At 44.1% G+C, this 144,179-nt stretch overlaps 1 protein-coding gene and 1 long non-coding RNA gene across 2 annotated transcripts; both read right to left on the reverse strand.

Annotated features, from left to right (window-relative positions):
• Positions 1-7,959: 7,959 nt before the first annotated feature.
• LOC140208189 (transmembrane protein 121) lies at positions 7,960-10,874 on the reverse strand. The gene has a single exon (XM_072276718.1). The coding sequence runs from the start codon at positions 10,262-10,264 to the stop codon at positions 9,326-9,328; it is 939 nt and encodes a 312-aa protein (XP_072132819.1). The 5' UTR covers positions 10,265-10,874; the 3' UTR covers positions 7,960-9,325.
• A 3-nt stretch (positions 10,875-10,877) lies between these two features.
• Positions 10,878-98,466, reverse strand: LOC140208250 (uncharacterized). Its single transcript, XR_011888710.1, has 4 exons — positions 98,420-98,466; positions 58,672-58,706; positions 36,331-36,467; positions 10,878-10,935 (listed from the first exon to the last, which is right to left on the reverse strand). It is a non-coding gene; the product is annotated as an uncharacterized lncRNA (long non-coding RNA).
• Positions 98,467-144,179: the final 45,713 nt, after the last annotated feature.

A 144,179-nucleotide genomic window follows, 5' to 3' on the forward strand; every position in this document is an offset into this window, starting at 1 on the left:
TCCCCACTTTTCCTTCGCTACATCGACGACTGCATTGGTGCTGCTTCCTGCACGCATGCAGAACTCGTTGACTTTATTAACTTTGCCTCCAACTTTCACCCTGCCCTCAAGTTTACCTGGTCCATTTCCGACACATCCCTCCCCTTTCTAGATCTTTCTGTCTCTGTCTCTGGCGACAGCTTATCCACTGATGTCTACTATAAGCCTACTGACTCTCACAGCTATCTGGACTATTCCTCTTCTCACCCTGTCTCTTGCAAAAACGCCATCCCCTTCTCACAATTCCTCCGTCTCTGCCGCATCTGCTCTCAGGATGAGGCTTTTCATTCCAGGGCGAGGGAGATGTCTTCCTTTTTTAAAGAAAGTGGCTTCCCTTCCTCCACTATCAACTCTGCTCTTAAACGCATCTCCCCCATTTCACAAACATCTGCTCTCACTCCATCCTCCCGCCACCTCACTAGGAATAGGGTTCCCCTGGTCCTCACCTACCACCCCACCAGCCTCCGGGTCCAACATATTATTCTCCGTAACTTCCGCCACCTCCAACGGGATTCACCACTAAGCACATCTTTCCCTCCCCCCGCCCCCCCCCTCTGCATTCCGCAGGGATCGCTCCCTACGCAACTCCCTTGTCCATTCGTCCCCCCCATCCCTCCCCACTGATGTCCCTCCTGGCACTTATCCGTGTAAGCAGAACAAGTGCTACACATGCCCTTACACTTCCTCCCTTACCACCATTCAGGGCCCCAAACAGTCCTTCCAGGTGAGGCAACACTTCACCTGTGAGTCGGCTGGGGTGATATACTGCGTCCGGTGCTCCCGATGTGGCCTTTTATATATTGGCGAGACCCGACGCAGACTTGGAGACCGCTTTGCTGAACACCTATGCTCTGTCCGCCAGAGAAAGCAGGATCTCCCAGTGGCTACACATTTTAATTCCACATCCCATTCCTGTTCTGATATGTCTATCCATGGACTGTAAAGATGAAGCCACACTCAGGTTGGAGGAACAACACCTTATATTCCGTCTGGGTAGCTTCCAACCTGATGGCATGAACAACGACTTCTCTAACTTCCGCTAATGCCCCATCTCCCCCTCGTACCCCATCTGTTACTTATTTTTATACACACATTCTTTCTCTCACTCTCCTTTTTCTCCCTCTGTCCCTCTGAATATACCTCTTGCCCATCCTCTGGGACCCCCCTCCCGCCCTGTCTTTCTTCCCGGACCTCCTGTCCCATGATCCTCTCGTATCTCTTTTGCCTATCACCTGTCCAGCTCTTGGCTCCATCCCTCCCCCTCCTGTCTTCTCCTATCATTTTGGATCTCCCCCTCCCCCTCCAACTTTCAAATCCCTTACTCACTCTTCCTTCAGTTAGTCCTGACGAAGGGTCTCGACCTGAAACGTTGACTGCACCTCTTCCTACAGATAAAATATAAGTAGCTGAATTGAAAGATTAAATTTTATCCGATAGAAGGTTGGATTAACAGTAGACTTGCATGACCAAATGCTATTTAGGTACGACCCTTCCCATATCACCTACTTAACACCTATTGATCCAAGATAACTTGGATTTATATAATTCCTTTCAACTTTGATATCTGAAACACATTCAACCAGTGATATATTTATAAAAACTTAGCTGCAGCTGCAACATCAAGAAATGCAGTGAAAAATTTATAGAGAAATAGGTGTGTACACCAAAAGAAAATCGGGGGGGGGGGCAAAAAGGGACATAAACTGAATTTGTCAGAGAAGATTAAGCATATTTAGGAAAAACGGTATCTGGAGCGAGAATAGGGCCCCTAAGTCACCGAACGGACACCTTGGTGTAGAGCAGCTGGAGATGGGAGAAAAGCATGAAGACTTGGGAATGAAGGAAATTTAATGGGGATATCCTAAGGGTAGTCTGCTTAACTATAGAATAAGTACTAGATGTCTTAAAATGTATGAAGGTAAACAAATCTACAGGGCCTGACCAGAAACAAATTGTCCAAAAGCTTGTGCCAAGGTGTGGGAAGACTCGAACGTATCCACGACATAGTAAAGCGGGAGGGTGAGCAACCAGATGTCCTGGTACATAGGGAGGAAAAGGGAGGAGGTCCTAAAGAGAGAATTTAGATAGCCAGGTTGGAAAGCTAAAAGGCAGGACCTCCAGGGTAGTAATCTCTGGATTGCTGCTTACTCCAATGCCAGTGAGGGCAAGAATAGGATGATTTGACAGGTGGTTGCGTGGCTGAGGAACTGGTGCAGGGGGCAGATTTATGGATCATTTAGATCTCTTCTGGGGTAAGTACACCCTGTACAAAAGTGATAGGTTACATCTGAACCCAGGGGGGACCAATATCCTTGTAGGCTGCTTGGGGAGGGTTTAACTAATTTGGCAGGGAGGTGGGGACCAGTGTGATAGTGCTGAGGATAAGGACGTGGGTTTACTAGCAGAGGTAGTGTATAGTGAGGCTGTCAGGAGGGATGGGCAGATGATAGGGAAAAATTACAGTGGAAGGAATAGGATGCAGTGGAAAAGGTGGACCAAATTGTAAAGGGTGACAAGTACAGGATGGAAGGTGTTATAGTTTAATGCATGCAGTATGCAGAATAAGGTAGATGATCTTGTAGCACAACTAAGAATGGCAAGAATGACATTGTGGGCATCACAGAGTCATGGCTGAAAGATGATTCTAGTTGGGAGCTTAATATCCAAAGATACACAATCTATTGAAAGGACAGGCAGGTAGGAAGGGGGTAGAGTGCCTTTGCTGGTAAAAAGACATACCATAGGATTGGAATATGGGTAGAATTAAGAAACTGCAAGGGTAGGAAGACCTTGATGGGCCTCTGAACAGCAGGAAATATGTGGTCTGCAAATTACAATGGAAAATAGAAAAAAAAGCATGTTGAAAAGGCAATGTTATATTTGTCATGGGGAATTTCAATATGCAGATAGAATGGGAAAATCAAGTTGATGCTGGATCCCAAGACAAAAAAAATGTGGGATAGCTTTTTGGAGCAGCTTGTAGTTGACCAATTCTCAGCTTGTGGTTCTACAATTCTGGATTGGATGTATGTAATGAACTGGATATGTTATGGGAGCTTAAGGTAATGGACCCTTAGGAATCAATGATCATAATATGATGGAGGTCACCCTGCAATTTGAGAGGGAGGAGCTAAGGTAAAATGTATCAGTACTAAAAACCAACTAAAGGAAACTAAAAGTGGAGAAAAGATGAAATATACCAATAATATCAAAATGATACCAAAACCTTTTTCAGATGTATAAAGAGAAAATGAGAGCCAAAAGTAGATATTGGACTGCTGGAAAATAATGCTGCAGAGATAGTAAAGAGGACAAAGAAATGGGGAAAGACATCGTGGGAGACACTGGTAATATGCCAGAAGTTCAAGAGTGTCAGGGGGAGGAAATGAGTATAGTTGTTATTTCTAAGGAGATTGTGCTTGGGAAATGGAAGGTCTGAAGGTAGATAAGTCAACTGCACCAGACGGCCTACTCCCCAGGTTTCTAAAAGAGGTTGCTGAAGAGATTGTGGAGGCATTAGTAATGACCCTTAAAGAAATAATGGATTCCAGCATGGCTCTGGAGTACTGGAAAATTGCAAATGTCACTCCACTCTTCAAGAAGGGAAGGAGGCAGAAGAAAGGAAATTATAGGCCAGATAGCCTGATCTCAGTGGTTGGGAAGATGTTGGAGTCATTTGTTAATGATGAAGTTTTGGAGTACTTGGAGGCACATGAGAATATAGCTCAAAGTCAGCATGGTTTCCTCAAGGGAAAATCTTGCCTGACAAATCTGTTGGAATTTTTTCTGCTAAACAAGATAAGAGCCCAGGTCATTACAGGAAAGGTACTAGCATAGACAGAGCAATGGCTGATTGACAGGAGGCAAAGAGTGGGAATAAAGGGATCTTTTTGGATTGGTTGCCAGTGACTAGTGGTGTTCCATAAGGTTCTGTGTTGGGACCGCTTTTCTCTACATTATATGTCAACAATTTCGATGATGAAATTGATGGCTTTGTGGCAAAGTTTGCGGACATTACAAAGATAGGTGGAGGGGCAGGTAGTGTTGAGGAAGCAGAGAGGGTGCAGAAGAATTTAGACAAATTAGGAGAATGGGCAAAGAGGTTGCAGACAGAATACAGTGCCAGGAGGTGTATAGTCATGCACTTTGGCAGAAGGAATAGGAGCATAGACTACTTTCTAAATGAGGAGAAAATTCAAAAGTCCAAGGTGCAAAGGAATTTCAAAGTCCTCGTACAAGATTCCCTAAAGGTTAATTTCCAGGTTAATTTGGTGGTGAGGAGGGCAAAAGCGACTTTAATATTCATTTCAAGAAGACTAGATAATAAAATCAAGGATGGGATGCTGTGTCTGTATGAGACACTCGTGAGACCTCACTTGGAGTATTATGTGCAGTTTTGGTTCCCTTATTTAACAAAGGATGTGCTGACATTGGAATGGGTTCAGAGCAGGTTCATGGGAATCCAAGAATGAAAGAGTTATGATACGAACAGTGATTGAAGGCTCTGTCCCTGTAATCACAGGAATTTAGAAGAATGAGAGGGGGATCTCATTAACACCTATCGAATGTTGAAATGGCTAAGTAAAGTGGATGTGGAGACAATGTTTCCTTTGGTGGGGGAGTCTAGGACTAGACAGCACAACCTCAAATAGAGGGACATACATTTAGAACAGAGATGAGAAGGAATTTCTTTAGCCAGAGGGTGGTGAATCTGTGGAATTCACTGCCACAGGTGGCTGTGGGGGCTAGGTCACTGGATGCATTTAGGGCAGAGGTTTATAGGTTCTTCGTAAACCAGAGCATGAAATGATATGGAGAGAAGACAGGAGAATGGGGCTGAGAGGGAAATGGATCAGCCTTGATTGGCCAGATGGTTTAATTATGCTCCTATGCCTTATGGTATTATGGTTTTAACACCGTGGGAGGCTAGATAACAAATTGCAGGAACCCTGGCTAAGATACTTGCATCAATGTTAGCCATAGGTCAGGTGACAGAAGATTGGAGGATAGTAAATGCCGTTCCTTAATTTAAGAATGGCTGCAAAAGACCAAAGACCAGAAAGCTTAAAATCTATGGCCTGTAAGTTACTGAAGAGGAATCTGAGGGATATGCTATACAGATATAGCTTATGAGGATTAATGGCACCTAACGGCAACTCCTTTGCTTGCATCTTTGGAAACGGCTCTATTTCCATCGTTAATACCTCTATTTTTCCCTTTCAGGGTTCTTTTGAAGACCCTGACCTGGAGTTACACGCTGACTACAGTTCTTTGCGGAATGGAACCTGCTCTCGGGGTTTCATGAATGGCCATTGTTCAGCACACTAAGGGCTCAGCCTAAGTGCTTTGCTCACCTTTAGAGGACTGAGATTTTGTGGCTCTGGAGACGGAGGGATCGGAGGTCATTTCCTCTGCAGCAGATCGGTGTCAATGGAGATGGAAGATCTCTGGCTGTGTGCCCAGAGATTGAGATCTTTGGGCACAGAGCTCGGAAAAAATCAACACAACAGACTTTTAACTTCATAAACCAGTGAATTGTTTATTATGTCTTCCCCCTTGCTGTGAAATGGAGACATCTCTTTCTCCCTTATTAGGGAGAGAGAGACTGTGGCATGTCAAATACCGGGTGAATAGGTAGTCTTTGAGGTACTGCAAATCTGTGTCCTTGTTGTTGCTTTGCTCATGGTTGAGTGCTCGATAATGGGTGCAGATGGTTTTTTTTGCCAGTGGGGGGAGGGGGATCTTTGCTAGCTGCCGCTTAGGCATGGGAAGTAGGGGAGCTGGGGAGGACTTTGGGGTTCTAACATTTAAATGTCATTCATTCTTTGGGGGCACTCTTCGGTTTTCGTGGATGGTTGCGAAGAAAAAGCATTTCAGGATGTATATTGTATACATTTCTTTGGCATTAAATGTAGCTTTGAAACTTGGAAAGACAGGGCTAGACTGGGGTAGTCAAAATGGCTTTACGCTTTAGAACTTGGTTGAATTTTTTTTTGATGAAGTGACTAGAAAGGTGATGATGGTATGGCAGTAGACAGTTTATATGGATTTCAGTAGGGTCTTTGATAAAGTTCCATGTGGTAGGCTGCTCTGGAAAGTTAGATAGCATGAAATCCAGGAGTGGTGGTTAATTGGAAATACAGAGGGTGATGGTGGAACGTTGAGGTGATTAGTTTTGCGCTTCAGGTGTCGGTGCTGAGCCAAATGTTGTTTGTCATCAATATCAATGATTGGATGAGAACCTAAACGGCATGGTTATTAAGTTTGCGGAAAGGTGCTAGATATTGGTATCGTTAGCAGTGGAGATCATTATTAGGATTTACATCCCATGTTAATAAGCTGAATTAGTAGGCCAGAGAAAGGCAAATAATATTTAATTCAGATGAGTGTGAGATTTTGCATTTTGTAAGTCAAATCAAGGTAGGACTTTCACAGTAAACAGTAGAGCTTTGAAAAGTGATATAGAACAGAGGGACTTTGATGGTCAGGTATATGGTTCCTTGAAAGTGGAGTCACAGGGTGGTGAAGAAGGTCTTTAGCACACTGCCCTGCAAAACTCAGGGCACTGAGTAAAGAAACTGGGAGGTTAGCTAGCAGTTGTACAAGACGCTGGTGAAGCAGTACTTGGATTATTGTGTTCCGTTTTTGCCACTCTGCATAAGGAAATGTGTCATTAAACTGAAGAGTGCAGGAAAAGATTTAGAAAGATGCAGCCATTGCTGGATGGACAGTTACAGGAAGAAGTTGAACAGACCAGAGCATTTTTCCTTGGAGCACAGAAGATTGAGAATTGATCTTATAGAAGTGCATAAAGTCATGTGGAGCATTGATAAGGTGAACACACTCAGTCTTTTTGCCAAAGTTGCAGAATCAAGAACTAGAGGGCACAGACTTAAGGTGAGTGGAAAGATTTATTAAAATAGAATAGTACGCACAGTACAGGAACAACATTGTGGGCCGAAGGGCCTGTACTGTGCTGTACTATTTTATGTTCTAACCTGAGGGGAAACTTTTTTTATACAGAGGGTGGTACGTATATAAAATGAGCTGCCAGGAATGTATGAGGCAGGTACAATTACAACTTTGGACAGACACACGGATAAAAAAGGTTGAGAAGGTTATGATTAAACATGGGTAAATGGGACAAGCTTGGATGGATGTTTTGGTCAGCACAGATGAGTTGGGCTGAACAGTCCCTTTGTGTGCTGCATGACTCTGTAACTGTTTTTATTATCGGGAATAGTGACATGGTCATGTGATATTGGTTGAAGTCTTGACCAGGAACCCTTTTCCTGTAGTGTTATGACATATTCTAATTTCACCTGAAAGGGCAAATAGGGTCTTGGAGAACCTCAATAGCATTTCATTGAAAAGGTGGAACATACAGTACTCTCTTAGCACAGTACAGGCTACAGTAGGCTGGGTTATGAACTCAAGCCTCTGGATTAGAGCTTGAGCCAATAATCTTCTTACTTTGAGGAACAAGGTTATATAGGATATATGACATTGGAACATACCACTCAGCCCAGCCATGTTTGTATTTATGTTCCACTTGAGCCTCCTCCTGTCCTTCCTCATCTGAAACTATGTTTGAACCTCAATTTCGTTATCCCTATATACTGATCTAGCCTCTCCTTAAATATAGCTATAGTTTGGGTTTTGTAATGATAAGCAAAACCTGAAAAATGAATAACTAATGTGACAAAATTAATCAAAAGTGTGATCTTTAAGATATAACAGTTTTCTGTTTAAAACAGCATTGTTTGTTTATTTTTCTATTGGGAAGAGTTGATTTCTTGAGCTCAGGTTTCTTATTAAACCCTCAAATTTCCCCTCATTATTCCAATATGATAAGTCCACATTGTTTGTCAAACAAATATCTTTTATTTCATCTTAAGCAATTCAACTCAGTTTCTACCTTTCTCTGTGAGAACACAAACATGAAAAATGATTTAATGTAACCTTGCATTTGAGTGACTGATGGGGGAGTGAGTGCCTCTTTGCAGACACCAGCGGCTGTTAGCTCGGTAATGACAGGGATGGACTGACAATGTACACCAAGCACAAGAAAGAGACTCAGAAAAGCACACCCACTGTGCTTGAAATTGAGTAATTCCTTTTGTCACTTTTCTTCTTCCACCAGTAACTTTAGATTAACAATATGCTTCATAAACCCCACTGGCTCACAGCTGTTTATTAACAAATCATGGTTGCTTTCTTTGTCAACTTAATCTGGTTATCCAAAAGTGTTTCCTCAACCCCATTAAATAAACAGTGCTGGAATTCACACAAGCAACTAGATGAGATGTGGTTTAATCTATTAACGTATAAAAAGTCCAATGGAAGAACATAATCTTGTGATTAAAATGGATGAAGTACACATTTAAACCTTTCCATTATGTTATTTTGAAGCAATACATAATTTATGGACAGCGTGTCTGTTTCTGTTCTGCATGACTGTGGACTTCATGGCAACAACTGCTTGTGATTTAATCTATGGTCAAATTTTAACATGTCTTTTCATCGTTGCACTGGCCATCAGCTTCCATCAGTGGCTTAGATCAAAAGACTGAGTGGATTTCTCAGGAGTTGCAGATTTTGGGATTAAATTAACAATCATGAGTTGGAAGTGCAAAAGAGATGAAGGCAACGAGATAATGCACATCTACCGGCACAGAAAGAGGTAACAATTCAAGGCCAATCAGTCAGAGACACAGCAAGGTTAATTCACATCCTTTACTTTCCCAGATGTCTTCTGTTAAAATTTGGCAGAAATGTAATTTCTGAAATAACTTAAATACTCTGCGTCTGAAAATACAGTTAGATCTCAAAATATGTTTGTAAAATGGTTGCTATCATAATAAACACATTCATTTCAGATGTTAGAAATTTGGACATTAAAGTCTTGGTCTTGAGAATGACAAATCCAATAGATCATTGACTATGGAATAAAAACACCTAGTTGTGACTTCTCTTGGTGGCTTCAAGTTCCAGGGCAAGAGTATTCTTTTGAAGAGTTGTTTTGTAACCATCCCAGAGCTGTCGTCAAACTCTCCTTGTCATACCTGAGTTATAGCAAGAGGCCAGCAATAGGAAAGCAATAGGAAGAAGAGAAAATTGAGAGTGGGGTGAGCACAGATTGCTGTTAGCCCATCCATGGATTCTTATTGGATATGGAGCAGTCATTGCCACCCAGAGTCTGGAAGTATTTCTTTCCCATTGTTACTCTTCCTGGACTACTTTTGGAAATGATCTGTTTCCCAGTTCATAGCTGACTTGCTTGCTGTCATGTGTCCACTATTTCTCCGGTTGGGGTTTGGTCATGTGGGACAGCTTGTGTATTGTGGATGCTCTGACTGTGAGGGATGGAATTCTGCTGGAGCTCGAGGGCTATTGCATTCTCTGGGAAATTCTTGACCTGTTTCTGATACTCTACAAAAGAGCAAGTCTTGGTGGCTATCGCGATGATGTTCTTACCAATAAATATAGTCGAAACCCGACTGTCTCGGAACAGTAACATGTTAATTGATCGGATGAATATTGTCACTATGTTGATGGTTACCAAGCTTAACACAGGATATAGCATCATCTTTTGAGGGGCTATGTGCTCACCTTGCATGCTGATCTCACTGAGAGACACACATGGCAGAATGAGCAAGAGAATGTAGCAGTAGAAAAACATGAGGCCCTCTGCCCACATGGGAAGGCCAGACTTATGTGGTTCCCAGAGATTGGCTTGGATGTCCAAAATATCCAACAAATCCAGGGCTACCCAGAACAGACGTCCTCTTAGATCCTCTTTCTTCCTGAAAGTCCTGACATAGTCCATGCTGTCTAAGGCGATCAAGATGAGGTATAGCCCGGGCACACAGATAGAAAGCAGTAAGGTCAGTGCCTTTCGTGCGACTATGTCTGTGTTCTTTTTCTCAGCCTTGTAGTTCTGAAAAATAAAGTAGAGCTTAATCTCCAGGACGAATATGTACAGAAACCAGAGTATCATGGCATATCCACGCTTGGCAGTCTTTACCTCAGCTCCGACCCAGACTGCCACATACCGCAACACGATCAGGAAGCAGATATCTCCAACCAGCACAATGATACAGACCCCAATCTTCCGAGGGCCCTGGTTTTGCTCCACCAGGTAGGCGTCCATGAAGGCCATGCTGCTCATGATGACAATGGTGGAGAGGCACACATGGCGCCTGTCGGGTGGAGGAAGGACCATGTTAGTGGTCAAGGAGCACCTTTCAGCCAGTACTGCAGGGCTGTCCTGTCGGGACTAAAGGAATATCTCCATGTAGCTGAAGAATACAAAAGATCAAATGCACTACTAAAATGAAGATAAGGTAGCCAAAGATGATTGCTCCTATTATTTTGATCTGCTGATCGAAAATATAGTTAGCTATTGCCTCCAGTATTCCAGTAATAAATCTAAAGGCTTCCTCAATTCCTGCTGGTAATCTCCTCCCATCCGTGCTCTTATAATTGGTATATTGATGTTTGAAATGTCTTGTGCTTTTTTAATGGCAATGACGTAACTCTTCATCAGATAGAGAACAGCCAACATATCTCTGGAAATCATGGATTCCTGAGAAAGCATGACATGCCTGAGCGATGGACTCTTGACTAATGGATAAAGAGTTCAAAGGTTGAAGGGATGCCAGTGCCAACAGCAGTGTAACAAGTGGGGTCAGCCTGAGATGTGAATGCATTGTCAATCAATTATGAATCTTCTTCTGGATGGACCAGATTGCAGCGGTATATTCATCAGCTGCTTTCCATGGACTAAAACTGACTTGGTCATTATCCATTATATTCTTTCAGAGCACCGACCTTCTCCTGGTAATCCTGATGTTGGTTTTCTCTTTGGATCCATGAAACCAAGGAGATATATGGCTGGGGGTGGGGTAGAGAGACAGAAAAAAAGGAAAGAGGCACATTAGAGATGAAAGGTCACAATCACACAACTTTGTGCTGCCGGCTGCATATTGATCAACTACAAACTGATGTATATTGGAAAAAAGGTCAGAATAATCTTTTGAAAATAAAATATTTATGAGCTTATGGCTTTCAAATGAATCTTGCAAGGATACACAAGGTGGCTTCAGATCTTGATGTTGTTCTTCGGAGACTGACCAAAAATGAAACCGTGAAACACAATGTGCAACCAGAAGGCCAAGTATATCATTACCTCCCTAAGTAGGACAAGCCAAATCTGCCATCAGAAAAAGCAAGACTAATCATATCTCATGGAGAACAAGTGAGAATTAGAAAGTAAATCTCATGCTAGTTAACTGATTCGTCTACATGAGGAATTTCTTGGGCCCTGGGCTATATTGGCCTGGGCTGGAACCCTTGGGTGGGAACTATCAATTTGGCTTCCAATTTATGGCCACTAGTCCTTGCCATAGGCTGCCATGCTGCATTAGCTCGACGGTGGAGTATTAGACATTTTCTCTGGCTATAAAAGCTTGCAGCTGGAGCCCGAACAGCTGGAATAACAGCCTGAAAAATGGCAGATGGGACTTAATGCAAATAAGTATGAGGTGTTGCATTTTGTGGAGGGGGGACATAGGAGAGTGGAGCTTTCAAGGTGAGCAGTAGGGCACTGCAGAGTGTGGTGGAACAGAGGGATCTCGGAATATAGATCCATAGTTCTTTGAAAGTGATGTCACAGGTAGGTAGGATCATCATAAATTAAAGCACTGACTGCTGGAATTAGGATGTTGTATTGAAGTTGTAAAAGATCTGGTGAGGTCTAATTTGGAGTATTGTGTGTAGTTTTGGTCACCTACCTACGGGAAAGATATCAATAAGATTGAGAGTGTAGAGAACATTTAGAAACATATTGCCAGGACTAGAGGACCTGAGATAGACAATAGACAATAGACAATAAGTGCAGGAGTAGGCCATTCGGCCCTTCGAGCCAGCACCGCCATTCACTGTGATCATGGCTGATCATCCACAATCAGTATCCAGTTCCTGCCTTATCCCCATAACCTTTGATTCCGCTATCTTTAAGAGCTCTATCCATCTCTTTCTTGAAAGCATCCAGAGACTTGGCCTCCACAGCCTTCTGGGGCAGAGCATTCCATATATCCACTACTCTCTGGGTGAAAAAGATTTTCCTCAACTCCATTCTAAATGGCCCACCCCTTTTTCTTAAACTGTGGCCTCTGGTTCTGGACTCACCCATCAGCGGGAACATGCTTCCTGCCTCCAGCGTGTCCAATCCCTTAATAATCTTAAATGTTTCAATAACGTCCCCTCTCAGCCTTCTAAATTCCAGAGTATACAAGCCCAGTCACTCTAATTTTTCGACATATGACAGTCCCGCCATCCCGGGAATTAACCTTGTGAACCTAGGCTGCACTCCCTCAATAGCAAAAATGTCCTTCCTCAAATTTGGAGACCAAAACTGCACACAGTACTCTCACCAGGGCCCTGTACAGCTGCAGAAGGACCTCTTTGCTCTTATACTCAATTCCCCTTGTTATGAAGGCCAGCATGCCATTAGCTTTCTTCACTGCCTGCTGTACTTGCATGCTTGCTTTCAGTGACTGATGTACAAGAACACCTAGATCTCGTTGTACTTCCCCTTTTCCTAAATTGACTCCATTTAGATAATAATCTGCCTTCCTGTTCTTACCACCAAAGTGGATAATCTTACATTTATCCACATTAAGCTGCATCTGTCATGCATCTGCCCACTCACCCAGCCTGTCCAAGTCACCCTGCATTCTCATAACAACCTCCACACATTTCACACTGCCACTCAGCTTTGTGTCATCGGCAAGTTTGCTAATGTTACTTTTAATTTCCTCATCTAAATCATTAATATCTATTGTAAACAGCTGCGGTCCCAGCACTGAACCCTGCGGTACCCCATTGGTCACTGCCTGCCATTCTGAAAGGGACCCGTTAATCGCTACTCTTTGTTTCCTGTCAGCCAGCCAATTTTCAATCCGTGTCAGTACTCTGCCCCCAATACCATGTGCACTAATTTTGCCCACTAATCTCCTATGTGGGACTTTATCAAAGGCTTTCTGAAAGTCCAGGTACACTACATCAACTGGCTCTCCCTTGTCCATTTTCATAGTTACATCCTCAAAAAATTCCAGAAGATTAGTCAAGCATGATTTCCCCTTCGTAAATCCATATTGACTCGGACCGATCCTGTTGCCGCTATCCAGATGCTATTCATCTTTTATAATTGACTCCAGCATCTTTCCCACCACGGATGTCAGGCTAACCAGTCTATAATTCCCAGTTTTCTCTCTTCCTCCCTTCTTGAAGAGAGGGACAACATTAGCCACCCTCCAGTCCACAGGAACTGATCCTGAATCTACAGAACATTGGAAAATGATTACCAATGCATCCACGATTTCTAAAGCCACCTCCTTAAGTACCCTGGGATGCAGACCATCAGGTCCCGGGGACTTATCAGCCTTCAGACCCAACAGCCTATCCAATACCATTTCCTGCCTAATATAAATTTCCTTCAGTTCATCCATTACCCTAGGTCCTTTGGCCACTATTATATCTGGGAGATTGTTTGTGTCTTCCCTAGTGAAGACAGATCCAAAGTACCTGTTCAACTCATCTGCCATTTCCTTGTTCCCCATAATAAATTCACCCGCTTCTGTCTTCAAGAGATATAGGAAAAGGTTGAAAAGCTTAGGACTTTATTCCAAGACCATAAGAGAATGAGGGTACATTTGATAGTGTCATAAGGAGGTGGCTAGGAATGGACCCAAGTGCAAGACACAGACACTGAAGTACTAGGGACAGGACTAGGATACAGGGTGAGGGCAAACACATGGACAGGAAAACCTGGAACCTGGAACAGAGCTAAGAGCCCGGGCTTGGACTCCGAGCCAGAGACTGGACAAGGACCCAGTACCTGGGTCTTGCCTCTGGCTCGGACCCCAGAACTAGGCAAGGATGAGGCTTGGCTGGCAGGCAGGACAAGGCTGGAGTCTTCAGGCTTGAGGCTAGAGGCGAGGCTTGGCAGGAGGCAGGAGGCTGGAGTCTTCAGGCTAGAAGCTAGAGACTTGAGGTGAAACTTGGCAGGAGGCAGGAGCTGGAGTCTTCAGGATTGAGGCTTGAGGCTAGAGACTGGAGGAGAGGCTTGGCAGGAGGCAGGAGGCTGGAGTCTTCAGGCTTGAGGCTAGAGGCTAGAGACTTGAGGTGAGGCTTGGCAGGAGGCGGGAGGCTGGAGTCTTCTGGCTTGAGGCTAGAGACTGGAGGCAAGGCTTGGCAGAAGGCGGGAGGCTGGAGTCTTCCGGCTTGAGGCTAGAGGCTAGAGACTAGCGGCGAGGCTTGGCAGGAGGAAGGAGGCTGGAGTCTTCAGGCTTGAGGCTAGAGGCGAAGCTTGGCAGGAGGCAGGAGGCTGGAGTCTTCAGGCTAGAGGCTAGAGACTAGCGGCGAGGCTTGGCAGGAGGAAGGAGGCTGGAGTCTTCAGGCTTGAGGCTAGAGGCGAAGCTTGGCAGGAGGCAGGAGGCTGGAGTCTTCAGGCTTGAGGCTAGAGACTTGAGGCGAGGCTTGGCAGGAGGAAGGAGGCTGGAGTCTTCAGGCTTGAGGCTAGAGGTGAAGCTTGGCAGGAGGCAGGAGGCTGGAGTCTTCAGGCTTGAGGCTAGAGACGTGGCGAGGCTTGGCAGGAGGCTTAAGGCGAGAGACTTGAGGTGAGGCGAGGCTTGGCTGGAGGCTTGAGGCGAGAGACTTGAGGCGAGGCGAGGCTTGGCTGGAGGCTGGAAGCTCCTCCTGGGCAGGGCGCGGATCACCACCCAACAGAGGCAAGGGACAGGAAGGGACAGAACCAACAGCAGGTAAGGGCAAGACGGCCTGGCTTACCCGACGGAGGCAAGGGACAGGAAGGGACAGCACCAACCGCAGGTAACGGCAAGACGGCCTGGCTTAGCCGATGGAGGCAAGGGACAGGAAGGGACAGAACCAACCGTAGGGAACGGCAAGACGGCCTGGCTTACCCGACGGAGGCAAGGGACAGGAATGCAGCTAGGTACGGGGTGGCTCCAGGACAAGACTGAAGGCGAGACGAGGCAAGAGTTACCAGCAAGACAAGGCAAGGCTTCAGGCGAGGAAACAGAAGGCAGAGGAAGGGATACAAGGAGTAAGGACAAGATCAATCCAGCAGCCAAGCCCTGGTCTCTGAAGGTACTTATGCAGCCAGCCCCAACAAGCATCAGCTGCCTTAATTAGTGCTTAACAGGAATAGAAACAGGGTAGACAGGAAATCCTGGAGCAAGGGTCGATGGACCGGACCATGAAGCGGAATACGGACATCAAGGACCGGACCATGACCATATCCGCTCCCCCTCCACCGCCCCTACGGGAGTCTCCTGGCGACCAAACAGGGTATCCAGACTATGGAGACCCAGGTGGGTGGGAGGGTATTTAACAAAAAGAAACCCCAGCTGGCAAGAGGAAAATGACAGTGTCTGTGTCGCTGGGTCCATGGGTGGCTGGATCGTTCTGTCATAAGGAGGTAGCTAGGAATGGACCCAAGTGCAAGACACAGACACTGAAGTACTAGGGACAGAACTAGGATACAGGGCGAGGGCAAGCACATGGACAGGAAAACCGGGAACCTGGAACAGGACTGGACAAGAGAGCTAGGAGCCCGGGCTTGGACTCCGAGCCAGAGACTGGACAAGGACCCAGTAGCTGGGTCTTGCCTCTGGCTCAGACCCCAGAACTAGGCAAGGACGAGGCTTGGATGGCAGGCAGGACAAGGCTGGAGTCTTCAGGCTTGAGGCTAGAGATTAGAAGCGAGGCTTGGCAGGAGGCAGGAGGTTGGAGTCTTCAGGCTTGAGGCTAGAGACTTGAGGTGAGGCTTCGCAGTAGGCAGGAGGCTGGAGTCTTCAGGCTTGAGGCTAGAGGCTAGGGACTTGAGGCGAGCCTTGGCTGTAGGCTAGAGACTTGAGGCGAGCCTTGGCAGGAGGCTAGAGACTTGAGGCGAGGCTTGTCAGGAGGCAGGAGGCTAGAGACTTGAGGCGAGGCGAGGCTTCGATGGAGGCTGGAGGCTGGAAGATCCTCCTGGGCAGGGTGCGGATCACCACCCGACGGAGACAAGGGACAGGAAGGGACAGGAGGCTGGGTTCTTCAGGCTTGAGGCTTGAGATTAGAAGTGAGGATTGGCAGGAGGTAGGAGCTGGGGTCTTCAGGCTTGAGGCTAGAGGCTAGAGACTGGAGGCGAGGCTTGGCAGGAGGCAGGAGGCTGGATTCTTCAGGCGAGGCTAGAGGCTAGAGACTGGAGGCGAGGCGAGGCAGGAGGCTGGAGTCTTCAGGCTTGAGGCTAGAGGCTAGAGGTGAGGCTTGGTAGGAGGCAGGAGGCTGGAGTCTTCAGGCTTGAGGCTAGAGACTTGAGGCGAGGCTTGGCAGGAGGCAGGAGGCTGGAGTCTTCAGGCTTGAGGCTAGAGGCTAGAGACTTGAGGTGAGGCTTGGCAGGAGGCAGGAGGCTAGAGACTTGAGGCAAGGCTTGGCAGGAGGCAGGGGGCTAGAGACTTGAGGAGAGGAGAGGCTTGGCTGGAGGCTGGAGGTTGGAAGCTCCTCCTGGGCAGGGCGCGGTACTCCTGGGCATGGCGTGGTACTCCTGGTCAGGGCGCGGTTCACCACCGGACGGAGGCAAGGGACAGGAAGGGTCAGAACCAACCGCAGGTAATGGCAAGACGGCCTGGCTTACCCAACGGAGGCAAGGGACAGGAAGGGACAGAACCAACAGCAGGTAACAGCAAAACGTCCTGGCTTACCCGATGGAGGCAAGGGACAGGAAGGGACAGAACCAACCGCAGGTAACGGCAAGACGGCCTGGCTTACCCAACGGAGGCAAGGGACAGAACCAACCGTAGGTAACGGCAATATGGCCTGGCTTAGCCGACGGAGGCAGGGGACAGGAAGGGACAGAACCAACCGTAGGTAACGGCAATACGCCCTGACTTACCCGGCGGAGGCAAGGGACAGGAATGCAGCTAGGTACGGGGTGGCTCCAGGACAGGACTGAAGGTGAGACGAGGCGAGAGTTACCAGCAAGACAAGGCAAGGCTTCAGGCAATGCAAGGCGAAACAAGAACTTCAGGCGAGGCGAGAGTTACCGGCAAGGCTTCAGGCAAGGAAACAGAAGGCAGAGGAAGGAATACAAGGAGTAAGGACAAGAACAATCCAGCAGCCACACCCTGCTCTCTGAAGGTATTTATGCAGCCAGCCCCAACAAGCATCAGCTGCCTTAATTAGTGCTTAACAGGAACAGAAACAGGGTAGACAGGAAAACCTGGAGCAAGAGTCGATGGACTGGTCCGTGAACCGGAATATGGACTTCACGGACCGGATCATGACAGATAGAGGCATACAAAATTATGAAGGGTAAATGCAAGCAGGATTTTTCCACTGAGGTTGAGTGAGACTAGAATTAGAGATTATGGGTTAAGGGCGAAAAGTGAAATGTTTAAGGGGAACATGAGGGGGAACTTCTTCACTCAGAGGGTGGTGAGACTGAAGAACGAGGTGTTAGTGGGAGTGGTGGACGCAGATATGATCTCAATATTTAAAAGGCACCTGAGATATTGAATGCTGCCATCACCAAAGGAGAAACAGCCCACCCAAACACATTTCAAATCATAGTCGTTGACTTCATTTTGGCTTGTTTGAAGAAATCTTTGCCCAGTTATCATCAGCATATAACATGCAGCACCGGGGTTCACAGCACACTCGACCACTGCTATACTATATTAAGTAATGCCTACCATTCTATCCCTAGACTGCATTTAGGAAATCTGATCACTTGGCTGCCCTACCTACATACAAGCAGAAACTAAACAACAAGGCTCCGGAGATAAGGACAACAAAGTGGTGGTCATGGGAGGCAGAGGACCGGCTATGGGACTGCTTTGTGTCAGTGGACTGGACTGTTTTCAAGGACTCATCAGAGGACCTGAATAAGTACACCAAGTTTGTCATGGACTTTATAAAAACAATCATAGATGAGTGTGTCCCCATAACATCATTCAGTCTTCCCTAACCATAAGCCCCAGATGAACCATGAGATCTGCAATCTACTGAGGGCCAGATACTAACATTCAGATTTGCTACCCAGTCAGATACAAGAGGTCCAGGTATGATCTCTGGAAAGCCATTTCATGTGTGAAGTGACAGTTCCAGACCAAACTTGAATCACTGAAGGATGCTCGACAGCTGTGGAAGGGCTTGACTGCTATTACCTCTTACAAAGTGAAACCAGGTGACATAGATGACAACAAGGCTTTGCTCTCCCATGAACTTAATGCTTTCCATGCTCGCTTTGACCATCAAAAGAAGGAGGAAACTTCACAAACTCCCACAGCTGCCGATGACCCTGTAACTTCAGTCTCTGAAGCAGACGTGAGAGCATCCTTCAGGAGAGTGATCCCATGGAAAGCATCTGGCCCGGATGGGGTACCTGACTGAGTACTAAAGATCTGCGCTGATCAACTGGCTGGAGTGCTCCCCCATATCTGTAATCTCTCACTTCAGTAGCCTGAGGTATCCAAATGCTTCAAGTAGGCTTCAATTATACTCGTGCCTAAGAAGAATGTGGTAACCTGCCTCAATAGCTATCACCCAGTAGCACTTACGTCCATTTTGACAAAGTGCTTTGAGAGTTTGATGATGAAACATATCAACTCCTGAGAAGCAACTTGGATCCACTCCACTTTGCCTACCGGCACAACAGGTGCACTGCAGATGACATTTCATTGGCTCTTCACTCAACCGTGGAATATCTGGACAGCAAAGATGCTTACATCAGGATGCTTTCTATCAACTACAGCTCGACATGCAATACCATCATCCCCTCAGAACTAATCAATAAGCTTCAAGGCCTTGCCCTCAATACCTCCCTGTGCAAATGAATCCTCAATTTCCTCATTTGCAGAATACAGTCACTTTGGACTGCCAACAACATCTCCTCCACAATCTCCATCAGTACAGGTACACCACAAGGCTGTGTGCTTTGCCCCCTGTTCTACTTGCTTTGTACTTATGACTGTGATGCAAAGCACAGCTCCAATGCCATATTTAAGTTTGCCAATGACATCACTGTTGTTGGCTGAATAAAAGGTGGTGATGAATCAGCACATATAAAGGAAATTGAAAATCTGGCTGAGTGGTGTCACAACAACAACGTCTCACTTAATGTGAGCAAGACCAAGGATCTGACTATTGACTTCAGGAAGAGGAAACCAGAGGTCCTTGAGTCAGTTCTCACCAGGGGATCAGAGGTTGAGAGGGTCAGCAATGTTAAAATCCTCAGTGTTATTATTTCAGAGAGCCTGTCCTGGACCGAACACATAAGTGTAATTACAAAGAAGGCACAGCAGCGCCTCTACTTCCTTAGAAGTTTGCAAAGATTCATCATGACATCTGAAATTTTGACAAACACCTATAGACGTGTGGTGGATTGACTGATGGCAAACACCAATGCCTTTGAATGGAATATCCTACAAAAAGTAGTGGATAAGGCCCAGTCCATCACGGGTAAAACCCTCCCCACCATTGAGCACATCCACATGGAGAGCCTTTGTAGGAAAGCAGCGTCGATCATCAAGGACCCCCACGCCTCAAGCAATACTCTCTTCTCATTGCTGCCATCAGGAAGAAGGCACAGGAGCATCAGGGCCCACACCACCAGGTTCAGGAACAGTTACTATCCTCAACCATCAGGCTCTTGAACCAATGGGTATAATTTCACTCAACTTCACTTGCCTCATCAATGAACTGTTGCCACAACCAGTGGACTCACTTCCAAGGATTCTTCATCTCGTGATCTCAATATTTATTATTTAGTTATTTTTTATTATTTCTTTTTTGACTTTTAAATTTGTACAGTTTGTTGTCGTTTGCAAATTGGTTGTTTGTCCATTCTGTTGGATTCAGTCTTTCATTGATACTATTATATTTCTTAGATTTACTGTGTATGTCTGCAAGAAAACAAATCTCAGAGTTGCATTTATTTTGAACTTTGAACTATAATTTCCTGGCTTATTCTTATAGCCTTTCTTAAACGATGGAACAGCATGAGCTTTCCTCCAATTGTCCAGCACCACACCGGTGGCTAAGGATGTTCTAAGTATCTCTGCTAAGGCCCATGCAATTTCTGCACTAACCTCAAGACAGCAAACACCTCCTCCTCTGTAATCTGTATACAGTCCATGACTTCACTGCTGTTTTGCCTTACTTCTATAGACTCTCTGCCATGAGTAAATACAGAGGCAAAAAAATCAAATTAAGATCTCCCTCATCTCTTTCAGATCCATGCACAGATGACCACTCTGATCTTCAAAATGACCAATTTTGTCCCTCACTATCCTTTTGCTCCTAATATACCTGTAGGAGCCTTTGGAATGCTAGAGCAACTCATGCCTCCTTTTAGCCCTCTTGATTTCCTCCATATAAGGAAATATAAGTTATAACATATAAGTTATCTTGCATTTCTTAATCTCCTTAAGTACCTCATTTGCTTCTTCCTGCCTATACCCGGTATGTATCTCCTTCTTTCTCTTCACCACGGCCTCAGTATCTTTTTAAAAACCAAGGTTCCCTAAACCTGTTTTCCTTGCCTTTTACAGGAGGATACAAACTTTGCTCTCAAAATTTCACTATTGAAGGCCTCCCACTTACCAAATACAGCTTTGCCAGAAAACAACCTGTCCCTGTCCCGATCCACACCTGGCAGTTCCTTTCTGATACCTTCAAAATAGGCTTTTGACCAATTTAGAATCTCAACCTGAGGGCTAGACCTATCCTTTTCCATAATTATCTTGAAACTACTGTCATTATGATCACTAGATGCAAACAATTCCCCTATACAACCTTTGTCACTTGCCCTGTCTCATTCCCTAATTGCAGATCTAGTATCATACTCTCTCTAGTTGGGACCTTTATGTACTAATTAAGGAAACTTCCATGAACACATTTGATAAACTCTATCCCATCCAGCCCTTTCACATTATTGGAGTCCCAGTCAATGTGTGCAAAGTTAAAATCACCTACAATCACAACATTATGTTTCTTGCAACAGTCTGAGATCTGTCTACAAATTTGCTCCTCTAAATCCTGGGACGGATGGGTGGTCTGTAATATAATCCCAATAATGTGGACATACTTTCTTATTCTTCAGCTCCATTCATACAGCCTCAGTGAACAAGCTCTCCAGTCCGTTCTGTCTGAGCACTGCCACGACATTTTCCCTGACTAGTAATGCCATTCCTCCCACTCTATCACATCTAAAACAACGGAACAGTGAAACATCCAACTGCCTCTCCTACACCCCAGTAACCGAGCCCCACTAATGGTGACAATCTCATAATTCCACGTGCTGATCCATGCCCTAAACTCATCTGCCTTTCCTACAATACCCATTGCATTGAAATATACACAACTCAGAACATTATCCCTCCATGCTCAACCTTTTGAATCCTGGCTTTGTATAAGACCATACCACATAGGAACAGACTTGGGTCATTGGGCACATTGAGTCTGCTCTACCATTCCATCAAGGCCAATTTATCATCTTCTCAACCCCATTCTCCTCCCTTCTCCACATAACCTTTGATACCTTTATTAATCAAGCACCATGTTTAAACCGTATCATCTTCCTATTTCTATCCTCAGTAGTATGCGACACTGGTAGCAATCCTGAGATCACAACCCTGGAGGTCCTGTCCTTTAACTTAGTACCTAACTCCCTGAACTCACTTTACAAGACCTTGTTCCCCTTCCTACCCATGTCATTGGTACTGACGTGGATCGTGACTTCTGGCTGTTAACCACCCACTTAAGAATGCTGAGGACTAGCATTCTTAGTCCTAGCATTCATTCGAGATGTCCCTGGTATCTGGGAGGCAGCATACTATCTGGGAAACTCGTTCTTGTCCGTAGAACCTCCTGTCTGTTCCCATAACCAACAAATCCTCTTCCACTACAGCTTGCCTCTTCTCTCCCCTTCCCTTCTGAGCCACAGAGCCAGACTCAATGCCAGAGACCTGACTGCTGTGGCTTTCCTCTGCTAGGTCAGCCTCCCCAACAGTATCAAAAGTGTTGATGAGTGTTGATGAGTGGAACAGCCACAGGGGTACCCTGCACTGCCTGCCTATCCCCTTTCCCCCTCCTGACAGTCACTCAGTTACCTGTGTCCTGCACCTTTGGTGTATCTACCCTTCTGTATGCCCTGTCGATCAATCCCTCAGCCTTCCTAACGATCCAGAGTTCATCCAGTTCCAGCTCTAATTCCTCAACATGCCCTGAAAGAAGCTGCAGCTGGATGCACTTCTAGCAGGAGTATAACCAGGGATATTGCAGATCTCCCTGCCTTCCCACATGCCACAAGAGAGCATTCCACTATCCTGCCAGGTATCCCCACTACTCTGACTATGCAATAAGAAAGAAAGAAAAATTAAATGAGAAAAATACCTCCTGCCACTTCCTCTATGAGCCAAAGCCTGAACTCCCCACTCTCACAATGACTGCTCCACTTAAACCTAATTTATTTTTATCGACCCTTGCCAGCACCTAATTATCCACAACCCTCGGGAACTGTGGCATGCAGAACGTCCTGACTGCCCCTCCCGTTTCTTTTCAACTCTTCCTCCTGCTACGCAATCCAACTGCTCGGGAACTATGGCGTGCACAGTTTAATCATCTTACTCTGTATTCACCTGGTCTTCAGCCAGTTTATAAACCATCTTAGTAAGCAACCTTCAACCTTAGCTAACAGTATCATTTGTGGGACTTTATGTCATGCCCTTTGGAGGTCCATACAAAATCATACTTAGGCAATCTTCTGGCACTGTGTCACAGATTATAGCGCTGCTGTCTCCAAGCTCCAGTGACCCGATTTCAATCATGACCGTGAGTACTATCTGTGTGGAGTTTGCATGTTTTTCATGTGTCAGCATGATATTACCCTCTGGGTTCTTTGGTTTCTACCTGAATCCCAAAGATGTGCTGGTTGATAAGTTGGCTACCAATTGAAAATTGCCCTGAGTGTGAAGATGAGTGGGAGCAATGAATAAGAACATGAGGTGAATGAAATGTGATTGAGTAGCATTCCCGTAAATGGGTGTCTAATGTTTAGTATGCTGAATGACTGAGCTGAATGGAGAGAGGAAAGGGTAGCTCATTGTCAGTGCAAAGAAACATAGTGTTCTCCAGATTTCTTACTGGCAGCTCTAAGTATTTTTTCAGACCAAGTGTTAATAAGTTCCTGTTTTATGGAACAATTCTGGTTCAATAGTTAAAGTGAATTAAACTGCTGTTGAAAAAGGTACCATGGGGATACAATTATTAGGCAGTCATCAGTCACTGATTAAAAACTGCTTCTCTGCTGAGTGACTCTCTGACTCTGTGACCTCATCAAAATAGTCAATCAATTTTGACAAGTATGACCTGCCCTTTATGGATCTATGCTAACTCCAGTTGACAGTTTTCAAGGGGTTCAGCCTCTCGATTCCTTTTAAGAGCTCTACTAATTTCGTGACAATAGATGGCTGGCAAGCTGGTCTGTAATTACAAACACAAGCGTATCTGCAGATGCTGCAAATCCAGAGTGACACACACAAAATGCTGGAGGAGCTCAGCAGGCCAGGCAGCATCTATGGAGAAGAATAGACAGTCGTCTATACACAGGGTCCATAATTCCCTGGTTTCCCTTTCTCAGTTTTGTAAGTAGCAGAATGACATGCACAGTTATCTAATCCAAAGGGACAAACCAAAAGCCATGGATGAGCCAGGAGATTCGTAGCCTGCTGAGGGCTAGATCTGTGGCATTCAAGGTTGGTGATCCAGAACTACTGTATACAAGTACTCTAGGTACAACCTAAGGATAGTTATTTTAAGAGCGAAAAAACAATTCTGATTGAGGTTAGAGATGGAACAATGCACGTCAGCTCTGGTAAGTTTTGCAGGCCATTACTTCCTACAAAGCAAAACCAAACATCATGAATGGCTGTGATGCTTCACTCCCAGGTGTGCTCAATGCCTTTTATGCACACTTTGAAAAGGAGAATAAAACTACACCTGTGCGAATCCTTGCAGCATTGGGTCACCCTACGATCTCTGTCTCGGAGGCTGACATGAGAACATCTTTCACGAGGGTGAACCTTTGCAAGGCCCCAGGCCTTGATGGGGCGCTAAAAACCTGTGCCAACCAGTTAACAGGAGTGTTCAAGGACATCTTCAATCTCTCAGTGCTGCAGTCAGAGGTTCCCACCTGCTTCCAAAGGCTGACAATCACGTGAGCTGACCCAGTGGCCCTCACATCTACTGTGAAGAAGTGCTATGAGAGGTTGGTCAACTCCTGTCTAAGCAAAGATCTGGACGTGCTGCTATTTGCCTATCATCACAATAGGTCTACAGTAGATGCAATCTCTCTAGCTCTCCACTTGGCCTTGGAAAACTGGGACAATAGGCTGCTGCTAATTGATTACAGCTCAGCATTCAACACAATCATACCCTCAGTTCCAATTAGAAGGCTTCAAACCTGGGCCTCTGTAACTCCCTCTGCAACTGGATCCTTGACTTCCTCACCTGGAGACCACATTCTATTCTATTCTCTTCGCTGACAATCAATAGTGGCTTAAGGATGTGTGCTTAGCCCAATGCTCTACTCTCACTACAACCACGACTGTGTGGCTCGGCACAGCTCAAATGCTATATATAAATTTGCTGATGACACAACCGTAATTGGCAGAATTTCAGATGGTGTCAAGGAGGCGTACGGGAGCAAGATAGCAGCTGGTTAAGTGGTGAGGCAACAACAACCTTGCACTCTATATCAGCAAGACCAAGGAATTGATTGTGGACATCAGGAAGGGGAAGTCAAGGGAACACACCCCAGTCCTCATCAAGGGATCAGCATTGGAACGGGTAACAGTTTCAGGTTCCTAGGTGTCAACATCTCTGAAGATCTATCCTGGGCACAACATATTGATGCAATTACAGAGAAGGCATGACAGTGGCTATATTTCATTAGGAGTTTCAGGAGATTTGATATGTCACCAGAGACCCGCAAATTTCTACAGATGTACCACAGAGAGCAATTTAATTGGTTGTATCACCATCTGGTATAGAGAGGAGACTGCACAGGACAGGAAAAACCAGCAGACAGTTGTAAACTCAGCCAGCTCCATTATGGGCCCAGCCTCCCCAGCATGGAGGACACCTTCAAAAGGCGATGTCTCAAAAAGGTGGCATCCATCATTAAGAACCCCATCACCCAGGACATGCCCTCTTCTCATTACAACCATCAAGGAGGAGGTACAAGAGTATGATGACACACACTCAACATTTTAGGAACAGCGTCTTCTCCACTGTCAGATTTCTAAATGGCCAATGAATCCATGAACATTATGTTAGTATTTCCCCTCTCCTTTTGCATTAATAATTTAACTTATTTTTTATTTATACATCTTACTGTCATTTATATTTTTTTTATTATGTATTGCAATGTACTGCTGCCACAAAACAACAAATTTCATTACATGCCAGTGATATTAAACCTGATCCTGATTCAGTTCCTGACTCAAGAGAACTTTGGGAAGTTTGGAATTCAGGGATTGTTAGGAAAAACTAATTACTGAAGTTTGCCCGCTGCAGATTTAAAGTTATTTTTGCAAGATGAAGGATTACAGAGGGAGGAGGAAGACAGTAAACACAGATAACACAAGGGTCACTTACTCTTGATGCAAAGAAGTATAACATTTCCCCAGATCTCCTACTGGTGCCTCTAAGCAGCTTTCAGACCAGGTGTTAATGAGTTCCTCTTCTATTATGGACAACTCTGGCTCAATAGTTAAAACAAATTAAACTGCTGTTGAAAAAGGACCATGGGGATACAGTCATCAGGCACCTATTAGTCACCAATTATAAGTTAGTTGTAACTCTTGTACCCGTAGCAGATCTACAGGATTCTGTTATTAATTCGGCCATTGTGAGGGCATTAACACTGGCTTCAGGTGTTCATATTGTTACTGTGCCAGCAACAAAAGAAGAACGTGCAAGCTGAGATTTCCCTCCCGGTTAAAAGTAATTTAGTATTTGGTTTCAAAATTTGGAGGCATTTTGACAAAGCATTAAGGGAGGAGGATTGGTGATAGATGAAATGACCTACAGGGTTCATGAGAACTAATTTTAATCAGGCAGATTGTTGTGATTCGAAGTGCACTGCCTGAAAGCATGGTGGTGATAGGTTCAAAAGAAAATTATCTAAATAATTGAAGTTGACAATTGGTGTTTGATAAGCACGTAAGGTTGAAAAACGTGCAGGGTTTTGAGGAAGAGTTGGGGGAGTGGAACTAATCGATCTCCCCTTTGACAGAGATTACTGTGCCAGTGGTTACCCTCTCCTCAATACCAGTGGATAAACATGACTTATGCTTTGGTATGATACTATGCTTCCTGTGTATTCCTGAGTTACTCCAAGAACCATTCTCTACCTGCGATAGACCACCTAATATTCAGCCAGATGAAATTCCACAGTCTCGCCCAATGCAGACTAGGGCAAACTAGAAATTGAAAGCATGAGATCAACTGTAGTGATTATATCATTGTCCAAGACTGGAGAACATCACTAACTACACAGGCCAGGTCACAAATCTTGTACCTTTTATTCCCAAATTACATTCATTCTGCCTTGAGCTGCATTAAGCAAAGTACTGGGGCAAGTCTTAGTGGATTGGCAATCACTCTTACTTGCTTCTCTCAGTTGAGAAGAGAATGTGCCAAAGCTAATGGCAGTTCTATACTTTCCATGGACTTCCACCCCAGAACTGTGCAGAAGGGGCAACATCCTTCAGTTGAGCAATTAATTCAAGGCCTCCTTTGCCCTGTCGGGTGAATGTCACTGTTTTGAAAAAGTATAACCATGCCATCTTTTCATATGATGTAGCCAATGCTTGTTCTCAGAACAATCCCACTTCCCTCATTTCAAAGTTGCTGGTGAACGCAGCAGGCCAGGCAGCATCTCTAGGAAGAGGTACAGTCGATGTTTCAGGCCGAGACCCTTGGTCGGGACTAACTGAAAGAAGAGCTAGTAAGAGATTTTAAAGTGGGAGGGAGAGAGGGAGATCCAAAGTGATAGGAGAAGACAGGAGGGGGAGGGATGGAGCTAAGAGCTGGACAGGTGATTGGCAAAAGGGATATGAGAGGATTATGGGACAGGAGGCCCAGTGAGAAGGAAAAGGGGGAGGGGGGGAAAACCCAGAGGATGGGCAAGGGGTCCTGTCCCATGATCCTCTCATATCCCTTTTGCCAATCACCTGTCCAGCTCTTGCCTCCATGCCTCCCCCTCCTGTCTTCTCCTATCATTTTGGATCTCCCCCTCCCCCTCCCACTTTCAAATCTCTTACTAGCTCTTCTTTCAGTTAGTCCTGACGAAGGGTCTCGGCCCGAAACGTCGACTGTACCTCTTCCTAGAGATGCTGCCTGGCCTGCTGCGTTCACCAGCAACTTTGATGTGTGTTGCTTGAATTTCCAGCATCTGCAGATTTCCTCGTGTTTCCACTTCCCTCATTGTTTCCTTGTAACTAATTTTCTGTCATGTGTCCGTAGTATCCATCCAATTCTCCTGACACCCATCCCCATCGGGGTGATTTACAGAGGCCAAATAACCCATCAACTCCACTCTTTGGGAGAAATCCACCTGGTCACACAGGGAACATGCAAACTCCACACAGACAGCACCAGAGGTGGGACTGAAGTTGGGTAACTGGAGCCGCGAGGCAGCAACTCCATTAGTTGTGTTACTCTGTCATCTATTACTCGTAACAACATTGCACTTCTTATGATCTCAAATGTCCCAAATCACATTAAATCTAATAATGAATATTTTAAATAATTAATCGTCGCTATAATGGGGGAAATTAAAGAGGGCATTGCGCGCATGGTTAGTTCCCAAGAAAAACAATATGATTCCAGCCCATTTATTATTGATGCTGATTGTGAGGTGAATGTGAAGATCTCTGCTCTACTTTGAAACAACACACAGCCAGAGAGAGCAGGCATGACCTCCTTTAAGCTGTCATCTGTAAAGCAACATCTCCTCAGTTTTGCATTGGAGCATTGATTCAGGCTGAAATCTCTGGAATACCAATTGAACCCACAAGTCTCTGATTCAGGGGAAAAATATGTTGGCAGCTCAGCCTGGTTGGCTGTGCAAAGCAGCAGTATTCTCTGCTCAGTTTTCATGCCTCAAGAAATTTCACTGAAATAACTTTGATCTGTTCATTTATCTCACCGCTTTTCATGAAACCTTGATTATACATAAACAGTTGCTGAATTTCTTACATTAAGAGTGAATGCATTTCCTGAGTAATTAGTTGGCTGTCAAAGCACTTTTGGGCATCTTAAAATAATGAAAGGTATTATATAAATGCTAATTCTTTCTGTTATTAATTCAATATTGCACAGATCATCTTGCCTCCAGGAATTTGATTGAAAGTTCATTTAAGGAAATGGAATAAAAAACAGACCTTATGCTGCTCTGCCTTATAGATCAAGCCCGTGTCCAAGCCTTTACCGAGTACATTTCCCATTCCCGTATCCTCTGATGTCCAGTTTAAGTGTTCAATACACAATGTCTGAGTAACCAGAGCCCCTGGAAATACAGTATTCTAAAAGCTCACAATCCAGTAGTGGAGAACTTCTGGTAAGATGACAGTGCGTGCAAATATAGCAGCCTCTTGCGGACCAGCCAAAGGTGCTGTATTCTTTGTAAAATGTGTTTTTTTTTACAATCCGGACAATTTTACTCCAAGAATTTTGGATGCTGCACTGTTACTCCATTGGTGAGCTGCTCGTTGATCAGAATAGCTGGGCTGGTGTCGAAGGGACCGGCCGAGGTGGTGGGATAGGGGAGGAGCCTGTTTGGGTACGGAGCAGCCTGCCGGCATGTCAGAAGAGCTGGCTTGGGTTCGGAGGGGCTGACCTGGCTGTAGACTATGTTGCTGTCCACTACTCGGAAGCATCAAAGCTGGTGCAGTATAACCGTGGGAGATTGTCTCGGACATTTCACTTGCGATCACAAGACTCTGTTGGACAGTGATAATGTAAATTGCCACAGGCCTGTTACCCTTGTCTGGTGGTGGGACAATAGACAATAATCAATAGGTGCAGGAGTAGGTCATTCAGCCCTGCAGGTGACATAGGAGCTGTGTAGCCTCAATTATAGCCTCAAGCCTCGGGTTTGCCTGGTGCTGCAGACCAGGTGAGAGACACAGAGCGTTTACCGCGTGGCGTTCGAGCTCGGCTGGGACCTGGCCTCTCCCATCGGTGCTGCCCTCCTGTGTTCGAGCGGTGGAATGACAGGCTGGATTGCATGCATCTATACACTGCCAGGAGACTGTACCATGAATTGCTGGACATAGTTGCTCAGGGTCCTGGACCTTTTATATATGTTTTTTTTTTTGAGTGAATATGCTTCTTTGCTCACTATTTTGAATTACGTTACTCACTATTTTTGAATGTTTGCTTGTTTTTAACATTTTGCACCTTGGCCCCAGAGGAACACTGTCTCATGCAACTGTATCGATTAAACCTGATTTGATTTGTTTTTTTTTCCATAGAAGTGCAACCTTCCAGACAAATATGTGATATCTCATCTTAAATCCTAAATAGCTGACCCCTTACCTCAAGTAATGCCTCCTCGTTCTAAACTCCCCAACTAGAGAAAGCAACTCTTACCATGGATGGTGCCCAAACTTCAAAGAAGCTTTTATGCTTTTGTGAGACTACCCCTCTCCTCTACAATCCAGAGATTCTGGGACAAATTAACTTTTTTATTAGTTTCAATGGAATTAGTTACTGGGAAGAAAGGTTGGCACCCTGCCAGAAAAAAATTAAGTATAAGGGACTAAATGGAGACTTTCTGACCAGGAATGACAAGTTTTTAATGGGTGTAAATATCAAAATCCTGCAACAAAAGGCGTTGAGAGGATTTGATCACCAACAATTGGAAAGATTGGACGAATTTGGATTATTTTGTCTGGAGCATCAGTGGCTGAGGGGGATGTTGGGTGTGACCTGATAGAAGTATATAAAGGTGTGAAAATCACTATTCGTTTTCCCGGAACAGAAATGGCAAATACTAAAAGGGAAAAATTTTAATGATATTTTAATGGCAAGTTTTTGCATAGAAAGTGGCAGGTGCCTGGAACACACAATGCTAAGGGAGGTGATACGACAGCAATGTTTAAGGGGCATTTAAACAACCATATGAACAGACAGGGACTTAAAGGATGTTTAAATTGGTGTATGGCTGACATAGACGCACTCGGCTAAATGGCCTGTTCGAAGCTGCAGTCTTTGTCACTTAATTGAATGAAAAATGAGGCTTAAAGATCTCAATGGTCTTTCACGGCAAAGGGTAATTCATATCAGTACTTCATCTGGAATAAGGCTCTTCATTATTTGAATCATCTCCTTAAGCAGTCAAGGTTGACAATATGGGCTGACGTGGAAGTTGTTGACTCTTCCACAGATGGGGAAGGAGGTGCCTGACAGGATGGGCCAGTGGCTAACTCATGAAGTGGTGCACTCCTGTTGTTTATTCAGTGATCCTGTGCACTCCTGATGCATTATGTTAATGTCGTCCACAACTTCCTCCTCCCAGTAGCCAAAGAATAACTTCCAAAATCACAGTGCAGATTTCATCTATCTAGAGGCAAAATGGACATGATCTTCTTCACATGACAACTCCAAGAGAAATGCAGATATTACATCTTCCATTTATCATGAAGTATTCTCCCGTCATTCTACGCTCTCCGTGGTCAGCACCAAGAACTATACATGTTATGGATATCATGATGGCCACTCTTTCTTCCACTTGGGTATTTGACAACTAATCTTCATAGTCAGTGTGTATTTGTTCATTCATATGACATGGGCGATCATGGTCTTTCCATGTCAACGTTGAGCTACAAGTACAATGAAAAACTTGTTTGCAATAACATCAAAGGCATGTACTTTAGGTTCAGACAACACACAATATAAATTAGAAACTACTGCAAAAAAACACAATCACAGACTACGTAGTGCAAGAGGAGGTCCGTAGTGTTCTATTGCTGAGTGGGGTTGGGATTGTTCAGATCGGTTTGAGAACTTGATAGCTGTAGGAAAGTAGCTGATCCTGAACCTTGTAATATGACCTGTCTGTTCTGTCAGTTAATAGTCACCCTGAACAACTTCAAAGGCGTGAAGGGAGTTCCCTCTTTTGTGTTGACTTCTTAACTGACACCTCTTCACATGATCTGGTCAATATCTAATGTGAAGGCTTGCTATGTGCAATTTCGCTGATACTTTCCCAATCTGTAGCAGTATCTACATTAAAGAAGGTACTTTGGCTGTTTGGGACCTGAGATAATTGAAAATGCTATATAAATTCAGGTTCTTTTTTCCCTTTCTCTAGGAGAGAGGCAGAAGTCACAGCTGGCAGCTAGGATTGCCCCCTGTGTCCCCTACCACGCATTCCAGCAGCAGCGAACCAGGGCCGTGGTAGACGGGATCTCCACTGTTGGTTCCTCCACAGGGAACAACGGGGGCTGGTAGCCATGGAGCACTTCAAAGGGTGACATACCCGTGGCAGAGGAGGACAAACCTCTTCTATGTGGAAGGGTTAGAAGCAGCAAAGCATCGCCAATTGGCTTCTTCTGACTGACTGTCGGTCTGCAGATGATAGCCAGGGAACAAACTGAATGAGTTGTGGAGGAGAGAGTGGAAAGCTCGTCAGAAGTGGGAGACAAACTGTAGGTCCTGCTCTGACACAATGTCCTGGTGGAAGCCATGGAGACCACTACATGTTGGAGAACTGGGTCCACCATCTCAGCAGCTGATGGAAGCTTGTGGACAGCAATGAAGTGGGTTGCCTTGGAGAACTACTATCACTGTCATGATCACCGTGGTCAGAAGGTGGCAAACCCGTGATGAAATCCATGGTGCTGTTGATGAACTGGTAGGAGCCTAGAAGAACATTGGTTGGAGAAATTGGACTGGGCATGTTGAGTGATAAACTGACATACATCTGCAATCATGGTGGGCCACCAACATAGGCGTTGCAGTAAATCCAGAGTTTGTCATGCTCCTGGATGGCTGGAGAGGGGTAAAGAGTGGCTCACTGGAGTGCCTCAGAGCGCATGGCCGGCAGCATGAACAGTACATGCAGCTGTCAGCTGGGTCGGCCGGAGCAGGCTCGTGCCGTAGGGCCTGGCGGATCAGGTTCTTAAAGTCCCAGATGATTGGGGCTATGATCTAGGAGGATGGAATGGGCTGAGGGTTGATCTCCGTTTCAGCTGGGTCAAACTGTCGTGACTGGGCGATCGCCTTACTGTTGTTGGAGCGGGGTTGGTAGGAGGAGTTGAGTTGTTCGAAGAAGAGGGCCAAGCAAGCCTGACGTGGGTTGAGATGGCAGGTGTGTTGAATGGATTTGAAGTTCTGGTGTTCAGTACAGATCAGGAAGGGCTTGGTGTTTCCCCATCAGCCAACGTCTCCATTCCTCCAAGGCAATTAGCTCCCTGTCTCCTGCTCCATAACAAAGCTGTGTAGAGTTGAATTTGTGCGAGAAGAAGGCACAAGGATGTTTCTTCCCACCTGGTCCTCACCGGAAGAGGATGGCCCTGACACCCACATCAGATGTGCCCAGCTCTACCACAAAAGGTCTGGAGAGGTTCAGGTGGCAGAAAATGGGAGTGGTGTGAGGCACCGCTTGAGCTATGTGAAAGCGTGGTCTACAGCAGCAGACCAGGTTATCCATAAGATAGGTGATTTGGTGAGAGAGGTGAGAGGAGCAGCAATTTAGCTGTAGTTTCTGATGACCAGTGGTATAAGTTGGAGAAGTGCAGCTGGGGCCATTCAACAGCAGCACACACTTTCTCTGGGTCCATGCTTTTACCTTTGGTGAAAGGGCATCGCCCAGGAAGGAAATAACTGGGATGTGGAACTAGCATTTTCCTAACTTGTAGCACAGTTGGTTTTTGAGGAGTTGCTGAAGGACTGAAAGGATGTGACAGACGTGGTCTTTGGGGGTCCCTGGAGAAGATGAGGATGTCATCAAGGTAGACGAACACATACCTGTGTAGCTTGTCTTGAAGCACCTCGTTGATGAAGGCTTAGAAAACAGCTGGACTGTTGTAAGGACCGAAAGGCATCACCAAGTATTCGTAGTGCCCAGTGGGCATTATGAACGTGTCTTCCGTTCATCCTCCAGCAGATGCGGGTCAGATTGTACACACACCGTAGACCCAGTTTGGTGAAGGATTGGGCCGCACGGAGTGCTTGGAATGTGCTATCCATCAAGGGAGAGGGTAGCGGTTTGTAATGGCGATTTTGTTGAGTCAATGCAGGAATGAAGAGACCCATCTTTCTTTTTGACAAAGAAGGGTCCTGCACTCGCTGGGGACTGGGATGGTCAAATGAAGCTGTGTTGTTGCTCTTCAGCAATGTAGTCATTTATGGTTTGCATCTCGGGAGGAGAGAGGGAGAACAGATGGCCTCAGGAAGGGACGGTGCCCGAAGGGAGGTCAATTGCAGTCCTGTGGTCTGTGAGGCGGCAGGGTGCCGGCTTCTCCTTCCCTGAAGGCGATATCTAAGTTGTGGTATTCTTGTGGGAGTTCAGTGCTTCTTCGTCTCCATGGATTTACAAGGTAAAGTCAACTGAGGTTGTAGGCAGGTGGGTCCCAAACTCAGCAATGAACCAGATGACCAGGCAAAGTGAGGGTTGTGAGTGGAGAGCTAGGGGTAACCCAAGATGAGAGGAGTGTTGTGTGAGTTGATAAGAAGGAATTGGATGGATTCATGGTGCTATCCAATGCTGACATGCATAGGCCGTGTATGTGCTCTGACCATCCCAGACCGCAAGAGATATCCATTATTGGCCATGATGTAGAAGGGGTGTGAGATAGGCTTGGTAGGGAGACCAGAATCCAGTCAGGAAAGTTGCCTGCTGTGATTTGGAGGGTCATTCCATAAAACGCTTGTCAATACAGAGGGCCAGAGTGATGAGGCTTTAGAGGCATCACTCAAGTAGACAGCTCGTTTTTTCAAGTGCACTGAGAGGCCGTGATGGTAATGGGTCAGCAGCACTTCTGCCTTCCAGCCACAGCCCGCTGCGAGGATCCTGACTTACACCGTGTAATCCATCACTGAGCCTGAGCCTTGATGCAGGTGAAATATCCGATCCACTGCTGCCCTTCCACTTCCTAGATAGTCGAAATCCCAGCGCATTTCCATAGTGAATTCCTCATGTTGGTTGAAAATGGGGGTTTTATTGTTCCAGCTAGTGGCGGCCCACGGCAGAGCTCACCCAGTCAAGAGAGAAATGACGAAGGTGACCTTGGCTCAGTCCATAATGTGCAGAGCTGGCCGGAGCTTGAAGTGTGAGATACACCGGAACAGGAAGTTGAACTTCAGGTTGGTGATCCATGGACGCGTTTGGGCACTGGCATCCGGAGTTCCAAGGGAGAAGGTTGACTGGCACAGGGTTGCTGAATCCAAACGGAGAGTGGGTTGGGAGCAGATGGTGAATGATTCGCTGCTGCTTCTGGATTGTACGAACATGTCGACAGACAACTTCCTTCAGGCAAGCAAACTCTGCTGGGTCAATCACTGGTCATTTATCCTGTCAGGAAATGTAGAGGAGGCTTGACCCAATCACAGAGTAGTGAAGAAGATTTAGTGGTGAGCGATCAGTTTAATAATAAACTGCAAAATAACAAGCCAAGAGAGAACAGATACGTAATTTGATAAGGCAACAAGGTAATTGAAGGCTAGGAGCAATTGGTTGAGGCTGGTTGGTTGGATGAGTGAACAGCAATGGTGGATGAGAGCTAGGTTTAAATAGGCTGCAGGTGATGACTTGAAAACGAGTGGCAGGTGACTTCTGCTAGCTGAGTGGAGACTGGGAAAAGCCTGCACATGCAGGCCTGACACTGTGCTGATTCTTCTCCCTGAGCTTTTCTATCCACAGATAATTCCTCATGTGTACAAGCAATCACCATGATTTATTTTAATACCAATCCAGTAAATGGTCTCTGGACCTTCTCCAAGAGCAGAGAATTGTCCTTGTTCGTAAATGCATATTTATCCTCATTCAACACCTCCAATAGCCATTCAATCAAGTATGTTCTTGCAGATTCCCTGTAGACCCTTGCTGTGTTAAAACTAATGGTTCCTGCTAACTGAAAGTCATACGCTATTGTATTTTGTAGTATAGAAACAGAAAATGTTGGCCAATCTCAGTAAGTCAGGCAGCATCTCATAAAGAGATGGAGCATTGAAAGAAGCCCTTGGATCAACCACCCAGGTACACTAATTCTAATTTAATCCTATTTTTATTCTCCCCACATTCCCACTAATTTACACATGGAAAGATAAACAGAGCTAATGTTTCGGTTTAGAGATTCTGTGGGATATTCTGAGTATGCTAGAGGGGTTTTGCAGAATTCATCTTTGCATCTTTACTGCCATCGACTCTTTCCTCCAGAATTTATTATTTATTCGGTTCATTTATTAAGGAAGTTTAAACAATATAAAAAGGGCAGTCCTGCTGAGTTAAGCTTTATAAACAGTTGTAAACAAATGGTGCTTGCAGTGAGATGACTCATTGAGTAGCATGACTCGAATCTAAATTCACCACATGCCTATGACTCGGGGGTGAAGCTTTGATCTTGTTCTTTAATTAGGTTACTTGCTCCCGTCATGCATCCTGCTAAATTTGAGAGTGACCAATGTGTTGCTAAACACCATCCTCATTCTGTTGGACAGATAAAAATGATGGTGTGAATGAATTCAAGGCTATAAAGTGACGGCGATCCATTCAGGTGCCTGTGGTACAGAATTCTCTCTCGATTATTCTTTGCTTCACCACTGCTTTTTCCCATGAGGCCCCCATAATCTGACCTGTCCCACTCACAGTTGCTTTGTCTCAGGAGAAATTACTGATCGATTACTTTCTCTGAATTGTCCAAGATGAATACACATAGACAGTACATATCATGGAGTGGGTGGCAGGATGAAACTACGTCTCTACCAAAGGAGGTGTAAGGCATTCCTTCCCTCCACTATCCTGCCGGTCACCCTTGGGCTAAGATGTAGCACCTGCTTAGCCACACACCCCACCACCGCCCTCCCCCCCGGGTGATCAGGGTCACAGGAAGCCATGGGAGCAGGTGGTGAATGGTCAAATGAGCAGCTGGTGCATATCAGAAGTCCTGATTATGGCACCAGGGTGACAGTACTGATAATGGCTTGGCTCACCTGTCTTGTAGAGACACTGCCAGGAAGAGGGCAATGGCAAACCACTTCTGTAGAAAAATTTGCCAAGAACGATCGTGGTTATGGAAAGACCATGATCTCCCGCATCATATGACACGGCACGTTGCAAACGAATGATACTGTGGAGAAGTGGGGAATATAAAGGGTATACTGTTAGGTACAGTACTGTGCAAAAGTCTTAGGTACATATATATGGCTGGGGTAACCAACAGCTCTGTACAATACTGTAGCAATTTTACGTATTGCACTGTACTGCTGCCACAAAAAAAAGCAAATTTCATGATGTATGTGATTCTAATATGGGTCTCTACTCCGGACTGAGAGTGGGATGGGGTCAGGGAGAGGAGAATCATGGTTGATAAAATGGGAAGGGGACAGGGAGGGAGTGGGAAGCTCCAGAGAGACATTCTGTAATGATCAATAGACCAATTGTTTGGATTCAAATGACCTTGCCCATTGTGTCAGGGCTGGGTGGATCTGCACCCACACCAGAATGACCCCCTCCCACCCCTGGCACTCCTTCTCTGTCACATGTCCCACACCCTCCCATGGCACTCCACCCTCGCCATTCCCAACATCCTCTGCTCCGGTCAGATTTACAAACATAGTCCAGTCCTAATAGAGGGATTAGAAGTGGGAAGGGTGAACAATTTCAAGTTTCCGGTCAGAGATGAGGATCTATCCTGGGCCCAACATATTGATGCAATTACAAAGAAGGCACAACAGCAGCTGTATTTAATTGGGAGTTTGAGGAGATTTGGTATGTCACCTAAGACACTCAAAAATTTCTACAGATGTACCGTGAGAGCTGTCTGACAGGCTGCATCACTGTCCGGTATGGGGGACTACTGCAGAGAGTTGTAAAATTAGTCAGCTCCATCATGGGCACTGGCCTCCATAGTATCCAAGGCATCTTCAATGAGCAGTGCCTCAGAAAGGCGGGGTCCATCATTAATGATCTCTACCACCAGGACATGTCCTCTTCTCATTGTTACTGTCAGGAAGGATGTACAGAAGATTGAAGACACACACTCAGCTATTCAGGAAAGCTTAGTTCCCTTTGCCATCGATTTCTAAATGGACATTGAAACCATGAACACTACCTCATTACATTTTTTAAATTTCTGTTTTTGCACTATTTATTTAATTTAACCTTTTAATAAACGTATATATACTTACTGCAATTCACAGTTTTTTTTATACTTATCATGCATTGCATTGTACTGCTGCTGCTAAGTTAACAAACTTCACGACATACAGTATCTGGTGATATTAAGCATGATTCTGATTCTGATACCTAACCCTTTCTGCCCGCACGGGGACCACATCCTCCCATTCCCTGCAAAGTCATGTGCCTATCTTAGAGCCTCTTAAACATCTCAATCAGAATCGCCTCCACCACCAACCCTGGCAGTGCATTCCAGGCACCCACTTCTCTCTCTCTATAAAAAAAAACTTGCCCTAGACATCTCCTTTAAACTTACACATCAACAAATACACTCAAAAACTTCTATAGTTGTACGGTGGAGAGCATTCTGACAGGCTGCATCACTGTCTGGTATTGGGGGGGTGGGGGGCTACTGTACAGGACTGAAAGAAGCTGCAGAAGGTTGTAAATCTAGTCAGTTCCATCTTGGGCAGTAGCCTGCAAAGTACCCAGGACATCTTCAGGGAGCGGTGTCTCAGAAAGGCAGTGTCCATTATTAAGGACCTCCAGCACCCAGGGCATGCCCTTTTCTCACTGTTACCATCAGGTAGGAGGTACAGAAGCCTGAAGACACACACTCAGTGATTCAGGAACAGCTTCTTCCCCTCTGCCATACGATTCCTAAATGGACATTGAAGCTTTGGACACTACCTCACTTTTTAAAAAATATACAGTATTTCTGTTTTTTTAATCTATTCAATATATGTAACTGACTTACTTGTTTATTTATTATTATTATGTTTTTTTATTTATCATTTTTTTCTCTCTGCTAGATTATGTATTGCATTGAACTGCTGCTGCTGAGTTAACAAATTTCATGTCACATGATGGTGATAAGAAACCTGATTCTGATTCAGATTCTCCGACAGGAATTGAATGCCCTCTGGTATTAGATTATCTCAGTGCTGGGAAAAAGATACCGAATGCCTTTCATAATTTTGGAAACGCCTTTAAGGTCTCTCCTCAGCTTCCAGAGAATCCTAATTTGTCCAATCCCTCCTTATTTTTACAAATGTACAAAACTTTATTCAAATACAAAGCACATACAAAGGATAAGGGTTACAGTGCAGTTATTAATTTTAAATTTAAGTATAGTTAGCATCTATAATGCACTCAGTTCCCTGGTGGGCCCACCATTCCCGGAAACCCCTCACTGAACCCATGATGATCCTGTGCTCCCTCTCTAAGGACATCCTGGCACAGATGTAGCCCTGGAAGAGGGGCAGGCAGTCGGCCTGGGCAGAGCCCTCGGCAGTCCACCGCCTGGACCCGTGAATGGCCAGTTTGGCCAGACCCAAGAGCAAGCCTATCAGGACATTCTCCGAGTGACCCTCCCTCTTCCATACTGGGTACCTGTAGATGAGGAGCGGGGGGCTGAAGTGCAACCAGAATCTGAGCAGCAGCCCCTTCAGATGCTCAAACAGGGGCTGCAACCTCTCACACTCCATATAAACATAATACACTGACTCCTCCCAGCCACGGAACAGACAAATGGAGGGGTGTCAGTGAACCAACACCTTCCACTCCAGGTCCCCAATGTACATGTTAGGGTCTGTTTTACCATCTGGAGAGGGAGGAGGTCCCCAGTGGAAATCTCGTTATGCAGGGGTCCTTCCCATGTAATCTAGTCTTGCCTAATGCAATGCACTCATCAACTGTCTTTGTTATCTTCTCAAAAAATTCAATCAAACAGTCACAGCTTCTTTTCAATATATCCACATTGTCTTGATTAATCTGTGACTTTGTAAGGTTTATACCATCCCTCAGAAATTATACCAATATTAGCCACCACTAGAGCTACAGAAATTATTCTGCACTTACTTGGTTTATCCTTTCCTCCTTTTAGACAAAAGGAGCAGTTCTCCATACCCCATGCACCATGCTGTAGGCAGGGATGATTGAACACTGGTAGTCAAAGCCTCCACAACCTCCTCCTTGTCTTTTTGCCTCCCTGGGACATATTTCATCGCAGCATGGCAGCTTAACAACTTTTCAAGACGCTAAACTCTTTGATACCTCCTCTTTTATTAAGGCAACTGCATCTGATATGTCACACTTACACTCGTTTAGCTGCAACATCAATTACAACCAGCAATGGTTAGCAGTTATTCAAAGCTAAATTAACTATACAAGTTTCATTTTGTGTCGTTTCCACTCTAATAAAAGGGTCCAAGGCATTTTGGAGGAGTCAGAGCCCATATGGTCCAAGCTGACTGTGTTGTCCAGCAGGCCAGTCCCATTTACCTGTATCTGGCCCAAACCCCTCTAAACCTCTCCTAACCATGCACTTATCTAGATGGTTTTTGAATGTCGCTAAGTGAGCCCAGCTCAACCATTATTTCTGACAGCCCATTGCAAACACACACCACCCTTTGTGATAAGAAGATGTCTTTGATATCTACTGTAAATCTCTTGCCTCTGATCTTAAACCTACAACCACTTGTTCAGAATCATAATTAGAATCAGGTTTAATATCAACTTCATACATTGTGAAATTTGTTGTTCTGCAGCAGCAGTACATTGCCATACATAATAATAAAAAGTGTAAATTACAGTAGATATATTGGTCGATTGGAAAATCAGGTTGGTAATGGATCTCAAGAGAGTGAGTTTGTTGAATGCCTAACAGATAGCTTTTTAGAGCAGTTTGTCAATGAGCTTACTAGGGGATCAGCTATGCTGAATGGAGTGTTATGTAATGAACCAGAGACGATTAGGGAGCTAAAGGTATAAAGAACCCTTAGGAACCAGTGATCACAATATGAATATGTTCAACTTGAAACTTGATAGGGAGAAAGTAAAGTCTGATGTAGCAGTATTTCAGTGGGAATTACAGTGGTATGAGAGAGGAGTTAGCCAAAATAAATTGGAAGGAGCTGCTGGCAGGGATGACAGTGGAACAGCAATGGCATGAGTTCCTGGGAAAAATGAGGAAGGTGCAGGACATGTTATTCCAAAAATGAAGAAATACTTAAATGGTAAAATAGTACAACCGTGGCTGACAAGGGAAGTCAAAGCTATTGTAAAAGCAAAAGAAAGGGCATACAACAAAGCAAAGATTAGTGGGAAGATAGAAGATGGAAAGTTTTTAAAAACCTACAGAGAGCAACTAAAAAAATCATTAGAAGGGAAAAGATGAAATATGAACATAGAACAGAGAATAGTACAGCACAGTACAGGCCCTTCGGCCCATATTGTTGTGCAGACCCTCAAACCCTGCCTCCCATATAACACCCCACCTTAAATTCCTCCATATACCTGTCTAGTAGTCTCTTAAATTTTATTAGTGTATCGGCCTCCACCACTGACTCAGGCAGGGTATTCCAGGCACCAACCACTCTCTGAGTAAAAAACCTTCCTCTAATATCCCCCTTGAACTTCCCACCCCTTACCTTAAAGCCATGTCCACTTGTATTGAGCAGTGGTGCCCTGGGGAAGAGGTGCTGGCTATCCACTCTATCTATTCCTCTTAAAATTTTGTATACCTCTATCATGTTTCCTCTCATCCTCCTTCTCTCCAAAGAGTAAAGCCCTAGCACCCTTAATCTCTGATCATAATCCATACTCTCTAAACCAGACAGCATCCTGGTAAATCTCCTCTGTACCCTATCCAATGCTTCCACATCCTTCCTATAGTGAGGCGACCAGAACTGGACACAGTACTCCAAGTGTGGCCGAACCAGAGTTTTATAGAGCTGCATCATTACCACGCGACTCTTAAACTCTGTCCCTCGACTTATGAAAGCTAACACCCCATAAGCTTTCTTAACTACCCTATCTACCTGTGAGGCAACTTTCAGGGATCTGTGGACATGTATCCCCAGATCCCTCTGCTCCTCCACACTACCAAGTATCCTGCCATTTACTTTGTACTCTGCCTTGGAGTTCGTCCTTCCAAAGTGTACCACCTCACACTTCTCCAGGTTGAACTCCATCTGCCACTTTTCAGGCCACTTCTACAACCTATCAATGTCTCTCTGCAATCTTCGAGAATTCTCTACACTATCTGCAACACCACCAACCTTTGTGTCGTCTGCAAACTTGCCAACCCACCCTTCTAACCCCACATCCAGGTCGTTAATAAAAATCATGAAAAGTAGAGGTCCCAGAACTGATCCTTGGTGGACACCACTAGTCACAACCCTCCAATCCACCATGACCCTCCGCCTTCTGCAGGCAAGCCAATTCTGAATCCACCTGGATAAACTTCCCTGGATCCCATGCCTTCTGACTTTCTGAATAAGCCTACCGTGTGGAACCTTGTCAAATGCCTTACTAAAATCCATATAGATCACATCCACTGCACTACCCTCATCTATATGCCTGGTCACCTCCTCAAAGAACTCTATCAGGTTTGTTAGACACAATCTGCCCTTCACAAAGCCATGCTGACTTGTCCCTGATCTGACCATGATTCTCTAAATGCCCAGAGATCCTATCTCTAAGAATCTTTTCCAACAGCTTTCCCACCACAGACGTAGGGCTCACTGGTCTATAATTACCCGGACTATCCCTACTACCTTTTTTGAACAAGGGGACAACACTTGCCTCCCTCCAATCCTCTGGTACCATGCCCGTGGACAACGAGGACATAAAGATCCTAGCCAGAGGCTCAGCAATCTCTTCTGTTGCCTCGTGGAGCAGCCTGGGGAATATTCTGTCAGGCCCCGGGGACTTATCCGTCCTAATGTATTTTAACAACTCCAGCACCTCCTCTCCCTTAATATCAACATACTCCAGAACAACAACCTCATTCATATTGTCCTCACCATCATAAAGTTCCTTCTCATTGGGGAATACCGAAGAGAAGTATTCATTGAGGACCTCGCTCACTTCCGCAGCCTCCAGGCACATCTTCCCACCTTTATCTCTGATCGGAAAGCAAGCTAGCAAAGAATACCAAAATGGATAGTAAAAGTATTTTTCAAAATGTTAAAAATAAAAGAGAAATGAGAGTGCATATAGGACCACCAGAAAATGAGGCAGGAGGATTAATAATGGGATACAAGGAAATAGCTGATGTGTATTTTGCGTCAGTCTTCACTCTGTATGCCTGATGTTGTAGTGTATGAAGGAAGAGAAGTGGGTGCAGTTTCTGTTACAACAGAGAAGGTGCTCAAAAAGCTGAAAGACCTAAAGGTACATAAGTCACCTGGACCAGATGAACTGCACTCTAGGGACTGAAAGAGGTAGAGTTAGGGATTGTGGCGGCATTAGAAATGATCTTTCAAAAATCATTGAACTCTTGCATGGTGCCAGAGGACTAGAAAATTGCAGATGTTACTCCACTCTTTAAGAAAGTAGGAAGGCACAGAAAGGAAATCATAGACCAGTTAGCCTGACCTCTGTGGCTGGGAAGATGTTAGAGTCAATTGTTAAGGATGAGGTGCTGGAGTACTTGGTGACACAGGACAAGATAGTACAAAGTCAGCATGGTTTTCTTCAGGGAAAATCCTGCCTGAAGGACCTGTTGGAATACTTTGAGGAGATTACAAGTAGAACAAGGGGGATGCAGTGGATGTTCTATATTTGGACTTTCAGAAGGCCTTTGACAAGGTGCCACACATGAGGCTTCTTACCAAGTTAAGATCCCATGGTATCACACAAAAGTTACTAACATGGTTAGTGCATTGGCTGATTGGTAGGAGGCAGTGAGTGGGAATAAAAGGATCCTTTTCTGGTTGGCTGCCAGTGACTAGTGGTGTTCCACAGGGGATGGTGTTGGGACCACTTCTTTTTATGATTTAGATGATGGAATAGATGGCTTTGTTGTCAAGTTTGCAGATGATACGAAGATTGGTGGAGGGGCAGGTAGTGTGGAGGAAACAGGTACAATGCAGAACAAGTAGGAGAATGGGCAAGAAAATGGCAAATGAAATACAATGTTGGAAAATGCACGGTCATGCACTTTGGTAGTAGAAATAAATGTGCAGACTATCTTCTAAACGGGGAGAAAATCCAGGAATCTGAGATGCAGAGGTACTTGGGAGTTCTTGTGCAGAACACCCTGAAGGTTAACTTGCAGGTTTAGTCGGTGATGAGGAAAGCAAATGTCATGTTAGCATTCATTTCAAGAGGTCTAGAATACAAAAGCAAGGATGTGATGCTGAGGCTTTATAAGGCACTGATGAGGTCTCACCTTGAGTACTGTGAACAGTTTTAGGCCCCTCATCTTAGAAATGATAAGCTGGCATTGGAGAGGGTCCAGAGAAGGTTCACAAGAATGATTCCTGGAATGAAAGGGTTATCATACAAGGAACGTTTATTGGTTCTGTGTCTGTACTCTCCGGAATTCAGAAGGATGAGGGGGGATTTCATTGAAACCTTCCAAATGTTGAAAGGCTAGACAGAGTAGATGTGGAAAGGATATTTCCCATGGTGGGAGAGTCTAGGACAAGGGGGCACAGCCTCAGGATAGGGGCGCGTCCTTTCAAAAGAGAGATGTGGAGAAATTTCTTCAACCAGAGGATGGTGAATTTGTGGAATTTGTTGCCACATGCAGCTGTGGAGGCCAGGTCGTTGGGTGTATATAAGACAGAGATTGATAGGTTGTTGATTGGACATGGCAACAAAGGTTATGGGGAGAAGGCTGGGAACTGGGGTTGAGAGGAGATAGAAAAAAAGGATCAGACATGATGGAACGGCAGAGCAGACTCCATGGGCCAGATGACCTAATTCTGCTCCTATGCCTTATGGTCTTATGGTCTATATACATAAAAAGTTAAATTAATTAAGTAGTGCAAAAGAGAAAAGGAAGGAGTGAGGTAGAGTTCATGGGTTCACTGTCCATTCCAAAATCTGATGGCAGAGGGGAAGAAGCTGTTTCTGAATCATTGAGTGTGTCCTTCAGGCTCTGGTCCCTCCTCCCTGATGGTAGTAATTAGAAAAGGGTATGTCCTGGGTGATGGGGTCCTTAGTGATGGAATGCTGCCTTTTTGAGGCATCGCTCCTTGAAGATGTCCTGAATACTACGGAGGCTGCTACTCAAGATGGAGCTGACTGTGTTCACAACTTTCTGCAGTTTATTTTGATCCTGTTCGGTAGTCCCATCACGCCCACCTCCCGTACCAGACAGCAATGCAGCCAGTTGGAATGCTCTCCACAGTACATCAGTAGAAATTTGCAGGTGTCTTTGGTGACATATCAAACTTCCTGAGCTTTCTAATGAAATATAGCTGCTGTCATGTTTTCTATGTAACTCTATCAATATGCTGGGTCCAGGGCAGATCCTCAGAGATATTGACACCATGGAACCTGAAGTTGCTCACTTTTCCATTGCTGATCCCTTGATGAGGTCTGATGCGGGTTCCCTCATCTCACCCTTTTGGAAGTCCATAACCAATTCTTTGGTCTTACTGATGTTGAGTACAAAGTTGTTACTGCGACACCACTTGTTTTTATCCACCCTCCCTGCTTTCACCCTTTCTATACCTCTATATAAATGTTAACAGTATTAACAGACAGAATCTGACAGAGAGCCAACTGTTTCAGCAGCTTAGCCAAAGAAGCAGGCTTTAATAAATAACTTAAAAAAGGAGAGATTGACAAGTGGAGAGATTTCAAGAAGGATGTTCACAGCTCAGGCTAATTCAGCCAAGAACATGATTGCCATTTTGAAGTGATAGAAAACTGGGATCTGGAAGTGTCAAGAAGTAAAGGACTACAGACACCCTGGATAGCTGTGATCCAAAGGAGGTGACACAAATAATGACAGGTCCAAGAAGGGATTTAATGTGAAGTTCAAAACAGTAACAACAATGTGTGAGTAATCTGGCTGCTTCAAATAAACTCTCCAGCCAAGAGTAAAGATCACAGATTTTGCTGGTTAAGAAATTCAAAACACTCATCCATTTAAGTTATTGGATGTGACCGCAAGGCTGACTGTCCAGTCAGCTTATAGTCAACGTTCACTGCAAACACTACCTACCCCAGACAAAGTCATCTGGGAATTATTATCACAGTTCACTTTAAATTAGCTTCAGTGGTGATGAGAAAGGCACAAAATTCTACACATCAATTTTGCTTACTGAAAGAACATCTTAACTTTAGAAGGGTAACCTTTTATCATGCTCCTTTGACTCGAGATATTCAATAAAATCCTGGTAGAATTTTAAGAAGTGGCAGGGCAGCAGCATCACATGCCTTGATCAACACTTGTAACCCTTGGCCAATCATAGAGAGACACAGCACCAAAATACTGGATACTGTTGGCGGGGACGACAGACCAGGTGTGAGCCACGGTGGCAGGGCCTCCGGCACTGAGTCTGACCCTGTGGTGCAGAAGGGTAGGACGGAGAAGAGGAGAGCTGTCATCATTGGAGACTCTATAGTCAATGGAGCAGACAGGAGATTTTGTGGATGTGAGGACACCCGCATGGTTTGTTGCCTCCCGGGTGCCAGGGTCCGGGATGTCTCCGACTGGGTGCACGACATCCTGGTATGAGAGGGAAAGCAACCAGAAGTCGTGATACATGTTGGGACCAATGACATAGGCAGGAAGAGGGATGAGGTCCTGAAGTGTGAGTTTCGGGAACTAGGCAGAAGGCTGAAGAACAGGACCTCAAGGGTGGCATTCTCAGGATTGCTGCCAGTGCTACGTGACAGTGATGGTAAGAATTGGAGGAGATGGCAGTTGAATGCGTGGCTGAGGAGTTGGTGCAGGGAGCAGGGTTTTAGGTTTTTAGATCATTGGGATCTCTTCTGGGGAAGGTGGGACCTGTACGGATTGGATGGGTTGCACTTGAACTCGAGGGGGAGCAATATCCTTCCAGGTAGGTTTGCTAGCATGGTTCAGGAGGGTTTAAACTAATTTGCGAGGGGGATGGGACCCAGAGCGATAGAGCAGTGAAAGAAGTGCATGGAGTAAAGCCAGATCTAACATACAGAGAGGCTTTGAGGAAAGAGAAGCAGAATAAACGATGTAAAGACAGTAAGGTAGAAGGGCTGAAGTGTGTGTACCTCAATGCAAGAAGCATCAGGAACAAAGGTGATGAACTGAGAGCTTGGATACATACATGGAATTATGATGTAGTGGCCATTACAGAGACTTGGCTGGCACCAGGGTAGGAATGGATTCTCAATATTCCTGGATTTCAGCGCTTTAAAAGGGATAGAGAGGGCGGAAAAAGGGGAGGAGGGATGGCATTACTGGTCAGGGATACTATTACAGCTACAGAAAGGGTGGATAATGTAGCAGGATCCTCTTTTGAGTCAATATGGGTGGAAGTCAGGAACAGGAAGGGAGCAGTTACTCTATTGGGGGTATTCTATAGGCCCCCTGGTAGCAGCAGAGATACAGAGGAGCAGATTGGAAGGCAGATTTTGGAAAGGTGCAAAAACAACGGGGTTGTTATCATGGGTGACTTTAACTTCCCTAATATTGATTGGCGCCTGATTAGTTCCAAGGGTTTAGATGGGGCAGAGTTTGTTAAGTGTGTCCAGGATGGATTCCTGTCACAGTATGTGGACCAGCCGACCAGGGGGAATGCCATACTAGATCTAGTACTAGGTAGTGAACCGGGTCAGGTCACAGATCTCTCAGTGGGTGAGCATCTGGGGGACAGTGACCACCGCTCCCTGGCCTTTAGCATTATCATGGAAAAGGATAGAATCAGACAGGACAGGAAAATTTTTAATTGGGGAAAGGCAAATTATGAGGCTATAAGGCTAGAACTTGCGGGTGTGAATTGGGATGATGTTTTTGCAGGGAAATGTACTATGGACATGTGGTCAATGTTTAGAGATCTCTTGTGGGATGTTAGGGATAAATTTGTCCCGGTGAGGAAGATAAAGAATGATAGGGTGAAGGAACCATGGGTGACAAGTGAGGTGGAAAATCTAGTCAGGTGGAAGAAGGCAGCATACATGAGATTTAGGAAGCAAGGATCAGATGGGTCTATTGAGGTTAAAAACGCAAACAACAGGAATTCTGCAGATGCTGAAAATTCAAGCAACACACGTAAAAGTTGCTGGTGAACGCAGCAGGCCAGGCAGCATCGCCTGAAACATCGACTGCACCTCTTCCTAGAGATGCTGCCTGGCCTGTTGCGTTCACCAGCAACTTTTATGTGTGTTGCTTGGGTCTATTGAGGAATATAGGGAAGCAAGAAAGAAGCTTAAGAGGGGGCTGAGAAGAGCAAGAAGGGGGCATGAGAAGGCCTTGACTAGTAGGGTAAAGGAAAACCCCAAGGCATTCTTCAATTATGTGAAGAAAAAAAGGATGACAGGAGTGAAGGTAGGACCGATTAGAGATAAAGGTGGGAAGATGTGCCTGGAGGCTGTGGAAGAGAGCGAGGTCCTCAATGAATACTTCTCTTCAGTATTCACCAATGAGAGGGAACTTGATGATGGTGAGGACAATATGAGTGAGGTTGATGTTCTGGAGCATGTTGATATTAAGAGAGAGGAGATGTTGGAGTTGTTAAAATACATTAGGACAGGTAAGTCCCCGGGGCCTGACGGAATATTCCCCAGGCTACTCTACGAGGCGAGAGAAGAGATTGCTGAGCCTCTGGCTAGGATCTTTATGTCCTCATTGTCCACGGGAATGGTACCAGAGGATTGGAGGGAGGCGAATGTTGTCCCCTTGTTCAAAAAAGGTAGTAGGGATAGTCCGGGTAATTATAGACCAGTGAGCCTTACGTCTGTGGTGGGAAAGCTGTTGGAAAAGATTCTTAGAGATAGGATCTATAGGCATTTAGAGAATCATGGTCTGATCAGGGACAGCCAGCATGGCTTTGTGAAGGGCAGATCGTGTCTAACAAGACTGATAGAGTTCTTTGAGGAGGTGACCAGGCATATAGATGAGGGTAGTACAATGGATGTGATCTATATGGATTTTAGTAAGGCATTTGACAAGGTTCCACACGGTAGGCTTATTCAGAAAGTCAGAAGGCATGGGATCCAGGGAAGTTTGTCCAGGTGGATTCAGAATTGGCTTGCCTGCAGAAGGCAGAGGGTGGTGGTGGAGGGAGTACATTCAGATTGGAGGATTGTAACTAGTGGTGTCCCACAAGGATCTGTTCTGGGACATCTACTTTTCGTGATTTTTATTAATGATCTGGATGTGGGGGTAGAAGGGTGGGTTGGCAAGTTTGCAGACGACACAAAGGTTGGTGGTGTTGTAGATAGTGTAGAGGATTGTCAAAGATTGCAGAGAAACATTGATAGGATGCAGGAGTGGGCTGAGAAGTGGCAGATGGAGTTCAACCCGGAGAAGTGTGAGGTGGTACACTTTGGAAGGACAAACTCCAAGGCAGATTACAAAGTAAATGGCAGGAGACTTGGTAGTGTGGTGGAGCAGAGGGATCTTGGGGTACATGTCCACAGATCCCTGAAAGTTGCCTCACAGGTGGATAGGGTAGTTAAGAAAGCTTATGGGGTGTTAGCTTTCATAAGTCGAGGGATAGAGTTTAAGGGTCGCGATGTAATGATGCAGCTCTATAAAACTCTGGTTAGGCCACCCTTGGAGTACTGTGTCCATTTCTGGTCACCTCACTATAGGAAGGATGTGGAAGCATTGGAAAGGGTACAGAGGAGATTTACCAGGATGCTGCCCGGTTTAGAAAGTATGCATTATGATCAGAGATTACGGAAGCTAGGGCTTTACTCTTTGGAGAGAAGGAGGATGAGAGGAGACATGATAGAGGTGTACGAGATAATAAGAGGAATAGATAGAGTCAATAGCCAGCGCCTCTTCCCCAGGACATCACTGCTCAATACAAGAGGACATGGCTTTAAGGTAAGGGGTGGGAAGTTCAAGGGGGATATTAGAGGAAGGTTTTTTTACTCAGAGAGTGGTTGGTGCGTGGAATGCACTGCCTGAGTCAGTGGTGGAGGCAGATACACCAGTGAAGTTTAAGAGACTACTAGACAGGTATATGGAGGAATTTAAGGTGGGGGGCTTATATGGGAGGCAGGGTTTGAGGGTCGGCACAATTATGAAACAGGCCCTTCGTCCCATTGTCTGTGTGCCGGCCATCAACAGCCTATTTACACTAATCCTACCTTAACCTCATTTTTTAAAATTCCCCTCACATTCTCATCTAACCCCGAGATTCTACCTCGAACTGTACACTAAGGGAAATGAATCCACCAATCTGCATGTCCTTGAGATGTGACAGGAAACTAACCAGCCAGTGGAAACCCAAACAGTCAAAGGGACAATGTGTAAACCTCAGCAGACATCAAGATGAAACCAAGTTGTTCTACAATATCACTATTAGCTGTGTCACTGTACTCCCCTTAAATTACATAGAACTATCTGTTAATATCATGCCCTTTGCGAATGATCCACCTCATGTCCTATGAAACAACAGTAACCACACCTCCAAAGTACTTCATTAGCAGTAGAGCTCTTTAGGCTAGGTTGAGGTCAGGAGAGAACATAGAACAATAGAGTACGGTACAGGCCCTTCATTCCACAAAGCTGTGCTAACCTTTTGACCTGCTCAAAGGACAATCTAATCTCTCCTTCCCACATAGCTTTCCATGTTTCTTTCATTCATGTGCCTATCTAAGGGTCTCTTAAATGTCCCTAATCTATCTGCCTCCAAAACCACTCCCTCACAGCATTCTATTCACTCTTTGTAAAACACCTATATTTGACATTCCACCTTCTACCTTCCACCAACTACCTTCACATTGTGCCCCCTCATATTGGGACATACTGGGACACTGGCTCTGCACTCTACCTCTGGCTCTAATCACCTTATACATTTCTATGAAGTCACCTCAGTGTCCTTCACTCCAAAGAGAAATGCCACAGCTCACTACACCTTTATTCATGCTATATGCTCTCTAATCCAGGCAGCATCCTGGTAAATCTCCTCTGCACCCTCTCTAAAGCATCCATATCCTTCCTATTATGACACGACCAGAAATGAACATAATACTCCAAGTGTGGTTTTACCAGGGTTTTAAAGAGCTGCAACATTACCTCCAGTTCTTGAACTCAATACCCTGATTAATGAAGGCCAACATCATACACCTTCTCAATAACCCTATCAACATTGAGGGATCTTTGGATGTGGACTCCAGGATCCCTCTGTTCCTCCACACTGATAAGAATCCTGCTATTAACCTGCTACTCTGCCTTCAAGTTCAACCTTCCAAAGGGTATCACTTCACACTTGAACTCTTTCTGCCACTTTTCACCTCAGCTTTGCATCCTATCTATGTCCCATTATAAATTACAACAATCTTCCACACTATCTTTTGTGTCATCTTTTGAGGAAATATCCTCATCCAAGTCATTTATAAAAATCACAAAGAACAGGGGTCGCAGAACGATCCCCACAGAGTACCACTAGTCACGGACCTCCAGACTCCATCTCCTATTATTCTCTGCCTTCTGTGGGCAAGCCATTTCCAAATCCATGCAGCCAAGTTTCCCCAGATCCCATTCCTCCTGACTCCCTAAGTGAGTCTACCATGGGGAATCTTGTCAAACACAAACTTACTAAAACTGCTCTAGCTTCATCAATTTGTTTTGTCCCTCACAAACCCATGTTGACCATCCCTAATCAGACTACGCTTCTCCAAATGCTCATAAATCCTCTTTCTAAGCATCCTCTCCAATACTTTTCCCACTACAGATGTGAGACTCACTGGTCTATAATACCCAGGATTATCACTAATACGATTGTTGAACAAAAGAATAACATTTGCCACCCTCCAATCATCTGGAACTACTCCTGTGGTTAGAAAGGACACAAGGATCATCACCAAAGGTGCAGCAATCACTTCCCTCTCTTCCAGGAGTAACCTGGAATATATCATATCCAGCACAGGAACTTAATCCATCCAAATGTTTTTCAAAGGTTCCAGCACATCCTCTTTCCTAATGTTGATATATGCCAGCATATTAGTCTGTTTTATGCTGAACTCACATTTATCAAGGTCCCTCTCACTGGTGAATATTCAATAAGGATCTTCATTACCTCCTCTGACTCCAGGCACGCTTCCACTTTTATCCCTGACTAGTCCTATCCTCACTCTAGTCTTCCTCCCGTTCTTTACACACGAGTAGAAAGCACTGGGGTTTTCCTTAATCCTACTCGATAAGGCCCTCTCACGTTCTCTCCTAGCTCTTCTGAGTCCCTTCCAAAACTTCCTGGCTTAAGAGTGCCCTGTCTTTTAATCGGCCTGTACACGTATTGTGTCAGGAATCGTTTCTGGGCACACTTAACAAACTCTGCCCCATCCAAACCTTTTGCACTAAAGAGGTGCCAATAATGTTAGGGATGTTGATGTCACCGCTGACAACAACCCTCTTATTTCTGAACCTTTCCAAAAACCTCATGATTAATCTGCTTCTCGGTGTCACTGCTACTTTTGTGGAGTCTATGAATACCCCAAATACAGTGATTGCTCCCTGCCTGTTTCTGACTTCCACCCACACAGACTCAGAGACAATTCCTCCCTTCCTGCAGCTGTGATACTATCACTGTTTTGCAATGCCACTCTCTCCCTGTCCATCACAAACAGCAGTGCTTCCAGCCCTATTTCCCAGTATCCTACAAGTTGTTCTCTAATTCCCTTTTCATTTATTTTAGCATCAACCTACACTAATGAGCAATTCACAGAGGCCGATTAATCTACATGCAAGTCTTATGAATATCCAAATGAAACCTGCGTGGTCACATATTGAACATGCCAAATCCACATACACAGCATCAGAAGTCACATTCAAAACTGTGTGTGGCAGCACTGACACTAACAGCACCTGTGCTGTCAGGCTGTTAATGTAAATCCCTTTCCTTCTTTGTATTACTCATAACTTTTTCAGATATATAAAGAGCAATAGAGAGGCGAGAGTGGGTATTGGGCTGCTGGAAAATGATGCTGGAGAGGTATTAATGGGGTACAAAGAAATGGTGGACAAAATTAATTAAGTATTTTGTGTCAGACTTCACTGTTGAAGACACTAGCAGTATGCCAGAAATTCAAGAGTGTCAGGGGGCAGAAGTGAGTGTCGTTGCTATTACAAAGGAAAAGGAACTTGAGAAAATGAAAGGCCTGAAGGTGGTAAGTTACTTGGACCAGATGGACTACACCCCAGGGTTCTGAAAGAGCTAGCTGAAGAGATTCTGGGGGCTTTAATAATGATCTTTCAACAATCACGAGATTCAGGAATTGTTCTGGAGGGCTGGAAAATTGCAAATGTCACTTCACTCTTTAAGAAGGGAGGGAGGCAGAATTTATAGGCCAGTTAGCCTGACTTCAGTGGTTGGGAAGATGTTGGAATCCATTATTAAGGATGAGGTTTCGAGGTACTTGGAGGCACATGATAAAATAGGTTAAAGTCAGCATGGTTACTTTAAGGGGCAATCTTGCCTGACAAATCGATTGGAATACTTTGATGAAATAACAGGCAGAATAGACAAAGGACGCCGGTACCGGGACTGCTTCTCTTCACATTATATGTCAATGATTTGAACGATGGAATGTATGGCTTTGTGGCCAAGTCTGCAGTCAAGACAATGATAGGTAGATGGGCAGGTAGTGTTGAGGAAACAGGGAGTCTGCAGAAGGACTTGGACAGATTGGGAGAATGGGCAAAGAAGTGGCAACATAGGGAAGTGTATGGTCATGCACTTTTGAAGAAGAAATAAAGGTGTAGACAATCTTCTAAATGGGGAGAAAATTCAAAAATGAAAGATGCAAAGGGACTCGGGTGTCATTATGCAAGATTCCCTAAAGATTAACTTGTAGGTTGAGCTGGTGGTAAGGAATGCAAATGCAAATATAATGTTAGCATTCATTTCAAGAGGACAAGAATATAAGACAATAAGCCCATAAAATATAGGAGCAGAATTAGACCATTTGCCCCATTGCGTCTGCTCCGTCATTTCATCATGGTTGATCCATTCCCCTCCAGCACCAATCTCTTGCCTTCACCAGCTTTTTCTCCTCCACCATCAGACTTCTGAATGTACAATGAACCAATGTACGCTACCTCAATATACATTTATCTTTTTGCACTTCTTATTTAATATTTAATATTCCTTATAGAAACATAGAAACATAGAAAATAGGTGCAGGAGTAGGCCATTCGGCCCTTTGAGCCTGCACTGCCATTTATTATGATCATGGCTGATCATCCAACTCAGAACCCTGCACCAGCCTTCCCTCCATACCTCCTGATCCCCGTAGCCACAAGGACCATATCTAACTCCCTCTTAAATATAGCCAATGTACTGGCCTCAACTGCTTCCTGTGGCAGAGAATTCCACAGATTCACCACTCTCTGAGTAAAGAAGTTTTTCCTAATCTCGGTCCTAAAAGGCTTCCTCTTTATCCTCAAACTGTGACCCCTTGTTCTGGACTTCCCCAATATTGGGAACAATCTTCCTGCATCTAGCCTGTCCAATCCCTTTAGGATTTTATATGTTTCAATCAGATCCCCCCTTAATCTTCTAAATTCCAACGAGTACAAGCCCAGATCATCCAGTCTTTCTTCATATGAAAGTCCTGCCGTCCCAGGAATCAATCTGGTGAACCTTCTTTGTACTCCCTCTATGGAAAGGATGTCTTTCCTCAGATTAGGGGACCAAAACTGCACACAATACTCCAGGTGTGGTCTCACCAAGGCCTTGTACAACTGCAGTAGTACCTCCCTGCTCCTGTACTCGAATCCTCTCGCTATAAATGCCAGCATACAATTCGCCTTTTTCACCGCCTGCTGTACCTGCATGCCCACTTTCAATGACTGGTGTATAATGACACCCAGGTTTCGTTGCACCTCCCCTTTTCCTAATCGGCCACCATTCAGATAATAATCTGTTTTCCTATTTTTGCCACCAAAGTGGATAACTTCACATTTATCCACATTAAATTGCATCTGCCATGAATTTGCCCACTCACCCAATCTATCCAAGTCATTCTGCATCCTCTTAGCATCCTCCTCACAGCTAACACTGCCACCCAGCTTCGTGTCATCCGCAAACTTGGAGATGCTGCATTTAATTCCCTCATCCAAGTCATTAATATATATTGTAAACAAATGGGGTCCCAGCACTGAGCCTTGCGGTACCCCACTAGTCACCGCCTGCCATTCTGAAAAGGTCCTATTTATTCCCACTCTTTGCTTCCTGTCTGCTAACCAATTCTCCATCCACATCAATACCTTACCCCCAATACCATGTGCTTTAAGTTTGCACACTAATCGCCTGTGTGGGACCTTGTCAAAAGTCTTTTGAAAATCCAAATATACCACATCCACTGGTTCTCCCCTATCCACTCTACTAGTTACATCCTCAAAAAATTCTATGAGATTCGTCAGACATGATTTTCCTTTCACAAATCCATGTTGACTTTGTCCGATCATTTCACCGCTTTCCAAATGTGCTGTTATCACATCTTTGATAACTGACTCCAGCAGTTTCCCCACCACCGACGTTAGGCTAACCGGTCTATAATTCCCTGGTTTCTCTCTCCCTCCTTTTTTAAAAAGTGGGGTTACATTAGCCACTCTCCAATCCTCAGGAACTAGTCCAGAATCTAACGAGTTTTGAAAAATTATCACTAATGCATCCACTATTTCTTGGGCTACTTCCTTAAGCACTCTAGGATGCAGACCATCTGGCCCTGGGGATTTATCTGCCTTCAATCCCTTCAATTTACCTAACACCACTTCCCTACTAACAAGTATTTCGCTCAGTTCCTCCATCTCACTGGACCCTCTGTCCCCTACTATTTCTGGAAGATTATTTATGTCCTCCTTAGTGAAGACAGAACCAAAGTAATTATTCAATTGGTCTGCCATGTTCTTGCTCCCCATAATCAATTCACCTGTTTCTGTCTGTAGGGGACCTACATTTGTCTTTACCAGTCTTTTCCTTTTTACATATCTATAAAAGCTTTTACAGTCAGTTTTTATGTTCCCTGCCAGATTTCTCTCATAATCTTTTTTCCCCTTTCTAATTAAGCCCTTTGTCCTCCTCTGCTGAACTCTGAATTTCTCCCAGTCCTCAGGTGAGCCAATTTCTCTGGCTAATTTGTATGCTTCTTCTTTGGAATTGATACTATCCCTAACTTCTCTTGTCAGCCACGGGTGCACTACCTTCCTTGATTTATTCTTTTGCCAAACTGGGATGAACAATTGTTGTAGTTCATCCATGCAACCTTTAAATGCTTGCCATTGCATATCCACTGTCAATCCTTTAAGTGTCATTTGCCAGTCTATCTTAGCTAATTCACGTCTCATACCTTCAAAGTTACCCCTCTTTAAGTTCAGAACCTTTGTTTCTGAATTAACTATGTCACTCTCCATCTTAATGAAGAATTCCACCATATTATGGTCACTCTTACCCAAGGGGCCTCTCACGACAAGTTCGCTAATTAACCCTTCCTCATTGCTCAAAACCCAGTCCAGAATAGCCTGCTCTCTAGTCGGCTCCTCGACATGTTGGTTCAAAAAACCATCCCGCATACATTCCAAGAAATCCTTTTCCTCAGCACCTTTACCAATTTGGTTCACCCAATCTACATGTAGATTGAAGTCACCCATTATAACTGCTGTTCCTTTATTGCACACATTTCTAATTTCCTGTTTAATACCATCTCCGACCTCACTACTACTGTTAGGTGGCCTGTACACAACTCCCACCAGCGTCTTCTGCCCCTTAGTGTTACGCAGCTCTACCCATATCGATTCCACATCTTCCCGGTTTATGTCCTTCCTTTCTATTGCGTTAATCTCTTCTTTAACCAGCAATGCCACCCCACCTTCCCTTCCTTCATGTCTATCCCTCCTGAATATTGAATATCCCTGAACGTTGAGTTCCCATCCTTGGTCACCCTGAAGCCATGTCTCTGTGATCCCAACTATATCATAATCATTAATAACAATCTGCACTTTCAATTCATCCACCTTATTACGAATGCTCCTTGCATTGACGCACAAAGCCTTCAGGCGCTCTTTTACAACTCTCTTAGCCCTTATACAATTATGTTGAAAAGTGGCCCTTTTTAATGCTTGCCCTGGATTTGTCGGCCTGCCACTTTTACTCTTCTCCTTAGTACTTTTTGCTTCTACCCTCACTTTACACCCCTCTGTCTCTCTGCACTGGTTCCCATCCCCCTGTTGTGAACTAACCTCCTCACGCCTAGCCTCTTTAATTTGATTCCCACCCCCCAACCATTCTAGTTTAAAGTCACCTCAGTAGCCCTTGCTAATCTCCCTGCCAGGATATTGGTCCCCCTTGGATTCAAGTGTAACCTGTCCTTTTTGTACAGGTCACGCCTGCGCCAAAAGAGGTCCCAATGATCCAAAAACTTGAATGCCTGCCCCCTGCTCCAATCCCTCAGCCACGCATTTATCCTCCACCTCATCGCATTCCTACTCTCACTGTCGCGTGGCACAGGCAGTAATCCCGAGATTACTACCTTTGCGGTCCTTTTTCTCAACTCCCTTCCTAGCTCCCTATATTCTCCTTTCAGGACCTCATCCCATTATTGTAGCATATAGTTTTTTATTACCATGTTTTCCAATGTACTGCTTTTGCAAAACAGCCAATTTCATGACATACGCCAGATGTTAAACCTGAATCTGATTCTGATAATGCTGATGGGAAGTTCCTGAGGATTTCACGGCAGCTTCTTCAGCTGTCCATTGGGTGGCACTGTGGAGCAGTTTTTTAAAAATTATAATTCTAATCTTTTAACTTCCCATCACCCACAGTTTCCTAAACACAGGAGATTCTGCAGATGCTGGAAATCTGGAGCAACATGCCCAAAATGTCAGAGGAACTCACCATGTCAGGCAGCATCTGTGGAAGGGAGTAAACAGTCAGCTGTTTACCTTCCTGATAAAGGGTCTCAGCCCAAAGCATTAACTGTTCATTTCCCTCCATAGAGGCTGCCTGACTTGCAGAGTTCCTCCAGTATTTTTTGTGTATCTCTATTCCAGTATCTCCAATTTTTCTGTGTGATTCACATTTGTCTTTTTGTTTTTTTGTCATTTTATAATTGACATTCTCTAAAACAAGCCAATGAATTTAAATAATCCATCAAATTTATTTTTGTAGAACCAGAAAATGTCAAAGTGAAAGTTGAGTTTAAATGTGGTTAATAGCTAGGTCTTTCAGATTCTCAGTCATCTGCATACTCTTTTCCAATTTTTCCATAATTCAGTCCATTAATTTTATTTTGAAGTGAGTTTATTTGCAACAGTACTCTTGGGCAATTTTTCTTTTCTTTACTCAAGAGCTACACAAATCAGGAACACCCTTCCTGTGTGGGTTGTGTTCAGCTGAAACAATTGGAATTGGGGTCAAGATTAAAGGAGAAATGGGAAAAAACAGTGGTAAAAGGGGATAAACTACACCTCAGCCATGGTCTGATTGAATGGCTCATGGAATGAGTAACGGCTCCTTTCTGGAATTTCTTACAGACTCGGCTGGCTCGGTGGCTCACAGCTCCTTGATCTGGGTTCAATTCTGATCTCAGCCGCTGCTTGTAGGGAGTTTTCTTGCTCTCTCTGTCATGTGTGTTTTCTCCAGGTGCTCTGATTTCCTATCACATCCCAAAGGCTAGTACGTTAGCTGGCTGCTGTGTAGGTGGGTGGTAGGAAAATTAAGGTGAAATGGATGGAAGTGAGAGACAGGATTGGTTGCAGGGCAATAAGTGAGGGGATGCTCTGAGAGCCAGATTTGACTGGAGTGGCTGAATAGCCCCCTTCTCTGTCATAATAAAGAATAAGCAAAAGAGCTTTGTTACAATGCAGATTATGAAATTTTAATGTTTTCAGGTAACTTATTTGATTTCAGAAACTTGACATCAATTAATGACTGAATCTGAAATGAAAACAGAAAACGCCATCTGACCTTCTATGTGTTTCCATTGTGGTCAGCTTTGTTTCTGCACTAGAAGCCCAGGATCTTGTTTCGCAATTAAATACAGTCCACATCCTTTAGTCAAGAGGTTGTGGGCTAAAGTCCTGCTTAGGAGAATTCAGCATATATTCTGGACAAACTTTACAGGTGCAGAACCAAAGGAATGGATGTCACATCAGGATGAATGGTTAAACTGCTTTTCTACATGTCCTCTGACACAATTTTATCAGCAAAGGTCTACCAGGTGTCCATACTAATTTCAACAAATAAAAATCATACCTCCCATACTCAAACTTCCACTTCTTCCCATTGCCCTGTATGAAGGATGAAATGAAATTGGAAGTAGTTTATTATTGTGACCAGCAGTGAATCACGAAGAAGCTTGTCTTATATACTGTTCATACAGATCAAAACATTACACTGTGCATTGAGGTAGTACAAGGTAAAACAATAACAATGCAGAATAAAGGGTAACAGCTACAGAAAAGTGCAAATGCAGGTAAATTTTAATGTGCAAGTTCATTACAAGATAGATTATGAGGTAAGGAGCCCACTTTTATCATACTAGTGAACTACTAGATAGTGCTATAATAGCCTTGACCCTGGGGGTATGTGCTTTCAGGCTTTTGTATTTTCTGCCCAATGGAAGAGAGGAGGAGAGATTATCTGGGGTAGGTGGGCTTGTAGATTATGCTGGCTATTTTACTGAGGCAGCGAGAAGTATAGATGTGCTTCCTGGATCTTGTGTTAGACGTCCTGTAATGAAATGCAGCCATGTATTTTGCAACATCAGTACTCCATGAAGCCTGCAAACCCTGTCCGCCTCCCATCCACACCATCACTATTTTATTACTCCTCTTTGTAAATGCTCTGTAATCAAGCCACCATTGTAACTGAGCTCAAGTCAACCTTTGAGCCATTTCCCCATCCGCAATCAAACCAGGGAAATGGACAACAACACAGGTGCTGCATTTATATAGCATCCCATTTCTTTTTTACAGAGTAAAATGCTCTAAGCTGCATCATGGAAGCTTTACCAGTCAAAATATGACCCCAGGACGCATGGAGATACTAGGATTGGTGAATAGAAGCAAAGAGTCATAGGCAGTCAGACAGCACTGAAACAAGCCCTCTGGTCCAATTTGTCTAAGGTGCAAGGGCAAAGGTGCCTAACTAAACTAGTCCTATCTGTGTACCTTTGGCCTATCCCTGTCAAATTGTACCTTCCTCTACTACTTCTTCTGGCAGCTCATACCACAAATACGCCACCTCCTGGATGGAATTCATGCTCTTCAGATCTTTCCCTTTCAATCTTTCCCCATTCATCAAAAACCTTTGTCTTCTAGCTTTAGACTCCCCTACCCCGGGAAAAGAAGACATCTACCCCCTTTCCTTTATAATATCCTTTGTGATATTATAAACTTCCTTAAAATCTAAGACTGGTTACATTAAGCAGCATCTTTCTGGAGAGGAGAACTTTATGGAGGAAAGTTTGGAGGATCATTCACAAACAGCTGAAGATACAGTGACAGTTGATTATGAAGTAACTAAAAGCAGGAGCTAGTCATGGAGAGCAGAGAGGATTTGATGGGCTCTAGGGGTAAAAAATATCCCTTAGATTGTGAGGAATGAGAGAGCAGAGGATACAACCAGGAAGTGTTGGACACACGAGTCTTGACTTGCTGAGTGCTCTCAGCTTTTTCTATTTTTATTTCAGATTTCTAGCATCTGAAGTTTTGTTTTTGATTTTTATTCACTGAGGTCATAAACAAATTTGAAAATTCAGATGTGAATTTTGAATTCAAGGGGCTGTTGGAATAGGTCTTTATGTAACAACTGCTGAGTGATAGCTGAGCAGGAATTTGTGTAAAGTAGGACGAAGACACAGCACTCACCTGAAGATAAAGAAGTATCTGTTCCTTAGAAAAAAACAAAAGCACTTCACAAGAACTGAAGACCATGAATTCACTTGGGATGCACTGCTGTGAAAAATCACACATACACATACACAGGTGCCTAAGACTTTCGCAGAGTACTATATTTGTCAACTTGGAGCGGAAAGCGAGTTTGTAAACCTGGCAAAAACTAAGGATGTCGGGAATGGTGAGGATGGAGTGCCGTGGGAGGTTGTTTATTCTCTCTGGTTAGAGAGTCTGATGATTGAGGGGAAATAACTGTTCCTGAACCTGGTGATGTGGGTTCTGCGACTCCTGTACCTTCTTCCTGATAGCAGCAGCAAGAAGAGAGCATGGCCTGACTTCAGCCCCTCTAACATGCACCTACACTGCCATGTAAAATGATTTTCTTTTTAGCTACATCCAGTTGTCATCCCTCAACCTGTGATGGGTCCTATTCTACTCCTTCTATACTAACAATTGTGTGGCCAGATTTTGCTCTACCTCCATCTACAAGTTTGCTGATGATAACGCCGCAGTGGGGCACATCTCAAGTAATGATGAGTCTGAGTACAGAAGGGGACAAGAGAGCCGAATGACTTGGTGTTGTGACAAGAACCATTCCCTCAATGTCAGCAAAGCAAATGAGCTGCTCATTGGCTTCAGGAAGAGAGGGGAGCATTAGAGAACAAGCTCTTATTTATATTAGTGGTGCTGTGGTTGGGAGGTTGAGAATTTCAAGTTCCTAGGAGTAAACATCAGCAATGACCTTTGCTGATCGAACAACATTGATACCACAGCCAAGAAAGCTCACCAGCAGGAAGCTAAAGAAACTTGTCATGACACTCACCAGTTTACATTGATGGTTTATCTCTTTAACTGTTTATTTGTTTGTTTGTTTATAGAATGGCTCAGTACGGCAAATGCTCTGCCGTGACCACAAGAACCTGCGGAGAGATGTGGACACAACTCCACACATCATGGAAACTATCGTCCTCTCCATGGACTCAGTCTTTGCTTCCTACTGACTTGGTAAAGCAGCCAACATAATCAAAGACCTCATCCATCCCATTCTCCCTCTCCCATCAGGTAGAAGGTACAAAGGCCTGAAAGCTCAAACCACAAGGTTCAAGAGAAGCTTCTGTCTTCCTGTTATAAGATTGTTGATGATCCCCTTTGACAATAAAATTGACTCTTCACCTCACATTCTACCTTGTTTTGGCCAAGCGCCTTACTATCTACATACACTGTTCACTGTAGCTTTAACTCTTTACTTTGGACTCTGTTGTTTTACGTTGTTCTACCTCAATGCACTGTTGTAATAAATTTGTTTCTATAAACGGCATGCAAGGGAATATTTTCACTGTCCCTCAGTACACATGACCAATAAATTAATTTACCAATTTGCTAACTGTGTGGCATTTCTTACTTTTGGTTACTGTGCAAAGCCAACTGGAATAAACAGTTAAAACAAGCTGTTTGGACTTATTGCTGATTATTTCAACATTTGGGCATTTGAGAAGGACAATGTCCTCAGACGTTGCCACAGAATTCTCCCTGCTCCATCACTTTGAACGGTTCACCTGACTTTGAATCACAATAAGCAATCTTCCCTCTGCCTCAGGTCATTCAAAGTTCAAGGTAAATGTATTATCGAAGTACACCGTATACAACCCTGAGATTCATTTTCTTGAGGGCATACTCAATAAATCCATAGAATAATAGCCATAACAGAAGCAAGAAATAATAATAATATATAAATATCGAGAAATGAGATGACGAGTCCTTGAAAGTGAGTCCATAGGTTGTTGGAATGTTCCAGTGATGGAGCAAGTCAAATAATCCCCTTTGGTTCAAGAATCTGATGGTTGAGGTGTAGTAACTTCCTGATGGCAGCAGCAAAATGATAGCATGACCCTGGCAGTGAGGGTCCATAATGATGGATGCTGCTTTCCTGCAACAGCGTTTCATGTAGATGTGCTCAATGGTGGGGAGGGTTTTAGCCTTGATGGCCTGGGCCGTATCCATTACTTTTCGTAGGATTTTCCATTCAAGGGCATTGGTGTGTCAATACCCAGCAATGATGCACCCAGTCAATACACTCTCCACTACACAGCTATAGAAGTTTACCAAACTTATAGATGTCATGCTGAATCTTTGTAAACATCTAAGTAGAGGTGCTGACATTTCTCTTCATAATTGCTGGACCTGGGACAGGTCCTCCGAAATAATAACACCAAGGAATATTCATGGAGAATTCCTCATCCGACCTGCTCCCCAGAACCATGTGGCCTCATCTCCAGATGTACACAAGCCTGCATCTCACACTGCACCTGTGGTTGTGACAGGAACCAGTTCCTTTGCAAGGAGACATAATAAGCAGGATGTCCATGTACTTTTTGTTCCTGCTTACACATTCAATAACTTGCACATGCTCTGTTTAGACTTTTTGGTTGTCTTCCAGAGAATTAGCAGGTCAAGGGCTGAGTATCCTGTGGTGAGTGACTCCTTGATACCCCAGAGCTATTCCATCACCTACAAAGCACAATTCCAGCGCTTGATGAATACACCTCGCCTGCCAAAGAGAGTTCAAATTTCAAGAAGCTCAGAACTATCTAGGTCAAAGCAGTCTGTTTGCTTGGCACCTACCAAGCACTCAGAGCACGCATTTCCCCCAACACTGCCCCACAGTGTGTACTACCTAAAAGGGCATCGCAGCTGCCTGTCCTGCTGAGTTCCTCCAGCATTTTGTGTGTGCTGCTCCAAAAATAAGTGAATAAATTATAAGACCATCCTCAGTACCGCAGAAGGCAGAGCATTTTGTTGGCTCATGGCTTTGAGGGCGACTCGGTCTGTTGTGGCTCTCATAGGCTGAATCTTTCCTTCTGGTTAATGGAGTCAGATTGCAGCCTCTATCAACAGTTGACGGTGAAGATTTGTACAGACTTTTGTTGTGAACATCTATCACAACTTGGTTCCTCCAGGTCATCATCAGCAGTCCCTTGTGGTGGCCAATGCACTCCCTTCTCGTGCCTTTGGGACATGTACAACACTCTCTAATAAAAAAGACAGATGATGAATCTGGGAGGTTCACCTCTGTGGCTCTGCTGTCGTCTGCTCAATGAAATCCATTCAGCTGTCCTTGACAGAAACAATCCTTTGCCCCCTCAGCTTTGTTCTGGTGCAGATTGCCCTGCTCATGCCAACTCTCTGGCGAAGCCCTCCTGTTACTCTCACTCTCCTGCCCCTTCCCATCACTTCTGTACATCATTCAGATCCAGTCTAAAAACTATTATTAACCTGCTCCCGCCACTGCCTTTGGAATAGGGTTTTTACATTTCAAACATCAGGTCACCCAGGCTGGAAGCAGGCCTCATGCTTCTGCACCAACCATTGCAGCGTCCACGTACACTCCTCCCATTTTACCCTCTCACCCCTCATCAACACTCCCCCTTGATTTCCCCTGCAATGGGGCAATTCACTGATACCTAACCCTCCCCCCCTCCCCGACATTCCCTCCCTAACCAAGGAGCAGCAGAGCTCAGCGATGAACTCAGGTTGTGAAGCAGTGAGACTAACCACGTGTCACAAATCATTGGCTTTATACCCATGTCACCTCGTACTCCAACCTTCCTTCCTTACGAGGGGTGATAGATAAGTTCGTGGCCTAAGGGAGAAGGAGTCAATTTTAGAAAACCTGGCACATTTATTTTTCAACATAGTCCCCTCCTACATTTACACACTTAGTCCAGCGGTCGTGGAGCATACGGATCTTGGACCTCCAGAAAGTACCCCCAGCAGGGGTGATTGATAAGTTCGTGACCTAAGGTAGGAGGAGATGAGTTACTCTCATACACGCACATGCAGTTCAACTCTTTGAGTGATTATGCAGAAAGTTTAACATTAATAACATCTCCTTCTACCTTAGGCCATGAATTTATCAATCACCCTGATGAGTTATTAACCTCAAACATGACAAAAAAACTGCCCCAGAATTCCAGTGAAAACCCTTCTGCAGCCCCTGAAAAGCTTCCACATCCTTCCTGTAATTGTGCATAATACTCCAAGTAAAGCCAAGCCAAGTTTTCTACTAGTGCATCATGAATTCCTGACTGTTACACTCTAGCAATGAAGGTAAGCATGCCATATGTACCTTGTTTGTCATGCTATTTACTTGCGTTGCCACTTTCCGGGAGTTATGGACTTGGAACCAAAGTTTCCTCTGCACATCAATACTGTTAAGGGTCCCCTCATGGTTTTCCCCTTACATTTGACATACCAAAGTGCAACACCTCACATTGCCCAGTCTAAGCCCCATTGCTTATGGGTTCAGATCTCTAAAAAGGACTTAGTGATTTATCTAACTCAAGAGATTATGTTACCATGTTTATAAACAGCTCATATCAATGGAGATGGGACAGTTTACCAGAAGTGGCTCCCCTGATGAAGTTAATTTGAGGACTACAAATCAAATTTAACTTGATTTCCAGTGCAAGAAAGGAGAGTATTGTCATTGGGGTTGAGAATTCAACAACAATGGACTGATCTGCGCTAGGACTGCAATTAATATATCTGCAAAACATAAGGTGGTTCGTCATAGACTGCCCCTTTAGATATTTGCATCTGTTTTAATCAACTTTCCTTGTCAGCTAGCTGGCTGCTAATCTGGAATGAGGCAACAGTTTGGCAGGCATGCTACTGCAGATTTACTCGATAAGATTCTACTTTGGAACAAATCAAATCAGTTTTTCTTTTGAGATGAAAGAATGATTAGTTAATTGAGCTTGGAAATGAAATTCGACAACATTCTTGCATTCCAATCCCACAAACAGTGGGAACTAGGATTTCCTACTGATCCAAGGGTTTGGCAGAAATTTTTGGGGTATTTCTGTTCTCCTTCCCTTTATATACTTCCTTAAAACAATTTGGTGCCCTCGAGGTTTAAGATGTCCCATGGCCCACAACAGACAGATGCCAAAGCAGAGAAGCAGCTAATAGGAAGAGAGAGTTAAACCTTGAAGTGAATGAGATCCTGAAAGGAGAGCAGGAAGAAGGGGAGACGAGAGTAGTTTTGGGAGAGGGTTCCAGGGTTTGGGGCTCAGGCGGCTAAAGTAGCACCTGGACATGGTGAAGAATGTGTGGGGAGGGTGCATGAGCAAACTGAACCAGTAAATCTGACTGCACTGACTTATGATATTTTATTTTATGGAGATACACTGCAGAGTAGGCCCTTCCAGCCCTTCGAGCCACGCCACCCAACAACACCCAATTAACCCTAGCCTAATCATGGGGCAATTTACTACGACCAATTAACCTACCAACTGGTAGGTCTTTGGACTGTGGGAAGAAACTGAAGTACCCGGAAGAAAACCACATGGTTAATGTTGGAAAGAAGAGCATAAAGAAGGGAGAGATCATTAATGCGTTAAATGTGACGACAAGTGATTTACATTGAAGGGTGGAAGCAAATAGACAAGCTTTATGAGGGAGATATATTAAGACTTACAAGCTCATGATAACATAGGGCTATGAGATTATTGACAGTCGAGATCAATGTGAGAGGGGATGATAAGAAGGATGTATAAATGAGTGCTAATTAACTGATGCAAATTAACACTACTGATTAATCCATGATGAATGGAATACATTAATAAAGTAACAATTGATGATATAAATTAGTTGACTGGCAGTGATTACCTGATTGTTAAGTACACTTGTCATGTCCATTTTTTTGCCCTACCTTTTCGTCAGTGATTTCTGCCTTATCTCTTCATGTTGGACTTCTGCTTCAAAAAAGCTTCTGCTACACACTATGGGTAAGTCAGTAAGTATTGATTGTCTAGACACAGCAGCTAGACAGCTTATAATCACATCCAATGCATTCTCATCCTTATACTCAGACTAATAGTGATTGGACAGCGTAGAGTGTACGGCATCAAACTGTGCTATGGTTTGAAGCTGGGAGGCAGCGTCTGATGAGAGTTACATAGGGACAAGATGCTAACAGATTTTCAGAGATGGTTATTTGGACAGGAGATATTGCAATAGGTCATATTATACACCGAGTGGCTGGACAATGGGATAGAGGCTGCTGTGCTTGGATAATCTGTTGCCCACAATACAATGAAGTGTGGCGCGTGGCCAAGTAGTTAGGGCGTTGGACTAGCAATCTGAAGGTTGTGGGTTCGAGCCTCGGCCGAGGCAGCGTGTGTGTCCTTAAGCAAAGCACTTAACCACACAATGCTCCAGTCTACCCAGCTGAGTATGGGTACCAGCAAAAATGCTGGGGGCTAACCTTGCGATAGACTGGCATCCTATCTGGGGGGGAGTCTCGTACTCTCAGTCGCTTCACGCCAAGGAAACCGGCATAAGCACTGGCCTGATGGGCCACAGGCTCGTGACAGACTTTAAAAAACAATACACTGAGCACTAAGATGTTTGTGGTGTGACCTGTTGTGTTAAAGTCCACTTTGTTTTGTTCATTCTTTTTTTCCCAGCTACTTAAAGCTTGTGAAGCACTTACAGAGTTGGAGACAGATGCTGAAAATCAGACTTCTATCTGGGATCTGGTTATCTGTTTATTCATTTCTGACAGAAGGTCATTGACCTGAAATATTACCCCTGTTTCTCTTTCCACAGATGCTGCCTGACCTACTGAATGCTTACAGCGTCTTTTATTTCAGATTTCCACCAGTCTTGATTTTAACCTAGGATTGTTCTGTTACAAGGACAGAGTTTAATGTCATCTTTTTTGCATCATTGCCGTAACTTACACATCCATTTTACATGTAATGTCCTGGTTAAGAACATATTTTAATATTATTTCTATTGCTATGCTGTGAGTTATTTTTATTTTAGCAGTTCTTCTGTAAAAGCAGTGTGTCCTTCCTTTTAGCTAAGTGTTATAGACTAGTGTTTTGATTTTGGGTGAAGACAAGGAGCCATTTGGGATGCTGTGTCAGCCAGCCAATCAGGTTTTTTTGGTTACATGTTGTAACATTCTGCCCAGTGGGCTGCTATGGAAGATTCGAGAGAGCTGGGTAGGATCAGATGTCTGAAGGACAGTAGTCTGGTTTGGGGACTTTTGTGAGGAGGTGTGGAGAAGAGCACAAGGGAAGATGCTTGGAGGATCCCATAGGAAGTAGAAACCCTATTGCAAGGAGTGCTTTGTGCAGATGAATGGTTCCAAGGAGGAAGTGTCAAAATTTCTGAGTTAGCCAGTTTGTTCATGACATTCTTCAAGGGAAGTTTGGCCTTTGGCTGGTGATGAGAGTTCAGCGCCATGAGTAAAGCAATGCACCCAACTACTACAAAAATGAGTTCCAATGTTTATGTGCACATTTAGACTGGTTTAACTGTAATGGGCCCTTTTTCTTTAGCTTTTATTTTTCTGTTAGATGTTTGGTAAAGTTGAAATATTGGTAAACATACTTCCACTTTAATTGTATGCCGCTGTACAATGTGTTATTTCCTGGTGAAAAATAGCTTTGCATGGGGCAGTATTTACACAGCATTCACCACAATTTTAGTTCTTTCATTGGAAAATTCAACTTTCCTCATTTGGTTGAACCAGAATCATACTGAGTCTAATCATGTATTGGCTATTGAAAGTGGTCTTCTCACTGCTGAGTCACGTGGTTGTTAGCAGAGTTAGCCAAGTTTGTTACGAGTGACAGTGAGAGGGTTACACACAGTTTACAATACACAATAGAATAATATGAGCTGACAGACACTTGAAAGTGATGAGGTAATTGGTTCTGTCCCTTGCTGAGCTCTGTGTCTCTATTATGCAATTAAATACTCATAGACTTGGGGTTATATTGAAGATATGTGGATTGTTAGGTTAGTGCGACATCAGGATCTTCCTATCCTCTTTCCTATATAGTGTCTATTATTCCAACTGGGATGATTTGAACTATTATATTGGAGATGCAAGAGCAATGGATTTGATCTGAGTGTTGGGAATTTATTTGCTTACACTGATAATAGCCCAGGTAACAGTGTGACACTGGACTACCATTCGCCAATCAACCATCCTAAATTTGTTAATTGTAGAGCTTTATAACCAATTTAAAGAGAAACAAGATGTATTTATAATATATGTGGATACCTATTGTCCATATAACTTAATAGGAGAGAATTCATCTTTCCAACTCTTCCATGCAAGGTAGCATCGTTCTATTTGTATGCTCATCGGAGGCAGTGTAGACAGAAAGCTGTCTTGCAATGTTCCAAATTTCAAAGTAAATTTATTATCTAAGTACATATAGGTCACCATATACAACCCTGAGATTCTTCCATTTGCGGGCCTGCTCAGTAAATCCAATAACCATAATAGAGGTTTTATAACCTCTTTTTCCCTTATTCGGGAGGGAGAGAGAGCCTGTGGTATGTTGAATTATGAGTAGTCCTTAGGGTACTGTAAGTTTGTATCTTTATTGATGTTTTGCTGCATGCTTGAGTGCTCGGTGGGGGCGCTGATGCTTTTTTGATGGTGGGGGGGAGATTACTGCCTTGCTGCTGATTGTGCGTGGGAGGGGGGAGCTGGGGGGGTGCTTTGGGGTTCTAACACTTAACTGTCAATTATTCTTTGGGGCACTCCTCTGTTTTTGTGGATGTTTGTGAAGAAAAAGAATTTCAGGATGTATATTGTATACATTTCTCTGACATTACATGTTCCTATTGAAACCTACTGAAACAATGAATGTCACAACTACCAGTGTGCAAAAGACAACAAACTGTGCAAATACAAAGAATAACTAAATAAGCAATAAATATTGAGAACATGAGGTGAAGAATCATTGAAAGTGAGTCCATGGGTTGTGGGAAATTTCAATGATGGAGCAGTGAAGTTAACTGAAGTTTTTCCCACTGGTTCAAGAGCTTGATGGTTGAGGGGTTAGAGCTGTTCCTGAACCTGGTGGTGTAGGTCCTGACTCTCCTGTACATTCTTTCTGATGGCAGCAGCTTGGACGATGGGGGTCTGTGGAACAGTCTATGTTCCAAGCCTACACTGATAGCACTCCCCAACTTTTCCAATGCTACATCAACAACTGCATTGGTGCTGCTTCCTGCACCCATGCTGAGCTCATCGACTTTGTCATCTTAGCCTCCACCTTCCACTCTACCCTAAAATTTACCTGGTCCATTTCAAATACCCATCTCCCCTTTCTCAATCTCTCTGTCTCCATCTCTGATATTTATTGATACCTTTCATAAACCCACTGACTCTCACAGCTACTTGGACTATACGTCTTCCCGCCCTGTTACTTGTAAAAACACCATCCCCTTCTCTCAATTCCTCCGTCTCTGCAGCATCTGCTCACAGGATGAGGCCTTTTATTCCAGAACTAAGGAGATCTTAGTGACTATGTGACTCCCTTGTCCTTTCGTCCCTTCCCATTGATCTCCCTCCTGGCGCTTATCCTTGCAAGCAGAACAAGCGCTACATCTGCTCCCACACCTCCTCCCTCACTATCATTCAGGGCCCCAAACAGTCCTTCCAGGTGAGGTGACACTTCACCTGTGAGTCTGTTGGGGTCATCTACTGTATCTGTGCTCCTGGTGTGACCTCCTATATATTGGTGATACCCGACACAGATTGGGAGACTTCTTCATCGAGCATCTACGCTCTGTCCGCCTAAAAATGCAGGATCTCCCAATGGCCAGCCATTTTAATTCCACTTCCCATTCCCATTCCAACGTGGTCTCCTCTGCCATCATGATGAGGCCACACTCAGGTTTTTGAACTTCCGGTAATGCCCCCAACCTTCCTCTCCTTCATTATTCTCCATTCCCTTCTCCCTCTCTCACCTCATCTCCTTACCTGCCCTTCACCTCCCTCTGGTGTTCCTCCCCCTTTTCTTTCCTCCATGGAATTCTGCCCTCTCCTATCAGGTTCCCCTTTCTCCAGCCTTGTACCTCTTTCACCAATCAACTTCCCCAGCTCTTTACTTCATCCTTCCCACCCATCCTGGTTTCACCTATCACCTTGTGTTTCTTCTTCCCCTCCCCCCACTTTCTAACTCTGAATCCTCATCTTCTTTCCAGTTCTGCTGAAGGGTCTTGGCCCAAAACGTCGCGTGTACTCTTTTCCATAGATGCTGCTTGACCTACTAAGTCCCTCCAGCATTTTGTATGCATTGCATGGATATCCAACATCTGCAGATTTTCTCTTGTTTGTGATTTAACATAACAGATTATGTGTCAGTTATACAGTGCATCAATGGGAAATTGTTCATAACTCCTTCACTGTTTTTCTGGAAAACCAGACCAATATACCATAAGACCTTAAGACATAAGAGCAGAATTAGACCATCTGGCCCTTTGGGTCTGCTGCGCCATAATAAATCATGGCTGATTTATTATCCCTCTCAACCCTATTCTCTTGCCTTCTCCCTGTAGCCTTTGATGCCCTGACTAATCAAAAAACTCTGCTTTAAATATACCCATGACTTGGCTTCCACATGCGCTTGTGGCAGAGTTCCATGGAATCAATATTCAATAGGTTTCAGTGAGATTCCCCCCTCATTCTTCTAAACTCCAGTGAATGCAGGCCCAGAGCCATCAAGCACTCCTCACATATTCTTGTGAACCTCCTCTGGGCCCTCTCCAATGCCAGCACATTTCTTAGATAAGCAGCCCAAAACTTCCCACAATACTCCAAGTGATATCTGATTAATGCCTTATAAAGCCTCAGCATTGCATCCTTGCTCTTATATTCTCGTCATCTCAAAATGAATGCTAACATTGCATTTGCCTTATTTATCACTGACTCAACCTGCAAGTTTACCTTTAGGGAATCCTGCACAAGGAGACCCTTTGCACCTCTGATTTTTGAATTTCCTCCACGTTTAGAAAATATTCTGTGCCTTTATTCCTTCTACCAAAGTGCATGACCATACATTTCCTTACACTATTTATTTGCCCATTCTCCTAATCTGTCTAAGTCCTTCTGCAGACTCCCTGCTTCCTCAACACTACTTGCCCCTCCACCTACGTTTTTATTGTTCACAAACTTGGCCACAAACACACAAATTCTTGATATCCAAATCATTCACATATAACGCAAAAAGAAGCGGTCCCAACACTGACCCCTGTGGAACAGCAAAAGTCACTGGCAGCCAACCAGAAAACACCTCACCTTATTCCCACTCTTTACCTCCTGCCAGTCAGCCAATCTTCTATCCATGCCAGTATCTTTCCTGTAATATCTTGTGCTCTTAAGCAACCTTGTGTGTGGGATCTTGCCAAAGGCCTTCTGAAAATCCAAGTAAACCACATTCACTTACTCTCCTTTGTCTATCTTGCCAGTTACTTCCTCAAAAAATTCTAACAGATTTGTCAGGCAAGATTTCCCCAGGCTGACTTTGGCCTATTTTGTCATGTGCCTCCAAGTATCCTGAAACCTCATCCTTAGCAATGGATTCCAACATCTTCCCGACTGGAGAAGTCAAGCTAACTGGCCTGTAAATTCTGCCTCCCTCCCTCTTAAATAGTGGAGTGACATTTGCAATTTTCCAGTCCTTCAGAACCATTCCGGAATCTAGGCATTCTTGAGAGATCATTACTAATGTTTCCACTATCTCTTCAGCTACCTCATTCAGAGCCCTGGGGTGTAGGCAATCTGGTCCAGGTGACTTACCTAACTTCAGACCTTGCCAAGCACCTTCATCTTAGTAATAGTAACAACACTCAATTCTGCCCTCATAGTTCTGGCATACTGTTACTGTCTTCTACAGTGAAGACTGATGCAAAATACTTAATAAGTTCCTCTGCCATTTCTTTGATAGAAAGGATAGACTATGGACTGGATGGAACTTGGTCTTTGCTTGTTCATCAGATCCTACCCTAAGTAGGTGTCTATTTTAAGTAATGAAAAGACTTAACTGCATTGAACTTTGAGCAAGGTACTTGAAATTCCCACTTCAATTTTAGCTGTGTTCAGCAGATTTTAAGACAAATCATATCTCATTATGTGAAACAATACCTTCTTAATAAAATTAAACAGTTATTGATTTTTTATTATTAAATCAATTGAACTGAAATATTAAAGTAGACACCATGCCAAGTTCATTTGACATATTCATCATATGAAAGAGTGACATTTTGTTCAACAATGGCTTAGGGGAAGGTGAACAATGTTTAGAAATGCTGTGGCAGGGCTTTCCTGCTATAATTTTGGCAGGCATTTGTGGAGGAAGTCAAGGAACTCGTTTATGTGATGGTGAGAAATTGCATCAGTCCACCCTTTGATTTTCAGACATGCAATCAACCAATCAAGTCTTGTCTTGTCTCAACATTGCAACAATTGGCAATGTGAAATAATGTTGGCCATTGTCTGTGTTATCTCTGTTCAATTATCTCTTCACCCCATTAATCCTAATATCTTGCCTCTGTTAGTGCAAGGAAATCATATGTCTCCATTATTTATTTTATTTGGAGATACAGCACAGAACAGGATCTTCTAGCCCAACGAGCTGCACCATCCAGCAACCCCCTTATATAACACTAGCTTAATCACAGGACAATTTACAATGTCCAATTAACCCCCTAACCCAGGAGTTTCCAACCGTTTTTATGCCATGGAACTTTACCATTAACCAAGGAGTTTCTGGACCCCAGGTTGTGAATGCCTGCTCTAACTGTTACGTCATTGGACTGTGGGAGGAAACCAGTGCACCCAGAGGAAATGCACATGGTCACAGGGAGAATGTACAAACTTCTTACAGGCGCCACTGGAAATAAACTGTCTAAAACATGCCAAGCTGTAACAGCATCGTGCCAAACGCTACGCGACCGTGGCATCCGGGACTGAATTTGCTTTGTTGGGGCCAAGTATTGTACCAACATGCTTACCAGTGGACTTTATCCTTTGGTATTATTTCAAAATTCCTGATACATTAGGTTGACGGGTAGGGTGTGGAGTATTTTAGTAATCTGCATATCTTAATATCAGGTACACTAATTAAAAGGTCATTGTAAATATAACACTCGATGGATTCTGACACTGGCTGTACATACAAGAAAATAAAGTGTAGTATGTCCCTAGATTAGAGTTATAGAGTCATAGAAACATACAGCCCAGAAACAGGCCCTTCGGCCCATCTGGTCCATGCTGAGCCATTTAAACTGCCTACACTCATTGACTATAGACCTTCCATGTACCTGCCCAATGTTCTCTTAAACATTGAAATCAAGCTTGTATACTGACAGCTCATTCCATACTCACACGACCCTCTGAGTAAGATATTTCTCTTCATGTTCCCCTTTAACTTTTCACCTTTCACCCTTAATTTATGACCTCCAGTTGTAGTCCCACCCAACCTCAGTGAAAATATCCTGCTCGCATTTACCCAATCAATATCCTTCATAATTTTGTATATTTCTATCGATTTTCCTCTCAATCTTCTCCGTTCCAAGGAGCAAAGTCCTAACCTATTCAATCTTTCCATATAACTCAGGCCCTCCATACCCAGCAGCATCCTTGTAAATTTTCTCTGAAGTCTTTTAACCTTACTTAAATGTTTCCTGTAGGTAGGTCACCAAAATTGCATGCAACACTCCAAATTATGGCCGCACCAATACCTTATTCAACTTCAACATAACATCCTATCTCCTGTACTCAGTATTTTGATTTATGAAGGCCAATTTGCCAAAAGCTTTACTCCCTATCAACCTGTGGCACCACTTACAATGAATTATGGACCTATTTTCCCAGATCCCTTTGTTCTATTGCACTCCTCTGTGCCCTACCATTAACTGTGGAAGACCTACCCTAGTTAATTTACTGAAGTGCAACACCTTGCACTTTTCTGCATTAAATTCCATCTGCCATTTTTCAAGCTGGTCCAGATCCTTCTGCAAGCCATGACTATCTTTCTTGTTGTCCACTATACGCCCAGTCTTGATGTCACCTGCAAATCCGCTGATCCAGTTAACTACATTACCATTCAGATCATTGATATAGATGACATACAACAAAAGATCCATTAGTCACAGGACCCCAGTCAGAGAGGCAAATTAGATATTGTCTACAAAGCCAATATCTAATCCAATCTGCTACCTCATCTTGAATGACGGGTGACTGAACCTTCTTGACCAACCTCCCATACAGGACCTTGCCAAATGCCTTGTCCGTGTCGACAACATCCACTGCTTTGCTTACATCAACTTTCCCGATAGCTCCCTCAAAAAACTCTGTAAGTGGCACAATCATGGATTTGGCAGCACAGCAGATACAGCAATTGTGTTCCTGAATATGTACGTGTCAGCTAACTAGATTAGATTATGAGGACACTCAGTCCTTGTTTATTGTCATTTAGAAATGCATGCATTGAAAAATGATACAATGTTCCTCCAGAATGATATCACAAGAAACTCAGGACAAACCAAGACTAAAACTAACAAAACCACATAATTATAACATATAGTTACAACAGTGCAAAGCAATACCGTAATTTGATAAAGAGCAGACCATGGGCATAGTAAAAAAAAGTCTCAAAGTCCTGATAGCCTCATCATCTCACGCAGACGGCAGAAGGGAGAAACTCTCCCTGCCAAGAACCTCCAAGCGCCGCAAACTTGCCAATGCAGCACCATTGGAAGCACCCGACCATAGCGGATTCTGAGTCCGTCCAAAAACTTCGAGCCTCCGACCAGCCCTTTAACACCCAGCACCAAGCACCATCCTCTGCTAATAATAAATTATTATTTCATTGTGATAGTATTTAACTCTATTTATTCCGTTGTAGCATTTGTCGAGACCTAGACACAGCAACGCTTCACTGGATGCTTGCATTCTGCCTTGCCTGAGAAATTGAACTGTCGAGGCTACTGGCTCTGAAGACTAGTGGTATTCATTTTATTCTTAGTTGTTCTTTTCAGCCTCAGTGTAGACTTCGTTTTCCATTTAAGAGTTTTAGTTAACGGCCCTGTTTGGCCCAGCATTTATTGTTTCCTTTTCCCTTTAACACTGTTCGCATTAACGTCTGTGAACTGTCGACCTGTTTCCAGTGTCTCTCACTCCACACTTGAGCCATATCCGCATCAGGTGACAGACAGTCTCGACCACACAAAGATGGACCCAGCAGAGAGAGAGCAGCTGACCTTGGCCATGAGATCCATTGGTCAGAGTGATATGTCAATGCAACAATGTTTCGCTGGAATTCCTATGTATAAACTGTTGTTTCTGTCTCCATTGTGACAGGAGAATTTTGCCAAGTGATGGGCCCAGCGAAGTTTGAACAGTGACGTTTTGACTTTGGTGGCTTGAAGAGCCCTACTCTGGAAGAGCCCTACTCCAAAGGCTGATCCCTGGCTGGAGCGTGCGAATACACAAATAAAGTAACCCTATCAGGGGTATTTTTAACCTCTTGATGAAAGTCATGGTACAGACAGGGAAAATTGAACTTTCATGTAGCAAATTAAGCAGACCTACAGAGAACCAGCTAGGTTTGTGATGAAAGAAACTTGTCTATGCTGTCTTGATCTGTAAAATTGAGAATATATCCTAACTGCCTCTGGAAAAATTGTGAAAGATAAAACACTGAACAAGATTTGAAAAGGTTCCTTCTCTAGGTTTCAAGTTTCATGTTTTCAAGGTTTCCCAAGGACTTTTCTGTTCCAAGGTTTTTATTTTTTCCAGTTGTTTCCAAGGCTTATTCAATGTGTTTAGGGTTTTTCAGTGTCCTCGCCATCTCGAGGACTCCTCCCTCTCAGCTCTGCCCAATGTTTCTTGATCTCACTTGAGGCTCCCAGGTCTCTCAGTCTCTCAGTCTCTCTGGGTCCCCAAGTCTCCATGCCTCCCTCTCAAGTTCCCCAGGTCTCTCAAGTCATCTCTGCATCTTGGGTTTTCAGGTCTTTCTTGGCCATCAAGTGCCAGCTATAGGAAGTGGGGTCCTGTAGTGATTTCTTCAGGCCTGTGCAGGGTAGCAGAGCATTGGACTCTCAGATTTTCAGAGCACCTGAATTGGTTAATTGTTGCCTAACAACAGTTATTAATGGTTTAAGAGTTCCTTGTGTTTTTCTCAAGCAACTCACTCTTTGTAAAGTGGTCTCCTGGTGCTTTCTGTTTAAGTTTGTTAAGTTTATTTCAATAGGCTCAGAGAGCCTGTGTTAGCTTTATTCTTGAAGCAGATGTCTGATTAGCTCCAATCGGAGAGTCCTCATTTTGATAATGATTCATCTCACGGTGTCACTTGGTCGAGTTTCCTCTGTAAAAGCTCTTGTTTCTGTCAACCATGGATTCGGCAACAGAGCAGATACAGTAATTGCGCTCGTGAATATGCATGTGTCAGCTAATTATTATTTCATCGTGATAGTTTTTAACTCCATTCATTCCGTTGTAGAACTTGTTGAGACTTGGACACATCAACACTTAGCTGCCTGCTTTCATTCAGCCTTGCCTCGGAAATTGGACTGTCGAGTCAACTGACTCTGAAGACTAGCGGTATTCATTTTATCCTTAGCTGTTCTTTGCATCAGCAGTGTAAGCTTCATTTCCCATTTGAGAGTTATAGCCAACAGCGCTGTTTGGCCTAGTGTTTATTGTTTTCTTTTCTCTTTCACACTGTTCGCATTAAAGTCTGTGATCTATTGACCTGCTTCAGTGTCTCTCACTCCACACAGGCCATATCCACAGCGGGTGACAATAAGATTGTTTGGATATGACCTACCATGCACGAAGCCATGCTGACTATCCTTAATCAGTATGTATCTATCCAAATAGTCATATATCTAGTCTCTTGGAATACTGCCCAATACCTTTCTCATTACTGATGTTAGGCTCACCAGCCTATAATTTCCTGGTTTACGTTTAGAGCCTTTCTTAAACAGCAGAGCACACTGGCTATCCTCTAGTCATCTCTAGCCACAACTGTGTTCTTTGGGCCTTGGGGTTCAGGTACATGGTTCCCTGGAAATAGAGTCACAGGTAGACAGAGCAGTGAAGGAGGCTTATAGCACACTAACATTCATCAGTCAGGGCATTGAGATCATGGTACTGTAGTGTAACATATTGCTGCAGTTGGACTTGCAGTATTGTGTTCAGATATGTTTGCCCTGCTATACAACTGTTTTAGCGAACTGGAAAGAGTGCACAAAAAACCAGGACTCAAGGGACTGAGTTATAGGGAGAGGTTGGACAGGCTAAGAATTTTTCCCTGATAGCATAGGAGGACAAACACGTAATCCGATAGAGGTGTATAAAATCATGAGGGGCATAGATAGGGACAATGTACGCAGTCTTTTTCCCAGGGATGGAGAATTGAGAATTAGAGGGCATAGCAACACACACACAATGCTGGAGGAACTCAGCAGGCCAGGCAGCAGTTATGGAAAAGAATACAGTTGACGTTTTGACTGAGACCCTTCAGCAGGACCCTCCAGCACTTAGTGTGTGTTGCTTGGACTTCCAGCATCTGCAGATTTTCTCTTGTTTGTAATGAGAGAGCATAGGCTAGATAAGAGAGAAGAGAATAGGAACCTGAGAGGTAGCTTTCTCACCAGAGGGTAGCCATGCATGGAATGAGCAGCCAGAGGAAGTGATTGAGGCAGATATATTAACAACATTTGGAAAACACTTAGACAAACACATTACCATGTTGCCGGAGGGTCTAAGCATCTATAGTGGTGCTGGAATGTTCATGAATCTTGCAGAATTTTCTTTATTTCTGCATAAGTACTACTTGAAAATGTGATCAGATCTTTACATAAGTCCTAAAGCTAGTTAAAGAGAACCCAATAAAATAAATAACTCTAAAAACATTACACTTGTTCATTTATTTATTGAGAAAAATGCTTCTCCATGGATTGTCACCTTGTCGTAGTGGAGAAGCTTGTGTGGTCCTGAGATCCCGAGAGCAATGCCGTCTGGAGCTATGCTCCTGGTAGGGTCATCCATGGCGGTAAGGTCGAGGGTGAGGTCCCTGACAAAGAACAATCCAACCAAGACCTCAACGGTGGAACAGGCAGATGAAGTTACTTTGAACTCAATGGCTGTGACGGCGGATGAAGGCTACAACAAATCCATCAGCTCCAATCGTCGTGGATTCCATGCCATTGGAATCAATTGGTTGATTTGTGAAGTATCGTGTGTTTCTTAGAGTGCAACGTCAAGTACATGTTAAACAAATACGCGCACAGGCATCTTCACTCTGTGGGCCACTTCTTCAGGACGAAGACCATCATCCTGAGAAAATTGATCCAATATTACATGTAATTGTTGGAAAAAGTATGTGAACTTCTGGGGTAATGCCTTCTGCAAAAGCTTTTTGGAGTCAGGTATTCCAATCAATGAAATCAGATTGGAGGTATGGGTTGTAGAGGTGCCCTGCCCTATAAAAAAGACACACAAAGTCAGTTTACTGATAGAGCCTGCTCTTCTCAAGAATATGTGCATCATGCCTCAATCAAAACAACTTTCAGAGGACCTTAGAAGAAGAATTGTACAGATGCATGAAGCTGGAAAAGGCTACAAAAGCATTTCTAAAGACCTGAGTGTTCATCAGTCCACAGTAAGAGAAAATGTCTACAAATGGAGGAAACTGTACTGCCGCTATTCTCCCTAGAAGTGGGTGTCCTGCAAAGATCACACCAAGAGTACAATGTGCAGTTCTGAAGGAGATGAAAAAGAACCCAAGGAAATCACTGGAACTTGCTGAAGTCTCTGTTCACGTTTCCACTATAAGAAAAACACTGAAAAAGAATGGTGTTCATGGAAGGACACCACAAAGGAAACCATTGCTCTCCAAAAAAATATTGCTGCGCGTCTCAAGTTTGCAAAAGACCACCTGGATGTTCTACAGTACTTCTGGGACAATGTTCAGTGGACAGATGAGACAAAAGTTGAACTTCTTGGCAGAAATGCACATTTCTATGTTTGGAGGGAAAAGGGAACTGCACACCAACACCAAAACCTCATCCCAACTGTGAAGCATGGTGGAAAGAGCACCATGGTTTGGGGTAGCTGCCTCAGGGTCTTGATCGTTGAGTGAACAATGAATTCAAAATTGTATCAATACATTTTACAGGATAATGTCAGGGTAGCAGTCCATCACCTGAAGCTTAATAGAAGCTGGATAATGCAACAAGACTTTGATCTGAAAACCATGAGTAAATCAACAACAGAATGGTTTATAAGGAAGAAAAATTGTGTTTTGGAATGGCCAAGTCAAAGTCCTGACCTTAATCCTATAGAAATGTTGTGGAAGGATCTGAAGCAAGCAGCTCATACAAGGAAGCCCACCAACATCCTAGAGTTGAAACAGTTTTGTAAGGAAGAATGGCCTAAAATTTCTCCAAGCCAATGTGCAGGATTAATCAACAGTTACCAGAAATGCTTGGTTGAAATTTTTGCAGAACAAGGGATCATACCAGTTACTGAAAACAAAGATTTTAATACTTTTTCCACCAAATACATGTGATATTGGATCATTTTTCTCAATAAATAAATGATCAAGTATAACGTTTTTGTGTTATTTATTTAATTGGGTTCTCTTTATCTAGTTTTAGGACTTATATGAAGATCTGATCAAATTTTAGGTCATATTTATGCAGAAATGGAGAAAATTCTACAGGGTTCACAAACTTTATGTTTGTTAATTGTTGTCTTATCTAGAGTCGTTAAGCTTCTGTGCTTCTGTTTAGTCTATTTTGACTGGCACGGGCTTTTAACATACTGCGCTTATTTAAAGCAGACTTCTGATTAGTGCAGATCGTGCAGTCCTTGTGTGGGTCCTTGTGGTGTTACTCGGACGAGACACCAATTTTCTGATGGAATTCCTATGAATAAGCTCTTGTTTCAGTCTCAACATGGGAATAAGTCATCCTCCACACCTGGGTTCAGTTGTCTGTCAGCAAACATCGTGACATACAGATCTGGGCCACGTGCAGGCAAATGGGACTAGCTTAGAATGGCATCTTTGTCACCATGGATCAGTTAGACCAAAGGGCCTTTTTCCATGCTGTAGGACACCATAACTTTAGTACATACTCCCCAATAACAGCAACAAATACAGACTCCTATTTGCTGTCTTGCAACAAACACAGGTTCACTATCTAACATGGACAGTCTGCCTCAAACAGATCCTGCAAATAATAAATGCCAAAACTATGATATAAACACTCAAAGATACATAGCTGAGCGCTTGAAGAATCTTACTCTACATAGGCTTGGGGTAAAAGCTGAGTGTGGAAGTCTGGGCTCAGTGATCACCACAGGCTCTTTTCCGTGCTGCAACCTGTTATAATCGTGATTCAACACACCTGGGCACACTCACAGAACACCATGGACAGACAGATTAACTGGAGGTGTGTTTGGAGGTAGGATGACAGTGTGTCGCCACTACCTGGTGACAGAATCCAATTTTGGTTCTCCTCACTGTACACAGCAGTCATTAATGTGAGCTTGAATTCAGCAGTGAATGAAAATTAATTGTGTGCAAAATGATTATCTTAAACCTTGGCAATTTCTACTCATGTGTTTAGTCCCCCACAAGGACCTCAGCCATCAAGTGGGCTATGCAGAAGGACAACAGAGTTTGCTCCTCAAGAGAGGTCAGACTGACTCTGCACCATCAAGAAACCTATGGCCACACCACTACTGCTCCACGCTGTTTCACCGACCAGTATCTGCTCCTTTAACAGGAATATCCCTGTCTCTGGTTGCCGGCTGTGGGTCATTTCTGGGTGTGAAGATGGAGGCTAGGCTGAGGCATGTCATTGCCATCATGGCAATGGCTTGGGAGTCCTGTGTTCACACGGGGGTCGCAGGTTCCTCCTGTGGCTCCAGACCAGCTGCACTCTTGTGGAGACACCTCGTACCTACGGGCAGCCAGCCTGAGCTGCAGAAATGAACGCTCCCTCATCCTGATGGGATTTGTTAAGTTTGGCAGGTGAAATGTAATGGGAAAGTACACAGTTAATGGCAAGATTAAGGGCACTGACGCTCAAGTTCGAGTTATTTTCCAGGGCACACTGTTATTTTTCAGTGTATAAATGCCATGAAAATTAGCCTTTTGCAGGGGCAGCCCAGGAGAGAGATGACACAATAAACACTGTGCAAGTTATGAGAAATGTTGTCCATGGTAGTGTTTGGGTTTGTAAGGTTGCTTCAAGCAACTGATGGCAATGGGAAAGAAGCTATTGTTGAACCTTGAGGTGTGGGTCCTCAGGCTTCTGCACCTCCTGCCCAACAGCAGCCATGAGGAGACAGCCATGCCTTGGATGGTGAGGGCCTTGATGATGGATGTTTCCTTCCTGAGACACCATCTCCTGTAGGTGCCCTTGATGGTGGAGAGAGCTGCATCCACAATAGAACTGGCTGAGTCCAGCAGTCCCAGTAGCCGCTCGTGTTTCTGTGCATTGTAGTTCCCATACCAGGCCACGATGCATCAAGCCAGAATGCCTCCCACTGTACATCCATAGTGGATGACAGGCCAGCTCTCCTTAAAATGCAAAAGAAATAGAGACACCGCCATACCTTCTTTGTGGTTGCATCTATGTGCTGGGTGTAAGAGAGATCCTCTGAGATATTGGCACCCAGGGACTTGAAGCTGCTCAGCTTTTGCACTAAAGACCCTTCAATAAGGAATGGAGCTGGTTTTCCTGCTTTCCCTTCCTAAAGTCCACAATCAGTTTTGCTGACATTGACTGCAAGGCTATGTCGTGTCCTTTTCAGGGCGGTTAGTCCACCTTTGGTCCCCACCTGGAACTCAGCTCTCACCTGTGGCTCCCCGTAGCTGTTTGCATACGACAGCGTCCACACCCCGGGCGACGGCTTCGACAAGCTGGCCAAACCAGGTGAGGGTAGCCGACGGGTCTCAAACCCTCGGTGAGATAGGGAGTTGTCTATCCCAACATGTAAAGACAGATTCCGGTGGATTGAGCGGACAAGACCAATGGAAGGTCCAACGGTCAAGAAGGCGGTCTCTGCAAGCGTCGTGGAACGTGTAGAGCAGGACAAGACACAGAAGATGTCCTGGTCATCCACTGTGCCTAGTCTCATCTCCAGCCGTCTCGACTCTTGTCTTGCCACTGGATCCAGATGGGAATTGGGAACAGAGAATGAGGCTGACACTGCGCAACTCTCCCTCACTTAAATCCAAATCACGCGCTAGTCTCAGCACCATCAAGCCGGCTGGTGGTGCAATGACATCAACGCCGGACTCCGGGGCGAAGGTTCCCGAGTTCGAATCCAGTCAGGCCACTCCCAGGCACGCTTTCCATCCGTGCCGGGTTGAGTGTCGAGCTAGCAACTCGACCTCGTAAAAAGTACTAATGGTGTCGAGGTCTTCATCGATGATGATGGACGAACCTTATTGGTAAAACACCACTGAACCAGCTGACCTAACTCTCCTTGTCATAATCCTTGATTCTTCCAACAACAGTAGTGGCACCTGTAAACTTGAAGATGGTGTTGAAGTAATGCTCTTTAGGTGGCTATATGCAAAGTGAGAGAGGATCATTTCAAAGGAGATGTGCTGGACAAGTTCGTTTACAAAGAGTGCTGGGTGCCTGGAATGCACTGCCAGGCCTTGTAGAAGAAGCAAGTATTATGATGGAGGTGTTTAAAGAGGCTCTTTGGTGTGTGAATTTGCAGACAATCAAGTGATATAGTTATTGTGTGAATAGAAGGGATTAATATGCTTAGACATTTAATTAATCACAGGACTGTGGGCTGAATGGGTTGTTTTTGTGTTGTACTGCTCGAGATTTCATATTTTGTGATTAGCCACATAGTTGTAGCTATAGAGAGAGTAGAGCAGAGACCGAACAGAAGGCTGAACACAACCCTGAGCACACCTGTGTTGATAGTCAGTGACAAACAGGTAAGGTTTCCGGTCTACACCGATTCTGGTCTCTCACTGAGGAAGTCAAGGACCCAAGTGCATCCTTGAGGAAGGTATAGAGCATGGGTCTTGGAACATGATAATAAGTTTTGAGGAGATGACATTGAGGAGATAAACAGCATCCTGATATATGTACTTCAGTTGTCCAAATGCTCAAGAGTAGAGTGGGGAGACAGCGAGATAGCATCTGCTAAAGATCTATGATGGCGATAGGCAAACTGAAGTGGGTGCAGGTCCTTGCTGAGGCAGAAGGTATTTTGAGCCATGGCAAGCCTCTAAAAGCACTTCATTACAATAGATGTAGAGTGATATTAAGGTCCAAGTCTATAGCTCCCTGAAAGTGGCCACACAAGCTGATGGGGTGGTAAAGAAGATGTATGACATGGTTGCCTTAATTTATCGAGGCACTGAATGCAAGAGCCATAAAGTTATGTTGCAGCTTTAAATAAACTCCAGTTAGCCCATCTCTGGAATATTACATCCATCCCATTAGAGAAAGGAGCTGGAAGTCTGGGAGAAGGTTGAGAAGAGGTTTACCAGGATTACAGGGCATGTGCCATAAGGACAGGCTGGACAAACTAGAGCTGTTTCTCTGGAGTGGGTGAGTCTGAGGGAGACCCGACAGAGGTTTATAAAATTATGAGGGGCACAGATGGAGTGCAAAGCTGGTATCTTTTTCTCAGGGCATTTAAGGTAAGAGGGTAAGAGTTTGAATAGGGCGTGGTGGATGTTTAGAAAGCACTGGTCAGGGTGGTGATGGAAGCAGTTAAAATAGTGATCTTTAAGAGGCTGTCAGATAGGCACACGAGTCTGGAAAGAATGGAGGGATATGGACCATTAGCAGGCAGAAGGAGTTAGTGTCATTAGACATCAGTAGCTGAACTAGTTTGAACAATATTGCAGGCCAAAGAGCCTGTTCCTGTGTTACTGCTCTATGTTCTATATTCTGTGTCCTGTGTTCATAGACTTGTCCTCTCAGTCACTTGCCTTGTTTACTGCTGTACCAGAGTGACGGAGAGAGCTATGAATGTCAGCAGCTGAGCCCTGAAAGAAAACTGAGGCAAATTTATTAAAGGAGATGGGGATCCTTACAGCTAGGGTCAAGGGGAGGTTTGCAGAAAAGCTGTTGACTGGACTGGGGGGCTTGAATCATAAGGAGAGGCCGAATAGCCTGGAAATAGTTTCTCTGGAGCACAGGAGTTTGAGGGATAACTTTATGGAGCTTTATAAAATTATGTAGGGCATTGCTAGGGTTGATAGCCATAGTCTTTTACTCAAGGTAGGGGAGTCTAAAATCAAAGGACACAGATGTAAGGTGAGAGAGGAAAGATTCAAAAGGGGCCTGAGGGGGAATTTTCTCAGACAGAAAGAGTGATGGGTATATGGAATAAGCTGCCATAGGAAGTGGTAAAATTGAGACATTTAAAAGACATTTGGACAGGTCACAAACAAGAGAAAATCTGCAGACGCTGGAAATCCAAGCAACATGCACAAAATGCTAGAGGAACTCAGCAGGCCGGCCAGGCAGCCTCTATAAAAAAAAGTACAGTCGACGTTTCTGGCCGAAACCCTTTGGTAGGACTGTAGAAAAAAAGCTGAGGAGCAGATTTGAAAGGTGGGGGGAGGGAGAGAGAAATGCCTGGCGATAGGTGAAACTTGGAGGGGGAGGAATGAGTTCCTCCAGCATTTTGTGTGTGTTATTTGGACATGAAAGGTTTAGAGGAATGTGGGCCAAATCCAGGCAAATTGGACCAGCTTAGATAGACATCTTGGTCAGTCTGGGCAGTCGGACAGAAGTGCAAACACGAGGAACTCTGCAGATGCTGGAATTTCAAGCGACACACATCAAAGTTGCTGGTAAACACAGCAGGCCAGGCAGCATCTCTAGGAAGAGGTACAGTCGATGTTTCGGGCTGAGATCCTTCGTCAGGACTAACTGAAAGAACAACTAGTAAGAGATTTGAAAGTGGGAGGGGGAGGGGGTATCCAAAATGATAGGAGAAGACAGGAGGGGGAGGGATGGAGCCAGGAGCTGGACAGTTGATTGGCAATAGGGATATGAGAGGATCATGGGACAGGAGGCCCGGGGAGAAGGAAAGGGGGGGGTGAACCCAGAGGATGAACGAGGGGTATAGTGAGAGGGGCAGAGGGAGAAAAAGGAGAGAGAGAGAAAGAATGTGTGTATATAAATAAATAATGGATGGGGTATGAGGGGGAGGTGGGGCATTAGCGGAAGTTTGAGAGGTCAATGTTCAAGCTGTCAGGTTGGAGGCTACCCAGACGGAGTATAAGGTGTTGTTCCTCCAACCTGAGTGTGGCTTCGTCTTTACAGTAGAAGAAGCCGTGAATAGACATATCAGAATGGGAATGGGATGTGGAATTAAAATGTGTGGCCACTGGGAGATCCTGCTTTCTCTGGTGGACAGAGCGTTGGACCGAAGTGTCGGTTTTGTGCTGTATAACTCTATGGATCTCTTATTAATCTTTGAATCTTATTCCAGTAATTGCTGACAACTGTCACTGATGCCCCACAACTCTTGTACTGAGATGACAAGGAAGGCCGCCCTCGTTCTGACTCATCAAGTGGCTAGTGTGCCCTTCTCTCCACTCATTAACCCCTCCTTCCAGGCAGTTGCGGGTGTGTCCAGATTAGACTGCAGCTGTGTCTGGATTGGGCTGCTACTGTGCCCTGATTGGACTGCAGGTGCTACCAGACTGGACTGCAGGTGTGTCCGGACTGGACTGTTGCTGTGCCCAGATTGGACTGCAGGTGTGCTTCGATCTGGACTACAGGTGTGTCTGGTTTGGACTGCAGGTGTGTCCCGATTGGCCTGCTGCTATGCCCCATTTGGACTGCTGCTGTGTCCAGATTGGACTAGAGGTGTGTCTGGCTTGGACTACAGGTGTGACCGGACTGGACTACAGGTGTGACCAGACTGGACTGCAGGTGTGTCCGGTTTGGACTGCAGGTGTGTCCCAATTGGACTGCTGCTGTGTCCAGTTTGGACTGTAGGTGTGTCTGGTCTGGACAACAGGTGTGTCCGGTCTGGACTGCTGCTGTGCCTGGACTGGACTGTAGGTATGTCTGGTTTGGACTGCTGCTGTTCCTGACACCTCTGATGCTCCCCTTCATGCTGCTTGTCCTGTCAGCTCCAAGGTCTAGCACCACAATCCACCCTGACACCAGAGCCCACTGAGCCCAGCAAAAAGTGCCACTCACAAACACATCACCTCCAGAATGTTGGGCACCAAACTGCAAAATGCTTTCTAAATTTCACAAAATTTAAGAGAGACATTTCAGCTGCGAGGCAGCAGACTTGTTGTTAGATTTATCAGTTTCATCTTCAACCTAATCCAGTATTATTCCACTGCCTCCTTTCTCTCGCTGGTAAATTCCAGGAAGTTCAGGAAATTTATGTACATTGTATCCAAATTGCTGCTAAAATTGCTTTGATTGAGCTATTAACTATGTCTGCAAACCACCTTGCAGGTTTTATTTTAAATTCTGGAGATGGAGGATCAGTTGACACTTGTTTAAAAGTGTGATACTAATCCATTTGTTGCTAATTGCTAAAAATTGTAATCTCCATGTAAGGAAATGGCACAGAATAAAAGAAGATTTAATGCAAAAAGACACACTGCAAGTATAAAAATAAAATAACCTTATAAATTTTCTTATGACTTGAAAGGAAGCTACTCAGCCCATCATATCTATACCATCATTTCACACTAACCCTCTCCTCCACTCATTTCTCTGCCGTCCATTCTCTCTCATGTCTCCACTCTGACTTTCCGACCACACAGCTACCAGAGGTAATCCAGGGCAACCAATTAACCTGCCACAAGAGGAACTGCAGATGCTGGAAACCTCGAGCAATACACACAATGTGCTGGAGGAGCTCAGCAGGTCAGGCAGCATTTATGGATGGGAATAAACATTTGACGTTTCGGGCGAGACCCTTCATTAACCTGCCAGCCTGCTTTGGATGTGGGAGGAAAGCAGGTTACCTGGGCAAACTTGCACTGTCACAGGGAGAGCATGCAGACTCCACATAGACAGCACCAGAGGTCTGGATCATCCCCAAGTCTCTGAGGGCTGTAAGATAGCAGCTCCACTGGCTGTGCCACTCTGAAAGGATTTTAGTTTGAAAATGGCAATGGGAGGGGAGAATAACACTAAAAATAATTTGCTAGATTAAGAAATAAATAGACTTAATGGATAGACTGGGTGTGCTTGAAGTAGGATAGGGAGAAAGTGTGATAACCAACAGTCAGGCAACTAATGTGACCAGACAGTTCTTTGCCCCCTTCTACAAGGAAAGGATGACCAACATCAAAGGATGTGAAAAGAGATCATCTAATTCTTTGAAATGCACTTGGACTTCAGCAAGGTCTTACAAATTGGAAAGGCTACCATCGAAACTGAATTTTTTTTTTAAAAAGAGGGATTGCTGGAATATTTTATAACTGGCACGCAATGGTGGAGAGAGATTGAAACAAAGAAATTTTCTTCATCCTTGGCGAATGTTCAGGGGTCTCCTTCATTTAACACTCTCAGCACGTGCTTGGAGTGGCTGACGTTGCAGACCATTGAAGATGACAGTCTCCAAAACTGTAAAGAATGAGCGATGAAGTGATATGAAAGTACTAGGTGTCAGGTGAATTTCACTGGAGAGAAATCCAAGGAATACAAAAATGTGCAGAGAGTCCTATAATTTAAATGGAAAGAATACGTGCATGGAAAATGAAACTGACTAGAAACTGAAGCTGTTGCTCTTGGTGGAGTAGGCACCGCAAAACGGTTCTGAAAGAACAATTCTGAGCTTCAGTTAGCAGACAATCCTGATAATGGAAACCCTTTCTTTATATAGGAGAGTAGACGATAATGTTTCTGGATAGTGAGACAGACTTGAAATGAAAGGCAAGCATGAAAGATAGTTCACATCTTCCATGAAGGGGAGAAACTGCTGTGTGCCAATCTGCTATTCCTGTGTGTAAATAATACTGTAGCTACTGAAAGGATTTGGAAAAGAGCAATTAACATGATTAAGATTACGAGAAGCAATCATTAATATTGGACACAGTCTCACTGGAAAAGAGAAGGCTGAGTGTTAATAGACAGATTAAGAGAATGGGAAAAGCAGTTGCTGATGGAATGCAGTGTAGGGAAGTGTATGGTCATGCACTTTGTGCAGAAAAAATAAGGATGTAGACTACCTTCGAAATGGGGAGAAAACTCAGAAATCAGAGGTGCAACGGGACTTGGAGTCCTCGTGCAGGATTCCCTAAGTGTTAACTTACAGGTTGGGTCGGTGGCAAGGAATGCAGACGCAATGTGAGCATTCATTTCAAGAGAACTAGGCTATAAAAGCAAGGATGTAATGCTGAAGCTTTATAAGGTACTGGTCAGACCGCACTTGGAGTATTGTGAGCAGTTTTGGGTCCCTTATCTAAGAGACAGATGTGCTGGTGTTGGGGAAGGACAAGAAGAGATTCATGAGAATTATTCTGGGAATGGAAGGATTAATATATGAGGGGTGTTTGATAGCCCTGGGCCTGTATCCACTGGAGCTTAGAAGAATGAGGAGGAATCTCATTGGAAACTATTGAATACTGAAAGGCCTAGATAGAGTAGATGTGGAGACGATGTTTCCTATAGTGGCGGGGGGGGGGGGTAGTCTAAGACCAGAGTGCACAGCCTCAGAATAGAAGAATATCCCTTTAGATCCCTTTAGAGATGATGAGGAATTCCTTTAGCCAGAGAGTGGTGTGGTGAATCTGTGGAAGTCATTGCCGCAGAAAGCTGTGGAGGCCAAGTCATTGGGTATATTTAAAGTGGAGGTTGATAGGTTCTTGATTAGTGAGGGAGTCAAAGGTTATGGAAAGAAGGCAGGAGGATGGAGTTGAGAGGGAAAATAAATCAGCCATGATTGAATGGCATATCAGATTCAATGGTCTAAGTAGCCTAATTCTGGTCTTAGGTTTTATGGCCTTATGGTCTTATTCAGAAGGGATTAAATAGTTGTAACAAACCATTTAGCAATGTCCAGGACCACTTCTTTGGGATGCTTGGAGAGGGATTTAGTAACTAGTGTACACAAGAAATTGGTGAGGTGGGACCGTGAGGTTAAAATTCTGAATGCCTGAGCCACCCAATCCTCTCCAACCATAATCACCATCTCTGATATGAGCAGAGACTTTGGTAACTAACCTCAGGAAATAGGCTGGCCATTACTGACATACAATGAGGAAGCCAGCCTTTACTTTCATGTTTGTAACATGACAACCTCATTTCCCTGGAAATGCTGGTAAGGGTTGATGCCATGAGATTGTTTTTGTGGCACTGTCTGTGAGAAATAACAGGATATGCATCCCCCAAGGTCAACAATCTGCCTAGTACATCCATCTCCCTCAGTTTCATCATCCCCTTTAAATGACTCCCCTTTCAACCACAACATCTGGTTACATCTGGTCCCACTGACCAACCTTGAGGCCTCTCAGCCTGTCTTAAATATTCCTAATGTATCAACCTCTACCACCTACTCTGGCAGGATGTCCCATCCACTCACCACTCTCTGTGTAAAAAAAATCCTCTGAATTTTTCTTCGGTCGGTGACCAGTGGTGTGCCTTGGAAATCTGTTCTAGGACTCTTACTCTTCATGATTTTTATAAATGACCTGGATGGAGAAGTGGTGGGATGGGTTATTGACACAAAGGTTGGGGGTGTTGTGGATAGTGTAGAGGGCTGTCAGAGGTTGCAGCGGGACATTGATAGGATGCAAAACTGGGCTGAGAAGTGGCAGATGGAGTTCAACTCGGATAAGTGTGAAGTGGTTCATTTTGGTAGGTCAAATATGATGGCAGAATGTAGTATTAATGGTAAGACTCTCGGCAGTGTGGAGAATCAGAGGGATCTTGGGGTCTGAGTCCATAGGACGCTCAAAGCAGCTGCGCAGGTTGACTCTGTGGTTAAGAAGGCATACGGTGTATTGGCCTTCATCAATCGTGGAATTGAATTTAGGAGCTGAGAGGTAATGTTGCAGCTATATAGGACCCTGGTCAGACCCCATTTGGAGTACTGTGCTCAGTTCTGGTCACCTCACTACAGGAAGGATGTGGATACCATAGAAAGGGTGCAGAGGAGATTTACAAGAATGTTGCCTGGATTGGCGAGCATGCCTTATGAAAACAGGCTGAGTAAACTTGGCCTTTCCTCCTTGGAGTGACAGAGGATGAGAGGTGACCTGATAGAGGTGTATAAGATGATGAGAGGCATTGATCATGTGGATAGTCAGAGGCTTTTTCCCAGGGCTGAAATGGCTGCCACAAGAGGGCACAGGTTTAAGGTGCTTGGGAGTAGGTACAGAGGAGATGTCAGGGGTGAGTTTTTTACTCAGAGAGTGGTGAGTGCATGGAATGGGCTGCCAGCAACGGTGGTGGAGATGGATACAACAGGGTCTTTTAAGAGACTTTTGGATAGGTACATGGAGCTTAGAAAAATGGAGGGCTATGGGTAACCCTAGTAATTTCCAAGGTAGGGACATGTTTGGCACAATTTTGTGGCACAAGATGTGTTGATAACTGCTTATTTTGAAAGAACAATGACAGAGTTCAATAGCTTGTAAATCTCTTTTACTGCTGTAACTTTCTCAGTACATCCCTGGGTATGTTTTGGATAACTGATAGTGAGTTATTGCCATTGTAAGCCAACAGATCCTTAGGAACCAGTGATCACAATATGATTGCGGTCAACTTGAAATTTCATAGGGAGAAAGTAAAGCCTGATGTAGCAGCATTTCAGTGGAGTAAGGGAAATTACAGTGGTATGAGAGAGGAGTTGGCCAAAGTAAATTGGAAGGAACTGCTACCAGAGATGTCAGCAAAGCAGCAATGGTGTGCGTTTCTGAGAAAAATGAGAAAGGTGCAGAACATTTGTATTCCAAAAATGAAGAAATGCTCAAATACAACCATGGCTGACAAGGGAAGTCAAAGCTATTGTAAAAGCAAAAGAAAGGGCATACAACAAAGCAAAAATTAGTGGGAAGATAGAGAATTAGGAAGTTTTTAGAAACCTACAGAGAGCAACTAAAAATATCATTAGAAGGGAAAAGATGAAAGATGAAAGCAAGCTAGCAAACAATGTCAAAGTGGACAGTAAAAGTTTTTTCAAGTATGTTAAAAATAAAAGAGAAATGAGGGTGAAAATAAGGCTGTTAGAAAATGCGGCTGTTGAAATAATAACAGGGGGCAAGGAGATGACTGATGAACTAAATGAGTATTTTGCATCAGTCTTCACTGTGGAAGATACTAGCAGTATGTCTGATGTTGTAGTGTGTGAAGGAAGAGAAGTGAGTGCAGATACTATTATAAGAGAGAAGGTGCTCAAAAAGCTGGAAGACCTAAAGGTACATAAGTCACTCAGACCAGATGAACTGCATCCTAGGGTTTTGAAAGAGGTAATGTTAGAGATTGTGGTGGCATTAGAAATGATCTTTCAAAAATTATTGGACTCTGGCATAGTGTCAGAGTTCTGGAAAATTGCAAATGTCACTCCATTCATTAAGAAATTTAAGAAAGGAGGAAGGCAGCAGAAAGAATATTATAGACCAGTTAGCCTGACCTCGGTGGTTGGGAAGATGTTAGAGTCAATTGTTAAAGATGAGGCGATGAGTACTTGGTGACACAAGACAAGATAGTACAAAGTCAGCATGGTTTTCTTCAGGGAAAATCCTGCCTGACAAACATGTTAGGATTCTTTGATGAGGATAGATTAGGGGGATGTAGTAGATGTTGTATATTTAGACTTTCATAAGGTGCCACACATGAGGCTGCTTATCAAATTAAGAGCCCATGGTATTACAGGAGCATTTCTAACATGGTTAGGGCATTGGCTGATTGGTAGGAGGCAGCGAGTGGGAATAAAAGAATCCTTTTCTGGTTGGCTGCCAATAACTAGTGGTATTCCGCAGGGGTCGGTGTTGGGACCACTTCTTTTTATGCTGTATATAAATGATTTAAATGATGGGGTAGATTGCTTTTTCCCAAGTTTGCAGATGATACAAAGATTGGTGGAGGGGCAGGTAGTGTTGAGGAAACAGGCAGGATGCAGAAGGACCTAGACAGATTCGGGGAATGGGCAAGAAAGTTGCAAATGATACGGGGTGATTGTTAAGTTTGTGGCCTAAGGTAGAAGGAGTCAATTTTAGAAGACCTAGCAAATTTATTTTTCCTACATTTACACACTTAGTCCAGTGATCGTGGAGCATACGGGTCCCATCTTTGTAGAAGTCGGCATCTTGGACCTCCAGGGGTGATCCACAGCAGGGGTGATTGATAAGTTCATGGCCTAAGGTAGAAGGAGATGAGATACTAACTTCAAACTTTCTGCATTTTCACTCAAAGAGAGCTGTATAACTCATCTCCTTCTACCTTAGGTCACAAACTTATCAATCACCCCTGCTGTGGACCACCTGGAGGTCCAAGACACTCTCGTTAAATGTACATCCAGTTCAACTCTTTGAGTGATAATGCAGAAGGTTTGAAGTTAATAACTCATCTCCTTCTACCTTAGGCCTCAAACTTATCAATCACCCCTGCTGTGGGCCACTTCTACAAAGAAGGGATCCATATGCTCCACGACCGCTGGACTAAGTGTGTACATGTAGGAGGGGACTATGTTGAAAAATAAATGTGCTAGGTTTTCTAAAATTGACTCCTTCTACCTTAGGCCACGAACACCCCTCATATAGAATGTTGGAAAATGCATGGTCATACACTTTGAAAGTAGAAATAAATGTGCAGACTATTTTCTAAGTGGGGAGAAAATCCAAAAATCTGAGATGCAAAGGGACTTGGGAGTCCTTGTGCAGAACACCTTAAGGGTTAACTTGCAGGTTGAGTCAGTGGGGAGGAAGGCAAATGCCATGTTCATTTCAAGAGGTCCAGAATACAAGAGCAAGGATGTGATGCTGAGGCTTTATAAGGCACTGATGAGGTCTCACCTTGAGAATTGTGAACAGTTTTGGGCCGCTCATCTTAGGAAAGGTATGCTGGCATTAGAGAGGGTTCAGAGGAGGTTCACAAGGGTGATTCCAGGAATGATGGGGTTATCATACGAGGGACGTTTGATGGCTGTGGGTCTGTACTCACTGGAATTCAAAAGGATGAGGGGGTATCTCATTGAAACCTTTCAAATGTTGAAAGGCCTAGACAGAGTAGATGTGGAAAGGATGTTTCCCATGGTGGGAGAGTCTAGGACAAGAGGGCACAGCCTCAGGATAGAGGGAAACCCTTCCAAAACAGACATGTGAAGAAATTTCTTTAGCCAAAGGTGGTGAATTTGTTGAATTTGTTGCTACGTGCAGCTGTGGAGGCCAGGTTGTTGGATGTATTTAAGGCAGAGATTGATAGGTTCTTGATTGGACATGGCATCAAAGGTTACGGGGAGAAAAAAAAAAGGATCAGCCATCAATGAATGGCGGAGCAGACTCAGTGGGCCAGATGGCCTAATTCTGCTCCTATGTCTTATGGTTATCACTGGATTATGCAACCACCAAGAAACTGAATTAGATGGACTTTTGTTCTCTTTCCACCAGTCTAGGAGACTAGCTGGCATAGTAGCACAGCTAGTAAAGCTGCTGCCTCACAGTCCCAGAGACATGGGTTCAATCCTGACATCAAGTGCTGTCTGTGTGGAGTTTGCATGTTCTTCCTGTTATAATTTCTTCTGCAAACTCAAGTTTGCATACATAGTAGTAGTTGATTGGTCTGGTGGAAACTGGTGGAAGTTGATTGGAATGTGGGGAATTTAAAAAAATGGATTACTGTAGGTTCAGTGTAAATAGTAATTGATGGTCTGTATGGTATTAGTGAGAGAAGAGTGTGTTTCAGTGTTGTATGCCTCTAGAACTCTCATGTCTGATACAGTGTCATCAGACATTGACTTTCATGTCTGCCAGGGAGGTCAAAGTTAACCCAGTATGACCTTAACAGCCTCGTTTTATTAGAATATTCCACTGTGGATTATAGGACAGGGACAGGATCAGTGTACTGCTTTCTCCCACCATGCGATAAAAGAAAGAAAATAATTTATCACTGAGTTATTTTATTCTTAATTTAAATGTCATTTGAAGAATATTAAAACTCAAGCATTCAAATATGCTTTGATGAGTAGTTGGAGGAGGGAGTTGGTCAAATTGAATAACACATTTTTAAGAGAATTTATTCCAGCTTCTCATCAGGGGTACCACTTCATAATGGTTTTTAAGAGGCAGTATTGCCATCATTTTAAAGCTTGAGACATCATCAGATCTTAAATCAGTCGTGTCACCATGATCAGCCTTGAAGTGGGCCTTGCCGCTACTACCCTTTCTAAAAGCTAAATAACAACAAAAATGGTTTGATTAATGCCAAAACCCTGTGCTAACATCATTCAGCGACACGCTATGCAGGGCTGAATTATCGAACATCTAGATTAAATTACATTATTGACTAAATGTTGGCAGAATTGTGGTCTGAATCTCTTCTGACATTTAATCCAATAGTTGCTCAGTAAGCCTCAACCCCATCCCAAAGAAAGCTGAATGCATAACATTAATCCAGATGCTTCAAAGTGCAACTCCATCCCCACCACCCCTGCCCTGTGCCAAATATACATATACTTTTGTTCACGTTAATCTAACTCCCTCGCACTATTACTCAATAGCAAATTCCTAAACACCCGATGTTACTGGCTATTGCCTAGAAATTGCACTTCATTCTGCTCATGTGCACTAAACAAGTGCTATAACAGGTGCTCAATGCATTACTTGAAATAATTTGCTAAATTAGGTAAAGGGAGAGTTAGAGTGAATAATAGTGAGATGCAGCATAGAGATAGGGTCTTCAACCCATTGCGTGCACCAACCATCAAGCACCCATTTTTACACTAATCATATCCTGACTCACTGTATTCTCTTCACACACCTATGGACTCTCCCCAGGTTCTACCGCTCACCTTTGCACCAAGAGCAGTCTGAACCAAGCCTTTATAGTAGCAACCCACTAGTCTGGGGGGGGGGGGGGGACAAAGGAAAGGAGGACATGCAAACTCCATGTGGATAGCACTGGGATCAGGATTGAACCTGAGTCTCTACCAGCTGCTCCATAATACGTTAGAAACAGATTTGCACCTGCAACCTTGCACTAAAATGGGACCTGTGCAACACCAATGCAGGCTGCATGGAAAGCTCACAGCTGTTGCATCACAAGGAAAGGTGTCAAGTCCCTGACCATCTGTATAAAGACTGCCATGGGGGAGGACGGAAAGCACAGCGGTTGGCAGGAGGGTTGGTGAGGGGACATGGCACTCTCCTCTGTGTCGAACCAGCCGAGTGCAGATCATTTGCCCCAATTGACACCCTTCCCCTACCATGTGTGGGCTCACCCACATTCGGTCACGGGCTGGTCAAGAAGCCAGTGACCACAGGTAGCAGCTCTGACGTGAACTACATGGAGGCTTCAGACGGTGGAGGGTCACCCTGACGTAGTGTCCAATAGCATTGGGAACTGAGGCTGGAGATGCTGTGGCCATCAACATCAGTCAATTGGCACTCGCAGTGAGTTGAGTCCCCCGCTTTCCATGGGATATTCACCAAAGGTCACAGACTGCTTCCACTCTTCAACTTCTGCAGGTTGTGGAGGGAGCATGCGATAAGTAGACTGGCATCACTGTGCGCACAGCTGACTCCAGCAAAACTACAATGTATTATACATGGAAGTCAACACACACACAATGCTGGAGGAATTCAGCAGGCCAGGCAGCACCCATGGAAAGGAGCAAACAGTCAATGCTTCAGGCCGTAGCCGTCCATCAGCACATTGCCTACGCCAATATACTGGAGGCCATGATTCCGTCTAGAAGACTCGTACGATCTCTCTGTTCTATGCATGAACAACAGATGCTATTAGATCTAGTTTTGAGATTTGTAATGATTTTGATGTTAGTCCAGCTCTCTGACGGAGCCTTTTCCCCCAGTACACATGTTATCGCTATATCTCCAACGAGTTAATCTCTTAGAATACCTTCCAATAACTTTCGCACAACTGATGTTAGATTCACTGGCCTATAATTTCCTGGTTTATGTTTAGAGCCTTTCTTGAACAGCAGAACAACATTGCCTATCCTCCACTCTGTGTGATATGCGAAGATTTCGATCATTTTATTCCTAACTGCAATCACTGATCAAAAAAGAATTCAAAAGCGATGAGGAGACATGTTGATCTTAAAGAAACCCCCAAACTTACTCACTATTTTCAACCATATTGCACTTACTCTACAAATCTATACGTTCAAAATTTGCCTGCAGCAAATATCTTACAAGACTATTTGGCATTTTTATATAGAACTTAATTTGTTTAAAATTTGTTTTTGCAGTTTCCTGGGAGCTGCTTGTATCTGTGGACTGACCTAATTCTCTCAGTCACTGAATTCCACAATCCGTTCGTATACTTCCCTTCATCAAATTAAACGGCATATATTAATTAAGGCACACTTAATGTATTAGAAAAAAAACTTCTGTATATCTTATTTTAATTCCCCTCGGGGAGAGTCATTGAAAGCTTTGATCACCCAAAGTGTGGCGGAATGGGCTCTTAATTAAAATCTCGGACATATTCTGCATTATGGATCGTCTAGTGCTGCAGAGTGAGCCAATAACGACTGTGTACTGAACAGCAAGTACTGAATAGGCATTGTCCAACACACGCAGCACGCTAAAAGTCAAAAACGCGACCCTCCTTCATTCAAGTGCACAAGCCAAGTCCAACAAATGGACCCTTCCGCCTGATACAGACTGTTCCTCTCCCACTGTCCACCACAATTGTTTCAGCATTAAGTTTATTTACTGCAAATCATTCTTTAGTAAAAAAAACGCACACAACGGTTACGAACTCTTAAGTTATCACAAATCACAGAGGGGGTAACAAGAACAATTGCTGAAAAGGTTGCCACCGTTTGAGAGCTATTTAAATATTATTCCCCCCCCCCCAGGCGGCCCCAGCCCACGAGCTATTGGATAGTGACTCCCTGCTGCCACCTGCTGTGAATTCAATCCAACCTGTTTCAACTTTTACTTCAGAAAAAGAAAGGGAATTTTTATTTGTTGTGTTCTGTGGTTATTGTTGCATAGCAAATACACAATGATAGGCATAAACGCTCAATTATATTGAAGTCTCCAATAAACTAAGAGTTTCATATCAATGTCGTTCGAAAGCATTCGGTTGAGGTGTTCTACGATAACTTCTGAGGGCTTGCGGTAGTGGACTCTTTTTAAAATTACCTCTGAGGTCCCCGTCCCTCTAAGAACCAATGCTTCCCTTGTCAGCATGCAAGATTGGCTGGCGGGATTTAGCGCCATTTTCATCAGATGGACCTTGCGCTTGAGCCTGCATCCCGTCACCATGTTTGGCAATACAGTATATAACTTTGCAGCTGCTTTTCAGATCAAGTTGGCAGTTTTCAAAGCATGGCAGCAACTGTAAAGGTGGTGAGGCGTTTGCCGTTGTAATCTTTTCCAAAGCCACAAAACCTGGAAGCTCCCCCTCCTGCAAATCACACCAGCTACCCTTTCACATCCCCACATCACCATCTCCCATCCCTTGCCCTTTGCAAGGAACCGCAGGTGCATAACCCGAATTTCACCCAGAATTGCTGCATTGGCAAGTTTCTCAAACAAAGTAATTACCACTGAGGAAAAAACAAAACCCTTCATGAAGCTAATCAGGTGGGATTTCAACAACTTTAGTTATGAAGCATACCGTAAAGCTCGTCTCTGAAAGTCTATGCTCTGTGGTTCCAAACAGCGGCAGCACAACACAGAAATAAGTTCAAATGCTTTTTAAAACAGCTCCATATAGAGATCAGCTTCTCTGACAAATGTTCCCCTACCACCCCCACAGCCCACTGTACCTCAGGAGGCTCCAGTCTGTAATACAAGCAATTCGCAATACTCAGGGATGCCTCAGTAAGGGACAACGGTCTCTCATTCATCCTCTACAATCCCAACAGAATACTGAAATCAGAAACTGCCATTGGGGCTAAATTGTGAGAGGGAGATATGATACAAATGGACAGAGTTTCTGGGGGAAAACAAGCAAGGGGAAGAAAAGGATATCATTTTATGCATTTTGAAAAAAAAATCGCTAATTTCTGTAGTTTTGTAAATAACCTTTGCAACCCATCCCCTCATGTCATGTAACCCCTCAAGTTAAGCGATCCAAGTAAAATTGCAGTTTTGTCTTACCCGATGCCTGCTTTTCTCCTCGGGACTGAGTATGCTGCCGAATCTGCCAAAAGCTCACGATGAAAAGCTAATTGTAATCTCCCTTCCCTGGGAGAAAGGAAGCTGTGTAGATAGATTTCCTGTGGTAGATCGTGACATTGAGAGAGCGGCGGGAATCCTCAGCGGGTTTTTGTCTCCCCCGCACCAGAGAGACCCCTTTCAAATCCCCCCCCCACCTCCTTTCTCTCTCTCTCTCTCTCTCTTTCTGTCACACACACACATACATATCAACACATTCACTGCTGACAAGCCTCCGTTCTTGCTTGCCACTGCCAAACCCGACAGAATAAGGGAAGGCGCTGACTCTCAGTGTGGGTAATTTATCAGCATTTTGCCTGCACGAAATACTGTCACATTGCCCTGCAACTGTCTAATATCTGTGCTGCCTGCAGCCCTCCATCGCTAGCTGTCTCCTCTCATACCCTCCCCTTTCACAAAATCTAGAGCTTTCACTGACACCGAACAGTCTCTTGTGCAGTCATTTGGAAGATGAATTCTAACAGCCCGTTAGTCCAGTGTTCCTGGAGGTCAGAGCGAGAGCGAGAGAGAGAAAGAGAGAGAGAGAGAGTTTAAAATTAGGCAAGTAGTTGCTTTTGGCTGAATACCTCAAAACCTTCTGCCAAGTTTTTGGTAAATTGATTCACGATAAACGGACGCAGATTATTTTCCATACTATTTGCATTAACAATGTCGGAATTAAAAAAAGTCTGTAGTAAAAGGCATTGGTGCAGGAGGAGAGAGTTTCCTTCATTTTTAACCACTTCCCTGGTAGATCCAGGTTTCTGAAGGTTTATTCAGAGTCCATTTCACTGAGCACTTTTTAAAATACAGAGTTATAGACAGGCAGACTGAGTGAAAGAGACAGCTTGATACAGATAAGCTGTATACAGACAGTTAATAGTGCTGAGGCAAATTCTCTGTTACTTCTTGTGTGGTTGGTAAATTCGTGGCTGGTTGAAGGTTGTATCTGCCCACAATTGGGAAGGAAATGAAACACAAGTATGAGGGACACAGTCTTTATTTCCCAGGGAAAGGAAACCTAACACTGGAAGGTGTAAATTTAAAGTGAAAGGAAAAAAAGATTTAGAAGGGACTTGGATGGGAGGGCAACTTCTTCAGCCAGAAGGCAGTGCATACATGGGTCAATCTGTCAGAGAAAGCAGTTGAGGCAAGATCAATAATGATATTTAAAAGACATTCAGATAAGTACATTGACAGGAAAGGTTTAGGGAAATATGCAATAAGCTTTGGTAGTGTCCTCATAATCTAATCTAATCTAATCTAGTTACCTTGGTGTACATGGATGAGTTGGGCTGAAGGCCTGGTTTTGTGCTATGGTTATATAAGTGTTTAAATAATACCTTTCACAAACCAAGGGCATTACAAAGAATTTATTGTCAATGAATTATCACCCCTGTAGGAAATGTTGCTGCCAATGGTTCAAATAAATAGAATATGATAGAAACAAAAAACCTACAGCACAATACAGGCCCTTTGGCCCACAAAGTTGTGCTGAGCATGTCCCTACCTTAGAAATTACTAGGGTTACCCATAGCCTTCCATTTTTCTAAGCTCCATGTACCTATCCAAAAGTCTCTTAAAAGACCCTGTCGTATCCACCTCCACCACCGTTACCGGCAGCCCATTCCATGCAGTCACCACTCTCTGCGTAAAAAACTTACCCCTGACATCACCTCTGTACCTACTCCCAAGCACCTTAAACCTGTGCCCTCTTGTGGCAGCCATTTCAGCCCTGGGAAAAAGCCTCTGACTATCCACATGATCAATGCCTCTCATCATCTTATACACCTCTATCAGGTCACCTCTCATCCTCCGTTGCTCCAAGGAGAAAAGGCCAAGTTCACTCAACCTGTTTTCATAAGGCATGCTCCCCAATCCAGGCAACATCCTTGTAAATCTCCTCTGCACCCTTTCTATGGTTTCCACATCCTTCTTGTAGTGAGGCAACCAGAACTGAGCACAGTACTCCAAGTAGGGTCTGACCAGGATCCTTTGTCGCTGCAACATTACCTCTCATCTCCTAAGTTCAATTCCACTATTGATGAAGGCCAATACACCATATGTCTTCTTAACCAGAGTCAAGCTGCACAGCTGCTTTGAGCATCCTATGGACTCAGACCCCAAGATCCCTCTGATCCTCTACACTGCCAGGAGTCTTACCATTAATACTATATTCTGCCATCATATTTGACCTACCAAAATGAACCACTTCACACTTATCTGGGTTGAACTCCATCTGCCACTTCTCAGCCCAGTTTTGTATCCTATCAATGTCCCCCTGCAACCTCTGACAGCCCTCTACACTATCCAACGCACCCCCAACCTTTGTGACATCAGCAAACTTACTAATCCATCCCTCCACTTCCTCATCCAGGTCATTTATAAAAATCACGAAGAGTAAGGGATCCAGAACAGATATTAACCAGATAAATCACTTCAGTAATGTTGATTGAGAGATAGCCATTGGCTGGACTGCCATAGTGAATTCCCTTACTCTAGGAATAATGCCAAGAGAAATTTCACCTGAAAGAGCACATGGAACCACATGTTGATGTCTGGCTCAATTTAAATCTGTGGTCAGATTTATAACAACAATATTCCCCCAATTGCTATTCCTCATTCGTAACTTAGAAATGGAGTATTGGTTCACAAGCTAATGGGAGCAGAGTCTGGCACCTGAACTCTGAAATATGCTCAACAAATCAATAAAATCATGGTGTCAGCTTGATCTCAGCCCATTGCCTTAAGGGACATTGAGCTGGTGGCTGTTTTAATTTGGACAAGATCAAAGACGTAGGCAAAGGGCAGGTCAGACCTCTTCAATCCTCCCTTTCCTCACCCTCCAGATTTTGCCAAGTCCTACCCAATTTCTCACTACAATCTCTCTCTTCTCTTTGGTTGTCCATCGAAATGCAATGATAACGTCCACTCCTTTAACAGTGAAATCTTTGATGACTATACAGTCCTATCCTGGACCCACAAGCTCTATTGCAGGTGGGACATGTATATGTAGTAGTGGTGGTAACCACGGCTGCATCTCTCCTGGCTCTCTTCTGCTGTCTTCTGGTTGTTCTTTCCATCTCCAGAATACAAACCCCATTCCTACACAGCTGTCGCCAAGTGGTACGGTCAGCACCGACCTTTCCTGCATAATTCAGTAGCAACAAACAATCTGCGGGAGGAACTCAGCAGGTCGAGTAGCAACAGCTCTGGGAGTCCTGATGCATAGCTTAAACCTGAGCCATTGACAGATCCTTTCAGATGCTACTCAGTCCATTGATTTCCTCCTGCAAATTGTTTGTTGCTCCAGATTCTAGCAACTGCAGTCTCTTTTGTCTTCATAGTAATTCTGTCTGGAGATTTCAAGACTACGTATCCCTCATTCAAATAGTGAAGCAAATATCACCATGAATCCATTTCTCAAGAAAGCCTCTTTATTAGAGTAATAAGTGTAGCCAGGAAATTAGATTGGTTCAGACGTCTCAGATCTTCCCACTCAATACCAGGAATTAATGCATAAATATCAATTTAGGTATTTACGTATACGTCTCTTCCCATTTATTATATTTATTTATTTATTTGAATCTGGGAGTCACTGAGGAAAGGCTAACATTTGTGGTCCGTCCCAAATTGTCATGAGAAGGTGATGGGATCCATTTTCTTGAACTGCCAGAGTCCTTCTGATGAAATCACTCTCACCATGCTATTGAAGAGGGGATTCCAGGATTATGACCCAGTGGTGAAAAAGGTCAAGTGATAAATTTCCAAGCTAGGATGGTGCATGACATGGAGGGGATCTTGTTTAAAACAATGCCAGAGTACCACTCAAGAAGGTTAAATCATTTTGAAGCCATACCTCACAGTAAGGAAAGTGGCTGCAGTTGTTAGAAGCCAATCAACTCCGCTTCAGAATATCATTGCAGGAGCTTCTCAAGGCTGCTACCTAGGCCCAACTATCATATGCTTCATCAGTCCTTCCTTCCATCATAAAGTCAGACTGGGCATGTTAGGTAATTTGTCCTGCTGTTTGTGGATGGGATGTTCCTAAGAAATTTTCCACCTAGTCGAGTAGATACCAATGTTACAACTGTACTAGAACAAATTAGCTGGAGATACAGCTTGATCTGAAATGCAGGTCTTCATAAGCTCTGCTGGGATGTTATTAGGTCCTGTCACACAATAGTTCCTTGACATAAATTTGGGGGGAATCAAATCTGCTGAAGACTTGTTCCTGTGCTGGTGGAGATCAGCTGAGGTTGATCATCCCCTCACCTTTGCTGAACTCAGCTACACCTGCTTCTGTCTTGTCCTTAGCAGTCACCTGATGGGCTCCATTAACGTTGATGTTATGGGTATTCTGGGAGCTTCCTGTTCCCAAAAGTTGTCCTCCACTATTCTTGACTAATGTTGTGGGACAACAAGGCCACAATCTAGTAATCTCTTGGTTGTGAAGTCCCTCAGCACAGCCTAGAGCATACTTTTGTTGTTCAACATATGTGTAGTCCTGGGTGCCAGCGTAACACACTAACACCTAATTTTAGGGATGTCTAGTACCTTACTATGCTCTTTATTAACCAGGGTTGATCACCCAGATTGACAGTAAATGTGTGATAGGCCACTCCATGAGGTACTGCCTTGTGGTGATGTGCTATTCTGCTGTTGCCAATGGTCCACAGGTTTCTGAGCTGCCAGATCTATTCTATACTTGGAATATTGTGTTCAATTCTGGTTTCATCTTTATGGGAAGGATGTAGAAACTTTAGAGAGAGTGCAGAGGAGACTTACCAGAATGCTGCCTGGATTAGACAATACATATGTCTTATGAGTTCACGTTGAGCAAACTATAGCTTTTCTCTTCAGAGTGAAGGAGGATGAGAGGTGACTTGATAGAGTTGCATAAGATGATAACAGGCATAATTTGAATGGACTGGCAGAGACTTTTTTCCAGGTTGGAGGTGTCTAGTACATACAAGGGACTATAATTTTAAAGTGATTGGTAAAAGTATACGGACTATGTTAGAAAGAAGTTTTATACACAAAGAGTGGTGCGTGAGTCGAGCATGCTGCCAGGGGTGGTGGTAGAGAAGGATACATTAGGGCTATTTAAGAAGTTCTTTGATAGGCACATGTATGATGGAAAGATGGAGGGCTATAGAGGAGGCAATTATATTGATCTTAGAGTAGATTAAAAAGCTGTACCAACATCAAGTACTGTGCTGTTCTATGTTCTATTCTGAGCCAATCATCTTCAACACAGTTGTAGCTGGAGTATCTGTGTGGCAATTCCAGTTGAATTCCTTGTCAAAGATGTCCCCTTGGATGGTATGGGAAATGACTCATTGATGGTAAAGCTGTTGAATGTCAAGCGTATATAGATAGACTCCATTGTTGGAGATAGCCACTGTTTGGCCATTAGATGTGTTCTAACTGTCCCATTAAATGTCATTGTGGAGTAAGACATCACCATGGTGAGAATCCTTAGTGTGAATTTGGAACTTCTCCAAGAGGACCGTGTCGTGATCACTTCTATTATTATGGATAGGTGCACGTGAGGCAGGCAGTTTCATGAGAGGAAGGTTAAATAGTTTTATTAGCAGCAAACCGTCTGCCAGAGGGATTCAGCGGCTTGAACAGCATATGGGGTGCAAAAGAATTTTTGACATTTCAGGTTATAACTCTGCATCAGATGTTTGCGGTTGAAACTTTGGTAAATCTTTGCATTTCTCTACCCAAGACTCAGTGGCTGAATAGATATGGGACAGAAGTGGATAGATTTTATTAGGGCAATCAAGTGAAATGGGGTGAGTGCAAGAAATCAGCACTGTTCTGATCTGATTATATGGGGAAGCAGGGTTGAGGGGCTGAATGGACAACTTCTGCTTCTTATATTCTTATGAAGTCAGGCAATCTCTGCAACACCTCTTCCTTTTCTATACTATATCCTTTCTCTCAGTTAAATTCCATTGATAGCTTAGTTCAATTCACTGCTGTGCTATTAATCAACTATCACTGACTCTAGTAGGCCAATTGTTGGTCAGGCCTACTCATCGATCGCTCCTTATTCTGGTACAAGATTCTCACTGCTTCTGTCTATGTTGGGCTGTGATGTGTGTGTGTGTGTGTGTGTGTGTGTGTGTGTCTGTGTGTGTCTGTGCTATGCCTATCAATTTTTGATTAATAGAATCAATAGCTTTTATTGGTATATTGCTTTTACTATAGAAAAGAGTATGATTCAGATTCAGATGTTTTAATTTATCACATGTACATCAAAGCATACAATGAAATGTACCATTTGCATTCCCAGCCAACACTTAAGGATATGCTGGGGGTAGTCCGAAAGAGTCACTACACTTCTCAGTACCAACATAGCATGCTCACAATGTTTAGCAGAACATCACAGAACACAGCAAAACAGAACACAAGCAACTAAAGGAAGACTACTAAAGTAAGCCATAAGGAGAGAAAGATAAAATATGAAGTTAAGCTAGCTAATAACATAAAAGGGGATACAAAAAAATGTCTCTGACATGTAAAGAGCAAAAGAGAGGCAAGATTGGATGTCAGACCGCGGGAAAATGATGCTTGAGGGGTAGTAATGGGGGAAACAAAGAAATGGCAGACAAACTTAATATGTATTTTGTGTCAGTCTCCATACTGTATGTCACTGATTTAGATGATGGAATTGATGGCTTTACGGCCAAGTTTGCAGATAGTGTGAAGGTAGGTGGAGGGGCAGGTAATGTTAAGCAAGCAGGGAGTCTGCAAAACTAGATTAGGAGAATGGGTAAAGAAGTGGCAGATGGAATCTAGTGTAGGTCATGCACTTTAGTAGAAGGAATAAAAGCATTATCTATTTTCTAAACATGGACAATATTCAAAAGTTAGTGGTGCAAAGGGACTTGGAAGTGTGAGCGGGATTCCCTAAGGGTTAGCTTGCAGGTTCAGCCGGTGGTAAGGAAAGCAAATGTGATGCTGTCATTCATTTCAAGAATACAAAAGCAAGGATTTAATGCTGAGGGTTTTTAAGACATTGGTCAAATCGCGCTTGGAATATTGTGTGCAGCTTTGGGCCACTTATCTAAGAAAAGATGTGTTGGCATTGGGTCCAGAGAAGGTTTAGGAGAATGATTCCAGGAATCAAAGGGTTAATGTATCAGAACTACTTGATGGCTTTGGGCCTGTACTTGGAGCTTAGAAGAATGAGAAGGGATCTCATTAAAACTTATTGAATATTGAAAGATGTAGATAGAGTCAATGTAAGGAGATGTTTCCTATAGTGGGGGAGTCTAGGATGAGAGGACAGTCTCAGAATAGAGGGGTGTCCATTTAGAACACAGATGAGGAGGAATTTCTTTAGCCAGTGGGTGATGAATCTGGGGAAGTCATTGCCATGGGCAGCTGCAGAGCCAAGTCATTGGGTATATTTAAAGCAGAGATTGATAGGTTTTGATTAGTCAGGGTGTCAAAGGTTATGGGCAGAGGCAGGAGACTGGGGTTGTGAGGGATTGTCACAATGGGGGGCATTAGGAGCAAGGGTGGACCCAAATGTAAGACACATCTTGTGAGGTTAATTAAATTTAGTTTATTGTTCGATACCGAGAGAGCAAGGCAGAAGCAGGAGTAGCGAACTGGACAAGGACTGAGGATTATGACTAGGCTGAGACTAAGGGACTGGGCTAGGACTCAGAATCGGATCCCAAAACGAGAGGCGACATGAAGAGGCTATGGTATGGACTCCGAGCCAGAGACTGGGCAAGGACCGAGTACCTGGGTCTTGCCTCGGGCTCGGACCCCAGAATCAGGCATGGACATGACATGGGCTAGGGAGAGGAGGAACATGGAAAAACAGAGCCTCAGTCTCGGGAGAGCAGGTACATGGAACCATGGACACATACACAGAACACAGAGTGGGACCCCTCCTTGGGTACAGGACATAGGGCCGGGACTCACACACAGAACAGAGAGCCGGGACCCCTCCTTGGGTACAGGACACAGGGCTGGGACTCATGACCCCCCACGGGGCAACAGCAAGACGGCCTGACTTACCCCACGGAGGCGAGGACAAAACAAGACCAACACGAAAGAACACCAGACAGTACCTAACTAGCTCCGGCGATAGAGCTAGACTGAAGTGCTGGCGAGGGCTGCAGACGAGGGCTAGAGGCGAGAGGGGCAGAGAAGGGATTTAGACGGGTGGGGGTAGGACAGGAATCACAGACTGCTAGGGCCAGGACTTGACTCGGAACTTGGATGCACCTGGAGCCAGGACTTGACTTGGAACCTCTGGGTCGTGGCGAGCTCTCGACTCGGCCTGGGAACAGTAGACAGCGGTTCTTGATTCCCTCCGGCAGGTTAACTGACGGACCATCCTCGGTGAGGAAACTTTGCAGGCTTGCTTTGGCGAGGTAACTTGACAGGGTAGCTCCGGTGAGGAAAGGCAAATTACCGGCACTCGCTTCAGGCAGAAACTAGGCTTGCTCCGGCCAGATGACATTGGCATGCCGTACCTTGGTGACTTTGCAAATGCTCTCGCGCCGAACGGCTGAAAGCCGGAGACTATAAACTACTGGTTCAGCCAAGAGTTAATGGCCTCCAATCACCAAGGCTGAGAGACATGGAAAAACAGGGAACCAAAGGGAAACAGGGAGTCAACGGTCCAGATCATAACATAAACAAAGTAAATTTAAAGGGACCCTGATCCGGACCATGATAGGGATATTAAATCAGCCGTGATGGTATGACAGGGCAGGCTCGATAGGCTGAATGGCTTACTTCTGTTCCTATGTGTTACGGTCTTATAGTATTTTGGACATGCAATAGGGCAGTGGGAACCAGTCTTCAGGAGAACAAGAGAACAGGTAGATGGAAAAGTTAGGAAGATAAGAGAATAGAATCATTCCCTCTTCAATCAACTGATCTATGTGTTAACTCTGTTTACTCACCATACCGTTCAATGCTAGGATCTTAACCTAGTGTACTCAGCAACAACCTCACGGGTCAGTCTGCCTGCAATTCAGCGAGGTGTGATATCTGGTTACTGAGCTGGTCATCCTCTTGGTTGAGAGGGTTCCTGATAGAGTAGAAATCCATTAGCTGTTAACAGGTGAAATTGCAGCTTCCACATTGAACTCCACAGTTACCTGTTATCTTAGTTCAGAAGCTCCCCATGTGGCTTCTTGAATCAGAGTTCAAGACTTCACGTCATGGAGTCATAACCATAGATTCATAGAGTAAGGCAGCATAAGAACATGTCCTTTAGCCCATATGATCCATCCTGACTGCAGCCTCTTCCCTGCTAGTCCCAGTTGCCCATGTTCGGCCTATAACCCTTCCCCTCCATGATCCTATCTAACTGCCTCTTAAGTGTTGCAATTGTACTCACCTCACCCACTTCCTTTAGCAGCTCATTCCATATACTCGCTCTCCTCTGTGTAAAGAAATTACCTCTCAGGTCTTCTTTAATCTCTCCCCTCTTATGTTGTATCTATGCTCTCGAGTTCTAGACTCCCCCACACTGAGAGAAGACTGACTATCCACCCTATCCTTGCATACCCTTCATGATTTTATAAACCATTCGTTCTCCTGCGCTCCAAGGAATAAAGATCTAGTGTAGCCAATGTCTTCCTGTAATTGTGGCCCTTGACAACCTCCTAAATCTCTTCCACACCTCTCCAACTTGACAGTGTTACGAGGGGTGATTGATAAGTTTGTGGCCTAAGGTAGAAAGAGTCAATTTTAGAAAACCTAGCGCATTTATTTTTCAACATAGTCTCCTCCTACATTTACATACTTGGCCCAGCGGTCGTGGAGCATACAGATCCTCTCTTTGTAGAAGTCGGCGTCTTAGACCTCCAGGAATTGGTCCACAGTAGGAGTGATTGATAAGTTCGTGGCCTAAGGTAGAAGGAGATGAGTTATTAATTTCAAAACTTTCTGCATAATCACTCAAAGAGTTAAACTGCACGTGCATGTAGTGAGAGCTGTATAATATTGACTCCTTCTATCAGTATTCTAAAATTGACTCCTTCTACCTTAGACCACGAACTTATCAATCACCCCTCGTATTCCTGTGACAGGGTTACCAAAACTATACGAAGTACTCAAAGTGCAGCTTCATCCACAATTTACATAACTGCAACATAACGTCACTATTCCTGATGAAGGCCAATATGCTAAATGCCTTCTTCAACACCCTGCCTGCTTCTGCGGCTGCTTCCAGCAAACCGTGCGCTTGCACTCCCATGTCCCTCTGTTCAACAACACTTGTCTGTGCCCTAACATTCACTGTATAGGTCGTACCCTGCTTGGAATGTCCAAAATGCGTCACCTCAAACCCACCTCCCCACCTGATCAAGATCTCTTAGTAATTCATTGTAATCTGCTTCACTATCTACAAGACCCCCTAATTTCATATTATCAGCAAATTTTTGATTGCTTTGTGTACATTTGCTTCCAAATCATTTACATAAATTATGAATAACAGATGTCCCAACACTCACCCCTGGAGCACCCCACTGGTCAGAGGCTTCCAATCAACCTTCAACCATCACCCTCTGCTTCCTGTCATTGAGCCAATTCTGAATTCAATCCACTTGATCCCCTGAATCCCATGAGGCCTAATCTTCCAGATCAGTCTGCCATGTGGGACCTTCTCAAAGTCCTTACTAAAGTCCATATAGAGGGCATCCTTTGCCTTACTTTCATCTATCTCCTTAGTTACTTATTTAAAAAAAACTCGAGAAGATTCATCAGATATGACATCCCACACACAAAACCAGGTTAACTATTCCTGATCAGGCCTTCACTGTCCTTGTGATGGTAAATCCTGTCCCTCAGAAATCCCTCTGGTAACTTCCCTACAACTGAAGACAGGCTCACCAGCCTGTATTTCACTAGCTGGTGAGCCATTTTGCTGCCATTTCTTGAACAATAAAACAACATTAGCTACCCTTCAGGCTTCTGGAATGTCACCAGTGGCTAACAGTAAAGCATCTGTCTCTACAAGAGCCTCCACAATTTCTTCCCTGATCTCCCATAAGGTTTGAGAGTGCACTTGATCAGGCCTTGGGGATTTGCCCACATTAACACACCTCAAGGCTCCAAATACCTCCTTCCTTATAATATGTATATGTCTCAAGACTTCACTACCTATTGCCCTCAGTTTTTGGCATCTATGATATTCTCTTTATTTAATACCAAGGAGAAATAGACATTAAAATTTTCAGCCATATCCTGTGACTGCACACATAAGCAGCTCTAATAGTCCTTAAAATTACCTACTCTTTCCCTAGTCACTTTTTACTGTAACTGACTGAAGAACCTCTTGGAATTATCTTTAACCCTGCTTGCTAAATCTATCTCATACTGCCTTTTGTCCTCCCGATTTCCCTCCTAACCCTAGACTTAAAATTTGTTAATATTTATTAAGGGATTCATTTTTACCCAGCTGCCTCAAAGCAATATACCCTTCCTTCTTTCTCCTGGCTCGAGCCTCGGTATCTCTTTTCAATCAGTGTTCAATGAACTTGGTATTTTTATTCTTCACCATAACAGGAACATGCTGCCGCTAACTCTTCCAAAAACTTGCCACTTGCAACTGTTCCTTTGCCTATAAATAAAGTTGCCCACTCGATCCTAGCTAGTTCCTACTGAAAGCCCTCAATGTTCTCAGGATTTTAACCTGAGAACCTGTTCTATTTTAAACAAAACTATTCCAACTATTTTAAAAAATAATGGAATTATGGTCACTGGACCTAAAGTATTTCCCAACTGCCACTTCAGTTACTTAGTCTGCCTCATTCCCCTAGAGGAGGCTCAGAATTGCTTCTTCTCAAGTAAGCTCTTCTATATATTGTTCAAGTTTTAAGGTTGCATTTCCCATTTCTCTCATAAGAGAAATTAGCTCCTTGCAATCTACCATTTCAGTTCTTTAACCAATATTTTCATTGGATCACCCCTCCCTTTGTCTGGTCACTACAGTCGAAGCTCAGTCCTTCTCACCTAAGCATCATCAAGAGAGCTCTGTCTTCTCCCTACCCCTCTGTGGCTCAGAAGGGTAAGGAAAGGAAGAAGATGGCAGCAATAATAGGGGACTCTATAGTTAGGGGGTCAGACAGGTGATTCTGTGGACGCAGGAAAGAAACACGGACGGTTGTTTGCCTCCCAGGTGCCAGGATCCGGGATGTTTCTGATCGCATCTGCGATATCCTGAAGTGGGAAGGTGAACAGCCAGAAGCCGTGGTACATATTGGTACCAATGACATAGTTAGGAAATGGGAGGAGGTCCTGAAAACAGACCACAGTGAGCTAGGAAAGAAATTGAGAAACAGGACCTTAAAGGTAGGGATCTCGGGATTACTGCCTGTGCCATGCGACAGTGAGTATAGGAATAGAGTGAAGTGGAGGGTAAATGTGTGGCTGAGGGATTGGAGCAGGGGGCAGGGATTCAGATTTCTGCACCACTGGGACCTCTTTTGGGGCAGGCGTGACCTCTGCAAAAAGAACGGGTTGCATTTGCATCCGTGGGGGACCAATATCCTGGAAGGGAAGTTTGCTAAGGCTATTGAGGAGAGTTTAAACGAGAATTGGTGGGGGGTGGGAACTGAACTGAAGATAAGGAGGAAGGGGCTTCTTGCTCACAAATAGAGAAAGCTTGGAGACAGTGTGAGAGGGAGGATAGGCAGGTGATGGAGAAGGGATGTGCTCAGACCAATGGTTTGAGATATGTCTATTTTAATGCAAGAAGCATCATGAACAAAGCGGATGAGCTTAGAGCGTGGATCAGCACTTGGAGCTATGATGTTTTGGCCATTACGGAGACTAGGATTGCTCAGAGGCAGGAGTGGTTACTTAGTGTGCCAGGCTTTAGATGCTTCAGAAAGGACAGGGAGGTGGGGGTATGGCACTGCTGATCAGAGATAGTGTCACGGTTGCAGAAGAGGAGGAAGTCATGAAGGGATTGTCTACTGAGTCTCTGTGGGTGGAAGTTAGAAACAGGAACGGTCAATAACTGTACTGGGTGTTTTTTATAGACCACCCAATAGCAACAGGGACATCGAGGAGCAGATAGGGAGACAGATTCTGCAAAGGTGTAATAATAATGGGGCTGTTGTGGTGGGAGATTTTAACTTCCCAAATATTGATTGGCACTCCCTAGAGCAAGGGGTTTACATTGGGTGGAGTTTGTTAGTTGTGTTCAGGAAGGTTTCCTGACACAATATGTAGATAAGCCTACAAGAGGAGAGGCTGTTCTTGATCTGGTTTCGGGAAATAAATCTGGCCAGTTGTCAGGTCTCTCAGTGGGAGAGCATTTTGGAGATAATGATCACAATTCTATCTCCTTTACCATAGCATTGGAGAGGAATAGGAACAGACAAGTTAGGAAAGCATTCAATTGGAGTGAGGGGAAATATGAAGCTATCAGGTAGGAACTTGGAAGCATAAATTGGGAACAGATGTTCTCAGGGAAATGTATGGCAGAAAAGTAGCAAATGTTCAGGGGATATTTGTGTAGCATTCTGCATGGGTACATTCCAATGAGACAGGGAAAAGATGGTAGGGTACAGGAACCGTGGTGTACAAAGGCTGTTGAAATCTAGTCAAGAAGGAAAGAAGAGCTTACGAAAGGTTCAAAAAACTAGGTAATGATAGAGATCCAGAAGATTATAAGGAAGGCTAGCAGGAAGAAACTTAAGTATGAAATTAGGAGAGCCAGAAGGGGCCATGAGAAGGCCTTGGCAAGCAGGACTAAGAAAAACTTCAAGGCATTCTACAAGTATGTGAAGAGCAAGAGGATAAGACATGAGAGAATAGGACATACAGGTGTGACAGTGGAAAAGTGTGTACGGGACCGGACAAGATAGCAGAAATACTTAATGAATACTTTGCTTCAGTATTTACTGTGGAAAGGGATCTTGGTGATTGTAGGGATGATTTAAAGCAGATTGAAAAGCTTGAGCATATAGACGTTAAGAAAAAGGATGTGCTGGAGCTTTTGGAAAGCATCAAGTTGGCTGAGTCTCTGCGACCAGACAAGATGTACCCCAGTCTACTGTGCTTGGCGAGGGAGGAGATTGCTGAGCCTCTGGCAATGATCTTTGCATCATCAGTGAGGATGGGAGATGTTCCGGAGGATTGGAGGGTTGCAGATGTTGTTCCCTTATTCAAGAAAGGGAGTAGAAATAGCCCAGGTCTTAGCCCAGGAAATTATAGACCAGTGAGTCTTATTTCAGTGGTTGGTAAGTTGATGGAAAAGATCCTGAGAGGCAGGATTTATGAACATTTGGAGAGGCATAATATGATTACGAATAATCAGCATGGCTTTGTGAAAGGCAGGTTGTGCCTTACAAGCCTGATTGAATTTTTTGAGGATGTGACTAAACACATTGATGAAGGTAGAGCAGTAGATGTAGTATATATGGATTTCAGCAAGGCATTTGATAAGTTACCCCATGCAAGGCTTATTGAGAAAGTAAGGCGGCATGGGATCCAAGAGGTCCTTGCTTTGTGGATCTGGAATTGGCTTGCTCACAGAAGGCAAAGATTGGTTGTGGACGGGTCATATTCTGCATGGAGGTCCATGACCAGTGGTGTGCCTCGGGGATCTGTTCTAGGACCCCTTCTCTTCATAATTTTCATAAGTGACCTGGATGAGGAAGTGGATGGATGAGAAGGTCTTCATCAATCGTGGAATTGAGTTCAAGAGCTGAGAGGTAATGTTACAGCTATATAGGATCCTGGTCAGACCCCACTTGAAGTACTGTGCTCAGTTCTGGCCACCTCACTACAGGAAGGATGTGGAAACTATAGAAAGAGTGCAGAGGAGATTTACAGGGATGCTGCCTGGATCGGGGAGCATGCCTTATTAGAATAGGTTGAATGAACTCGGCCTTTTCTCCTTGGAGCGGCGGAGGATGAGTGGTGACCTGATAGAGGTGTATAAGATGATGAGAGGCATTGATCGCATGGATAGTTAGAGGCCTTTTCTCAGGACTGAAATGGCTAACATGAGAGGGCACAGTTTTAAGGTACTTGGAAGTAGGTACAGAGGAGATGTCAGGGGTAAGTTGTTTTTACAGAGCGTGGTGAGTGCGTGGAATGGACTGCTGGCAATGGTAGTGGAGGTGGATAAGATAGGGTCTTTTAAGATGCTCCAGGATAGATACATGGTGCTTAGAAAAATAGAGGGCTATGGGTAACCCTAGGTAATTTCTAAAGTAAGTACATGTTCGGCACAGCATTGTGGGTTGAAGGGCCTGTATTGTGCTGTAGGTTTTCTATGTTTCTATGTATCTCCCTGACAAATATACCTTCTTGAGTTACAGAGCCCAGAACTGCGTACTAGTTAGATGTAACCATGGAAAAGTCAGACCCGCTCTGAAAGATGTCAGTGGGGTTGGCTTCCTAATTCACACGATTTGCCTATCCTTTCACGTGTGTTTGCGCTGGAAATGGTGCAGAAGAAATTCATCACGATGTTGCCTAAACTGGACCATTTTGTTTCTGAGATTGGAAAAGCTGGGTTTGTTTTCACTGGAGCAGAGAAGGGTCAGACATAATTTGACAGAGGAATACTAAGTTATGAGAAGAAGAGATAAGGTTTCCCATGCTTTAAGACAAGGTGTGTTAAAGTTTTAAATGAGAGAAGGAAGATATAGAGGGGATCTGCAGGGAATTATTTTCACACAAGGAGTAGAAGGGATCTGGGACATGCCACCTGAGGAAGTGTGGAGGTAGAGAGTCTCACAACATTTACGAAGCATTGAGACATGTACTTCAATCACCAAGGCATAGGAGGCAATGGACTAATGTTGGATAATGTGATTGGTATAAGTGGGTGCAATGGTTCACAAGGACATGCTGGGCCAAAAAGCTCCTCTTTGCTATATGATCTATGATTCATATCCTTGTTTTTTTTGCCCCTCTTGGCAGCTGTGCCTTCATCCACATAGGCCCCTAACTCCTGAATTTCCTCTCCAAACGTATCCATTACTTTATCTTGCACTTGCAGTATTTCCTACTATCAGCTGTTCCATAAAACCAAACCATTCTATTGAGCTTTTAATCATCAGTCTCAATGTGGTTTGATGCCATATTTAATCTGACCAAACGCCAATGAAGTGTCTTTTTATTGTTTTAGCACATGGGTTATACCTTATAAATGCAGGCTGTGCTTGTTTGGATGTGGTACCCCGAACTTACATTATACTCTAACTGCCCAACAAGCAGACACATAACGGAAATAGGGTAAGACAAACGGCTTGAATATGTGTATATTCAAGGCAATTCCACATGAAGCAGCCAACGGGATCCAACGGAATCCCACCACTAAGCACATCTTTCACCCCCCCCCCTCGGCATTCCGCAGGGATCGCTCCCTACGCGACTCCCTTGTCCATTCGTCCCCCCTATCCCTCCCCACTGATCTTCCTCCTGGCACTTATCCGTGTAAGCGGACAAGTGCTACACAAGCCCTTACACTTCCTCCCTTACCACCATTCAGGGCCCCAAACAATCCTTCCAGGTGAGGCAACACTTCACCTGTGAGTCGGCTGGGGTGATATACTACGTCCGGTGCTCCCGATGTGGCCTTTTATATATTGGCGAGACCCGACGCAGACTGGGAGACCGCTTTGCTGAACACCTACGCACTGTCCGCCAGAGAAAGCGGGATCTCCCAGTGGCCACACATTTTAATTCCACATCTCATTCCCATTCTGACATGTCTATCCACGGCCTCCTCTACTGTAAAGATGAAGCCACACTCAGGTTGGAGAAACAACACCTTATATTCCGTCTGGGTAGCCTCCAACCTGATGGCATGAACATTGACTTCTCTAACTTCCGCTAATGCCCCACCTCCCCCTCGTACCCCATCTGTTACTTATTTTTATACACACATTCTTTCTCTCACTCTCCTTTTTCTCCCTCTGTCCCTCTAAATATACCCCTTGCCCATCCTCTGGTTTCCCCCCTGCCCCCCTTGTCTTTCTTCCCGGACCTCCTGTCCCATGATCCTCTCGTATCCCCTTTTGCCTATCACTTGTCCAGCTCTTGGCTCCATCCCTCCCCCTCCTGTCTTCTCCTATCATTTTGGATCACCCCCTCCCCCTCCAACTTTCAAATCCCTTACTCACTCTTCCTTCAGTTAGTCCTGATGAAGGGTCTCGGCCTGAAACGTCGACTGCGCCTCTTCCTAGAGATGCTGCCTGGCCTGCTGCGTTCACCAGCAGCTTTGATGTGTGTTGCTTGACTTTCCAGCATCTGCAGAATTCCTGTTGTTTGAAGCAGCCTTTTTATATTTAATTTCCAACATCTTATAACTAATAAAATGTAACAAAAGACATATCATATTTTTTAATGCCTTATAACTTTTCCCTCTGAGTTGCACGTTGTAAATTAGATTTAATCTCTGGAAGATCCAAGCCAGTCGAGAAATGATAGTAACTCTGCTACAGGGATCATCTTTCCAATTGCACTTTGCTGAGGAAAATGTAGAGAATTCTGGCACGTCGCGTGTGTCATTTTCTTTACACAAGCAAGGCTGGATCGCAGGTCGCTCACCCTTCACACAGCTGGACGTTTTCTCTCAGTGTCTCAGCTTCCTATATCATTGGCAGGTCAGCAGCAGCAACACACTTAAGATGTCAATGTTGCAAGATATCATCAGGCAAACTGAATACTTGGCTACAAAAGGAAGATTTGGAATTCTGCGATGCCTTCCACTGCCTCAGGTTCCCCAATATTTTTTTTGCAGCCAAGTAACTTACTTCAAAGTTTCTGGTCTGGTGACTTTCCACGTCTGCCTATGCTTACAATGCACCAGCAGTTGAATGACTGGTGTTTATTGCAGGAGTCCTGAATAAATATTTCAAAGTTTGAAAGTACTTTTATGATAGGTAGAACCTTGTGATTCATCGTCCCACAGACAGCCACGAAACAAAGAAAGAAATCCATGGCACTCATTCAAAGAAAAGTATCAAACCCCCAACATGCAAAAGAGAAGAACAAAAAAATGAGTGGAAAAAAACACAGAATATAAAACACCAAACCACAAACCATCAAACCAGTCAATCAGTCCAGGCATATTCCGTTCGGTTCAGCTCGGTTCAATCTGGTGCTGTGTTCATTCAGAGCCAGTCTGTCCCATTCAAAATTGCACAAAATAGCAGCAAAGATAGAGCAACCAGAAACCAGAAACATATCATAACATGAACTACAGATTCCAGTCCACAAAGCACGTCGATTAAACCTTGCCTAGCAGTCCAGCACCATCCTCCGGCATTATCAAGCAAGAAGGACAGAGAAACCATTCGAGCTCAGGGACCTTCCTCCAGGAGCATCGGAAGAGAGGGGGAGAGAGAGAGACCATCACATGCAGACACCTTTTCTAGCAGTAGCAAGCAAAAGTGAAAGAGATAGTCACCCACAGGTAGACAGCACTGAACACCAGCTTGCCTTCCACTCTTGTCCTCAGTGATTTCAATCTTCCTCAACACTTTAATCAGTGAGATCACAGAGAAATAGAGTTGCTCATGGGCTTTCATCTAGTCTTCAGGCTTCTTGGCCTCCAGGCCACATCACTTCGCTCCAAACCTCACCAAACCCCTCAGAAACAGCTCAATCAGCCTGAAAGCACACCATCAAAATGCAAATCACAGGCCCCATCAGTAGCGGAACCACATTTGAAAGAAGGAGTGAAAGAAGTAGTCTTGTGAGCCATTTGAAAGATGTCACCCTTGGGCGTATTGTTCGCTGGTGCCATCTTCCCAATCAATCACTGCGAAGATAATAATAGATCCATAATAATAATCTATAGATAATGGAACAGCTTTTTATTTTGTGGTCATGCCTTATATGTGATTGGAAGATTACAATGAAAGCTGATGTAATTATATCATTCATTATCTCCCTATCCCCTTGTACTACAAGACCAGCATATGTGCACACGAACATCTTACAATGAATCTTCAGACAATCCAATGAGGCATGACTTCTGGTAAACTACTTGTCGACCTTTCCTGAACTGCAGTACTTTCAAGCAGTCTCACCATTTCACACTATCCTACAGCCCCCTCCCCTAATCCAACTAATCCAGACCACACCAATCAAAGCTTCAATACTCACCTTTTGCTCCTGTCTGATAAATACATGGCCTATTTAATACAATCTTGGTATGGTACAAAGCCACAATTTCAAAATCGTTACAAAGGGGTTACATTTGCAATCTCATAGTTTCAGTGCAGTGGGGCTTCAAGTTAGAAAACAATTTCAATTAAATTATGTGTTTGCAACAGTGTCATATTTCAGGTAGGAAAACAAAAATTCAAAACTTCTCCACTTTCTGTTGTTGTCCACATATTGACGTAAACAAACAATCTCAGCATATATATGGTGGTGTTGGCACGGGAGGAGGGGGTATTCTATAGTATTAAGCAAAAATCTTATGTCATGATGCACTCTCGGAGGACTGGTCCCAGGTGCGGAGGAACGGCAAGATCCCTAGGAAGACAGGGACACAAGAGGTTGGACGTCAGAATACCAACAGAGCCTCAGAGGGCCTTCTGAAAAACAGCACAAAATAATTCATTCTCTCCTACATATTAACCTCACTAAGACACTGAATGGGAGACCTCTTTAAATAATCATGGAATACAGGAAACATGTGCCAGCCACAACTAATTTGGCAAGATTAAACCAAAAAGGGTTTAACGACTCTAATTAAGATATTGTTTAGTAAAATCAGGTACTCAAAAGCCCTAGAAGCTCAATGCTCTGTGGCAAGTTGCAAGGCTCATGATAATACCTTCCCCTCCAAGGCTGGCACCTGACAACACTCTCGAGGCAGGTCTGAAAAATACAAGGCAAACCCGGAGCTCGAGGCAGCGCCAGAAAAATGCGGAACAGCTCTGATGGTCTCGAGGCAGGTCCAAAAAACCACAACGCAGCGCTGGAAAAATCAGGAACGGATCATATAGCTCAGAAAAATTGCATTTGACTCAGAAACAGCATATAACTTGGAAACATAGCATATAACTTGGAAATATAGCATATAACTTGGAATCATTGCAAATAACTTGGAAACATTGCATATAACTTGGAGACTTTATGAACCTTGTTGACCCAGAGAAACTTGGAAAAAATCCTGAACAAAGACAGGAGAAGCTCAGAACCTGTCCTTGGTCCATAGGGTTAATGGGGTTATTCCATCATGGTGAGCCCGTGAAGGACTGGACTGAGATGCAGAGGAACGGCGGGATCCCCAGGGAGACATAGAAACAAGAGGTTAGGCATCGGAATGCCAACAGAGCCTCAGAGGACCTACTGAGTGACACTACAAGACAATTTGTTCTCTCTGACACAATGACCCCACTAGGGCACTGAATGGGAGACCTCTTTAAATAATCTTAGAATGCTGGAAACATGTGCCAGCCACAATTAACTAGATGAGATTAAACTGAAAACACGATGACTTAACAACTCTCGCTAAGATATTGATTAGAAAGTACAGGTGCACAAAAGCCCGAGAAGCTCAATGCTCTCGGGCAAGCCGCAGGGCTCGTGACATCTTAGGCACATATAAATAGCTAGGGTGTCTAAGGCTTTTGCACACTACTGTATTTGCCAACGTGGAGCGGAGAGTGGGTTTGTAAATCTGGCAGGAGCAGAAGATGTTGGGAATGGTGAGGATGGTGCGCAGCAGGAGGGGCGTGGGATAGGTGGCAAGCAATGAGTGCCAGGGCAGGAGGTGGCTCGGATGGAAGCACACCCAGCTCTGAGACAATTCCAAACAATTGGTTTATTGATTTATTGGTGATTCCCTCTCCCTCCCCTCTCCCTCCCTTCTCCCTCCTCACTCCCTCCCCTCTCCCTTCCCTCTCCCTTCCCCTTTTCCCAACCAGGATTCCACTCTCCCTGCTCCCTTCCCACTCTCAGTCCGCAATAGATATATCAGAATCAGATTTATCATCACTCACATATCATGATTTTTTTGGCAGCAGCAGCAGTCAGTGCAATACATAAAATTACTGCAGTATTATGCACAAGTCTGAGGCACCCTAGCTCTATATATATCCTTCCTAATGATTTCCAACTCAATATCCTCTCTCCGTGGAATCTATATTCTGCATGTACAAAACTATGAATGTTACAGCTGTTTGATCCTCTAAGTTATTCCAGCAGATTGCTTGTTGCTTGAGCTACAAGTACATAGTTCCTTGAAAGTGAGGGCCCAGGTAGACAGCGTGCTGAGAGAACTAAACAGCATACTTTCCTTCATTGGCCAGGAGTTGAAACGTCATGTTACAGTTGTACAAAACATCGGGTAAGCCCTCTTGGGATGCTCTACGCAGTTCTGGTTACTGCGTTAAAGGAAAGATAAAAGCTAGCGAGGGTTCAGAGGAAATTCACTACAATGTTGTGCAGATCAGAAGTCTGGAGTTCTCAGGAGAAATTAAATACACTGTGATTGTTTTCCTGCAGTGAAGGAGGGTGAAGGCAGATATGATAGAAGTATATGAGAACAGACAGCCAGTCCCTGATTCCCATGGTAAGGTTGTCATATAGACTCTTCAGAATGTGTTACTGCTTCTTAGTAAGATGCATTTCTGTCAGCTCAACAGAAAGGAGACGTCATAACTAGTAGTCACAGTCTTGAGCCTCCCTGCGCCTTCTCATTCACAGTGAGTGCATGTGTTTTATATTCAATGGCTCTGAGCCATGAAACTGTCACAGGACCAGGCAGCCAGCTGGGAGAGAGGCCCTCTGTTTAGCCCCTAGATTTTCTGAAGGCATTAATCATTTTTTTTTAACAAGCCTTTTTTTTGTCACACAGCATTCACATTCAAGGTAAGTGCTGCTTGCCAGGTTTAGTTAGGGAAATGGGTTATGAAGAAATGCCTCAATCGGTGAAATGCTGATAGATCAGTTTCACTGGGATTTGGGCTTTCGGTCCTTCTGGTACTGGGAGACACAGGCAGGTAGGGAAGCAAAGTGGTATGTGGATATTGCATAGATTTATACATGCGCACACCTGCATCCACACACACATACTGGACTGTTCAAAAGTCTTAGGCACCCTAGCTATATATAGAGTCATAGAGAAGTACAGCGCAGAACAGGCCCTTCAGCCCACTTAGTCTATGCTGAAACCATTTAAACCACGTACTCCCATTGACCTGCACCAAAACCACAGCTCTCCATTTCCCTACGATCCATGTACCTATCCAAACTTCTCTTAAATGGTGAAATTGAGCTTGCATGGACCACTTGTGCTGGCAGCTCATTCCACACTCTCATGACCCCTGGAGTGAAGAAGTTTCCCCTCATGTTCTCCTTAAATTTCTCACCTTCCACCCTTAAGCCATGGCCTCTGGTTGTAGTCCCACCCAATGCAGTGGGAAAAGCCTGCTTGCATTTACCCTATCTATAACCCTCATAATTTTGTATACCTCTATCAAATCTTCTCTCAATCTTCTACATTCTACGGTCCTAATCTATTCAATCTTTCCTTATAACTCATGTCCTCCAAACCCAGCAACATCCTTGTAAATTTTCTCTGCACTCTTTCAAATTTGTCTACATCATTCTTGTAGGTAGGTGACCAGAACTGCACACAATACTCCAAATTAGGCCTCACTAACGTCTTGTACAACTTCAGCTATACACAATACATTGATTTATGAAGGCCAATGTGCCAAAAGCTTTCTTTACAACCCTGTCTACCTGTGATACCACTTTCAATGAATTACATACCTGTATTCCCAGATCCCTTTGTTCTACCGCAATCCTCAGTGCCCTACCATTCACTGTGTAAGACCTACCCTGGTTGGTCCTATCTCGCACTTGTCTGTATTAAATTTCATCTGCTATTGTCAGCCCATTTTTCCAGCTGATTCAGATCCCTCTACACGTCATAATAGCCTTCCCCACTGTCCACTACACCCCTAATCTTGGTGTCATCCGCAAATTTTCTGATCCAGTTATATCTGTGCCTTTTGCACAGTGCTGTATACTGAGAGGCAAGTAAAGCTTGATACTGGCAGAGAGACATAAACATTAAAAAAAGACATGCAGAGATGAGCACACAGATAGAGAGAACAAATGGGGAATTGAGGGGAAGCTTTTTGGTCTGACCTAACTGGGAGGTCAGAGACAGCCTCACTCCTAGTCAGAGGGACTGTCATTAGGGTCAGTGGAAAATAATCGAGGGACACAGTGCAAATAGACCCGTTATCCTGTTCTTCACCCTTGCAATGGTCTTGATAAGATGAAGAGGTCTAATATCTACCCAACAGATACAGGTCAGAGATGGACACAGACTGATTGCAAAATTTACAACAAAACACAAAATGCTGGAGGAACTCAGTGAAGCACGCAACAAATATGGAGGGAAAAATCAATGTTTTGGGTTGATCCTTCCTCTAGATTTCAACCTTCTCCAACCGAAGGGGCTTGTCCTAAAATGCTGATTATCTGTTTCCTCCACAGATGCTGCTCGACGCTCTGAGTAACTCGGTGCTTTAGTGTGTTGCTCCAGGTTCCAGGGTCTGCAGTTGCTTGTGTCTGAGAAATCTACACATCGGGATAGAAGTACAAACCACACAAACAGAAGTGGTGTCTCAGACATGAGACACGGAGGGGAACAGATTGGCTGTGTGGTGTATAGATAAAAACAAAAGCCACAATGTGTGTCAGCAACACAGAGGTGGACACATAAGCAGTGAAGCATAATGCTGACAGAAGTGGACAGGCAGGTAGACAAGAAAAAAACCCACAAGAATGGTCACCTACAAGTTTCAGGCATGAGAGAAAGAGGCAAGAAGTTAGTCAAATCATTAGAAAGTGGTGTGATAAAGAGACACATTAACACTGAGACGCATAGCTCCCCACTGTTTCTTACTTCCACCAAACTTCTAAACCTTCAAAATTAGGTGCCGCACATGAGGCTGCTAAGCAAGATAAGAGCCCATGGAATTACGGGAAAGTTACATACGTGGATAGAGCGTTGGCTGATTGGCAGGAAACAGAGAGTGGGAATAAAGGGATCCTATTCTGGTTGGCTGCCAGTTACCAGTGGTGTTCCACAGGGGTCCGTGTTGGAGCCGCTTCTTTTTACATTGTACATCAACGATTTGGATTATGGAATAGATGGCTTTGTGGCTAAGTTTGCTGATGATATGAAGATAGGTGGAGGGGCCGGTAGTGCTGAGGAAACAGAGAGTCTGCAGAGAGACTTGGATAGATTGGGAGAATGGGCAAAGAAGTGGCAAATGAAATACAATGTTGGAAAGTGTATGGTTATGCACTTTGGTAGAAGAAATAAACAGGCAGACTATTATTTAAATGGGGAGAGAATACAAAGTTCTGAGATGCAACGGGACTTGGGAGTCCTTGTACAGGATACCCTTAAGGTTAAGCTCCAGGTTGAGTCAGTAGTGAAGAAGGCAAATACAATGTTGGCATTCATTTCTAGAGGAATAGAGTGTAGGAGCAGGGATGTGATGTTGAGACTCTATAAGGCGCTGGTGAGACCTCACTTGGAGTACTCTGGTCAGTTTTGGGCCCCTTATTTAAGAAAGGATGTGCTGACATTGGAGAGGGTTCAGAGAAGATTCACTAGAATGATTCCGGGAATGAGAGGGTTAACATATGAGGAACATTTGTCCGCTCTTGGACTGTATTCCTTGGAGTTTAGAAGAATGAGGGGGGGACCTCATAGAAACATTTCAAATGTTGAAAGGCATGGACAGAGTGGATGTGGCAAAATTGTTTCCCATGGTGGGGGAGTCTGGTACGAGAGGGCATGACTTAAGGATTGAAGGGCGGCTATTCAAAACAGAGATGCGAAGGAATTTTTTTAGACAGAGGGTGGTGAATCTGTGGAATATGTTGCCACGGGCAGCAGTGGAGGCCAAGTCATTGGGTGTATTTAAGGCAGAGATTGATAGGTATCTGAATAGCCAGGGCATCAAAGGTTATGGTGAGAAGGCGGGGAAGTGGGACTAAATGGGAGAATGGATCAGCTCATGATAACATGGTGGAGCAGACTCGATGGGCTGAACGGCTGACTTCTGCTCCTTTGTCTTGTGGTCTTATCAACTAAATGATTGACCTAATTATTTACATATTCCCACTGTCCATTTACCTAACCTCCTGTAGAGCTGCTGGCTCCCAGATTCAAACCTGACCTCCAGGACTGTTTGCCTGAGGTCTGTGTGCTCTCTTTGTGACTGCATGGGTTTACATCAAGGACTCCGGTTTTTATTCCGCATCTCAAATATGGTAGAAGATTAGCTTGGCCCCTGTAGATTGCTCCTGGTGATTGAGTGAGGAATAAAATCTGGTGGCAATTGATGATTATGTAGGGATAATAAGTTACAGGGAAAATTACTGAAAAAATGACATTGCTCTGTGAGCCATCAAGAATTCAATGGGCCAAGTGGTTTGGAAATACAGAACATGGAATCACCTTCAACCTTACAATTCAGTGAGGTCTCTGCATTTATCGGCTTCCAGCCTTTTGCTCATACCATCTTTTGCTCCCCCCACCGCAGGTGGGTACAGAAGCTCCAGAATTCCCTTCTCAGCGTCTTCCTTCAATAAGCTTTTCAGCTCTAAAATATGACACAGCAAATGTTGTTGCTACCTCTCCTGGAATATTTTTGTGGTACTGTAGTCAGATCTGTAAAACCTTTCAAGTTGTAAAGCTCTCCCCGCCACTGAGAACATCTACATGGAGTGCTGTTGCAGGAAAGCCGTATCCATTATCAGGGACCCCTACCACCAAGATCATGCTCTCTTCTCACTGCTGCCATTAGGAAGAAGGTACAGGACCTCAGGACTCATAACACCAGGTTCAGGAACAGGTATTATCCCCAACCATCAGGTTCTTGAACCAGAGGAGATAGTTTCACTCAGCTTCTCTTGCCTCATCACTGAAATGTTCCCACAATCTATGGACTCAGTTTGAAGGACTCTTCATCTCATGGTCTCAGTATTTATTGCTTATTTATTTATTATTATTTATTCTTTGCTTTTATTTGTATTTGCAGTTTTCTGTCTTTTGCACACTGGTTGTCTGCCCCATTGGGTACGGTCTTTCATTGATTTTGTTATGGCTAATGGATTTACTGAGTATGCCCGCAGGAAAACGAATCTCAAGATTATATGGGTGACATATATGTACTTTGATAATAGATATACTTTGTACTTTGAAGTTGAAGGTCACATCAAACTTCATGTGTCAGCACTGACCCTTAATCCCCTCTTCCTGACCAAGTGTATTGGGACAGAGTAGCCTGCTGAAAACAAATGGAAAGAAACATCAGGTAAGATGAACTAAATGACTCATAACAAATGGTTAATGAGACCAGCTTAACTGAGCTATAAATGATGTGAGGGTGGGCAGAACAAAGAAAAGGTTAAATCTGCTGCCCGTTTTAGCAGGAAGGTCATATTGTAGCTTCTGCTTCCTAACTGCCTGGATCACATCATTTTCTGTTTGGTAATTTGTTCACTGTACGTGACTAGGGAGTATCTCCAGAAGCGTGACTCTTCTGTATAGTGTGACCTCTGGAACGTGGCTGTGCAACCTTGTAGAACTCCAAGTGTGTGACTGTATGGAGCAGTGTAATGCCAGGGGAATGATTATACTGTGTGGTGTAACACCAGGGGAATGATTATACTGTGTGGTGTAACACCAGGAGAATGATTATACTGTGTGGTGTAACACCAGGAGAATGATTATACTGTGTGGTGTAACACCAGGAGAATGATTGTACTGTGTGGTGTAACACCAGGAGAATGATTATACTGTGTGGTGTAACACCAGGAGAATGACTGTACAGTGTGGTGTAACACCAGGAGAATGACCATACTGTGTGGTGTAACACCAGGAGAAAGACTATGCTGTGTGGTGTAACACCAGGAGAATGATTATACTGTGTGGTGTAACACCAGGAGAATGACTGTACAGTGTGGTGTAACACCAGGAGGAGGATTATACTGTGTGGTGTAACACCAGGAGAATGATTATACTGTGTGGTGTAACACCAGGAGAATGATTATACTGTGTGGTGTAACACCAGGAGAATGATTGTACTGTGTGGTGTAACACCAGGAGAATGACCATACTGTGTGGTGTAACACCAGGAGAAAGACTATGCTGTGTGGTGTAACACCAGGAGAATGATTATACTGTGTGGTGTAACACCAGGAGAATGACTGTACAGTGTGGTGTAACACCAGGAGAAGGATTGTACTGTGTGGTGTAACACCAGGAGAATGATTATACTGTGTGGTGTAACACCAGGAGAATGATTATACTGTGTGGTGTAACACCAGGAGAATGACTGTACAGTGTGGTGTAACACAAGGAGAATGATTTTGCTGTGTGGTGTAACACCAGGAGAATGACTGTACTGTGTGGTGTAACACCAGGAGAATGATTGTACAGTGTGGTGTAACACCAGGAGAATGACGGTACAATGTGGTGTAACACCAGGAGAATGACTATACTGTGTGGTGTAACACCAGGAGAATGACTGTACTGTGTGGTGTAACACCAGGAGAATGATTATACTGTGTGGTGTAACACCAGGAGAATGATTATACTGTGTGGTGTAACACCAGGGGAATGATTATACTGTGTGGTGTAACACCAGGAGAATGACTGTACAGTGTGGTGTAACACCAGGAGAATGACTATACTGTGTGGTGTAACACCAGGAGAATGACTGTACAGTGTGGTGTAACACCAGGAGAATGATTATACTGTGTGGTGTAACACCAGGAGAATGATTATACTGTGGGGTGTAACACCAGGAGAATGATTATACTGTGTGGTGTAACGCCAGGAGAATGACTGTACAGTGTGGTGTAACACAAGGAGAATGACTGTACAGTGTGGTGTAACACAAGGAGAATGATTTTACTGTGTGGTGTAACACCAGGAGAATGATTATACTGTGTGGTGTAACACCAGGAGAATGATTGTACTGTGTGGTGTAACACCAGGAGAATGATTGTACTGTGTGGTGTAACACCAGGTGCAACTGGTATTGCAAGAAGAAGAAGCTGGCGATGCGACACAGCACGCAGCGGCCATTCCAGGATGAATATCTGTTATTTGTTATCTGTTATGACTGTGCTCTGCTGAGTAATGCCGGAGTTATTACTGTGCTATATGGTGTAACGGTGTAGTGTGTGTTGTAACCCCAGGAGTGTGACTGTTACACTGTACTGAAGTGGAGGTCCTGTCACACTTCTCTGGCTTAACACTTGTGTCCAGGAGGGATTCCAATCCAATGTAGGGTGAGATGTAAACGAGATGCTGCCCGCTGGTCCTGCGTGCAGCTATGGTTGGAAAGGATTGGCACCAGGCACTGTGAATGTAGACCTTGGTAGTAATAGCGGCAGTGCCTGGACTGGCCAGCACAAGAGCAGCGTATGGAAGTTGGGTCAGACTACACTGTTGGCCAGTGTGGGGAACATCAGTGAGCGCAGGGAACAATGATGGGGTATCAGCAGTAAGTCTGGCCCATGGACTGAGGCTCAAAGTCAGCTACAGACATAGTGACCTGACATACAGACAGGTGCAGAGGCTTGAGGTTCAATGTGTAAGTTCTAACCTGAAGCCAGGTGTGGGCATGAAATGTCAAACTCTCCTAACATATCAGCTCCTTGGGAATAGCTCACTCCAGACATGTGTTCAGGAGGATATGGTCTACCTTCTTAACTTAAAACCTTACTCCTTTCCTCTGTGTCTCCACAGCCTCAAATACCTACCTCTGTTTAATTCCATTTTAATAGTCCATCTAGCCGCCTAATTATTTCATTATTTGAAAATCTCATTTGTACACTCTTAATCCCAGACTAATAGTAATGAAAATGTATGGCAACCCTGATGATTGATAATAGCACTCCATTTTGATAATCCTTTATACAAGAACAAAGCCGCATCTTCTTGAGAATCAGAAGAGTGCTGAATGTGCTGGTTCAACCTCACTATGCTGAACTCAACCATCCATTGAAGTGAAAATGGAACAAAAGAGATGCAGGTGCTTAGGCCAATTATACTAGTGTAGCTGGGACAACCTAACTCAGGTGTGGTATGAGAGATCTATTTGTGCATTGCGAGGTCAAAAAACATGCATTTAATCTTTTAAAGTTCTATTCTTGTTCTTTATCATATTGTATTTGTATAGTCTGGACCACTGGGCATGCCTCACAACCTCATATTTACAACATTTTATGCAGATGAAGTAGCTTAATGGGTGGCTACCTGCCACCATTCAACCATTTGGTTTCATCCTATCACGGACATTCACTTTATTCTACACATCTCTTCCCCGCCTTCTCTTGTATGAAAACTAATTCCTACCTCTCTCTGCAACTTCCACAAAATCCTGGAAGAGCTCAACAAGTCGGGCAACATCTGTGGAGCAGAGTAAACAGTTGATATTTCAGGCTGAGACTTCTATCAGGACAGTCATTGAACCAGGAATTGAAGATAAATGTCTTTAGCAGCAAGTGGCCAGATGTGAACCTAGCAATCACAAGGTGGTGGAGGTGAATAACATCAAAGGAAGGACATTGTAAGTAGTATTGGTGCAGCTATGTACATTTTGATTTACTTTAATTACTGAGAGTTTGTGAATTTGAATTTGAATTTATTTAAATCTTATATCCATCCCACAACTTGAGGGAGTAAAATCTTTGCAGTCATAATGTACAGACATGTGAATTTATGTCTAATGGCTTGTAGAAAGAAGCTGCCCCGTAGCCTGTTGGTCCTGGCTTTAATGCTGTGGTACCATTTGCCAGACAGAAGCAGCTGAAACTGTTTATGTTTGGGTGACTGGTATCCCCAATGATCCTTCAGGCCTTTATTGTGCACCTGCTGCTATAAATGTCCTCAGTGGAGGGAAGTTCACATCCATAGATGCACTGGGCTGTCCATACCACTCTTTGCTGTGCCTAGTGATTAAAGCTGGGTGCACCAATTCCTGTACTAGATGGGGATACAGCAGTCAGTATGCTCTCATGGTGCCCCTGTAGGAGGTCTTGAGGATTTGAAGGCTCATGCCAAACTTCTTCAGTCACCCGAGGTGGAAGAGGTGCTTCTCTTGCCACACATCTGCTGTCTACAGTCCAGGTGAGATCTTCAGTGATGTGTATATCAAGGAATTGAAACTACTCACTCCCTCAACTACAGTCCCATTGATGTTGATTGAGGTGAGTCTGCCTCCGTTCCTCCTGTTATCCACAATCAGCTCCTTTGTTTTTTGGACATTGAGGGAGATGTTGTTATCTTAGCACCACTGTGTCAGGGTGTTAACCTCTCCCCTGTAGGCTGTCTCACCACCACTAGAAAGAGGGATGATGGAAAGGGAGAAGGTGAAATAATGTGGGAGGAAAGTTGTGTGGAGCATGGATTTGTTGGGACAAAACAGCCTGATTCTATGCTGTAAATTCAATGTCCTTTACCTTACAAGCTGCCATTCTTCATAAGATTCAACATCATCATTATGTGCTGTGTCATATGACATGGGTGATCATGGTTTTCTGTCTGTCTTTAATCTGAGAAGTTCTAATAAGTTCCTCAAAACTTTTGCCTGTCCATCCCTTGTTGTAACTCATGAATGTTATACACTGTCCACCGCGACGTTTTCTTCCATCAACTTTTCCTGTCACTGCAAGATATCTGAACTTCTCGTTCCTCAGTACGTCCCAGAAATTCCAGCTGCAGTTTCCTGATTGATGATATCAGCTCTCTGCGTACTCTTCCCCATTTGTTACTCTGTCCTTCCATGATAGTTTCATCATTCTCAAAAAACACATTTCTGCAGCTTTGAGTCTTTCCTCATTATGCTTTGATATTGTCCAACATTTGCTTCCATATGTTAGTGTGGAATGGACGTAGCATCGCAACACTGAGTTTCATATCCTTAGAAATTGTCATTCTTTAGTTTTGTGCTGAAACACGCGAATGTGCAATCCCAATCCTTCATCTAATTTCAAAATCAGCCCTACCGTCAGATTTTACCATGCTCTCTAAGAAATTCCACGTTTGTTTAATTGCTTTGTTGCCCACTTTCAGGTGACAATTCTGTATTTCTTTCTTTGTGACATTTTTTTTCTTTGAGCTATTCGGTCTTCTTGCAGTTGATGGTCAATCCTCTTTTTGCATTTTCGTCAACGACTTTACCAAGTATGTCTTGGAGTTTCTCTTCGGCACTGTTTTACTGTTGGAGCTGTAGTGGCTAACCCTCATTCTCTTCTGTCTACACATTTTTACGTACTTAGTTTTTTGGATAATGTGAGTGGGAGCCTAGGCTGAGTACCTTTCCTTTGTCAGTGTTTGGAAGAGTGCTGAATCCAACCACAGAGGGCCCTTCCACGAGCTCAGGATGAGAGATCATATGTTACATGCTTTATACTTTATTATTGCCAAACAATTGATACTAGAACATACAATCATCACAGCGATATTTGATTCTGCGCTTCCCGCTCCTTGGATTACAAATATTAAATATTAAAAATAGTAAAAATTAGTAAATATTAAAATTTTAAATTATAAATCATAAATAGAAAATAGAAAAATGGAAAGTGAGGTAGCGCAAAAAAACTGAGAGGCAGGTCCAGATATTTGGAGGGTACGACCCAGATTGGGGTCAGGAGTCTTATCACAGTTGGAAAGAAGCTGTTCCCAAATCTGGCCGTACGAGTCTTCAAGCTCCTGAGCCTTCTCCCGGAGGGAAGAGGGACGAAAAATGTGTTGGTTGGGTGGGTCGTGTCCGTGATTATCCTGGCAGCACTGCTCCGACAGCGTGCGGTGTAAAGTGAGTCCAAGGACTGCGGCTGCTACACCATTAATCCTTTTTGACTAATAGAGACACGAGAGTGACTGCCAGTACTGGAATCCAGAGCAAAAAGCAAACTTCTGGACAAACCCAGTGGGCTGAGCAGCATCTGTGGAAGCAAAGAGTTGGCTGATGTTTCAAGACATGACTTAAACAATCGCTCTACTTCAGGACACAATGGCTTTAACCAAAAGCATTCTGAAGTGCAATGATGCATCCTCAGCTAATAGTGAAGTCAGACCTTAACATAAAAATTACATAACAAACATCCCTTTCTTAATTTTAAGATAAGATACGTCAAGTTCCTGTTTTCAAGAACTGCATAAGTTGAGCAACAGATTGAATTGCTTCTACACAGGCACAGTATTGGTTTGAAAATTTCGCAGGTCCAAAACAATCTTCATTTCATTTGTCACATTCCCCTGTGGCAAGGAAAGGAATGCATGCCTCTGTCAACAGTATTACACTGTCCCTGACACCTTGTATAGCTGTTTGATTAAATCCACTCATCATAAGGATCAAGTGCCCATAAAATTCAGTTAAAGACCCCGCTTGTGACATCAGATATGTATCAAAATGAATAATCCATTTTTGTTTGACTTGGGGATGTTTTCTTGGTTCCTATAATTGAAAACATGATAGTTTTAGTTACTGGAGGAATCTTTGACCAAATACATCAGTTTTTGTTTTAGCAATAAATTGCAATGGAATCGGTGATGGCAATAAATGCAAATGCACATTCAAGGTTATCCACTGGAGTCTGCATTTACTCTCTGAATTACCCCATTGACTAATCTAATTCATTGTGAATTTTCAAGCAAACATGGTATTTGGTAGACTGTGCAGTTTCAGCTTTTTTCTGGCAGAAATCAATAGCCGAGGTGCAGTTTAATCAGTGTTTGAAAAGGAAATCAAATCTCCTGGGTAGGTTTCTGGGGACGTTTTACAGGGATATGGCTCAAGCCTTAATCGTGTGAAAGCTTAATTATCGTGCAGGAAAAGATGTCACAGATCGCAGGGAGGGCTGGCGTTTCTTATCCTTTCCTGATGCAACTCCTGAATACTTCAGAGAGCTACTAAATGTAAATTATCCTAACATGGATCTGGATTACATGTGGGCCAGACTAGGTAGGGATAGTAAGTTCTATTCCCTAGGAATATTAGTAAACCAGTTGCCACTTGTTGACAAAAGACTGCTTTATGGTTATTTTGACAGATGCCCTCTTTTTGCTTCCATTCTTTAAAGCAACTTAGATTGCTACCAACGGATGTGGGTCATCAGCTGAAGGCTGCTTCAGAATCACTATTTCGCCACACTCATTCTCTAAGTCATGCGGTCTTTCTCCCATTGCTCTGGGTTCAAGTTCAATAACAAGAAGGTTCCTTGTCATCTGCAATTTAAAGCATACTTTGGAGCCGCTGCACCTCAAACGTTGCTGCGTGCCTGCACACACTAACTGGTGAGAGCACTTATCTGTCTGGATCTCTCCGAACAAACAGGGCAGAAGCAAAGAATGAAATTCATGATTGACGCGCAATGGCGCACATGTGTGATTGTGCACCCGATTTTGTGATCATTTCTAATGAGATGATGGGCATATCTAAATGAGAACACCTGGCCAAAAAGGTAGAACAATGGTGGAGCAGGCCATGTTACTTCCTCACAGCTTCAGGGACCCGGATTTGAACATCGCTTGGAGGGCTGTCCATGTAGAATTCTCCCTGAGACCTAGTGAATTTGCCCCAGGGACTCTGGTTTCTCCCACACTCTAAAAGTGTGCAGGTAGGCTAGCTGGCCACATCTGTTGGTAAGTGACAAAGGCATTAAAGGGAATTTGAGTGGGCAGTTGTCGGGAGAGTAAGGAACAAGGAAATATGGAGCAGGAAACAGGATTGATGGAATTGCTGATGGGAGCCATAGGGACTTGACAGGCCAAATAGTCTCCTTCTGTATTGCAGTAACTAAGTAAAAGACAAAGAGTCAGTGGATCAGGCCTTTAACCCATTGGGTCTATGCTGACCATCAAGCTCCAATTTAGACTAAATCTTCCCGCCACTGACTGTATCTTCTCCCATCACTGTGTGGGTTTCCTCTGGGTGCTCTGGTTTCCTCCCACAGTCCAAAGACATGCCAATTGGTAGGTTAATTGGTCATTGTAAATTGTCCTGTGATTAGGCTGAGATTAAATTGAGGGATTGCTGGTCCGGAGGGGTCTATTCCAAGCTGTATCTCAACAAATCAATAAATACGCCATAATCCAGACATCCCACCTCTCACGGAAGTTCTGGGAGTCCCCCCCCCCCCACACACATATTGATAGTGGCTCCCTGACGCCTGCAAATTATATACAGTATCCTGGAAATCAATTTTTTTGAGACCGAGCGAGAAGGGGAGAGAGAGAGAGAGAGACGGAGAGCGAGTGACAGATGTAGCAAGAGAGTGACAGAGAGAGCATCCTGATTGGTCTCTCTTTGTGCTAAGCAGACCATCAGTTTTCTCTGTGGGTGGGCTTTACAGTCGACCTCTCTCTCTCTTTCATTGTCCATCAGTTCAGTTTAGTGTCCTGCAGCACCATGACAGAGTGTTCCAAAAAAAGAAAATATAAAACATACTTCACCCCAGACTACACTAAAGTGTACCCCTATCTAATAGAGGTAAAAAATAATGACAGTGTTGCTCGCTATACTGTTTGCAACAGTGACTTTTCTATTGTCCATGGTGGGTTAAATGACTGTAAAAGATATGTTGAGGTGAGTTTAACAGGTGTCATTCATTCATAGCTGACGTTATTTAAACTAGCTGGCTAACTGCTAAGGAGCTATTCTATTGATGTCCTACGTGATGAGGCCAAACTCCCTGGTGCCAAACTACAAAAGTTTGCTAGTTGACGAGTTCTGGGGGAAACTGTCCAAAGTAAAATCTGTGAGCACAGGGCAGTTGAGATTCAAAGAGCTCTGCCAGTTGATGAAGCTGCTTTTGGTGCTGCCAAATTCTAATTGTGATGTAGAAAGGGCATTCAGCATGGTGCGTCACATTAAGACAGAATTCAGAAGTCAGCTGTCTCACAAAACACTTGTGAATCTGATGTCTTGCAAAATTAACAAATTCATTGACACAGATTGCTATGAGGTTGAGACTTCCGGCAAAATGCTCAAATCTGCCAAGCAAGCCACATCACAGTGGGATGTCTGCATAATCCCATTCCATTTCCTACACATTTTCTATCAAAACTCCTCAGGTTCTTCCATTCACCTATATAATTGGGACAACACAGCAGCTAAGTAACCTACCTTGCATGTGTTGAGATGCTGGAGGGAAATAGAGCATCCAAGGGTCACAGTGAGAAGTTCAAACTCCACACAGGCAGCACTGGAGGTTAGATTTAAAACAGGGTTGCTTCAGCTCTGAAGCAACAGCTCTACTAGGAATGCCACCGTGCTGTCATATAATGGCTGAGGTAATATATTGGTCCTGAAGTCCTTAGAGACTGTGTTATTATCTACATGAAACTTAAATAAGTTTAGCTACTAAAGTGTAACATGGTTTAACCTGAACTGTACCTTCAAGTCCATTTGTTGAGATCTGTAAGAATTGCTGATATCATTCAGGGTTAAGTAGGAGAAGACTCTGAGAATTGGCAGCCGTTTATAATTTCTCAGGTCCAAGAACTTAACAATGATCATTAAACTTCGTCAAGAAATGACTGGACCTTATGTGTGCCAGATTAAAGCCTTTTCCCGGCCAAGTCTACAGCACAGAAATACTCTATTCTTTCTGTGATCTGTCCAATTGTACGTCTTTCATGAATGTACTCACCTTCTTCAATTCACCCTATCAGTGACAGTGTGTACAAAAGCAAAATACTGCAAATGCTGGAAAAAAGAAAGGCAAACACTCAGCAATGTCAGGCTGCAAATGTGGAGAGAGAATGTATCAGATTTGTAACCTTTCATGAGAACAAATAGATTTGGATAAGGTATGGCACCTGAAATGTTAACTGTTTTCCTCTCTCCACAGGTGCTGCTTGGGCTGCTGAGTGTCCAGTATTTTCTGTTTTTATTTCAGATTTCCAGCAGTTTTCTGATAGGTCGTAAGTTAGGGATGTTAGGCACTATCTGAATACTTGCGACTTTTCTGTTCCTATTTCAATGCATCCTTTCCACTCCTTCAAGTAATTCTCTTTGCCACAATTATCTCTCGTGGTTATAAGGTCCCAATTCTCAGCAATCTTTAGCTAAAGAGGTTTCTGCTGAATTTCCTACCTGGATTTCAGTTGTTTGTTATGTTATGTGCCATGTTGTATGACACGGGCGATCATGGTCTTTCCATCACCATGATCGTTGATGGCAAATTTTTCTATAGAAGTGGTTTGCCATTGCCTTCTTCTGGACAGTGTCTTTACAAGATGGTGACTCCAGCCATTATCAATACTCTTTAGAGACTGCCTGCCTGGCATCAGTGGTCACACGACCAGGACATGTGATATGCACCAACTGCTCATATGACCATCCACTTCCTGCTCCCATGGCTTTGTGTGACCCTGATGGTGAGGAGGAGGGTGGGAGGGAGGCTAAGCAGGTTGGAGCACCTTACACCTCCTTTGATAAAGACATATCTCCACCTGCTACCCTAACTGTAACCCACACAATTTTCTGACAGAGAGATTTGGACAGAGCCACTGGTGTGAACATCCTTGCCTAACCTATCAATCCATTTATAATCCAAGCACAAACTCTTTTCTAGTGAATGGATGCCAACCCGTCCAGATGCACCTGATGAAGTCACCATGAGTTGAAGTTTTGTACTAGTGTCTTTTCATTCTTTCTCATTGTACCAGAAAGTGCATGAATAGCAAGTGTGGTCACAGCAATAATCCATATAAGATTATTCTCAGTGCTTTTTCTCAGTTTTATTTACCCAGAGATGAATCCATGTGCCTGCTTTGCTTTGCAATGGTCGTTATTAGCCCATGTTCCTTCTTTCACTCATTTGTGAATGTATAGCCAGCTCCCTTTGGTTATCTATTCCATTCAGATTCCTATAATCCAAGCACACGTGACCTTTGTATTCTTCCCACCAAACTGCATCAAGTTACACATTTTAAACACCAGGGATTCTGCCAATTCTGGAAATCCAGAGCAACACACAAAATGCTGTAGGAACTCAGCAGGTCAGGCGGCATCTATGGAGGGGAATAAACAGTCAACGTTTCAGGCCAAAACCCTTCATCAGGAATGGAAAGGAAGAAGCCAGTATAAGAAGGTGGGGGGAGAGGAAAGAATACCAACTGGCAAGTACTTAGTGAAGCCAGGTGAGTGGGAAGGTGGGGAGAATGAAGTGAGAAGCTGGGAGGTGATAGATAAGAGAGGAGAATGCACCATGGGAGAAAGGGAAGGAGGAAAGGCACCAAAGATGATAGGCAGATGAGGAGAAGGGAAGGGGTAAAAGGTGATTTCAAATGGGGAATGGAACGAGAGAGAAGAGGGAGGGAGAAAATATCAGAAGCTAGAAAAATCAATGTTCATACTGGCAGATTGGAGGGTACCCAGGTGAAATATGAGGTGTTGCCCCTACAACCTGAGAGTGGCCTCCTCACAGCAATAGAAAAGGCCATAGACCGACATGTTGGAATGGGAATGTGAAACACATTTGCAGTTACACATTTATCTGCACGGTTCACTTCCAATTTATAATTACTTGTTCATTTGGCAGATTTATGTTTTCTTAAATTTTCTTTTGTTCTAATTGCAGTCACCAGTTGGGTGCTGCCCTCAGAGTTTGAAAATTCTGTCTCCGGTATCATTAACATTGTGGGCAGCTGTGATGAAGATGGGAGAGCAGCACCTACTATTTGATTAGCAGCCCGTAACTCCTACACTGTACTGTTAGTTTTTCAGTCAGTTTGATCGTTGTTGGTTCATAGTGCTTTAGGTGTTTTCATGTCCTCCCTGTGAGCGCATGGGTTTCCTACTGGAGATCAGCTTTCCTCTCACATTCCAAAGAGTTGCTGGTAGGTAGCTGGGTGCTTTAAATTACCCTCCCTTAGTGAGGGGGAGAGTAGTAGATAGACACATGAGAGAAAATAGGCTGCAAGGAGAGAAGTGGGGGAATGGAATTAATGAGATTGCTCTGAAAGCTGGTTTAGATTTAATTGGCTAAATCACCTTTTTCTATCCCATTACAAATGATAAATCAGAAGGAATAAAGCAAATATGACATTTTAAGGTGAAGATTTGCAGCAGGATTGAACTGTTCCAAAAGCTCAAGGAAGAATATTACCCAGCCTTTGCATGACTTATTACTTTTAACTAGGTTATTAGCTTTGGATTTTACTTTGACTGAAAATCTGAAAAAAATTGAACCTGAAGTATAAGCAGTAAGTCCTCGAAACTCCACAGGTCAGGCAGCATTTGTGCAAAGAGTAATAGAGTTAACATTTCACGTCAAGCACACTTTGTCATTTTCCGTACGAGGCTATTATGCAACCAATCAGAGTACTATCCACTGTTCATCAATAGCAGTTTATCAAAGTTTCAGATGACATGTCAGAGCTGCACAAACATCTAAGAAAGCAGAAGCGCTGCCGTGCTTTCTTTGTAAATTAGGGGCCAATGTAAATTGTCCTGCGATTAGGCTAGAGTTAAATTGGGGGTTGCTAGGCAGCAAGGCTCCACACTGTATTTAAAATTAAAATTAATTAACCCATATGTTTTTGGAATAGACAATAGACAATAGGTGCAGGAGTAGGCCATTCAGCCCTTCGAGCCAGCACTGCCATTCACTGTGTATTTTGCATTAGTCTTCACTGAGGAAGACAGCAGGATACCGGACACTCAAGGGTGGCAGGGAAGAGAAGTGTGCGCAGTCACAATTACGACAGAGAAAGTACTTAGGAAGCTGAATAGGATAAAGGTCGATAAATCTCCTGGACCAGATGGAATGCACCCGCGTGTTCTGAAGGAAGTAGCTGTGGAGATTGTGGAGGCATTAACGATGATCTTTCAAAAGTCGATAGATTCTGGCATGGTTCCGGAAGACTGGAAGATTGCAAATGTCACTCCGCTATTTAAGAAGGGGGCAAGGAAGCAAAAAGGAAATTATAGACCTGTTAGCTTGACGTCAGTGTTTGGGAAGTTGTTGGAGTCGATTGTCAAGGATGAGGTTACAGAGTACCTGGAGGCATATGACAAGATAGGCAGAACTCAGCATGGATTCCTTAAAGGAAAATCCTGCCTGACAAACCTATTACAATTTTTTGAGGAAATTACCAGTAGGCTAGACAAGGGAGATGCAGTGGATGTTGTATATTTGGATTTTCAGAAGGCTTTTGACAAGGTGCCACACATGAGGCTGCTTAACAAGATAAGAGCCCATGGAATTACAGGAAAGTTACATACGTGGATAGAGCGTTGGTTGATTGGCAGGAAACAGAGAGTGGGAATAAAGGGATCCTATTCTGGTTGGTTGCCGGTTACCAGTGGTGTTCCAAAGGGATCAGTGTTGGGGCCGCTTCTTTTTACATTGTACATCAACGATCTGGATTATGGAATAGATGGCTTTGTGGCTAAGTTTGCTGATGATACGAAGATAGGTGGAGGGGCTGGTAGTGCTGAGGAAACGGAGAGTCTGCAGAGAGACTTGGATAGATTGGAAGAATGGGCAGAGAAGTGGCAAATGAAGTACAATGTTGGAAAGTGAATGGTTATGCACTTTGGCAGAAAAATAAATGGGCAGACTATTATTTAAATGGGGAAAGAATTCAAAGTTCTGAGATGCAACGAGACTTGGGAGTCCTCGTACAGGATTCCCTTAAAGTTAACCTCCAGGTTGAGTCGGTAGTGAAGAAGGCGAATGCAATGTTGGCATTCATTTCTAGAGGAATAGAGTATAGGAGCAGGGATGTGATGTTGAGACTCTATAAGGCGCTGGTGAGACCTCACTTGGAGTACTGTGGGCAGCTTTGGTCTCCTTATTTAAGAAAGGATGTGCTGACGTTGGAGAGGGTACAGAGAAGATTCACTAGAATGATTCCGGGAATGAGAGGGTTAACATATGAGGAATGTTTGTCCACTCTTGGACTGTATTCCTTGGAGTTTAGAAGAATGAGGGGAGACCTCATAGAAACATTTCGAATGTTAAAAGGCATGGACAGAGTGGATGTGGCAAAGTTGTTTCCCATGATGGGGGAGTCTAGTACGAGAGGGCATGACTTCAGGATTGAAGGGCACCCTTTCAGAACAGAAATGCGAAAAAATTTTTTTAGTCAGAGGGTGGTGAATCTATGGAATTTGTTGCCACAGGCAGTAGTGGAGGCCAAGTCATTGGGTGTATTTAAGGCAGAGATTGATAGGTACCTGAGTAGCCAGGGCATCAAAGGTTATGGTGAGAAGGCGGGGCAGTGGGACTAAATAAGATAAAATGGATCAGCTCATGATAAAATGGCGGAGCAGACTCGATGGGCCGAATGGCCTACTTCTGCTCCTTTGTCTTATGGTCTTATGGTTATCATGGCTGATCATCCACAATCAGTATCCAGTTCCTGCCTTATCCCCATAACCTTTGATTCCGCTATCCTTAAGAGCTCTATCCATCTCTTTCTTGAAAGCATCCAGAGACTTGGCCTCCACAGCCTTCTGGGGCAGAGCATTCCATATATCCACCACTCGCTGGGTGAAAAAATTTTACCTCAACTCCGTTCTGAATGGCCTACCCCTTATTCTTAAACTGTGGCCTCTGGATCTGGACTCACCCATCAGCGGGAACATGCTTCCTGCCTCCAGCGTGTCCAATCCCTTAATAATCTTATATGTTTCAATAAGATCCCCTCTCAGCTTTCTAAATTCCAGAGTATACAAGCCCAGTCACTCCAATCTTTCAGCATATGACAGTCCCGCCATCCCGGGAATTAACCTTGTGAACCTATGCTGCACTCCCTCAATAGCAAGAATGTCCTTTTATTAATTTGGAGACCAAAACTGCACACGGTACTCCAGGTGTGGTCTCACCAGGGCCCTGTACAACTGCAGAAGGACCTCTTTGCTCTTATACTGAATGCCCCTTGTTACGAAGGCCAGCATTCCATTAGCTTTCTTCACTGCCTGCTGTACTTGCATGCTTGCTTTCAATGACTGATGTACAAGAACACCTAGATCTCATTGTACTTCCCCTTTTCCTAACTTGACTCCATTTAGATAATAATCTGCCTTCCTGTTCTTACCACCAAAGTGGATAACCTCACATTTATCCACATTAAACTGCATCTGCCATACATCTGCCCACTCACCCAACCTGTCCAAGTCACCCTGCATTCTCATAGCATCCTACTCACATTTCACACTGCCACCCAGCTTTGTGTCATTGGCAAATTTGCTAATGTTACTTTTAATTCCCTCATCTAAATCATTAATATATATTGTAAACAGCTGCGGTCCCAGCACTGAACCCTGCGGTACCCCACTGGTCACCGCCTGCCATTCCGAAAGGGACCCGTTAATCACTACTCTTTGTTTTCTGTCAGCCAGCCAATTTTCAATCCATGTCAGTACTCTGCCCCCAATACCATGTGCCCTAATTTTGCCCACTAATCTCCTATGTGGGACTTTATCAAACACTTTCTGAAAGTCCAGGTACGCTACATCCACTGGCTCTCCCTTGTCCATTTTCATAGTTACATCCTCAAAAAAATTCCAGAAGATTAGTCAAGCATGATTTCCCCTTCGTAAATCCATGTTTACTTGGACCGATCCTATTACTGCTATCCAGATGTGTCGTAATTTCATCTTTTATAATATATTCCAGCATCTTTCCCACCACCAACTTCAGGCTAACCGGTCTATAACTCCCTGTTTTCTCTCTTCCTCCCTTCTTGAAGAGAGGGACAACATTAGCCACCCTCCAATCCTCAGGAACTGATCCTGAATCTTTAGAACATTGGAAAATGATTACCAATGCATCCACGATTTCTAAAGCCACCTCTTTAAGTACCCTGGGATGCAGACCATCAGGTCCCAGGGACTTATCGGCCTTCAGACCCAACAGTCTATTCAACATCATTTCCTGCCTAATATAAATTTCCTTCAGTTCATCCAATACCCTAGGTCCTTTGGCCACTATTATATCTGGGAGGTTGTTTGTGTCTTCCCTAGTGAAGACAGATCCAAAGTACCTGTTCAACTCGTCTGCCATTTCCTTGTTTCCCATAATAAATTCACCCACTTCTGTCTTCAAGGGCCCAATTTTGGTCTTAACTATTTTTTTCCTATTCACATACCTAAAGAAGCTTTTACTATCCTCCTTTATATCCTTGGCTAGTTTACCTGCGTACCTCATTTTTTTTCCACGTATTGCCATTTTAGTTACCTTCTGTTGCTCTTTAAACGTTTCCCAATCCTCTGGCTTCCCACTCGTCCTTGCTATGTTATACCTCTTCTCTTTTATTTTTATACTGTCCATTACCTCCCTTGTCAGCCACGGCCTCCCCTTACTCCCCTTAGGATCTTTCTTCCTCTTTGGAGTATTGGAGGAAACTAGAGCATCTGGATAAAGGCCATGTGGTCAGGGGGTGAACATACAAACTCCTTACAGGAAGTAACAGGAAATGAAGCTGGGTCTCTGGCGCTGTATGTACAAACTGTATGTATGTATGTATGCCCTATATGTCAAAGCTTACACCAATGGCAGGTGCTGCTCAAACAATAAATAAGCAAAGCAGTTGAAATTCTCTTGCAAATTCCACATCTGATTAATATAATAAGGTTCGTCCATCATCATCGTTGAAGACCTCGACACCATTAGTACTTTTTATGAGGTCGAGTTGCTAGCTCAACACTCAACCTGGCACAGATGGAGAGCGTGCCCGGGAGCGTCTCAACTGGATTCGAACTCGGGAACCTTTGCTCCTGGAGGCCGGCGCTGATGTCACTGCACCACGAGCCAGCAGATGGTGTCGAGACTAGTGCATGATTTGGATTTAAGTGAGGGAGAGTTGCGCAGCGTCAGCCTCACTCTCTCTTCCCAATTCCCATCTGGATCCAGTGGCAAGACAGAGTCGAGACGGCTGGAGATGGGACTAGGCGCAGTGGATGACCAGGACATCTTCTGTGTTTTGTCCTGCTCTACACGTTCCACGACACTTGCAGAGACCGCCTTCTTGACCGTTGGACCTTCCATTGGTCTCGTCTGCTCAATCTGCTTCAGTCTGTCTTCACATGCTGGGATAGACAACTCCCTATCTCACCGAGGGTTTGAGACCCGTCGGCTACCCTCACCTGGTTTAGCCGGCTTGTCGAAGCCGTTGCCCGGGGTGTGGCCGCTGTCGCATGCAAACAGCTACGGGGAGCCACAGGTGAGAGCTGAGCTCCAGGTGGGGACCAAAGGTGGACTAACTGCCTTGAAAGGGACGCAACATGTTCCCCCACCAGAGGTGCTACCCCTCCCTGACACCCCATACACCCCACATCTGATTAACTTGAAGGTGGGCGCTGGAACGTATACTTTTTCAAAAACCAAATGCTATCATATCAGAGGGTCTGACCTGGGACCAGCATGTAAGTGTCATTACAAAGAAAGCAGGACAGCACCTCTTCTTTCTTAAATATTTGCACAGGTTCAGCATGTTATCCAAAACTTTGATAAACTGCTATAGATGTGCAGTGGAGAGTATCCTGATTGGTTGCATAATGGCCTGGTATGAAACATCAATGCCCAGTACGTCACAGGCAATGTCCGCCCTACCATTCAACACAACTTCAAGGAGCACTGCCACAAGTAGGCAGTGTCCATCATGAAGGAGGCCACCATCCAGGCACCATCTCTTCTTGTTGCTGCCATGGGGAAGGAGGCACGACAGCCTTAGGTCTCACACCCACAGTTTCAGGAACAGTCATTACCCTTCAACCATCAAGCTCCTGAACCAACGTGAATAACCACAACTTTGAACTGATTCCATAAACTGTGGACTCACCTTCAATGACTCTTTATCTTTGTCGAGATATTCCAAGCTCCTCCTCTGTCCTCTTACTCTACTGTACCTAAAAAGTAGTTATTAACCCCTCAAGAAAGGATGCTGGGAGTACTATTTGTGGAGGAAAGAGCAATGTTTTATATGCATGACCTCCTATCCAAGTTCTACACTTGGTTCATTATCACTTAGAGACATAGGGCAACCCAGTATGAAAACTGGCCCTTTGGCTCAACTCACACATGCTGACTGTAATACACTGCCCCCCCCCCTCCCCAAATCTAGTCTGCTTTGCACATGTCTCTCTAAACCCCTCCAGTCCTCCAATTCAAATAATTTTTAAATGTTGGCATTGTACCTGCCTGAACCAAATTCTCTGGCTCATTCCATATACAAACCACACTCTGTTAGAAAACGTCGCCCCTCAGGTCCCTTTTAAGTCTCTCACCTCTCATCTTAAGCCTATTCCCTCTAGTTTTTTGTTCTGTTTCCCTGGGCAATAGATAATTTGCATTCACTCTACTGATATCTGTCATCTAAGGCCACCCCTCTATCTCCTACGTACAATCACATGAATGAAGTCCTAGCCCACCAAACTTCTGCCTATAACTCAGACACCTATGCCCTGGCAGTATCTTTGTAAGACTTCTCTGCACTCTTTTCGATTTCATGATGTCTACAAGTGACCAAGACTGCATAAGTTTTGTACAACTGTAACTTAACATTCCATAGAAACTTGACTGACCAGGTAAGCCCATTGTCCCCACCTGCTTCTGCCCCACTGAATTTGTGTCCTCATACCTCGACTCCATTCTATTGCTCTTGGTTCAGTCCTTTCGATCTCCTCAACAACTTTCAATTCCCTGGCCCCAACTGCCTCATTTTCACTATGGATGTCCAGTTTCTATACACTTCTATTCCCCCATCAAGAAGGCCTTAAAGCCTTCCACTTCTTTCTCAACAAAAGACCCATTCAATTGCCCTTCACTATCACCCTCCTCCATCTGGCAGAACTGGTCCTCATCCTCAACAATTTCTACTTTGACCCTTACCACTTTCTCCAAACTCAAGGCATAGCCATGGGCACCTGGGCACCCGCATAGGCCCCATCTATTCCTTCCTTTTTGTTGGCTACGTGGAACATTCCCTGATAATGCTCCTCAACTTTTTTTGCGTTACATTGACGACTGCTTTGGTGCTGCTTCATGCACCCATACTGAGCTGATCAATTTCATCAACTTTGTCTCCAACTTCCACCCTATCCATTTCTGACGTCTCTCTCCACTTTCCCAATCTCTCTGTCTCCATCTCTGGAAGCAAACTGTCTACTGACATCTTTTAGAAACCTACCAATTTCCTCAATTATCTTGATGATACTTCTTCCCTCCCTGTCTCCTTTAGAAATGCTATTCCCTTTCTCAGCTCCTTTGTCTCCATTGCACCTGTCCCCAGGATGAGGCTTTCCTTTCCAGGACATCAAAAATGTCCTCCTTCTTCAAAGAATGGGCTTTTCTCTACCATTAATGCTACCGTCATCTGCATCACCTCCATTTCCCATACATCTGCCCTCACCTTATCTTCTCATCTCCTTAACAGGGATAGTATTCCTCTTGTCCTCACCTACCATCCCATGAGCCTCCACATCCAACACATCATTCTCTACAACTTCCACCATCATCAATGAGACCCTACCACCAAACACATCTTTATTTTTCCCCACTCTCTCATTTCCACAGGGATCACCCCCGATGTGATTTCCCTGTCCACTCATCCTTCCCAGTAATCTCCCTCCTGGCACATGTCTCTGCAAATGACAAATACTACACCTGCCTATTCACCTCCTCCCTTACCTCCATTCAGTTCTTCCAGGTGAGGGAA

The sequence above is a fragment of the Mobula birostris genome, chromosome 1 (assembly GCF_030028105.1).
Source record: "Mobula birostris isolate sMobBir1 chromosome 1, sMobBir1.hap1, whole genome shotgun sequence".
NCBI classification, from domain to species: domain Eukaryota; kingdom Metazoa; phylum Chordata; class Chondrichthyes; order Myliobatiformes; family Myliobatidae; genus Mobula; species Mobula birostris.

Coding starts and splice junctions, on each gene's coding strand:
- LOC140208189 (XM_072276718.1), bottom strand. CDS start 10,264: ATGGTCCTTCCTCCACCCGACAGGCGCCATGTGTGCCTCTCCACCATT.